At 35.2% G+C, this 144,179-nt stretch overlaps 11 protein-coding genes and 1 pseudogene across 19 annotated transcripts in view; 5 read left to right on the top strand and 7 right to left on the bottom strand.

Annotated features, from left to right (window-relative positions):
• The window catches only part of LOC128167915 (tetraspanin-18-like), a 15,919-nt gene extending 12,753 nt beyond the window's left edge, over nt 1-3,166 (top strand). For all 3 annotated transcript variants that reach the window (XM_052833908.1, XM_052833906.1, XM_052833907.1), the window contains exons 7-9: nt 386-531; nt 1,127-1,210; nt 1,784-3,166. In XM_052833908.1, the coding sequence (XP_052689868.1) occupies nt 386-531; nt 1,127-1,210; nt 1,784-1,879 (326 nt within the window). In that variant the 3' untranslated portion in view covers nt 1,880-3,166. The remainder of the gene's footprint in view (nt 1-385; nt 532-1,126; nt 1,211-1,783) is intronic.
• Nucleotides 3,167-9,749: 6,583 nt separating this feature from the next.
• On the bottom strand, nt 9,750-14,193 carry LOC128165429 (deoxynucleotidyltransferase terminal-interacting protein 2-like). The gene is made up of 5 exons (XM_052829950.1): nt 13,823-14,193; nt 11,588-11,717; nt 11,347-11,445; nt 10,985-11,259; nt 9,750-10,204 (listed from the first exon to the last, which is right to left on the bottom strand). The coding sequence occupies exons 1-5, from the start codon at nt 14,095-14,097 to the stop codon at nt 10,102-10,104; spliced, it is 882 nt and encodes a 293-aa protein (XP_052685910.1). The 5' UTR covers nt 14,098-14,193; the 3' UTR covers nt 9,750-10,101.
• Nucleotides 14,194-14,428: 235 nt separating this feature from the next.
• Nucleotides 14,429-31,368, top strand: LOC128165430 (folliculin-interacting protein 1-like). Its single transcript, XM_052829951.1, has 40 exons — nt 14,429-14,741; nt 15,039-15,124; nt 15,407-15,460; nt 15,581-15,663; nt 15,996-16,218; nt 16,918-17,153; nt 17,272-17,385; nt 17,488-17,576; nt 17,810-17,866; nt 17,974-18,103; nt 18,295-18,395; nt 18,701-18,780; nt 18,898-18,968; nt 19,109-19,270; nt 19,424-19,479; nt 19,663-19,826; nt 20,090-20,190; nt 20,400-20,500; nt 22,196-22,234; nt 22,943-22,961; nt 23,499-23,545; nt 25,445-25,559; nt 25,665-25,778; nt 25,882-25,982; nt 26,140-26,202; nt 26,291-26,379; nt 26,479-26,556; nt 26,715-26,875; nt 27,206-27,306; nt 27,425-27,545; nt 27,665-27,837; nt 28,011-28,128; nt 28,343-28,395; nt 28,507-29,502; nt 29,658-29,768; nt 29,896-30,061; nt 30,174-30,235; nt 30,327-30,459; nt 30,594-30,718; nt 30,880-31,368. The coding sequence occupies exons 1-40, from the start codon at nt 14,590-14,592 to the stop codon at nt 30,956-30,958; spliced, it is 5,124 nt and encodes a 1,707-aa protein (XP_052685911.1). The 5' UTR covers nt 14,429-14,589; the 3' UTR covers nt 30,959-31,368.
• Nucleotides 31,369-34,909: 3,541 nt separating this feature from the next.
• Nucleotides 34,910-39,882, bottom strand: LOC128166373 (coilin-like). Its single transcript, XM_052831482.1, has 7 exons — nt 39,581-39,882; nt 37,825-38,551; nt 37,409-37,576; nt 37,081-37,128; nt 36,758-36,830; nt 36,526-36,602; nt 34,910-35,048 (listed from the first exon to the last, which is right to left on the bottom strand). The coding sequence occupies exons 1-7, from the start codon at nt 39,856-39,858 to the stop codon at nt 35,001-35,003; spliced, it is 1,419 nt and encodes a 472-aa protein (XP_052687442.1). The 5' UTR covers nt 39,859-39,882; the 3' UTR covers nt 34,910-35,000.
• Nucleotides 39,883-40,081: 199 nt separating this feature from the next.
• Nucleotides 40,082-51,909, top strand: LOC128167534 (RNA polymerase I-specific transcription initiation factor RRN3-like). The gene is made up of 16 exons (XM_052833320.1): nt 40,082-40,182; nt 40,345-40,405; nt 40,573-40,629; nt 40,720-40,809; nt 41,055-41,193; nt 43,466-43,568; nt 44,301-44,469; nt 45,093-45,170; nt 45,372-45,531; nt 46,888-47,018; nt 48,790-48,920; nt 49,409-49,584; nt 49,770-49,878; nt 50,529-50,672; nt 50,798-50,870; nt 51,005-51,909. The coding sequence occupies exons 2-16, from the start codon at nt 40,346-40,348 to the stop codon at nt 51,137-51,139; spliced, it is 1,755 nt and encodes a 584-aa protein (XP_052689280.1). The 5' UTR covers nt 40,082-40,182; nt 40,345; the 3' UTR covers nt 51,140-51,909.
• Nucleotides 51,910-53,270: 1,361 nt separating this feature from the next.
• LOC128166239 (caspase-7-like) lies at nt 53,271-60,462 on the bottom strand. Its single transcript, XM_052831268.1, has 6 exons — nt 60,327-60,462; nt 59,573-59,645; nt 58,601-58,854; nt 58,011-58,186; nt 54,996-55,137; nt 53,271-54,155 (listed from the first exon to the last, which is right to left on the bottom strand). The coding sequence occupies exons 1-6, from the start codon at nt 60,358-60,360 to the stop codon at nt 53,923-53,925; spliced, it is 912 nt and encodes a 303-aa protein (XP_052687228.1). The 5' UTR covers nt 60,361-60,462; the 3' UTR covers nt 53,271-53,922.
• A 7,250-nt stretch (nt 60,463-67,712) lies between these two features.
• Nucleotides 67,713-72,963, bottom strand: LOC128166242 (caspase-7-like; annotated as a pseudogene).
• A 13,018-nt stretch (nt 72,964-85,981) lies between these two features.
• Nucleotides 85,982-95,338, bottom strand: LOC128166240 (caspase-7-like). 2 transcript variants are annotated; one of them, XM_052831269.1, is made up of 7 exons: nt 95,230-95,338; nt 90,067-90,201; nt 89,532-89,604; nt 88,181-88,434; nt 87,621-87,796; nt 87,301-87,442; nt 85,982-86,517 (listed from the first exon to the last, which is right to left on the bottom strand). In XM_052831269.1, exons 2-7 carry the CDS (start codon nt 90,098-90,100, stop codon nt 86,285-86,287), a joined length of 912 nt encoding a protein of 303 aa, XP_052687229.1. In that variant the 5' UTR covers nt 90,101-90,201; nt 95,230-95,338; the 3' UTR covers nt 85,982-86,284. The 2 variants fall into 2 exon arrangements, with proteins under 2 accessions (XP_052687229.1, XP_052687230.1); XM_052831270.1 differs by lacking the exon at nt 90,067-90,201 and having other exon boundaries at nt 95,230-95,310.
• Nucleotides 95,339-102,590: 7,252 nt separating this feature from the next.
• LOC128165627 (coiled-coil domain-containing protein 33-like) lies at nt 102,591-124,060 on the top strand. 6 transcript variants are annotated; one of them, XM_052830350.1, is made up of 25 exons: nt 102,591-102,774; nt 102,962-103,029; nt 103,571-103,871; nt 104,041-104,522; nt 104,685-104,851; nt 105,156-105,280; nt 109,600-109,709; nt 109,821-109,925; nt 110,012-110,103; nt 110,188-110,308; nt 110,503-110,635; nt 110,848-110,981; nt 111,893-111,913; nt 113,452-113,523; nt 113,890-114,135; nt 116,743-116,784; nt 119,025-119,197; nt 119,589-119,842; nt 120,142-120,230; nt 120,788-120,983; nt 121,431-121,504; nt 121,968-122,078; nt 122,311-122,430; nt 122,863-122,931; nt 123,468-124,060. In XM_052830350.1, exons 3-25 carry the CDS (start codon nt 103,592-103,594, stop codon nt 123,528-123,530), a joined length of 3,279 nt encoding a protein of 1,092 aa, XP_052686310.1. In that variant the 5' UTR covers nt 102,591-102,774; nt 102,962-103,029; nt 103,571-103,591; the 3' UTR covers nt 123,531-124,060. The 6 variants fall into 6 exon arrangements, with proteins under 6 accessions (XP_052686310.1, XP_052686308.1, XP_052686311.1 ...); XM_052830348.1 differs by lacking the exon at nt 120,142-120,230 and adding an exon at nt 120,314-120,402 and having other exon boundaries at nt 102,604-102,774; XM_052830351.1 differs by lacking the exons at nt 111,893-111,913; nt 120,142-120,230 and adding an exon at nt 120,314-120,402 and having other exon boundaries at nt 102,604-102,774.
• A 2,986-nt stretch (nt 124,061-127,046) lies between these two features.
• Nucleotides 127,047-133,168, bottom strand: LOC128165629 (tether containing UBX domain for GLUT4-like). Its single transcript, XM_052830354.1, has 18 exons — nt 133,057-133,168; nt 132,769-132,827; nt 132,020-132,232; nt 131,627-131,708; nt 131,055-131,128; nt 130,352-130,823; nt 130,132-130,266; nt 129,999-130,045; nt 129,803-129,827; nt 129,622-129,688; nt 129,436-129,508; nt 129,120-129,262; nt 128,811-128,873; nt 128,334-128,386; nt 128,180-128,231; nt 127,905-127,977; nt 127,398-127,534; nt 127,047-127,233 (listed from the first exon to the last, which is right to left on the bottom strand). Exons 1-18 carry the CDS (start codon nt 133,132-133,134, stop codon nt 127,223-127,225), a joined length of 1,857 nt encoding a protein of 618 aa, XP_052686314.1. The 5' UTR covers nt 133,135-133,168; the 3' UTR covers nt 127,047-127,222.
• A 189-nt stretch (nt 133,169-133,357) lies between these two features.
• On the top strand, nt 133,358-143,658 carry LOC128166101 (DNA excision repair protein ERCC-6-like). The gene is made up of 22 exons (XM_052831038.1): nt 133,358-133,793; nt 135,082-135,181; nt 135,268-135,385; nt 135,483-135,579; nt 135,719-135,852; nt 136,073-136,466; nt 136,563-136,743; nt 136,871-136,996; nt 137,266-137,418; nt 137,581-137,716; nt 137,881-138,051; nt 138,452-138,628; nt 138,722-138,832; nt 138,941-139,036; nt 139,153-139,368; nt 139,459-139,569; nt 139,842-140,056; nt 140,511-141,196; nt 141,286-141,408; nt 141,512-141,695; nt 141,789-141,873; nt 142,115-143,658. The coding sequence occupies exons 1-22, from the start codon at nt 133,490-133,492 to the stop codon at nt 142,544-142,546; spliced, it is 4,350 nt and encodes a 1,449-aa protein (XP_052686998.1). The 5' UTR covers nt 133,358-133,489; the 3' UTR covers nt 142,547-143,658.
• Nucleotides 143,644-144,179, bottom strand: part of LOC128166102 (beta-lactamase domain-containing protein 2-like) — a 3,709-nt gene continuing 3,173 nt past the window's right edge. Inside the window, exon 9 of the mRNA XM_052831039.1 lies at nt 143,644-144,138. Within this exon, the coding sequence (XP_052686999.1) occupies nt 143,881-144,138 (258 nt within the window). The 3' untranslated portion in view covers nt 143,644-143,880. The remainder of the gene's footprint in view (nt 144,139-144,179) is intronic.

Genomic DNA, 144,179 nt, shown 5'->3' with positions numbered 1-144,179 from the left:
CTGGGCTGCGTTCAAGATCGTAGCAGCTACATTGTTCTACGTAGTCACTATGATACTGAACGACATGCTAGCTTAGCATTAACAGTATTAATTCATTCAGTGCATTCAATAGGACCTCGATATCTATAGTCTGGGAGCTAGGGTAACAGCTACGATTTTAAACGCAGTTCAGTAAAAGACATGTCCATTCTATTCGATATACAGCACAAAGTCGCCAATACAACATGCCCACATCTCCATGTACATGTATAGGATGTAACTTGGTCATACTGCTTTCACATGTTGCTTATGTCCTGTTGTATTCTGTCATTTTTTATTTTCTGTATGAAATGTGTGAATTAATGCTGACTTCTTTTTTTTAATTACCTTTTCATCACCTTTACAGTGTACCCCTTTGTACCTAAGAGCTGTTGTGTGCCTGGTAAGAATGAGTATGACTGTCAGGGCATAAGGAACGAATTCAACGGCTACCCGGTCAAACCGCCCCCTCCAGCCAGGGGTACAATACAAAACCCCAACCTGTATCAAGAGGTAAGGAACTCAAATAAGGGTTACTCACAAGTATTACAGGAACTCATAAGTATTACAGGAACTCACAAGTACTTCAGGAACTCATAAGTATTACAAGAACTCATAAGTACTACAGGAACTCATAAATATTACAGGAACTCATAAGTAATACAGGAACTCATAAGTCTTATTGTTTTTGTAATGACAATTGATATTTCTCCAAAATTAATCATACCGGTATTGCAAACAGCTCGTAGAGGAGAAAAGAGAAGGAAGTCTAGCCATTGCTACGTATAGTTTTGACGGGATAACGCACTGAACAGATAATTACAAGATATACAATATCGTGTTCCACAGGCGCTCACATCCTCAAGTTATACTGTACCACTGATTTAAACCGTGTCTCATATCAAATACTTACGTAATTTTGCTTAGAGTCTCTTCTAGGATATCAGTGATATAATCAAATAAATCGTGAAAGATCATCTTCAATACATGTAAATGTTCTCGTATGTCCTAAATCTGGTAATCTTCTGTTGCCTAATTATACTTATTAGAGTATATATTTTTTAAAATTAAGATGTATGAGAATGAAACGTTTCCCTTACATTTACAGGGTTGCTATGACAAAGCAATAGAGTACATCAAGCAGCACTCTCTGTACATCACCTTAGCATGTGCCATTGTGCCGATTCTATTGGTAAGTAGAGCTCTCACTGTGCCGGGTATAACGAAATCGAAAGATGGCCGTGCCTATTTACGAGCGGTGTTCAGCGTAAACAATAGTTTATGCATTAAAAATCATCTAAAATTTCAGGGAATATCTGGACCATCTAGCCTCACATCGTCGGAACCCCGGTTTATTTCTCCGTTATACTGCATTCAACGAAAGCAGTGTGACGGAGAGAAAGCCAGTGGGTGCCGACGATGCTAGCCTCATTAATATGAATAGAACCATTTTAATAAGAGCTTGGATTTGGGTAGTCACAAGTTGTGTCAAACAGCATTGTGACGTAGGTCTGTCTATTTTATTGCTGACATTTCAGCTTTAGCTCTTTGAAATCAACAAGATTTATCTAGCCTTTGAGCTAAGACTACGCAGTAGGTGTGAATTTCGCTTGAAACCGCGTCATTTTTAACTTGTTATGACGCAAGAAATAGATAGTTACACCCTACGGAAAGTCCAAGGTCTTGTTAAAATGGTTCTATTTACGAGGACCTTGTGCATGTATCCAATGTATAAGTTATCTCTTCCTTTCTCTCCCTTCTACAGCTGGTGGGTATCATCGTCTCCTGCTACATGTGCTGTACCGTCAAAAACGATGACGACGAAGATGATGACGAGGAGGAAAACGAAGCTCACGTCTGATGTCCGTCATCCTAACGTAATCAATCCGTCCGGGGTTATGACCTTTAAATCTAGTCTTCCAAGGTGAAGGACATAGTGCCTAATGTTGTGAGGGAAGCAAAGCAGGAAAAAATCCGGGCTTTGCCGGCATAAGGCCGCCATTGCATGCGTGCAGCATTATAGAAGATGGAAAAGGATGGCAGGATTCATCATCTCGGGCCATCAGGGGAGTTGTAATGTGTTCACGAATTTGTGAAATCCATTTGTGTTTAACAGTTGTCAAAAGACATTCCATAAATCGAGAATTCTCCAGGACAATGATCTGTTGCCTGGTAACAGTCGTTGGTGCGCGCGCAGCAGTGATCATGGAATGGTGCAGTTACTATAACGAGAGTTTGCGTGATAAGCTGGATTTATAGAAATACCGAAACTATCAGATTTATACATTAGAGGAACTCCGGCAGAACAAAGGCTGCAGTAATTCACAAGGGGTTTCTGTAAGATGAAACTGTTTATATTACGGCAATAATAACATTTGTTGCCGTGGTTTTAATTTTATGTAATTTTGTAGGCACTAGAGGAATTCAAATCGACACCAGTAGTTGTTGTTGCTTGATACTGAAGATGTGCTTAAAAGAAACATCACGTGATCAGAACAAGTTACTGTGCCATCAATGTCACAAGCGTATACAAAGTTCCCAAACTTAATTATGTTTGAATCAATTTTGTTGCATATTTTTATTTTCTGTCAATTTAAACACGTTTGTGTTTGAATTTTTATTTTCACGCGGCGTTGCATTCGTGGTTTGTGTTACGCGTCTCGTGGGGGCCATTGTTTTATTTTTTTCAGGTTTGAATCTTATATTTGTCTCAGTTAAAGAATTTGTAATTGCCATAATTATCTGTAAAATGAAAAACCATGATGGTTTTTTTATCAGACTGAGTGTTATGTTATTATCTTGTATACATGCGTATGCATTATTGATTTGAATGTTGATATATTGTGGGATGGGTGTATTTTTAAAATTTGTTGATTAAATTTTCATTTCTTTTGTTTTATGAAGTTTGCATGTGGAATTTTAAATGCGTGGAAGATTGGCATATGTAGTTTTATTGCAATGTGATCATCAGGGACCAATTTGGACCAATCGTAAAGTTGTTTACACAATGGATGTGCAATTTATTGACTTGTTTTAGCTGAATAAACGACATATATTAAATGTTTTAATATTACTTAAGAAGCTGTTCTTATTTGTTTTTGAGAAAATGTGGTGTATTTTAATGATAATAAAGAATATCAAAATTGAACCAGTAATGTATGTGTGTCCTCTGTTTGGTTGGTGGGCTGTTTATAACAATCTAAGTATCAACAATATACCGTAACAATCTAAGTATCAACAATATGACTAAGTATCAACAATATAACAATCTAAGTATCAACAATATAACTAAGTATCAACAATATGACTAAGTATCAACAATATAGCAATATAAGTATAAACAATATAACTAAGTATCAACAGTATGACTAAGTATCAACAATGTAACAATCTAAGTATCAACAATATAACAATCTAAGTATCAACAATATAACTAAGTATCAACAATATGACTAAGTATCAACAATATAACAATCTAAGTATCAACAATATAACAATCTAAGTATCAACAATATAACAATCTAAGTATCAACAATATAACTAAGTATCAACAATATGACTAAGTATCAACAATATACCGTAACAATCTAAGTATCAACAATATGACTAAGTATCAACAATATAACAATCTAAGTATCAACAATATAACTAAGTATCAACAATATGACTAAGTATCAACAATATAGCAATATAAGTATAAACAATATAACTAAGTATCAACAGTATGACTAAGTATCAACAATGTAACAATCTAAGTATCAACAATATAACAATCTAAGTATCAACAATATAACTAAGTATCAACAATATGACTAAGTATCAACAATATAACAATCTAAGTATCAACAATATAACTAAGTATCAACAATATGACTAAGTATCAACAATATAACAATCTAAGTATCAACAATATAACTAAGTATCAACAATATGACTAAGTATCAACAATGTAACAATCTAAGTATCAACAATATAACAATCTAAGTATCAACAATATAACAATCTAAGTATCTTGCACTATATACAGAATTGATAAAAAGGTTAAACTACCTATATAAACAAATATTTTCTCATCTTTTCAAAAACTCTGAATATATACTATAGTATAGCTATTGCAATTTTTATACAAAAACAGTGTAGGTAGATTTTATGCTTATTATAAAATAAAACTTGGAAACCCTGGGAGTTCGAATTAACGGTAGGTAGGGGTGGCGCTGTCCTCAAACACCCATGGCTTTCTTTGGATTTTCACACATTGCAAACGCCTTAAAGTCGTTCATGCTTTATACGTTTCTAAAAGTCTAGATGAAAAAAATAGCTTTATTGAAGAAAAATATTCATTAAGTCCGCGTTTGTTGTTGGGGAGGATCGGATTTAGGGAGACTGGAGAAAAACTTATAGATAGCAATTGGTTTTATTATACTTTCATGTAAAATACTGAAATCTGATTAGTTAGACGCAGTTGGTAATCCGTTCTATTACCCATGGCGTTAGCAACACACTTGGCAACGGGTAACAACGATTTGTTACATGCGCGTAAATTATGCGCGTACGGTTTGCCGTAAAATTCACTTCATTTCTATATAAAAGCAGTAATTTTTTTTTTTAATTAAGACAATCAGTATAATAAAATAAATAGTGCCTGTTTGGGAGGGTAACTGTTGAAATTGACACCACTCTAAAACCATTGTCAACCTCCGCTTCCCGTCGATTGACAATGGTTATCTCGGGGTGTCAATTTCAACAGTTACCCTCCCAAACAGGCACTATTTATATAATGTCATTTCATCCCTGTCTTTTATGCGTTAACAAATTTGTTTTTGTTAATAATATCTTTACATCTCGGCTGACCTTATATAATCGTTATAGGTAGGAAAACGATAAAAGCTCTGTAGCTCACCTGAGCTGAAAGCTCAAGTGAGCTTTTCTGATCAAAATTTGTCCGTTGTCTGTCGGCGTTGTCGTTGGCGTTGTCGTCGTTGTAAATTTTTCACATTTTCTTCTTCTTCTCAAGAACCACTGGGCAGATTCAACCAAACTTGACACAAAGCATCACTAGGTGAAGGGGATTCAAGTTTGTTCAAATGAAGGGCCACAATCTCTTTAAAAGGGAGATAATTTAGAATTATTTAATTTTTTTGGTATTTTTCAAAAACCTTCTTCTCAAAAACTATTAGGCCAGAAAAGCTATTACTTGTATGGAAGCATCCTCAGCTCAGGTAGCTTAGATTCATGTTTGTTTAAATCGTTGTCCCCGAGGGTAGGATGGGGGCGACAGTGAGGGGGGGGGGGGTGGATTTTTACGTAAGAATGTATAGAGAAAATCTTTGAAAATCTTTTTCTTAAAAAACCATTCGGCCAGAAAAGCTTAAACTTGTGTGGAAGCATCCTCAGGTAGTGTAGATTCAAGTTTTTTCAAATCATGGTCCCAAGGGGGAGGGTGGGGCCATAATGGGGGATGAATTTTTACATAGGAATATATAGAGAAATCTTTAAAAATCTTCTCAAAAAATCGATTAGGCCAGAAAAGCTCAAATTGGAGTGGAAACATCAACAGATAGTGTAGATTCAAGTTTGTTAAAATCATGGTCCCCGGGGATAGGGTGGGGCCACATTGGGGGGGGGGGTGAATTTTTACACGGGAATATATAGAGAAAATCTTTAAAAATCTTCTTCTTAAAATCTATTAGGCAAGAAAACTTAAATTGAAGTAGAAGCATCCTTAGATAGTGTAGATTCAAGTTTGTTCGAGTAATGGTCCCCGGGGGTAGGTTGGAGCCACAATGGGGGATGAATTTTTACATAGGGATATATGTATATATAGAAAATCTTTTTAAAAAATCTTCTTCTCAAAATCTATTTAGCCATAAAAGCTTAAACTTGTGTGGAGGCATCCTCAGGTAGTTTAGATTCAAGTTTGTTCAAATCATGGTCGATCCCAGTGGGTAGGGTGGGGCCACAATGGGGGATGAATTTTTACATAGGAATATATATAGAAAATCTTTAAAAATCTTCTTCTCAAAAACTATTAAGCCAGAAAAGATCAAATTGGAGTGAAAGCATCCATAGATAGTGTAGGTTCAAGTTTGTTCAAATCATAGTCCCCAGGGGTAGGGTGGGGCCACTATGGGGGATAAATTTTTGCATATGAATATATAGAGAAAATCTTTAAAAATCTTCTTTTCTAAAACTATTAGGCCAGAAAAGCTTAAATTGCAGTGGAAGCATCGTCAGATAGTGTAGATTCAATTTTGTTCAAATCATGGTCCCCAGGGGTAGGATGGGTCCACAATGGGGGATGAATTTTTACATACATGTAGATATATTTAGAGAGAAAATCTTTAAAAATTTTCTTCAAATCTATTTGGCCAAAAAGCCTCAAACTTTTTGTGGAAGCATCCTCAAATAGTGTAGATCCAAGTTTTTTTTTAAAATCATAGTCCCCGGGGGTAGGATGGGACAACAATGGGGGGGGGGGTTACATAAGAATATAGAGAGAAAATCTTTTAAAATATTCTATGAAAGTTTTTAGTCCAAAAAGCTGTAACTTGTGTAAAAGCACGGGTTGTAAAGAATTAACTTTGATCAAACCATGATTCCTTAGAAAAAAGTGGGGCCACAAAGTGTGTGTGTGTGGGGGGGGGGGGGGGGGTATAGAAATAGAAAAAAAATCTTCTTATAGGTACAACAACGAAAGGGACTTGGTATTTACCATAAAAATATTTGGATAAAAATCGGCAGTTTAAAAAAATTTGAGCAAGATCTACAGTACTTAGATGTAAAGATATTTTGTTTTTGATACTGTAATGCTAATTTGATCAGAGTTAATGCTATTGTTGCTCAGGTGAGCGATGTGGCCCCTGGGCCTCTTGTTAGAACCACCATGGGTTTTTTCTTCAACTAAAAATTAATATGTTTAATTTAGTGAGAACAATTATGCTAATAAAAATATAAAAAAGACGCGTTTTTAAAATAATCACCGGTTCCACGGTAACATTCCTTAAATTTTGATTTGCCCATCAATTTTATTCTTTAGTTTGAACACTGACCACACAATTAAATAAATATTTTATGTTTCATGACCTATATACGCTGCAATTGCTTTCTATGTTATCAAAAGTTGCTAATATTTGCAATTTTTATATCTTTAGTCTTCGTTACTATGTCAACAGTTGTTCTTAGCAACTTTTATTAACATCAGTATGTATCAACATATGCAATATAAAAAAAATTGTAACTATGCGTTAGATTCTTGTACTAGTAATGTTTAATATATAGAGGGTAAGTCCCAAAGGCTAGATACATGGAGATGGATGGGGGGGGGGGGGGGGTCCGTCCTTTCCTCAAGCCTCTGTGAATTCTTCCATTATTTAATAATGATTATATTATTGTTTTTAATGCATATGCCCCGCCCTCCCCAAGGGCCCTTGATTGGTGAATAAACATATTATATATTACAGATATCGTATTTGAAAATTGTTCTGTAAATTAAGAGCAAGATGTGCATGTACGTATGAACCGCATATTACTTGTGACAAATTATCATGCATTTAACGAAAAATGCAAGTCTCTTTTGCATATGCATTCTCTCGGCAAATTAATGCTGAGAAAAAGCATTTTTAGTGACCTATGTATATTTGTAAAAGTAGATCTATACATAAATGTTGCCCTGTCATCGTAGACTTGAGATTCTTCAGACGACACAAACCCCTGAAACAGAAGCTTTAAAAGTAACAGACATACTTCTATACAATAAACTGTAACACTCATATTGTAAATTGTATCTATACCAAATTATTACAAAGATGTTAAGACGCCCCCCCCCCTTTCATTTTATGACATTCAGTGTGAACGAAGAAGCAAATCAGTGAATCTTGTAGAACTGAACCAAAAAAATTCCCATCATCATCAATTTCTGATTGACTATGTTCTGTTCCAGTATGCGATGTGAAGCGTTGTGTTGTGATGGATCAGACTGTTGTTTCTGTTGACTGATTAGACTTGTCATAAACTCTTCAGCTCTGCCGAAATCCTCCTGTGTAGTACCGGTATATTTCAAAGAATCATAACATTACTAATACTGTGAAGATTAAAAAGATTTCTTTTTTAAAAATCTATAAAAATTAGTTTTTTGTGTCTTGGCATTATCAGAGGAAATATCATTTGCTACCCAGCATATCTCATAACCTAACACCTAAAAAAAACCCCAACAACAAAAAACTCCATTGTCAAATGTGTAACTATATAAAAATGTAAGAAAGCATTCAAATATATGGAATTTTCCTTTACTAAATAATACTAGTAGTTCACAGCTAAACAAATAAGGTAGATATAAGGACAATTTGTTCTCCGCACCCAGTCTCCTTAGTTGTCCTCGGCATGTTGGTATAAATAAAAAGTTCAGCGTTTGCGATTTTATTTTCTCGCGATTTGATGCAAAGACGGTTGAATCGCAAAACAAAAGTTAGCTTAAATAAGGAAATCTAGAACTACACTCGCGTGCCAAATGTATGTCTTAAACTAATTTTTATCGATTTTTAAAAAAGAAATATTTTGAATCTTCACAGCATTAGTAAGGTAGATCTGAGGACAATTTGTTGGTCACCCAGTCTCCTTAGTTATCCTCGGCATTTGTTTAATGAAATACATAGAGAGAAAAAAAATTGACAAGCTTTTGGCACCTGAGCGCGCAATTGAAAGTTCATTTTGGATTAGGCAAGTAGCAACGTGAAACCTTGTGCGCGGTATCCATAGAGTTAATCATATAAATTCAAGTTTGAAATAAGACAGAAGTTAAAAAAATTTATGAACAGGAAGGCATATAATTTTCAAAACAGGTGATTGACAAATGTTTAATTGGCAAAGATATTTATTGTGCTTTTTTCTGCAATGATCTACAAATGAACATTACATTCCCTAAAGCCTTTTACTAGTTTTAAGCTTTTAACTTTCTTCAAATCTAGCTTAGATTCTTCAAATAAAATGAGTAATTGTACATATGAAATTATCACGGAAAAAAACAACAGTCTTATATCAGTCTCGTTGATTTCAGTTTTACTAAAACCACATGGATTATGATCGAAATGGTTTACGAAAAATTAACTTAATGTCCACAAAATGAAAAATAACTTTGTTTTCCGTAACGCAACCGACCCAATAAAATCCCGCCGACTGAATTCTTTTACCTCAATAAAGTTTTCTTTAAATCTAATTTTACAGGAAGTTTGAGAGAAATCAATTGATACTTAGTAGTCATGTACATTATCATTAAAATGATATTTGAATGTAGGTTGACATGTACATCACCATTGAAATGATAATGAATCTAGTCATGCACATCTAGTCATTGGAAGAAACATTTAAATTTAAAATAAACAATATCAAATTGTGAATTTAATATTAAATCATTAAATTCCAATGGTGCATGAATTATAACAAATTGTTTTGCAATCAATCATGTTGTTTAGTTGTTATCAATAGAGAAATAGAATCATTTTTTAATTTTAATTTATACTGTATTTTCATTTTCTGCCCTGGGAGAAAAAAAAATTTACCTACCTACCTACCCAACTTCAACAATTAGTGTCGGGTTAGGAGAAACAGTAATACTTTTAATGATGGCTTTACATTTGCTATTGGTATAACTTGTTAGACCAAGCTTTTGTTCATAGACTAGTTAGTTCTTATTGGTGTCTTTATAAAAGAAATTATGAAAAAATACTTAAAAGATGTAGATGTTAATAAGTTTAATTCTCAATATTCTTAAAGAATAGAGAATATACTCAGTGGATGTCAACATCTGTAAATTACTCAACATTCTGCCAAATCTTGAGGCAGAAATGCAATTTTCCCTTCAATTTGCCTCCCTTTGAAAGTATACGTCCACATTTGCAACTTAGTCATTTTATCAACATTACTTCTTTTGAATGAACATTCTTTAATGTCATTTGATTTACATGTTAAATGAAGCTACCCGTTAATCAATACAATATCTGATTCATAGAGAATAAATCTTCATGTAGCATGAAAAAACAGTTTTGTAATGACACAAAAAGTAAAGATCAATTTATGTATATAAAAGTGTTAATTTATTTTCTTCTTTTTCTTTAATCTTCTCATCCTTTTATAAGGTCCATCTCCTTTCTTCTTGGCTTCCTGAATCTCAACATATTTTCTTTTGTTGTATCTGAAACACAAGTAAAAACATCAAAATTATTCTTCAACAGATATACCTCCATCTACATTTGATACCAAAAAACTTCAAGCTATTTTTTTTTTTTTACAGCAAATGCTTTGATCCCACAAACATGCACAGATAACTTTAACGTTTAATGAGACAACAACTGAAATCTACGTCTGATGCAAAATAGCCTGAAAACTAACAGCAAATACTGTAAACCTGTTACATTTGACCGTGTACCGGGGTATTCTATTTAGCATTTTTAGAAGAAAGTGGCTTCTGCTAAATCAAGTTCATTACCAAGTACTACGCAAAATGCTATTTACATATGTTTAAAAGTAAAAATTCAGGAATAATAAAAATTCAGGAATAATAAAAATTCAGGAATACATTCATTCAAATCCACAATGACTTGTAAAAATAATTTTCTGCCAAATATCTTACATACTAACATAATTCTTTTTTACCCGATTACAACAAAGAGCACACAGTGGGTGTGACCGGTCAAAAGAGGATGCTCACTCCTCCTAATCACCTGATCCTAGCTCTATCTTTTTAGAGGTCAGTGTTGCTCTGCTTTGAATTTCTATTTCATTTTATGGATTTTAGAGCTGGTTGACAGTTTGTTATTGTCATTTTTCATACATTTAGAGTATTTTGATCCCAACAACATGAATCTCTTAACATTGACTGAGACAACATAATTATCTTACATGCTAAAATATGTTAACAGAACTTTGACCTCCACAATATGAATCTCTTTTAACACTGATTGAGACAACTCACTGTCTGAATTCAGCATCAGCTAGCAGCTCCTGGACCAGGTTGGCTTTCCGCTTCTTCTTGGGAACTCTGGAATGATAGAAGTCTGCCGCTGATTCCACCACTTTTCCAAACTGGAAGAACTTGGGCAGACCCTTCATGTCATTGTTCTTGTAGAAGCGTTTTGGATCCAGAGCCTTCCTCATCTTGAGCATCTCCAAATTCATTTTGGCTTCATCTGTCATTTCTGGGGCCTTCATATCAAACCAGCCTTTGCCCTTTGTCATAGCCTTCTCTTTCTATATAAAAATCATGAAACAAACTAAATAACTTATTTCACTAATTTAAGAAAATGAGCCTTCTATCAGTATGACTGAGAAACAAACCTTTCTTTTTAGTTTTTGTTTTCTTCGACCTTCTTCATATGGCTCCAGAGAATCTTGTTTTTCAAAGTCTGGTGTAATCACGCTCTTCTTCATGAGTTCCTGTGAAAATGCATGTTTATTTAACTTTATCAAAGCCAATCTGCACACAAACAGTCATTTAAACACTTGGTGACTGGTAGGTTATTGTAAGTGATACTGGATTTGCAAGTCTTGCTGTCAGAATTTGAGAACATGGCCTCACCTGCACTACTCTGTCTGTCTTGGTTTCCTTTCCTTTATTCTTTTGTTTTTTATGTTCCCCTTGTTTAGGTTTATATGTACTTGGGTCCATGATGTCAATGTTACAGTGTATGTATGAAGATAAACCATCACTGAAAAGAGACCAAATTATTAAAAGAGTAATCATGAGGATGGTTGATCAAGTTCAGCTGCAACATTTCTATAATATCAAAGAATTTAATGAGATTATAATATTTTGCTGAAAATATGGTTTTACATTTATCTACAAATTATAAAGGAAATTTATAACGTAGCCATATGTACATTCAAACGAGAGACCCAGGGGCCACATCGCTCACCTGAGCATCAATTGCCTTAATTCTGATCAAATATCAAAATATCTTGACAACTAAGTACAGTAGATCTTGCTAAAAAAAATTGAAAATCTGCCAACTTTTATCCACCTCTTTTTTTTGGGTAAATACCAAGCCCCTTTTGTTGTTGTACCTGAAAGAAGATTTTTCTCTATTCCTATATATCCCCCCCCCATTTCGTGGCCCCACTTTTCTCTAGGGAATCATGGTTTCATCAAACTTAAATCTGAATAACCTGTGCTTTCACACTAAGTACTTAGTTTTTCACCAAAAACTTTCCCAGAAGATTTTTAAAGATTTTCTCTATATGAAAATTTATCCCCCATTGTGGTCCCGCCCTACTCCCAGGGACCATGATTTGAAAAAACTTGAATCTACATTATTTGAGGATGGTTACACGCAAATTTGAGCTTTCTTGGCCAAATAGTTTTTAAAAGAATTTTTTTTTAAAGATTTTCTCTATATATTCCTATGTAAAACATGATCCCCTATTGTGGCCCCATCCTACCCCCGAGGACCATGATTTAAACAAACTTGAATCTACACTACCTGAGGATGCCTCCACACAAGTTTAAGCTTTTCAGGCCAAATAGTTTTTGAGAAGAAGATTTTTGAAAAATACCAACAAATTTCCAATAATTCTCAATTATCTCCCCTTTAAAGAGGGCGTGGCCCTTCATTTGAACAAACTTGAATCCCCTTCACCTAGTGGCGCTTTGTGCCAAATTTGGTTGAAATCTGCCCAGTGGTTCTTGAGAAGAAGATAAAAATGTGAAAAGTTTACAATAACGACAACGACAGACAACGGACAAATTGTGATCAGAAAAGCTCACTTGTGCCTTTGGCTCAGGTGAGCTAAAAAGTATATGTACAATGATTTATCATTTAAATCTTTGATTGTGATATCTTGGGTTGCAACCTTTTTTTCCCCTAAATGATTCTGTTCCTTATAAAGCACTTAAACCTTTTCATCCCTCCTTGGGTGCTTCTATTGGTCTGGGGAGTCACAGTTTGAACTACCGTACCCACGTTATGAGACACCCTTACATATATTTGAAATGACTTATGCATTACTTTTGGAGTGCAAAAGCGAAACTGTAATACCAATAAACAAATTTATTGCATATTATTTCTGTAACCAATCGCTCTAGATAATTTGTATTCAGAGTCTGAAGTCGATGAATGCATGAAATTGCATCATTACTACTATTAAAGCAATTCTCAAATTAATATTAAGCATATGCTTTGCTTGATCAATAATTGATATTATTGGGCTTTTAGACTGTATATACCCCCCCCCCCCCCCCAAAAAAAAAAAATCTGACTGACTATGCACAGGCACCATCCCTGGTACTCTCTGTACTCGGGCTACCCTATTCATTCTGATGTTATTTGTATAGATTACTTCTTTCGACTCATATATTTCATTGTATCTGAAAATCACTGGATGGGAGATATAATGACGGACCAGACCAGGATTTGAGCCCAGACCCCTTAATCTCTAGTCATGTGTCTACCAACACAGCTATCTGGCGCTGGTATTTAAACCGGTCTGTCTATCACACTTGTAAAGTGGCTCTGGACATTCTTATCATTTAATTCCTTCATTATTTGCTAGAATATTATCAAATTATTTTTAAGATAAATATATGCCCCCCCCCCTTCTGAGGTCCCTTAATTGGTGAATAAACATATTTCATATAGATATCTAATTTTTAAATACCCATGTGCACATGACATGACAGCTTATCGACCACCATATACAGTTAACAATATTAATGAGCTTCGCAAGCGTAGTAATATATTAAACTGCCAAGTACTGTGTCATATGCATCATGTAATAAAGTAAGTTATTTAAAATACATCATAATTTCGTTACGAACTAGTTTTTCTTAGTTTTCTTCTTTGATTTCTTGATATTTGTTTTTCCACTGGACTTTTCTTTGTTGTCGTTTTCTGGAGACTTTAGTGGAACATTTCCAGGTGTTTTGTCCAACACAAAAATAGAATTGTCAACATTTGCACTCTTTTGCTGTCGCTTCACTGTGATATGTTTGGCGATACTTTCACTTAGAGCTGATGCCAGCTCGTTTACTTCTTCATCGGATGAGCTATCTTCATCCGAAGAAGAAAATCTTGATTCCAACAGATATTTCATAATTATTCAATTCAGTTCAAGACTTTGAGCATGTTGAGTATTTCGTAAACATAACACATGTGTTTTTCTTAACAGGAAGTGCCTATTTTCAACTCAAGAAGTTTACCCGTTAGAATAAAGTGCAAAATCCTTTTTTTCAAATTAGAGTGGTCTGAGAGAACCAGTTGCAAATTAAAGCTTTGCAAACATTAATTAAATTATTTTTATTCATGAATTGTAATAAATATCTTCATAAAATATCGATCTGATAATACTTAATTCGCTAAACTAGCGCATGAATATAAATTAAAGTTCCCGATCCCGATATTTTTTTTTTAACATCGGGATAGGTTCTATTTAATTTGGCGGGAAAACTTTGGTTATTTGGTCGAGACAATTCGAAAGGAAAAATGGTTGTAAAATAAGATGCAGTTGTCTGTGATTGTTTAACTTTTGTTATCTATTAGGTTTTAAGCATAATAATTGAATGTCTCCGTTTTCTAAAGCATTACAATGAACGTGAATGATGAATATGACAAGCAGTTTTTAAACCAGTATCAAACACTGTTTTTGTCGGATAAACTGACTAATGGAACGCCAGGCGAAAAAGCAGACGTATATAGACGTCTGATGGGGCAGCTCCAGTTAGCACGGAATCATGGAAGGTATAATACATCCATTTACCTGTTCACAAGACAAATTTTATTCTAAAGTGTTCCCTATTTACAGTAGTATGTTGACAGTAATCAGAGCTTTCCCCCTATATTCTAGATAGAATGTTCTATCGTTAAAATGACAGATGTCCTACAGACCCGGTTTAACCTAAGCGTAGCCTGGTCACGGTAAGATAGAACGTGACCAGGCTACGCTTAGGTTAAACCGGGTCCGTAGGACATCTGTCATTTTAACGATAGAACATTCTATCTACGGTAAGATTATCCTTTCTACCTATATTCATGCAGGTTAAGCAGTGATAATTTGGAGCTTCTGTTAAAAGAGTACTGGAGACCTTACACTGCTATTGTGGATACTCATAACACAGAACAAGGTACATACTGACATTAGATTGTCACAAACTAGTGTGACCTTTGCTCTTCCACAAAGCTTGTCTTTGATCTGCAGTTGATGTTAATTCAAACACTGTTAAAAAGAAATAAAAAAAAAATTTTACACTTATTTTCTTTAACTTTTAATCTGGATGCCATGTTTTCAGAATTAAAATACATATCATACTTTTTAGTAGCAGAATATATAGGCAATGCATTTCTTTTGAATTGTCTTTAACCAGATTACATTATTCTCTTATTTCATTGAATCATTTTTTAAACAGGCTTGAATAACTTTGCTGAGGGAGCACTATCAATATGCAGCAAATACAGAAATGGTAAGACTGTTTCAGTTGATAAAAATTATCATGTTGAAATATCTATTTATTTTAATATGCTGACTCAGAGGTAGTTTTTATGTGATTGTAAACTTAATGAATGTACAATCTACCATCTAGAAAGCCAGAAATGGAAGAGTTCTTTGTCACTGGAGAAAGTACAACAGATGGAGAGTTACAAAAAATACTTGGCTGATGTCAAGGTACATCACTAATACTAAATGTTATATGTAAACGTTATATGTAAATGTAATATATGTAAATGTTGATGAATTACCAGTATTCAGAATGTCCCAAACTTTGACAGTATATCTCTGTGCAAAGGATACTTACCATAACTGATGTTTATTGGCATTTACTTTATTAGTTTTTCTTGTAAAAAAGTGATACTGGTATTTGTTAATAAGAAATCCCACAAAGTGATTTAATTGATAAAAAAAAATTGTAATATATTTACCATTGATCACCAAACCAACTTCCCGCTAGTTCCTCTGCAGTGCAGAGTCTGCACAGACTTTGACGTTTTGTTATCTAGGATAAGCAGGAAAAATTGCTTCCTGAAGGGAGGCAGTCAGAGATTGTGATAAAATCTAGAGGTTCCAGGGACCAGACCACTACCAGTAAGCAAGGGGGACCAGCAAAGTCTAGTTTTCTGGCCAGCAGCAGTGGCCACTTACAGGGCCGGTTATCTGACAGCCTGAATTCTAATCGTGAAAGGCAGCATCCAAGGACAATGAGAAATCCAGGGGAAACTGAAGGTACATTTTTTCTCTGGCCTTATGACAACTGTATATTTTGAGAGAGAAAAAAGTAATTAAAATATTACATACACAGTTATACTATGGTACATGAGCATGTAGTAGGGCTGGGACGATACTGTACTGAGCCGATTCGGTACATATCACGATACATGAGATGCGATACGATACATATCACGATACATTGCAATTAAATGAAAACATGAATAAAAGTTTAAAATTTATTCAACCTGCCGATGTATTACCGCATGTCCAAAGTTATTCTGTTATATTCGTAATGAGCGTTGCACAATTTACAAATTACTTTATAGTCTCGTGTACACTAGTTTTTCATAAACAAGTACTCCAAAAGTTTTCCACACTCCATATTTAGCTTTCTAACAGTTTTGACAACTTAACGAGGTTTTCCACCATCTTTGTACTTTCATATTAGGCGCGCGGACTAAAAATAGCCGATATATGAAGCTCGGATATTTTTGAAAAATAAAAAAAGTTTGGTAAGGTATCGTTGTATCAATAGTAAATGTATCGATCCAAATATTGTCAAAATAAATACCGCGATGCACCGGTGCATCGGTGGATCATCCCATCCCTAGCATGTAGTTAAGTTGTTTCTAAATTTTATGAAAAGGAGTGTGCAGTAAAATGTATATTACATTATGATATATTTCTGATTTGTTTTATTTTTTTATCTCTCAGGGAATGACCAGCCATTTGGAAGCTTTAATCAAAGACCACCTACATTTGGCAACACTTCAGTTGCTGCAGGAAGTGAGAGAAATCAGATGGTAGGGGGAGGAGTCAAACAGTCTGGGAACAGGAGACCTTTGTTTGGAAATGGAGGGAAAATGTATGGGGAGAGAGAAAATGTCAACCCATTTTCTAACCATTTTGGTGAAGAAAAGCCGTTTCAGAACAGACAAGTGAGGGAAGAGGTGAGTTAGATCAAGTATGTCAGTGTGCCACTTTTATTTGTCTCGTTTGGAAAATAATCCCTCCATTATTTGATTGATTCATTGTATTGTTGCATTCTTTGCAATTATCATTTATCAGAGTAATTCCATGAAGAGACCCTACATGGACGATGGTATGGAAGGACCTAGCGGTCAGGGACAAAATGACCAGCCAAGTTTTTCTGGCCCATTCAGAACAGCAAAAGAACAACTGGTAAACTCATTAGTGCTTTACAGTTCTATGACATCGCCGTGGAACAAAAAAACTGTATTAACAAAGACTTGGAGGTTTCTGATTGTTTTATTTTTTACATAGAATATTGAGAACCAGAAAAAGTTTGGGAGAGGGAGAGGAACGGTATCAACGTCTTCCTATGGAGCTACCAAGAAGTCTCTGGGTACAAGGTCTGCTCTTGTTTTTCTTCAAAATTTATGTAAAATAAAAGTTAATCTTGTGAGGATACAAAGCACACTTTGCTTTGTTTGCCTGTATCATATCATGGACAAGCACCTGCCATCAAAAAAATATGAAAATGATTTTTAATACTTCAGGATGTTTTGTTTCTGCTGGTACAGTTTGTGTCTTTCAACATTAAGTCAGAGGGTCTTTGTGTCACATGTTTCTTTGAAATTTTCAGACGGGGCCCAAGCAGTAGGTTTGTGCCACCTGTGATGAATAGAGAAGAAAATGAAGAGTAAGTTGTACACCCTGAATTATCATTTAGTGACATTCATGTCATTGTACAGTCTACAAAACTTAGAAATTTGGTTTTGAATGCTTTTTTCTTTCCATTGTTACAAGACCTGATGATGTAGGTGTAAAAGCCATCACGCGGTCTGTGTTGGGTAAGAATGGAGAGAAAGGTGAAGAAGTGACAGATGAACGACTGAAAGGAATAGAACCCAAGATGATAGAACTGATCATGAATGAGGTAACCCTCAAAGCATGACTGCAATTAGAGCTCTAGCAATCACACATTTTAAACAAATGTAAAACAAAGCCTATTTTTTTTTATCATCAATGCATTAATTTTGTTTGACATTGCCAAAAAATGGTCAGGGTACCATCAAATTCTTACTGATTGGCGTACCTGTATTTGTAAAATGTTCTTCTCTACCTCAGATCATGGATCATGGGCCTCAGCTTTCCTGGGATGATATCGCCGGTCTAGAATTTGCCAAGAAAACCATTAAAGAAATTGTTGTTTGGCCTATGTTAAGACCGTAAGTTCTTGACTCAACAAACAATACTACTTGTAGCTTGACAAGATGGGTAGATTCCTGCTTTCATGTTAGTCATATGTAGTCAATTGCATACTCAAAAATGCATCCTCCATAATCCTAAAAAGATACCATGTATGACACTGTATACGTATACCTTTTTTGTTAAAAGGAACAAGAAACAAGTAAAAGAAATTATCCGTCCCTTTGTTCTACTGATACATAAAATAGAAGATCCTACATACAATGTATATTTACATGTCATGCTATATGTATTACATGTATTTGTACATGTATCTGTCCTTCAGAGACATATTCACGGGACTGCGGGGCCCACCAAAGGGGCTGCTGCTGTTTGGACCTCCAGGCACAGGCAAGACCCTGATAGGTGAGTCCCACGATGTGCGGTCTTAGTTGAACCAATTGCAACAGTAAAAACAAGATCATTCACACAAAACTGTACAATTGATGGAGACAGACTAAAGATAGAGTGGTTTGTTTTCAGGTAAATGCATTGCTAGTCAGTCCAAGTCTACCTTCTTCAGCATCAGTGCTTCTTCACTCACTTCTAAATGGGTAAGCGTCATCTTTTCTTTGCAATTCCAAATGATCTATAGTGGCTTTATTTTTATGATAATGTGTAAAACTGTTTCAACCTAAGGATTATTGAGTAGCTTTTTCATGGCTTTTTCTGTGCTCTGTATAATGTGAGACAGGTTGGTGAGGGAGAGAAGATGGTGCGTGCAATGTTTGCTGTGGCCCGGTGTCATCAGCCAGCGGTTGTGTTCATTGACGAGATAGACTCCCTACTGTCCCAGAGATCCGATGGAGAACATGAAGCCTCACGCAGGATCAAAACAGAGTTCCTTATACAGCTGGTACTGTATCCACTGTGTATTGAGAACAAGAGAATACACACTTGTACATGAATTGGGAAAAAAAATGTTGTTTTGTTAATTTAAGAGATGTATCTGAAATATTACAAAGTAAGTGATGTGAGTTTTTGAGTTTATTTTTATGAATTTTGTTAGGATGGGGCTGCCACTTTGTCTGATGAAAGAATTCTAGTCATAGGAGCTACTAACAGGTAAAATGGACTTTGATAACTGCGGACAGGCTCATTGCATTTCAAAAAATGGAAAAATATTTTATTTTGCTTGAGTTTGATTTAGTTATTCAGTTTTTGATTTCTAGTAATCTTTGTTGTGTTCCAAAGATGAGTAGAATGATGAGTGCTTCAGTCCCAGCTTAATGGTTGCTCTTTTTGCAGACCACAAGAAATTGATGAGGCTGCAAGACGGCGGTTTGTGAAGAGACTGTATATTCCACTTCCAGAGGGCGAGGCTCGTAAACACATCGTCCTCAATCTCCTGTCACAGCAGACTTATCAGCTGTCTGAGGCAGAGTTAAACGCCATTCAACTCAAGTCTGAAGGTTAAAGAAGTCACATGTTGTATTTACTGTTCATTTGCATGTACATGAGTCTCATAGTTATCAGTTTATTGAAATACCTTATATTCACTTTACATTTAATTTCTTTCATTACAAGTCTGCAAACCCTTGACTTTTTAAACTAAATTCTTTGATATATAAGAAAAATTTGGTTTGGTGCAGAAAAAATATTGTTACTTCTTAAACCCAACTAATGATTTGGGTTTAACATTACTTTTCTTCAAGTGAAACTTCTGTGTGTTTAGGCTACTCTGGGTCGGATATGTCCTACCTGTGCAAAGAGGCGGCACTAGGACCGATCAGGTCAATGCCATTTGGGGACATAGAAAACATTACAGCTGATCAGGTGAGTAAAACATCCTACAGGTGAATTATGGGGGGGATCAGATTGTTTTCCTGTTTTGTATGAACAATGGTTAATTTGATAGTCCATACAATTCTAATAATTCTGACAGGTGAGACCAATATCAAAAATAGAATAAGATATTTTGTTTTGCATAAGTTGAGTTAACTTAATCAGTTATTGATTATTAATATTAGTTGTTTTCCAATAAGGTGAGACCAATAATGTATGAGGACTTTGAAGCTGCCTTCCATCAGGTGAGAGCCAGTGTCTCCGACAAAGATCTGGACCTCTACTTAGAGTGGGACAGAATGTTTGGAAGCACCAGTAACCGCAGATAGGCCTAGTCAGCACCAGTAACCGCAGATAGGCCTAGTCAGCACCAGTAACCGCAGATAGGCCTAGTCAGCACCAGTAACCGCAGATAGGCCTAGTCAGCACCAGTAACCGCAGATAGGCCAAGGCCAAGTCAGCACCAGTAACTGCAGATAGGCCTAGTCAGCAGCTAATAATGGGACAAAACATTTTTTGTTGCCAATAATTCCTTGCAAACAAGAACCTCAACTCAGAATGGGAGAACATATCTAACACCTGTAACTTAAAAACTGTCTACAACATGAATGGGAAAACTGAATTGAAATCTTGTTGCCTATGATTCCATACAATCTCTGTCCTCGAGATAATATATGAGGCTGTAGCAATAACAGAAAAGAATCTCTTCACAGAAGAAAATACCAGTCATTTTAGAAAAGCCTGCTTCTTACAATCACAAATGGTTATCTTCAATACCAGACCAAGAACTACTAAATACGGGCAAGATATTTCATATGTTGCCCTTGTGATTGCATATGGATTTCAGAAGATGTTTTATGGTTGTATGAATGGGTAAAAAAACTCAAAAGTGCTATGTTCATTGAACGCAAACCTTTATATTACATGTACAATCAAATTATTTATTTATTATTTTCAAGATAATGATAAAAAAAAAAAATTTCAAAGCATGTTTGTTATATACTAGTAATTTTTTTCCGAATCATTTAAAAGTGAAGACTGATATTCTTTTTATTAAAATTCTTGTAAACTTTCTTTACTTTTATTTTTTAATTTAATTTTTAAGGCATTTAGCGTCGTTTTTGAAAGGGGGAATTTATCCAAACCCCCCTTAAAGCTATACACGCTATAATTTGCGTCAATTTTGAATGACAGTGAAAACGCATGTGTTTGTCTACTTATAAAAGTTATCCTTAATCTGTAAATTACAAGGGTGAATTCCATCTCGTTACAAAGATATAGATTTTTAATTGTTTATTTTCCTGCCAGGAAAATATACATTTTCATGAATATTGATGAAGGAAGAGCAAACCGACCTGATTGCGCATGTCCGCGGAGAACTAGGTGGTCGTTATTGTTTGCCTAATTAAATATCCAACTTGATTTGTTAATTGCTTAACAGTTGTTAAATTGAAATACATACATGTATAATGAGTAAAATACGCTTGTCATTCATGATACCCTTACTTCTGCATTAACATTTATAGGATCTATAAATAGCACATAGGGGAAAAACACAGGTCTACGTCATTTTTTAAAAGGAAGTATTCATATCTACTCACAGGCTTGTATTTTTTCTTTTGTTTGTACTCGTATATCGGACAAATTTACGCTTTACTGAAAATATCCTTTCCTTTGTGAAACTATCACAATTATGAAGATGTTGACCCTTCACCAGTTTTGGTATGATAGGCTAAATTTAGCTGTCGATATCACGTGATAGATTGATATTCACGAGGAGGCATTACTTTCCTGGCAGGAAAATAAATATTTTTTATTGTTTAATATTTGATACATTTGTTACGTGATCGAATTGAGCATTATAATTAACAGAATAAAGGTAACTTTTATTAGTAATCAAACACATACATTTTCCCCTTTATTCAAAATTGACGCAAATTATAGCGTGTATAGCTTTAATATATACAGAATTCAATATTTTATATGTAAATTTAAGAAAAATATTTGTTGCGAGAAAAAGGGCCCGGGAGCAGCCAACCCTGATGCTACGTTTTTCTTGAATATTTGATAACTGAATATAAAATATTCTATTCATGAGCATTGACTTTTGGGAGATGTCTGTACAAAAGAGAATAGGAAGATGTCTTGCAATTGATGTGGCAAAAATGATATAAGCTCCAAAACAGAGACTGTTCAGAGTGTATATTTAAAATAGTTTTTCGGTTGTTCAGATTAAATAAAAACTCCAATGGATGCAATATCAAATATTACATAGAATTGTTCCTACGAATAATTATCTCTATAAAATTAAGCTTAAGGACTCTCCTCTTTGTAGCTTTTGTAAATTAAACATTGAAACGATAGAACATTTATTCACAGAATGCCCTGAAGTTAAGGATATATGGTATAGAATTGAAGAGCTGTTCTTAACAAAATATAATGTCTCTTTTGTTTTTGATAAAAGAAGCACACTTTTTGGTAAATACAACAATAATAAATTATACAGAGTTCAGAACCTATTGATACTTATTGTAAAACAATACATTTTTTCCTGTAAGTTCAAACCTATCCAAAAACTTGACTTTTTTAGTTTAAGTATCATAATTGCCGACAGATTCCTTATTCAGAAATTTATGTTATTAAAAAACTGCAAATATTTAGAATATGAAAGAGAATGGAAAGCAATTTGTGATTTGCTGTAGGTAGCATATATATTAGATATTACATAGAACTTATGAATTATAAACCCAAAATCTACTATAGTTATTACTGGAAGTAAAATATACATAGCTGATTTATGTTTGATGTACATGATGTGATTGCCTGTCTGTCTGTCTTTTTTTTTCTCTCTTTTTACTTTCTCTATCATATATAACTCTTTTGCATAATATTATGCTATATATTAATTTTTCTTGTACCATGTATGTAAAATTGTAAAAGAGTTTCAATAAAATGTTTCCAAAAAAAAAAAAAAAAAAGTTCAGAGGATTTTCCAAAACAAACGGGACTACATTTTAGGAAATTCCACCCAATATTATTTGAGGTTATTCCAGAAGGATAAAATACGTGATATCTATTTATAAATATCTTGATGCGCCCCGAAAAAATCTTTAAATAGATCAGGAATCCCTTATCATTGTTGATGTCGAAAAAACTAGAAAATATCCGAACTGGCATTCCACCGTCTAGTAGAAGATAAGCCAATCGGAATTGGTCTTACAGAAAATGGTCTTACAATCATGTGACACCATGGAGTAATGGAGGCTTGAAAAAATATGGCTTTACTTAAAATTTTTCAGAATCGTAAATGTGGGAGAAATTCAAACTTATTCAACAAAGGAAAAGAGTAAGTTATTCTCTTCTGTATAAACTTTTCTTCTTAATTTGTACGACCAGCATAGTTGACCACAGATTTCACATTGATCGCGTGAAGTTGTGTCAGAGATCACGGGACTTTGTTTACATGTTGAGTGGGGCTCGTATTATGATGTAAAAGTCGTTGTTTGTATACTCCGAAAACTATATCATAGTTATTTACCTTGTTTTAATGTTAAATACTGAATTAAGATGTTAAATATTGAATTATGATGTAAAATACTGAATTAATATGAAGTAAAAACAAAGAAAACTGAAAAAGACGTGGGATTGCGGGCAGCCTACGTTGACTGCGGTTATTGTGTGAGGACAGCTGATAGGCATGTGACTTGTTCACATGAATGTGGATCACAATGTACCCTGATCACACACAACGAACCCACTATTACAGAATGACTAAAGTTTAGATTTACACTGAGCTTATTGGAGAGTGTGCATGGGGATTTATGTAAAATCTACAGTAGCTATGGGACTATTAGCTGATATTACAAGTGGTACCAATATTACTGATCGTTGGATTATTAACAAATCCGTGTTCAGAAAAAGGTAACTTTACCTGTTATGCAACAGTTAATCTCTGTTAATACAATGCTGGAGAACATTCTTATGGTTTCTCCATGCTTTTTATTTTTCTACTATGTTAAAATTAAAATCAATAGTGAAAGATGGAGCTATTCTTAATCATTAATTTAATATTTACCTCAAATAAATAAGATTTTATGATGTCGAATGATGATAAAACTTGAAAAAGTGTTCTTATGCAACATAGTTATTTTCTGGTTTTGAATTTATGATATAATATACTGTCCAAATATATTACATCATCAGTTCCTTTTTGATTCTCCTTGAAACAGATCCACATTGAGTCGATAAGAATTATGTAACAGTATTTTGTTTAAAAGTACAAGTGTTTGCAAGAACTCTCAAAAATTAAATCTGCCATAAGACAGTTTATAACTATTCTTAATGCTGTGTTATTATTTTTTATTTCATTAAGGGTGTTACATCCCTCTCAAATCTACAATAGAAAGGAGATATTTCTTCTTGGAGAGTAAGCATGGACCACCTGTTTACACAGACACCTCCTATAAAGCAAACAAATGTACATCCACTTCCCAAACATACTTTGCTTCCTGTTAAAAATCAACCTTTGTCAGATAACAATTAACAAGCTTGGTGCCCATGAGCCATCTGTACTCATTGCTCGAGTAAGCTCAAGTTGCTTGTCACATACTTCCTGTTGAGCATAGCTTTTTATACCCACACACACATGCAGCATTGATACAGAGTATGACAAACTTATGATTCAGGGTGTTGTGTAAAAGTCAAGCTTCTCTGGCTAAATGTTTCCAAGAATCTTGCTGCTGAAAAGTGCTAATACATCTATGATAATTGATTAATTTTTCAGTAGTCTTGTTTCTTTCTATTAATAGAGAAGACTAAAACTAATCATTAAATTTTATCAGCAGAGAGAAATGTACTCTGAAAAATCAGTATACAGGTATATAAAGCATTGATTTCTTTAAAAAATATATGGCAATGATGAAATTTTGAATCATTCAGGGGAAAACTTTTGTTGTTTGTTAAAAAATATTATATGTGTTTCATTGATAATATTGTCAAATGTATCTTTATTTGAATATAACTTATAATTGATCACAGAACTTGGAGTGATTTATAAGTGGTACTCGCAAAATCAAGAATATTGGCCCTCTTCCACCCCACCCCCTCCTCATTCTCCCCTGTGATCCTTAAAAAGTGTAATGTAACTTGCAATTTATCACTCTGCATGATACATACCGCTCAGTCTGTGTGCTCTATATTCTTTTGCAAGGGATGATAACATTCTGATTTCTGCTCTCTTTATCAGGTGGAAGACTCCAGATTTTGACCCGTCTCAGATCAGATTGCTGCTCTACAGTGAGTTGGATGGAAATCGCAGCATTTTGTTTGACTCAAAGTCAGTCATTAAAGTAGAGGAAAAGGTAGGATGCTTAATAGAGCTTGCAAATTCTCTCTCTGTCTCTCTCTGAGAAACCCAAATTGTTACCAGAATAAAGTTTAAAACGTTATTTTTTGCAAATAAATAGCAGTCCAGATGTTCTCGAAGTTCAAAATGTCACAGAAGAGAAACCCAGCCAAATACAAGTCCTAACACTTCCGCAGGGGAGAACAGCTGCCCCCGATATCAGGCCAAATACCAGGTAAATGAAGGATCACATTTGTGAATATCTTCACAACATTACAGTTTTAGATTATGTATCATTTAAAATTTTATCTATGTGATTTTTATCTTGTGTGTGACAGTTAACAAAGCCATGCTCGGATTTCAAGACGCTCGAGGAGGTGCTATTTGGCAGTGTGGGAATGGCACAAAAGGGCTCCTCCCTCAAAGTCCATTTCCTGTGGTAAGCTCACCACATATTCAATAAAACTGTAAAGCATAATATATAATTTGTAATTTAATGTATAAAAAATTGGATCACTTTGTTAAATATACTTACAATTTTAGTTTTTTTTATATTGTTCATGTTTATATTCATTGACCATGTCTTTATTTTGTAGGTCACAGATGCTGCTGACCAAAGTCTTTATTCCAACCACCCCAAAACAAGAATCCCTTCACTGGTAGGCACTTAGGCTTTATTATGACAGCATTATTATTCTAAACACATTGTTTCAATGCTGACTACATGTCTTAATTGTTATGTTTCAGTGACCTCGATCTAGATCAAAGTTATCAAAGTCAAGGAGAACAAACCAGTCCGCGGCTCATTTATCAGCCGGAGAAACCCCATACAAATGGTAGGTCATAAATTTTGGTTATTGATATTTCATCATGAGAGATCCAAAAATACCTCTTTTTTAAGCTGATTAGCTTGTTATTGTGGTGTTTTCTTTCAGATCACAGTGTCCCCATGGATGTACCTGATAGAATCGCCACCTTTGATATTTACGATAGAGACAGTGGACTGGCTTCATGTTAGTAGACTCTTTTCATTGAGAACTTTCTCTAAGAGTTGAGAACAGAAGATGGATATGTTTGTTTCCATTATACCAATGTTTCATTATGCCATTGTTTCATTATACCATTGTTTCATTATACCAATGTTTCATTATGCCATTGTGTTTCTCTTCAGTGACATCCAGTGGCAGTTTCCACACGCCTTTCCCCTCCCCCAGCAGTAACGCCAGTAGTTACAGCAGCATGCATCGGCGCTGGATGAGAAGTATGGCCACTTCCTTCGAGGGAATCAAGAAACGCAACTCGCAGGACAACCTGGCTGCCCAAGATGCACCTGTAATTATTTAGCTTAGTTCTGTACTTTGTTACTTATGAAATCTACAAAGAATTAATATTTTAATGAGGCCATATTTTTAAATTTTCCTTACTGTGGATCAGATATTTACTTATGCATGCAGTATTTCAAAATGTGCAATAAATGATCCATTTGGTTTTTTTTTTACAAATTATAAATTCTTATAGTTTTGCCACATTTAATGTTAACAACTTTGTAATAATAGCCTTTGGACCCAGAATACAATGTACTTTGATGTCCTTGTTTTAAATAAATTATTAATAACATGTATTAAACAGATTATTAATCTATTTTTTTATTGCTGTTTGTAGAACTCACTGGGTCCTCAGCCAGGCTGTAGAAAGAGAAAGAGTAAGCTCGCTCTAGGCATTGTGTTCGGGGGCGACCAGAAGCAGAATGAACAGGAGAACTTGTGAGTGGCCGATGCCTCAATTTTGTGGAAGTTTCCTTAAATTTGATTGCTGGAGAGATAGATGCATGCATTGTAAGACATTGGTCATCTTTGTAAAAGTATTCCTTGCTTTTTGTAGAATTTTCCAGAATTTCTTCTTTTCTCACATTACACTGATCGAAGGTCACCTTGAAAAGTTAAAGATGGCGGTGGAGAAAGCCTACTGCTCCAAAAACAAGTTTGTGGACATTGTCATGGAGGTAAGCTTTGTTGGTTTTGTACTGATATCTTAGACAGAGATTCCTTAATACAAGAAGGGCCTTGTGATTATGGAAAAGCCAACTACATTTTATCATGTTAAAAATTGCTTGGGTTTCAGGCTCTGGAGATATTCCGTGGAGACATAATGGACCTGTACACCACGCCGCGCCTCAGTGAGCCCGTGTGGCTGAGCATGATGTCCCACCCCAGCTACCGCTACCAGATCTGTGAGACCTTTATGAGGGAGTTGGTCTCACTCATCAACAAGTTTGACAGCAAAAATAATGAGTTGTAAGTTGTCAATGCCTGTGTGTAATTATTATTTTGGCATTCACTGGCACATTTTAACAGGTTTCCTTCTGTTTTTGTTAGTCCAGGTATTAAATTTTGTGTGTGTGTTTATGAAAGTAATTTTGTGTGTGTGTTTATGACTTAGTAATTTTGTGTGATTATTTTTCTGACAGTTTTATGAGTACTTTGGTGACAGCAGTGCTGACTCATCATCTCGCCTGGGTTCCCACGGTAACCCCGGCTGGGGGCACGCCTTCCAAAACATACCTCCATAATCACTCCGCTAAATGGGTATGTGTAAATTATTTATTTTCTTTTTTAGGGTATTATGTTATCCTAAAAATATTTTTTATTTTTGTGATTGCAAATAAGTTGTCATAGTAAAATATTTCAAGGATGTAAGTTAATAAGCAAAATCTATTATGGCGGGTGGAACCCAGCTCATTTTATCTGAAATTATGAAATATGTAGACTTATTACACATGTAATTGTTTAACTGTTACAGGTTGACACATTAGCCAAAACTCATCCTTACAACCCACTGTGGGCACAGTTAGGGTAAGAACAGGAGTTTCATAAGAATTTCTCCTATGATATGAAGTTGTTGAAACAAGTGGTTAAAATATGCTGATCGTTATCCTTAATCCTTGTTTTTGGTCTGATTTTTAGGGATATGTATGGTGCTATTGGTTATCCACTGAAGATAGCTAGGACTATTATTGTGGGGAAAAAAGCGGACATTGTCAGGAAAATCCTTTACATATTGAGCTACTTTATACGCTGTAGTGACGTTCATGAGAACAGTGAGCTTGGTTCCCTGAAGTCGTTCTTAGAAGACATCAGTCTGGAAGCACAGGAGGAGGATAAAACCCCCGTACAGGAGGGCTTCAAATTCCCCACAGGCGCCGACGAGAAACTTGAAAATTACTATAATAATAGCAATTCTGTGATAAATGTAACTGACAGTGGAACGCATGATGTTCACAGCAGTGGGGACTTCAACCGCAGTGTGGACAGGAAAAGTCTGAAACTAGATCTGCATGGCCACCCTATTCTTCATGAGGGAAGTGATGTGAAAAGGAATAACGAGGTGGAATCATCACTAGAGATGAATCAGGATGAAGGGTATTGCTCAATAGTTCAGTCGGAGGACGGGGAAAAGATCAAGTGTAGACTGTCGACAGATAACGTGGTGGAAAACGTTCGCATAGAAACTGTGAGAAATGTCAACAGAGCCATAACTAACGGGACTTGTGAGGAGAAAGTAACGAATCCTGCCAATACCACCTCAGTGTTTTCATCTAAGTTGAGCCACAAGGAGGCGACAGTCAAAACTCCGTCCACAGCAGATATCAAACACCTGTATCTTTCAGAAAGGAGCCTTAGTATGTTTAACGAGTACATGGATGATGATAGCATTGAAACTAAAACGATCGATGAGGTTCCAGAAGACAAGCGAGTGGTGATTCATCCAGCAATAAGAGACCTAGTGACATCCCAGTCATTGGAATGTCTGCCGGAAGCCTTGGAGGCGGAAGTGGGAGGAACGCATCAGAGACGTCTTGGGTCAGTGGGTCAGACCGCACGACCCAAGGTGTCCCCCCTGTCTAGACAGATCAGCTCTGAACTCTCTAAACCCTCCACCTATAATCCGGGGCGCTGCAGGTATGCAACATATTGAAAATGAAAACAGTCTATATTGTTATAGATTTTGTCAGTACACAGATACCCATATCAACTGTAAGAATATCTCCAAAATTACTGGTAACATTGTATGTGTTTTTATCATATTAATTTAAACATGTCCTTTATTCTTTCAGGTCTGTTACCCCCACTGAACTAAATAGACGGCGGCACCTATCCTCCACCAGCAGTTTCGATTTTGACCACATGGACCCTCTTGTTCATTTCAAAGAGCTGAGTATGCCAAGGTATTTACCTGAATCCATAGTAATTCATTTAATATTTTTTCATGGTGTCACCATTAAAGTGCTTGTTTCAACTATTTGTCAGATATATGAAGAAATAACATGATTTTTATTTTTCCCTTGATTTTAGCATAAGCAGTGAGAAAAATAGTAGCATTAAGATGTTTGACAGGAACTTTGGACGGTCACTTCTGGCAGATTTTTCTGACCATTACCTTTCAAATTTTGTCCTGCATGGAACCTCCGACACCAACTTCAAAGAGAGACTCATCATTGACCTACATATGGCCACACAGGTTTGTATGGCTTCAGTTCATCTCTTTTGTGTATGATACACAAACATATATGCTGGTATCAACCTTTTATAATGTTCATGAATATTTATATAAGGCTTTTACCTTATTGCAGCATCCAGTGTTAGACGAACCAATCACAGAAGCTGTGTTTATTGTCGCTGATACAGACAAGTGGTAAGAATTGCAAAATTGATTAATTAGTTTATATACAAATGTATGCCATTGAGAAATTCAACAGATACATGTGTCCTCCATTGTTTTGTAGGACTGTCGACATCATGAGCAGTAAATCGTCCGATCAGCCTCCCAAAGTTAGCCGGGTGGTCGCTTCGCAGCTCGTTTGTAACATGATGGATGCTGTTCAACAGCTTCATAAACTTAAAATGAGCTCAGAATTTGTAAGTTCATACATCACCATATTTATAATCGAAATTCTGTGAAGTTCATCAGTTCAGAGAATGCTTGCCCAGAAATACACATGTACATGCTTATACATCCTATATACTATAAATGTTTTTGCTTTTGTTTGTAGTGCTTAATGCATTTAGAGGATCGTCTACAGGAAATTTACTTCAAAAGCATCATGCTTGCTGAGTACTTGAGAGACAGCAAAAATCCTGGGCCTTGTGACATTAAAGGGATTACAAAGTTACTTGGGTAAGACTGAACATTAATCAAGTTATAGAGAACTATTAAGAACTAAAGTGAAAAAAAATTAAAAAGATTTCTTCAAGTACACGATACAAGTAGGGTGAGAGAATACTGTTGTTAGGTAAAATCAATGACTACAGTCAAACACTGGATGGTTTTATTTGTAGGTTTGATGCTGGAGATCTACCATTGCTGGTTGCCATTGCAGGAACGCATTCCCCCCATCTGTCCCTGGGGGTGGTCTGACACCAGCAGAGTACTGGTCTGTCCCTTGGACTGTCTATACTTTACCCTTGAAGGGTGTCTTATCTGGACAGATCTGTCTTTGGGAATGGTCCTTTATGAACAGATTGTCTGTTTGCTGAGCCACGGAGATGGTCTTATGAAGACAGACCGTCCATTAAAGGATCTTTGTGGGTGGTCTGGTATAGAGAAACCTTTTGTTTACTGAGCCACTCTTCAGGCAGCATTACTATGTGATACGAGATCAGCTGTCTACTTATACAAGCTTTATTTTTGTCATGTGTGTAGCCAGATGTATTAATCAAGGTCAACTTCAGTAAAAGTCTATGTTCAAAATTCACCTGAAATTAAAATTAAAATGTTTCCTTTCATTTATCTTGGAATGTTTTGTTTTTTGATTCATGCTACATGTGCTTATTTTTATCATTGTCTGCCATTGAAGACCATTTTAAGAAACATCATTTCTAAGCTTCAACCTTATACATGTATTTGCACACCTCTGACAAATCAGTTGATCTTTGTATAATTTCTTAATGTCCATCAGTACCGGTAATTCTTTTTGTCCATTTTGCCAGTATTGTTATAGAATCAAATTTGAATAAAACTGAAATTTTACATTTTTCTTTTTCTATGCAAATGGAGTGGTCGTTGAGTCCTCTGTGAATCAGACGTTAAACAGTTCAAAAGTTAGCAAACTGCTAGAAAACAAAGAAGTGTGTTTTTTTAAAGAATTACAGATGTACATGTTTGTAATGTCATATCAACACATGGAATGAGAGATTCAAGTGTGTCGATAGACACCAGTACAAACTGATTTAAAAGACGATTTACAAGGAGTTTGTATGTGTGAATTGGCTTATAACTGTACACAGTTTTCGGGGATAGAATGTCTATACGATCAGTAACACTTTAGGCCACACCAATATAATATCTTGTTTGTCGGACCCTGCGTGCTCGTATTTAAATAAAAGTATACAAATAATATCATTAATTTCCCAGATACAGGAAATTCTGCGCTATTCAATTCTATTCTGTTCTATTTCTGCTCTATTTCTTGTTTTTTGGATAGTTTTAATTTATACATCAGAAACAAGTAAAAAAATATAACTGTCTGCACAAATTAATTTATCTTCCGTCTAAAAATTTTGGCTACAAAAAATAATAATTTTATTACTTAGTCGCTCGCCTGCTCATACCTTTTTTCACTGAATGTCCGACAAACAAGAAATTATATTGGTGTGGCCCAGGCATGGGGTAATGGTAATTTGTAATGGTAATTGAGTGTAATTAATTACAATTTTTGATGTAATTGGAAGTAATGTGTAATTGGTCACATTTTCAATTACATGTAATGGTAATTTAATTAATTACTTTCAAAAAAGGCATGTAATTCCAATTACTTTTCAATTACTTTCAATTACACGCTGATGGACATGTAAATATTAAGCTGTCCACTACCCATTTTTCCCCACACAATGGTACATTAGGTCAAGTTCGAAGAGTAGTTAATAAGCATTAAACTATTATTATATATATCATTATGATACTAAATATTTTTTGAAATGGATTTTTTCAGTGATTCAATATTTAATGATAAGTTTCCAAAATTTAATTAAGTACATGCATTTGATCATTTGTTTGATCTCTTTTTTCTTAAAAAATACTTATTTCCCTTCTTATTAGAATAATTAGTGTGTCAATTATCATTGAGTTAGTTTAAAACATCACTGTTGAATTTACAAACAAAATCAGTGTTATCGAAATTATATAAACTATCAAGTGATAGCCTAAAATACACAGAGCTAAAATGCATGGCTTCAAATGGGTTTAAGTTTTTGATGCCTAACATGGCCGCAGGGTGTTTTCCCTTATTGCTAACATTTTGATAATTAGGTAGAGAACAACAGGTGTGAATTGTGTTTTGATAACAATTAAAGTCTGCCCTCTACCCGAGATTAACCTGTACTTTGGCATTGTATTTACAAAGAAAAAAAATAGTGTATAAAAATGCAAAGGAGAAAGTTTTCATATAATAGTTTTGCATGCAAGAAATACTTTAGTTGACATGGTAGGTGTAGGTTAAGGGATATGACTTTTAAATGTTTATTGAATATCAGGGTGTATGGGACACCTCCTTATTGTGACTACCAGTTTTAAAATAAACAATAACAAGAGGCCCAGGGGCCACATCGCTCACCTGAGCAACAATTGCCTTAATTCTGAGCAAATTAGCATTACATGATCAAAATATCTTGGCAACTAAGTACAGTAGATCTTGCTAAAAAAAATTGAAAATCTGCCAATTTTTTTCCACCTCTTTCTTTTGGTAAATACCAAGCCCCTTTTGTTGTTGTACCTGTAAGAAGATTTTTCTCTATTCCTATATACCCCCCCCCCCCCCATTTTGTGGCCCCACTTTTCTCTAGGGTATCATGGTTTCATCAAACTTATATCTGCATAACCTGTGCTTTCACACTATGTACTGAGTTTTGGACCGAAAAACTTTCCCAGAATATTTTTAAAGATTTTCTCTATATATTCCTATGTAAAAATTCAAACCGCCATCACGGCCCCGCCCTACCACTAGGGACTGTGATTTTGAATTTACACTACCCGAGGATGCCTCTACACAAGTTAAAGCTTTTCTGGCCAAATGGTCTTTAAAAAGAATATTTTTAAAGATTTTCTCTATATATTCCTATGTAAAAATTCATTCCCCACTGTGGCCTCACCATTCCACTGGATTATTATTTTAACAAACTTGAATCTATATACGATTTGGAAATGCTTCCACTCAGATTTCGGCTTTCCTGGCCAAATAGTTTTGAGAAGAAGATTTTTTAGAGATTTTCTCTATGTATAAAAATGTATCCCCCATTGTGGCCCCGCCCTACCCTCAGGGACCATGATTTGAACAAACTTGAATCTACATTATCTGAGGATGGTTACCCGCCAATTTGAACTTTCTTGGTCAAATAGTTTTTGAGAAGAAGATTTTTAAAGATTTTCTCTATATATTCCTATGTAAAACTTGATCCCCCAATTGTGGCCCCACCCTACCCCCGGGGACCATGATTTGAACAAATTTGAATCTACACTACCTGTGGATGCTACCATTTTAATTTGAGCTTTTCTGGCCCAATAGTTTTTGAGAAGAAGATTTTTAAAGATTTTCTCTTTATATTCCTATGTAAAACTTGATCCCCCAATTGTGGCCCCTCCCTACCCCTGGGGACCATGTTTTGAACAAACTTGAATCTACACTACCTGAGGATGCCTCCACACAAGTTTTAGCTTTTCAGGCCAAATAGTTTTTGAGAAGAAGATTTTTGAAAAATACCAACAAATTTTCAATAATTCTCAATTATCTCCCCTTTAAAGAGGGCGTGGCCCTTCATTTGAACAAACTTGAATCCCCGTCACCTAGTAATGCTTTGTGCCAAATTTGGTTGAAATCTGCCCAGTGGTTCTTGAGAAGAAGATGAAAATGTGAAAAGTTAACAACGACAACGACAGACAACGGACAAATTGTGATCAGAAAAGCTCACTTGAGCCTTTGGCTCAGGAGAGCTAAAAACCAAATTTATATTTTTTCTTTCCAAAAATTGTAACTGATTATCAGAATAGTTAGCAAATTCTCAAACAGTGAAATTATTTTGATTACGAGGAAATTTTATTCATATTATAGATATATACCTCCTTAAATGTTTATGTGTTATATATGAATCATGGTTTTAGTAAATTTTGATGAAAATGTAATTTGTAATTTAATTAATTACATCTGCAAAGTAATTGTAATTTAATTCATTACATTTGAAAACTCTTGTAATGGTAATGGTAATTTAATTGAAGAATTTAAGCAAGTAATTGTAATTTAATTAATTACTTTCCATTGTAATTGACCCCATCTCTCACACTGTGGCCTTTACAACATAAACAAGTAAACAATAGGTTTATGGAAACATTTACTAAATGAAACATTACACTCATTACAAAGTCACAAGAATCTATGTTAAGTCTGTGAGTAGAATGGCTGGAGATTTCCTCAGTCTGTGATGAGCCTCACTTCCATCAGGGAGGTCAAAGGGTGATTCTGAAATGATAAATACAAGTCAGATGGTCAAAAGTGTACAGCAGTATCAAAATAGAATACTAGAATACATAAAATAACTCATGCAGCTTCTTCAATGCTATAAATTAATGGACTCAATGTTTTGCTGCTATGTGTAATTAGTGCATAATATGTGGTCAGTTTTATTTTTGTAGGTAGAGTGTGACCCGTCTATTTAGAGCTTTTAAAGTACAGTTAAACTTTGATATTTCAATTATCGATATCTCGAATACCGGGGATATCTGAAGGTAATTGTGGTCCCTGCCATTTTTACTATATAAGTGATTTAGAAAACCCCCAGTGTGTCAAACATGGAAATCTCGAATACCCCACTTATCTCGAAGTAAATTTACCGCCCCAGTCACTTAAAGACGTGCGTTATCTCGAGGTCAAGTCAATTCAGCGCCTTAATAATGTCACACCTTCAGTGCACTGTCTCTCTTTTAGGCTGATTTTCCAGTCTATTGAACAGATTCTTATGTATAGCATGTGCTATTACTGAGGTCACCTGTGATTTTCACACCTTAATAGCCCCAAGCTGTTGAAACCCTTTCTCTGTAATTACTGAAGCCATGTTATCGATAATGCCGATATAGTGACTTCAGATGAGACAATAATTAAAAATAGCTCGTGATGATTATTTCTTACACACAAAACACAATAAATTGAAAAATAATCAAGAAATTTATTAACTAAATAATTTTTGAGGTGTATAAATCTGCACCAGAGAGTCAATTTTCAGTACAGATCATATCTGATAATCAATCTACCAAAGGACCTAGTCTCAAGCCGGGGGATGGTTAGATTATCTTGCAAGGGTGCTTAACTCAAACTTCAGTTCAGACCATTAGAAAAAAATCGATTAAAACATCATAGACCAACTTTCATCAACTTCGATATCTTGAACCCTTGGATATCTCAAATTTTTTCCTCAGTCCCACCAAGTTTGAGATACCGAAGTTTAACTGTATACTTTTAATCTAATCTATTTGAATTTTGTTGTTGTTGGAAAACTGGATTCAGATTTCAGAAGCATTCATAAGCATCCATAAAAAGACATAAAGGAAAGGTAATTTAATGTACACATGTGTTAAGTACTGCTTTAGAATACATGATAACCACATGTTTACATCTTTGTTACCCAAGCGTTTTGTATATATCCTTCTTTGTAATTGTTTTACATAAGCTATCTGAAAAATGACGTCTACTTTAAAGAAAAATTTTAATCATAGTAAATATTTCATGAAATATACCTAGTCTAAACAGAAAACTCATTAATATATGTACATGTACTTAATATTTCAATGTCTATTAAATATGTATTTTGCATTGATCTCTGGACTGAAGACTCTGCTTTTTAAAACCAGTTAATACTGGTAATGCATGTAAAAGTTTAATCTGAAACAAAAACGTTGTTTCATTCTATGTATCTAAGGGTGTGCCTCTCTCTGGCTCTCACCTGAACTTCTGAGGAAGATCCGTGAACCTCCCCCTCATCCTCACCAAAATCCACATCAAACTTCCCCAACTTGCGCTCTGGCAAAGAAAAAAATAAATCAGTGAAACATTTTAGGCATGTTGTTGATTAATAATCTTCATTTCATGCTTTGTTTAAATAATTTTCAGATTATGGTACAAAAGGATTTTGCTCATCAACAAAATTTTGCATTTTGTTAACGTCTCATACAAACCTTTAATGAACCCTGGTATAATTTTCAGTTCCACCATCTGGGATGAACTGTTAAACCCAATGATTTCTGCCTCCTGTGGTATACAAACAGAGTCATTTACATGTAGATTGGTGTCATTCTTACATTACAAATGTACATAGTCAATCATATATACACCATAGGGAAGAAACATGTTCAAGTCCTAGCTGTGCATGGTTTTACATGGCTATCATTCAGGGAATCAAAGAATCACATGGTCTTCAATATAACCCAAAGTAAATTAAATCAAAAAGGAAGACATACATGGTATGTATGTGCAAGTGTAGAGAGGGGACAGATCATACCTTGTAGTCTCCAACTTCTGGGGTGTAATCGTCAGACATTTCTAGAATCTATGATTCAAAACAAAAATATGTATGTCACAGTTTTAATCTGACAAAAAATGGAACAAACATTTTTTTTAAAGACATATTTTAAATTGCTTGAAGGGCTGAACATTTTTTTCTTCTAATTCTAGATTTGAAGAAAGTAAGGTTTACTAGTAATTTTGTTTCCCCTCATGAAATGTTTGACACAGTAAACATGATAAATCAAACAAATTTTAATGAAATTTTTTTCCTTTCAAAAAACAAATACGGTTAGTCATACACTGGTCGAATCTAGAACATGTACCTTGAATGCTATCTTGTCTCCAGGATTGGGGTCTCCCTGCAGCAATGGAAATTTCTGGTAGTCTCTGCGTACTGGGATGGCAATGTTGGGTATCCCTGATAGATTACTCTCAGCCATGTCCATTGACGTAAAAATTTGATCATCTACTCCATTACTTTGGCTTGTGTTCTAAAAATGAGAAAAAGGATCTAATGTTATATCATCCTGCTCAAAGTGCAGCTACACAACACATGAATGATGATTACTGGGGCAAAAGTTTAAAAAACAAACTTCCTACACAAAAAATATCCGAGAATATCTCTTTCAATTTTAAGAATATGTTTCTCTTTTGCCATAAAATCTGATGATACATGATGTTAGTGATAAGATTCTCACAAAACTGCATGCAGATAAAGGTCTTGCACAAATGATCGAACCTGTAAAACGAAGGACCTGTTGCTGAGCCTGGTGGACAGTTGCTCATCTTTGCTCAGTTCTCTAAAATTATTGCTCTTTATCTGTCGACTTCTTGGTCTTGAGAACACTGTCACTCCATTCGCTAAGACTGACTGTGTCAAATTTGGTTTCTCCAATGAAAAAGAACTCTGTCCATTATATGTAAAATCACCAGCCCCTGCAGACTGGTCCTGATCAGCCTGGTACACGGGAGTGCTGGTTCTGTGAGTCTGTCTGTCTGTGAAGTCCTGTTGTATCCTTTTGGAGTCTGTCACAGAGTTTCTTTCTTCCTCCTCGTTATCTGAAGAGAACTTGATGTGCAAATTGTTGGATGTGTCTGCATATTGTCTGAGAGGCCGCACATTTACTGGTTTGTTACTAGCGCTCGCAGGAGTAACAATCTCTTCTTTATGATTTTTACGCTTTCTGGTCCTTTTCCTTTTGCGGGTCACACTTTCCTGCTCTTCTTCTGCCTTTTTGGCAGATCCATCTTTTTCACTGGGCATAACATCTTGTTTTTCTGTTGACAATTTTCTTTTCTTTATCTCCAAATTATCATCTCCCGCTGATCTCCATGTGTCCATTTCTTCATGTTCTTTCTCCAGACTTAACTTTGGTGTCGGTTCCTCTTTGTTTTTCTTCTTCTTTTTCTTGGGTACAATTCTTTCTTCAGCATCATTATTCTCGCACACTTTTGGATCTACTAACCTACAAAAATTATATTGAATTTTAAACATTTTATAGTGTTACAGCAATAAGAGGGTTGTCTGTTTTAAAGAAGGTTAATATGGAATTTGTTCTATAAATTAAAAAATTTTACCATTAAGTGAATGGTGTCAGACTATTTGCTTTTAAAAATGATTATAAAATTAATAAAAGATCTTGTGTTGAAAGTGTAATGGGATGGGTGAAATAATGATGGACAAGACCAGGACTTGAAACTCGGGGCCCCCTGAATCTCAATTCAAGTGCTCTACCAACTGAGCTGAAGTATTTAAACCCATCTGACCATCACATTTCCCCCTTAAATGATCTTCACCCTCGACAACCACCAAAGGTTTGATATTTTCCTGGCAGAAATTGACCTATTAGTTCCAGGGTTGGTCACAGCAATGTAACAGGATGAAGAAATGATGGACCAGCCTGGGAAATGAACTTGGGCCCCTAAATCTATAGTCAGGTGTTTTACCGACTGTGCTGTCTGTTGCTGGTATTAGAACCAGTCTGACTGTCACAGAAAGCACTGCAGTATGAGATTTTTATAAATATTTTTTTTATCCATTCCTATAGCGTAACAACAAAAATCAAATTACAGTCAAACTTTGTTATCTGGAACTAGATTAATCTAATTAAAATGGGATTGTTTAAAAACTTTGAGATATCTGAGTATTCAAGGGCGAAATACTTAAAATATAAGTGGTTGGGACTTACCAATCACTTAGACAAATCCCCTGTATTCGAGATATCAGTGTTCGAGATATCAAAGTTCAACTGTATTCAATTTGAGAAAAATAAATTTCACCTTCAAATTTTTCATTTCTAAATGAAAATTTGATGTCTTTAATATGCGTTTAAATTTTTAAGTTTGTTTATTGCTTTAAAATGTGGACTTACCACCTTTGTTTGTGAATCAACTTGTAGTGAACAGTTGTAACTGTGAAAGCATAATATGTATTATCAGGAAGTATATAGGTCCCAAATATTACAGTTTTATCGATCAAAGTAGGTATATATTACCGATTAGAACTATAGGCCACCTCATTCAAGTACAATTGCACAACGTCATCTTCACGAAATATACAGGATTTCTCCCATTCTGGGACTTTACAGCCATTAATGTGAATTGTCAATGATCCATCTGTCTTTGGAATAAATTTTCGTTTTATGTAATCTAAAAATTCTTTCACTCTTGAGTATTTTTTGGTTTTCACTAAAACCCAAGAACTTTCTAAAGGAAGGTTATTAAATAGAAGTTTAACCCGGACAGGTGCGACTCCTTCCATGGGCGCAGACATCTTAACTCCTTTTTAAATCTTCATCGCAAAAGATTTAGATGAGCCCGAACTAACATGATTCGACTGTATCGAAAAATGCTGATGAAATACTCCTCTCATAGATGAAAGATTAAACAATGAATACATTCTAAAAGTTGATTTTTTTATAGCTATGTATATACATGTATTCTTAAAATAAGTATTTAATTCAATTATAGATCGGGATCGAGCTTCATTTTATTTTGATCATTTGAAGGAAAACACGTTTTTATGGGGGTATTTATTTATTATGAATTAAGCACAATGAAATTATGTAAAACACACGAGACTGGCAAGTAGCGGAAGGTAATTATCATTCTAATATTTTTATTCTTAAAATTTAATTATATGACAGGTGCATTTCAAATACACCTAGTTATAAAAGCCTGTGTGTCACGGGGTTGTGAAATATTGACATATTTTTTGAAAAACAAAACATATTTTTAACGGTCATAAAAATTATTACAGGATGTCTGCTGAAAACTCAGAGAAATTTGACCTGAAGACTTTGTTTCATCAATACAGGCGGGTAATTGCATTTTTTCATCTTTTCTTGACACATTACTTTGGATCATATTAAATTAGGTCAACTTTATACATGTAGTTTAAATGAATGAAAACTCTACTGAAATAAACTGTCATTGAGCATATTATTTTATTTAAAAAAAATATATTTGTTTTTTTTTTTATTTTAAGGGATCACACAAGGACTACGATCTGTTTCTCAATATTTTGTCTGACCTGCAAACAAAGGTTTTTCTTGTTTTTCATTTTATGATTGATATTTCTGTAGTTTTCACTATAAAATATTCTCTAAAATGCATATTTTCTGTTTGTTTGTAGTCAGAAGATCTACGAGTTTACTTGAGAACTATCAAAGATAATGTCACAGAACTTTCCAGGGAATTTGAGGATTTGGTAGCGGTACTCTTGGTTCGTATCCAGTTATGTTCAGTGAAAATTATTCAAAATTTGTATTCATCTAAGTCATTAAACATAAGTTTACTGTAATTAATGATTTTTTATCACAGAATTAAAAGGCAGCTATAAAGTATTATGATTAAACAAGGACAAGTCTAAAGGGTAAACAAAACACATGGCGAATCTATAAGATTATCAGGACACAGAACATACCTTAAAAATTAATAATTCCCTGCTTAACACATTAATTTTTTCAGAAATTGGACTGGGCCAGCAGAGATGTTTGTGTGGTCAGGGAGTACCAGTCCTTACTCCTGGGCCTGGTCTGTGCCCACACCTACTACCTGAGAGCCAGTCTACGCATGCTGGTCAAGTACTTCTCACCGCCTATTGTCAGTAAGTCGTAGACCCATTGCTGGTAAAGTAATTTTCTTTGCTCATTGTCAGTAAGCCTTTGACTCAGTACATACCGTAAGTACCGGTTAAATACTTCATTATATCCATTTAAAGTAGGTCATTAACCTGTTGCTGGTCAATTACTGTGAAATCATTAGATTTCGTGGTGGCTCAATTTTTGTCGAATTCGTGGGTATCTTTAAACCACGAATTAACATCCTCAACAAATTAATAAATTAAGGTTATAAAGTCATATTCCTTTTGTAGGTATAAGAAAATACACGAAATTACATCCCCATGAACCTATAAAATTTCAGCAATCCACGAAAATTGGCCCCCTTGAATTTTAATGATTCCCCAGTATTTCTTTCTGTCCATTGTTAGTAATTCATAGGCTTATTGCTGGTCAATCACTTCTCTCCTTTATTACCGTAATCCGGTAATTATAATACGCACTTTTTCCCCAGCATTTTTTACCGTGAGAAAGGGGTGCGTATTATACATCCCTATAGGATTTGGACATATTTTTTCCCTAGCTGAAGCACGGGTTATCATACTGCCGTATTACCTATGCTGTTCACAGACAGGACCGATACCCCGCTATACATGTACATCGTAACATTCCTTCATTATCACATATATATTGATATTTAACCCTTAGGAAATCATTGTTATAGCATGTAATTAAAGAAAATGTACACTTTAAGTCTGTTAATAAATAAACTGTTTCAAAATGGCCTTTAAAAATTAATTTGAACTGCCTATTCTTTATCTCCGTGTACGCCGCCATTACAGCTGTTATTAATAGAATGCGGACTTGGATGGCCACGTGCTATTTGTAACCGATCTTACACATCATTTGGCTCATTTTTAACCATTTTCATGTAATGCTATTTAATTAATTGCAAATAATTATGAATAAAAATAATTCTATAACCTATTCTGTTAATTGAAGCCATTGAAACAGTTGTGCTCCCCCTCTGCTAACGCTTTGGGTATCTCGGACACCCCCCATAGGCTATGTGTACTATACACAACACAACTATTTGTGCATATATTTTATTATGTTCCAGGCCTCTAATTGATCACTTTGATCGGAGTCATTTAAGAATTTAATAAGGTCCGTTATCTCCATACCTGTACATCGTCCGTTTTTCACTTCACAGGGATTGTAATGACTAAACAATGATATAAGTACCGGTAGTTGATTTTATTTACGGTAGAATATTTAATACTTGGTCTAATTAAAACATTGATTATGAATTAAAGATACTTCCGCGATGTATTAGTTACAATAAATCCGTATCTAAGAAAATATTGTGTTTTTCTTATTTCCGGTAGCGTATTCCCGCGATGAAGTTGAGCGTGCATACAAAGTTGTTGTTGATACTCAGGATTACCGTTTGGTCAATTTTTTTGATGCGTATAATACATCCCAACAAGCTTTTTTTCACCATTTTCAGGCCCAAAGTGGGGGGAGCGTATTGTACACTACTGCGTATTATATTCACCGGATTACGGTAGTTATTCAGTGAGACAAGGTGACTTGTCACTAGTCAAGTACTTTCTTTTATCTCAGTTTTTTTTTTATTAAAATAGTGAGACAACATATCAATGGTCAAATGCTGTCAGTCAGTCAATTCATGGCATAATATGGCTTGCATGGGGGTCCTATAAAAGTACTCGTTCCCAATTGAAAATTGACTGTTTTTTCTTAAAATCTGAAAAATTACCAAAATGATTATGTCATATTGTGTTATAAAAGAAAGAATGCTGAATTTGAAACTATGCTGAGTGAGACATTCCTATATATGTCAATTAAAATATCTAAGTGTTCTGTTAAATGTGGTTTATTATGGTGAAAACATTGATTTAATGATTATTCATGAAATATACAAGTGAAAACCAAGAAAACTGTATAGAATTTTTGTTTGTTTTTTTGCATAGAGGTATATTTGTTTAAATATTTTCCCTAAAAAGCAATTTTTCGAGGAAAAATTTCCAATTGTAAGGGCACGTGTACAGGACCCTGTACCAAGAAGGGTCAAATAAGCCCTGGTTATACAAGTGACACAATTGTTAGCTATGCATATACAATGTACTCCATCTCTTCCAATATCTGTAAGTCATGAAACATTAGATGTCTTAGTGTTGGTCCTATATTTAACTCAGTCTGTTGTCAGTACATGTACCTGCATGTATGCATGAGATTCATAATAATTTGAAATATGACTACCAGATAATTGCACACTTGCTCTGTTTGTATTTTAAGAGAGCGATACAGAAGAAGTGAGTGATGAGATCAGACAAAGACAGGAGGCCGTCTTTCTGAATGTTCACATGGTGCTGAAAGCCATCTTGGATTCTGTCCCAATGTAAGGAAATTATTTAGATTTATTGCCTTACTGAACTACAAAAGCTTTGAAATGCCTGAAGTTTTGTTTGGAATGCAATTTGGACCTTTAAAGACTAACCAAAGATTAATGAGGTTTTCCGTGTGAAATCTTAATGGTCAAATGATCAAATGTGAAAGGACTATACTCAATAAGGTCCTATTTCTGCCCCCAGTTTTCAAAAATATTTAAAGACATCATATCATACAGATATTTTAATAAATTATGAAATGAAATATGCTAGTGAAGGATTATATAGGAGAATATACTTGAATTATATATGGTTTATCTTTCTTCATGCAAATTCCCTAGCATAATTCATAACTTTAAATTTTGGGGCATAAATCACTTAAATGCTGAACGTAGCCATTTCATTTTGAGATCACATGACCGTAGGCGTTAAAGCATTTTAAAGAATTTAGTCTATTACGGTACTTATATTTTTTAAGAGAGAGAGAACAACAAAATAGATCAATTCGAATATTGAGTTATGGTATTTGTTTCAGCACTAATTACAACCATACAAAAAAGGCAGGTTTGCAGCGATAAATTTTACAATGACGAGGCTCTCGCAAAATTTTCTCGCTTGTGAATAAGATGGTTTAAAGTACTTCATCTGAGCACTTATTGTACATAGATATACCTTAGATGATGTTAAGTCCATTTTAAAAATGCATACTGGTATGTTGTTTACTTTTACAATAATTTTTTTAGGTCATCGACCATCTTAATGCCATTGTTGCATGATTTATTTCCGTACATTGGGAAGCCTGTGTTTGTACAGGAGTGCTTTGTTAGGAACCTGCTACAAATCACCAGCTATCTTCCCAATGGCAGGCAGAAAATCCTAGAGCTAATTACCGACAGAATGCTGAAATTGGACGTAAGTACTTTTTTTAATGGTTCAAAAATTATAATGTCATTGAAAATTTATGCGTTAATTTCATAAGAAAAATAAATTAGTTAACTGAGAATACATTATTTTCCATCAGTACATGTATATGAGAGAGAGACAGAGAGACCCACAGGCTTGGTTGAATAAACTGGTCTTGAGTAGTGTAAAAGTGGTTATTTTTGTGTGGGGGAAATTTACATTAGTTAAATGGTAAGCTTAAAAATCACGGAAAATACCACAGCGCATATGGTAAAAAAATTAAAACTTTAGAGTAGCAAATCACTAATCTGTGTATTTATTACCTAAGTGTATTATTTGACTATAGAATACGCATACTTAACCAACAACGCCAGTAACCACTTAGAGTATATGGTCTCTCACTGGTGTATATTTGTACGGAGATAATGGTATGAGGAGTGCATGGTGTTGGATGTTGAGAAAAATCTATTTTTATGAAAAAAGAATTGATTTGTAGTTTATTGTCTTATTAAATTGCATTAAAGTTTTAAACTTTTGTATAAGAACATGTATCATATACTGTCCTATACCTATATGTACCAACTTTCTGAGGTTCTTCCCTCGTGTAAAAATTGCCACCTGAATTATTCCAGGTCCGTGCACCAAGACAGAACATCCAGGAGAGCGAGGGTGATGAAGAAGACATGGAGGAGGACATTGTGTTTGATATTGTAAGTGTGAGAGTCAAAGTTCAAGGACATTGTGTTTGATATCATAAGTGTGAGGGTCAAAGTTCAAAGACATTGTGTTTGATATCATAAGTGTGAGGGTCAAAGTTCAAAGACATTGTGAAAGTTTTTAACTAATTATCATGATTTGAAAGATCTTTGATTAAAAGTTTCATGTGTATGTGTGATTTCTAACAATATCAGGATATAGAGCAAGACTTGACAAGAGATTTGGATAACAGAGATGGCAGTACATATGACAAGAAGTGCTCAGATAAGCCCATGACCCACAGGGAAGCTAACATCCTGGACGTCTGCATGCAGTTGACCTTGACCTACATTTCAAATGTCTGTTACTCAAAAGGTAAGTGAATATGAATCATTTTGTTGGTGTTGATGCTACTGTGTGATAAATGTAAGAAGACCTTTTGTATTTTTATAATACTCAAGGACAACAAAATCAGATTGTTGTCAATGTAATTATTATGAAGTTGACTTGATTTCTAAATGATAAAAGCTGTTAGGCATGTACCAGTGTTTTAATTTATCACAGGAGTTTCATATGCAGGGTGTGATAGAAGATAAGATTTATTGTCTCAATCTTTGCATTTTGCTTTATATTTTTGTCCCCCGCTGCAACGCGGTGCGGGGACATAGAAATGCCGGGCGGGCGTCCGTCCGTGCGTCTGTGCGTTCGTGTGTCTGTGCGTCCGTGTGTCCGTCCGTCACACTTTTTTGTAAGCGCTCTCATGCCTACAAATTTTGACCGATTTTCATTAAATTTATACCAAATGTTTATACCACTAATACTTTGGTCAAGTTTGAAAATCAGCATTGGTCGATACTTTTTGTTGGAGTTATGGGACTTTGACCACAATAACGACTCCGTTTTATAAAGAAATTGACCTTGTAAGCGCTCTCATACCTACAAATTTTGACTGATTTTCATTAAATTTATACCAAATGTTTATGCTACTATTACCTTTGTCAAGTTCGAAAATCATCATTGGTCGATACTTTTTGTTGGAGTTATGGGACTTTGACCACAATAACGTCTCCGTTTTATAAAAAAATTGACCTTGTAAGCGCTCTCATACCTACAAATTTTGACGGATTTTCATTAAATTTATACCAAATGTTTATACTACTATTACCTTGGTCAAGTTCGAAAATCAGCATTGGTCAATACTTTTTGTTGGAGTTATGGAACTTTGTGACGGATTTATCACACTTTTTTGTAAGCGCTCTCATGCCTACAAATTTTGACGGATTTTCATTAAATTTATACCAAATGTTTATACCACTATTATCTTGGTCAAGTTCGAAAATTAGCATTGGTCGATACTTTTTGTTGGAGTTATGGGACTTTGTGACCTTGTAAGCGCTCTCATGCCTACAAATTTTGACGGATTTTTATTAAATTTATACCAAATGTTTATACCGCTAATACTTTGGTCAAGTTCTTTTAGATTGTAGTATTTTGGATATATTTGCGACAGGAAAAATAGAAAAAAAAAATGGGTGGTGGGGGTAAAAAAATGTTCCTCCCAACCTCCCCACACATTTAATTCTGGAACAGCCCTGAATGTTTGAAAATATTCCAATATACAGTATACTAGTATACTGCTTGACCGGCGGGGGACCCTGGAATTCTATTCTTGTATAAAATGGCACTGCCTGGGTATACATGAGAGTGTAGGTGGTATTGTTTACCTGACAGGTGAGTGTGACTGGGAGGCCACCAAGAAGCTGTACCGTGAGATGCTGCTGGTGTTTGACCGACTCATCCTCCCCACGCACGCCTCCTGTCATGTCCAGTTCATCCTGTTCTATCTCTGTAGCACCAAAACTGTGAGTAGTAGCAGCTCAAGTCTTACACACAATACACACTCATACTAGCAGCTCAAGTCTTACACAATACACACTCATACTAGCAGCTCAAGTCTTACACACATTACACACTCATACTAGCAGCTCAAGTCTTACACAATACACACTCATTTCTTGGCTGTTAATTTCTTTCATTAAGGTCTTCCGTTTCCAACGGAAGACCTTATAGTTTTCGTACGATTTCTTATTATTATTATTATTATTATTTTTTTCCACAAATTTTGTGCACGAGATTTCTCGAAAACTATTCGACCGATTTCGACCATTTTTTCAGAGAAGATGAGTCTTGATGTAAACTTCATACGTTTTTGAGATTTTTCCTGTCGGCACTTCCGGTACCGATTTATCGGCCATTTTGTATATTTTTACGACCTATTTTGTGCAGAGCTGATCTCAGAAACTATCAGAGATATGACTATGAAATTTTCAGGATAGGTAGTCTATAGTCTGAAGTTGTGCACTATTATTTTGTTTTACGCCAGTGGCGCCATTTTTTGGAGCTCGCCTAGGCACGAAAATTGGGTACGAATTTTCATTCAAATTCTTCATACGTTTTCATCTGTATCTTTTTATCAGTTGATATTTTGTTAAGACATATATAACAAAAATAGTAGATAATTAAACGTTCTTTCCAACAAAATCAAGAAAAAGGGGCTGGCCCCTTGAATTAGGGGCCAAGACACTCGTAAACTCTATTGCAAATAACTTAAAAACGATCAAAATTTTGTAATGCAATATAGAAGCAAAGTTGTTGATTGTAGCAATATTTATCAGGTAAAATCATTTTCACACCCATTTATGACGTAATTAGGGATTTTAAGGGGCCAAAGTACTTAAACTTTGATGCAATATATCTAGAGAAGGAGACATATTTTGTTAGGCAATGTAGAAAAGAAAATGTTTGCATTGATGATTCTAATCAATTCCACTAATCAAAACTCCAAAGTCTGTCCCCATTAAGGATCTATAGGGCTGGCCCCTAAAATATTCAATCATTTGTATCTCAAAAATGAACAACAATTTTAGATGGGTGTAAGAACAAAAAATGTTAGTATTCGTGAGAACTTTCGATTGAACTCAAGAAAAAGGGGCTGGCCCCTTAAATGAGGAGCCAGGTCACTCGTAAACTATATTACAGATAACTTGAAAACAAGCAAGATTTCAAATATCTTTGGTACTTAGCCTTTTTTACAAAATTGATACCAGCGAGATTTTAGTCACTGTAAGTGATTGAGACACAAACTTTTATAAATGATAGACAATCGATTGAAGATATATTTAACGGGTTTTCTTTTGTCAACCGTCACTTCCGGTACTCACCAGAAGAGTTCAAACAATTCATTTTTTTCACAAGTTTAACTGATTATCTTTGGTGTTTCATCTGCTATGATTAACAGTAGTGTACACTAAACATATGTATAAAAAACCCTAGCTTTTATTTTCATAAACCTCTTTTGTTCGTCCGTTTTCGGTCTCGAGACAAAAAACCTAGATTCACCCAGATCGCAGATTTGGCAGAGAATATCGATATTTCATCGTATCATATGAAAACAAAATTGGACGGAAGACCTACTCGTTACTCGTAACGAGATCTAGTTTATTCTCCATTCAGTTTACTCCATTTCTCTATAAAAGTCTAATGTACCATTCTAATTGTTAACCTCATTACCTGTATGTTATAGTTTAGTGAATTATTTCTGTTAGATAAAGCGTTATACCTCTTTGATTTCAGCCAATCTGTGAGGGTTTTATTGACTACCTGTGGAAGAAGGTCCAGAACCCTAACACAGAGAGCGTGTTCAGACAGGCCGCGGTGGGCTACATCGGCAGTCTGTTGGCCCGGGCCATGTTTGTACCCGTCAGGTACCACTACACTCAGTCCTCACACGGTCTAACTCTAGTGATAAAATAGTCCTATGTTACTTTAAATGAATCACTACACAACAAAAATGCCATGATACTGTATACAGGGAAATATTTGCCCCTGTTTTATTTTCACTTCTTTTGCACTCGTTGTCAGCGTGCGAATTTAAGATTGGGCAAATTCCAATGTCTCAAATTATCTCTCTTTAAATACAACTGGGTCTGAGCAAATTTAAGACAGGGCAAAACTGTTTGCAAGTGTAGAAGGGTGAAAATAACCCTATATACAGTTAATCAAATTCATACTTTTGTAATTTAATAGACAGTATGATTTGATCTCCAATTTGTAGTACATGTATCATATTTCTTTCAAATTCAGACATCCATGCATCAAATAAATTTTATACTTATATTAGCATCATGCCCAATACATTAATAAATGAAAAAGAGATTAAATGTTCACTGTTATGTATTTCATGTTTTCCCAGCACTGTGACGGCGTGCCTGGACCTGATGTGTCAGTGGGTACATCTGTACTTGGACAGCACTAGTGAGGATGTGGTTAACGCTGATGTCAACCATCACGGCCCGTTCTACTGTGTCTGTCAGGCCGTCTTCTACGTCTTTGTCTTCAGAAGCAAGGAAATCTTTGAAACAAAGAAAGGTCCATATTTTACAGTGCCTTTTTTCTGTATAAATTTTGGTAGCATTGCAATAGTATTGATATTTTTAAAAATCCTGATGAGATACATTCAATAATCAATGTACAATAGCAAAGTTATTTGAAAGTGAATTGAATGGGTTTGTCAGCTACACTGTTTAGTATTTACATTGTATGTTTTGTCGCAGGCCACAAATGGGCGGAGAGCCTGAACTTCCAGAGAATTGTTACCAGTCGCTTGAACCCCTTGCGCATATGTCTACCTGTGATTGTCAAAACTTTCTCCTCCATCACAAGGTATTTTAAAACTTAGGCAGTAACTCTTTTAAGGTTCCTCACTACACCCCATCTTCCCAAGTCAAGAGTTTCTTATGCGGTCCGCTCTACATAAACCCTTGATCGAATAGGCAGAGTTTGTCAGGGTGAGAAACTTCTCACTCTAGTTGTTGTCATACTTTGCATGATTCAATAAGATATGTTTTAATAATGATGTTAATTGTTCATTGATCAATGTTGAACCATTGTCAAATAAATTTGAGATAGATTAGTAAAGTATTTGACTTACTGCTATCGGTTTTTAGTCAGAGTGAATCCATCTTTTCTACAAATTTGATTTTGTTCATGGGAACAACCATATCGCTATAATGTTTCTGTTTATAATGCATTCTCTGACTTGTCAGAACAAGAGGTCATAAAAGTACAAAAATGAGTACACTCACTTGATGGCATAATTGTTAACCCACATATGTATTGTGTTTTTGGTCAAGGGTTTATGTAGAGCAGAGCGGATCAGAATCCTTGACTTGGGAAGATGCACTACACCTATGAAATAGTTTCTCAAATCAGCAGAAAATGCGTTGACCGAATTAATTTGGATTTACTTCGGTGATTGAAACTGTGTTACAATCAACATGTACAGTGATAGTTTCTATGTACTTCTCTTTCAGAATGCATCAGCTGGCTTTTTGTGACACGATTATTGAGCGTAACAAGCGCTGTATTTTACCGGTGACCAGCAATGGCTTGGGATCATCCTCTGTTGTCACCACTCTAGATTCATACTTTCCTTTTGATCCTTACCTTTTAAATAGGTAATGTTTAACCTACAGGTAGTATCATAACTTTGAATGTAATATCCAAACAGGTTTTAAATTGTTACAACTCCGATTCATGTAGGATATACCACAATTTTTAAATGTCCTGATTTTGCTTGTAGGTCCGGTCGCTTTATCATTCCCTTGTATCGAGAGTATCAGGGTTGTATTGAAGAAGACCAAGAGCTTTCAAATGTAAGATAGTTGTATCTGTAGCTTTATTTACACCCCTCAGTGATAATTTGATGTACATATAAATAATGGCTTCATTGCATTTACATGTACATTTTAATATATACTTAAATGACTAATTAACTATTCCATTACAGGATGAAGATGATTTTCTCCCTGATGAATCATCTTCCACTGTGGAACCCCAGAGTGTGTCCCTCGGTAAAACACCAACAGACTTCCTACACTATGGTATTTCTCCAGGCTTCAAGCATGTCCAAGACATCACTTGAATGTTTTACTATATGGACTCTGGTACCACTCTGTGCAATGCTCTGTGTCATAGAATGACATAGATTTAACAGCTTTCTTGTTAGTGAGTTTCTGTTTGTCGAGTCAGCTGGTTTTAAGTGTTACTGTGTGTAACATGTCTTTTTAGGGTTGTTGTAGAATGTTTGACTGTACACCAACATTGAATTCATGCAAATTCACATGGTTGATACATGTATGTATGTAATGAAGCAGAGATTTACAGCATCTCTTTTCAAAATAATGTTGTATTTGGATACTTGAAAAATATATTTTTTCTACAATTCACTGGTCCTCAAGATCAAAGATGAGGGGCAAGTTGTTTCTGGTGTTTTACTTTTTTGTCAAACATAAACTCATTGTAACATTTTACCATATTTATACAACAAAAATACTTCATGAAGAGTGATTTTGAAGGTCAAGGGCAATAGTGAAATTAGGTCACTGTGTAAGCTCACCCTCAAATCCATCTTATTGTATTATAAATAATCACATTTGTTTTAGTGATGCCACATTTAGTTTTTCGAACAGATTACTTTTTATTACCTTTGTGTAATTGAACAGAATTTGCTGTTTTTGTGTGATATTTAATGTATATCAGGTAGTTATTTGTATGGACTATTCAAGTTTCTTGAAAGCATTCTATTTAACTGCTGGTCAATAGCTTGAATATTACAGAGATTTCAGAAAACAAACATTTTTAAATTAAAAGTTATATCACAAAAATGAAACTGTAATAAAGAGAAGAAATGCATATGTAGCTCAAGTTATTTATTTCTTGTGTAAAACATATATATTGTAGTACAAGTACTCTAAATAGATTTGGCTACTATACTATAGGTACTATTTTATAGGTTCAGACCTATGATCCCTGGTTGACCAAATTGTTTACCCTATTGAGCAATTCAGCAAGCTATTGAAAACTTATCGGATTCTGTAATTCACTGTAATGTTTTGATTTCCCTTCTTCTAAGAGTGTTTATGATCTGGCCCAGTGGCACTCAAGTCCATTAAGATTTACAGATACAAGAGCAGACAATGGTTGAACAGAAGCTCACCTGAGCTTACAAGGAGATGAGTATCTGGTAAATAATAACATACAAAAACTGTGCATATGTGACGGTCAACTAGCTGTTGGAGCACCGGCTAGAGATTCAGGTGGCCTGGGTTTGAATCCCTGTCTGGTCCGTCATTATTTTTCTTATTCTGTTGCAGAATAAAAAAAAAAAAGTTCTATTCGTGAAGATAGAATCTCTCTTGAAATGTGATTATAGATACATTGTTGCTCCTCTTTAATTCACAACATGTTTGACAAATACCATATCACAAACTTAAAAAGATCTCGCCAATATATCTGTACAAACAATGAAAAGGGGGAGGTTTTTGGGTGTTCAACATATGACCACAAGTGGAAAATCAGTGTTCATCCACCTTGGTGGAAAATTAAAATAAATTAAAAATTTGCTGATGTAGACTTGAAAAGAATTAAACTGAAGGTGGGATCTTAATAAAGACTCATTTAAAAAGGAATACGAATTTGTGCAAGTTTCTAGTATAACATTTTAAATGAAAAATTAGCTGATGAAGCAAGGAAGTATCCAAGATGGCGTCCTCTCATTTTATTTTTCCTTCTAGGTACCCACTTTTTTTACAATTTTTTTTTTCACAAGCCCCTGTGGTTCATCCACCATTAATATTTGTGGTTCATCCACCATTAATATGCCCACTGAAAAGTTGACATGATCTTTTAGGTCGATTGCATAGTGAAATCAGCATGATAATATATGGGTACAAGTGTTATAAAGATTTCCTTTTTTTGGAGAATGAATAACTTGCACAGATGTCTGAGATAATTTATTAAAACAATTTCATGATTTCAAAATAATAAAAAAGATGAAACCATCTAAACAAAAACAAAAAAATGCCTAGAGGTTCACAGTAATGAGGGTATGATCAGATCAAATACAACTGGAGAGACACGAATAAAGTAAGAGTACATCTAAGTAAATCCCATACAACTTTACAAAAATAGCTGTTCTTTGACGAAAAAATGTAAGATGTAATTCTAATATTCAATAACTACAAGCACTTGTTTTTTTCTCCATGGACTTTGCAAATTACATAACAGTTATGGTTCACAGTGATGTCACAAATACCAGTGCCGGTACTTTTAATGGAACATGCATGAATTTGTTTCTCTCTAAAGGACAAAATATGCTTAGATTGAGGATGTGGTGTCTCTAGATGTGCTCAATGAAGTAGTTAACCTTTTTGACTGGTATTAGTATCGGTACATGCATTGGTACAGGTACATGGCAAGAAAAACAAAAAGAATTACCAGGTGAAATAAATCTTCCATGTACAGGCCAAACTCACACACTCAGGAATTGTTCATTTACCAATCAGAATAACAAATGCTAGTATTGAGGGCAGCATTTGGATTTGGAACACTTAATATACAAATTCATTGAACATGTACTATTCATGTACATGTTAAATAATGATTATAGTATTAATAAATTGCAAACATAATTGTACAATAACACTCGAAATAACAGCTTGACATCATTACGATACAGAATTAGAGTTATCCAATGTTTACAGTCATGATAATCATTTATATCAAGAGACCACAGTGTTTCTCAATCACTCTCTGGCAGTACACGTATCACATGATCAGTTGAGCAGGTGCCCTTTAAGCCATGAGACAAGGTGCTCGTTTCACCCATCGGAGACTGGGCCCCTCGCTCTCTTGGACTGGCCCCCTCTATTTGCTAGTGAAGTAAACCTCCTTGGTCAGCATGGAGGTGACACATGGGATCTGTTTCTTCTCGTTCATGTCGGAGTGGGAGGTGTTAGACTGGAACTTGTTGGCGACGATTTGATTGACACGTGTCATCATGGTCAGGAGGTCCACTGTCTGGCCATGCTTCATCAGGACCTCAGACAGCGCCTGGACGAACCAGGAGCCATTGGTTGAGTTCCTCCAGGAGTAGTAACCTAGGCAACAGAAACAGACCTGTGTTAACAGGGTAGTCATTGACCAAAAATTATGGGATGTCTTGTGTTTCTTACTAACGTTTTCATACATATTCGTATGAACTGAAATTATTTCTCTGAAAGTTGCATCTATACACCCATAAACATGAATTACTAGTACATAAGCATGGAATAACTATTAAAGATCAAGAATTTTACAAGACTACACAAAATCAAAATCATTCTAAAGCAAGTTATTTCTCTTATGTAAATGCAGCTGAAAAGGCTTTATAAAAAATCTCTCAAACAAGATGATATTTCAATAATGAAGCTTATCAGGTACAGCAATCAATTTTAATACAAGACTACATTTGATTAAGTTTACATTGATTTCAACTAAATAAAAGAAGCTCCTGTTAAAAAAAATTAATGTCTTCTTTATTAGTTTTAAATACCTTGACTGATTAAACCTCACAGGGACAATCATCTACAGAAAACATTTAAACTAGTCTCATCCTGTTGGCCAAGATCATATTACAATATTTAAGTTGATAGTTTTAAAGAGGAAATCAGAGATGCGATTGGCAGAGAAAGAAAACGGAATAAATTAAGTCTGCATTGATAAATAAAATAACTATTTTGACTGTCAAATCTGCAAAAACCTGCATTTCTACAAAAAATTCACGTCCCTGGGAAATGTTATCATCCCTTTAAATCTCATATTTTGGATCACACAATTTAAAATCCTTAAAAAGTGTGTTAAACAAGGCATTTGAAAAGAAGAACTTTACATATTAAATACACAGTACTGGTAAGTGTCAATGACATAATGAAACCAATGTGTTCTATTAAAGCCCTCACCTGGAACAACGGAGTAAGCAATCAGAAAGTCAGCCTCTGACGGGATCTTCTGGAGAGAAAACTGAGGCTCTACGTCCATGAAGCCTTTAGCATCTGCGACATTCATATCCACGCCGTCATCAAACTTTGTTCCACGGCAAGCCTGCATCACAAGAGAACCAATTAAAAACATAGGTAATCATAGATTACTAAGCTCACCGAGACGGAGCATCACCCTTATGAGACATCACCTACATAAGACCACCTTTATCATTTTATATGAAAATCATACTTTATGATCTTGGATATTCATGGATTCTGTTTTGACAAAATATCGTATATCATCTGATAAAACTTTTTATGATAATCATATGTTCATATGTTAATCAATACAATGATATAAAATTAAATATTGCATCATGTCATATTTATAATATATATCATATAATACAATAAAATACCGTAATAAACAATAATGAGATATGATATTGTAACTTATAATATGACATTGTATTGTGTTATACCTTATTGTATTTGATCACATAATACAATATCATAAAATATTATACAATATAGTATTATATTACAATATCATATTACATAATACATCATAACATTGAAACATGATATTATATTGTATAATATAGTATGATATTGTATTGAATGACACTGAAACATTTTTGATACATTATATGATATTATATCATATAATACAATATAATTTGATTCCAACATTGTATCTTATCAAATGATACAATATCATGTGATAAAGTAAAATATTATAAAATACATTATTATATTATACATATTGTATCATATGACACAATAATATATATTACAATATCATATAATACAATTTCATGTGATATGATAATATATCATAAAAACCAATATCATATCATACAATATCGTATGATACAATATTATATAATATTACAATATCATATAATACAATTTCATGTGATATAATTCTATATTACTGAAACCAATATCATATTATACAATATTGTCTCATACAATATTATAGAATATACAATATTGTATCATAGGATACAATATAATATTTTGCAATATCTTATGTAATTGTATCATGTGATAAAATAATAAATTAAAAATACAATATAATATTATACAATATTGTATCATAATATACAATACTATACATAACAATATCATGATACAATATCATAAAAAAAAAAATGATACAATATCATATCGTATAACTTTTATAATATAACATATGATATCATATTGTATCATATCAAACAATATTGTTTCATATCATACAAAACTATATCATAGAAATCATGTTATATCATTTATCAACAAACACATCTATCTATCGAGCTGGTTTGAGTGAGGTAGGAGATTTCTTTAGCATCCTTGATAATGGAGATCAGGCTCTGCATCTGAAGCAACCTCTGCATTTAATTTATAATAAAGTTAAATCAACTATGCAAGCTATCATCTATAAAACATGTGACCTCTTCCAAAAAACTAAACCTCATCCAGCATCCGAAACCTATGGCTCAGATTCAGCATTCAAGCCCATCAGGTGCATTGGTATCATAAGATGCATCATCCATGCAAGTTTGGTGAAGTTTGGACCAGTAATAACTAAGATATCATCATCAGAGGGCACTAGCAATTAAAACCTTAACTTCCTCCAGCATCCGCAACCTATGGCTCAGATTCAGCATCCATGCCTGTCAGGTGCATCTGTATCATAAGACACACAATCCATTCAAGTTTGGTGAAGTTAGGACCTGTAATAACTAAGATTTATTTTTTAGCATCCTTGATAATGGAGATCAAGCTCTGCATCTGAAGCTACCTCTGCAATTCATTCATATTACAGTTAAATCAACTATGCAAGTTTGAAATAGTACTATCATCTATTAAACATGTGACCTGTTCCTAAAAACTTAACTTTATCCAGCATCCGAAACCAGACTCAGCATTCAAGCCTGTCAGGTGCATCAGTATCATAAGACACACCATCCATGGAAGTCTGGTGAAGTAAGGACAAGTAATAACTAAGATATCATCATCAGAGGGCACCTGTTTCAAAAACTTTATTTAACCAGCTCTTAAAACCTTAACCTCCTCCAGCATCCGAAACCTATTGCTCAGATTCAGCATTCAAGCTTGTCAGGTGCATCAGTATCATACGACGCACCATCCATACAAGTTTGGTGAAGTTAGGACCAGTAGTAACTAAGATATAATCATCAGAGGGCACCTGCAACAAAAACTTTAATCAGCTCTAAAAACCTTAACCTCTTCCAGCATCCGAAACCTATTGCTCAGATTCAGCATTCAAGCTTGTCAGGTGCATCAGTATCATATGACGCATCATCCATACAAGTTTGGTGAAGTTAGGACCAGTAGTAACTTAGATATTGCTATCAATGGGCACCCGCAACAAAAACTTTAACCTGCTCCAAAAACCTTAACCTCCTCCAGCATCCGAAACCTATAGCTTAGATTCAGCACTCAAGCCTGTCTGGTGCATCAGTATCATAAGGCACACCATCCATGCAAGTTTGGTGAAGTACGGACAAGCAGTAACTTAGATATTGCTATCAAAGGGCACCTGCAACAAAAACTTTAACCTGGTCCAACAACCTTAAACTCCTCCAGCATCTAAAATTTAGGACCCAGATTCAGCATCCAAGTCTTTCAATTCCATAAGTAGGTCCAGATGCATCATCCATGCAAGTTTGGTGAAAATAGGACAAGTAATAGCTTGGATACAGGACCTGCAACAAAAACTTTAACCAGGTCCGGACGCCGACGCCGACGCCGACGCCACCGCCGACGCCGAGGGTATAGCATAAGCTCTCCTTGACTTCGTCTCGGTGAGCTAAAAAAAGGCTGGCACCGTCGTCAGCTTTAGACTACATGAACTTGATCTGAAACAACCTTTGTTAGCAAAGATGGAATGAAAGAAGCCTAAATTATTATCAACGATCTATCCTAATGATTCATTCAAACATCATTGCAATACACCTATGGACAAGCACTTGTGATCACCTGGATAAAGAAGATTTTGGGTTTTCCTGCCAGAGAGAGACATTTGTTGCCTTTGAAGGGCTCCATCAGGTCATTAATGGGGATCATTCTGTCTATCCCCCATATAAATCCATCCTCCCCATGGGACAGAATGGCGCAGGTGAAACAGTCATTGTCTCTGTGGTCCAATTCGGCGGCTATAAATGAAGGATTCAAACTGTCAATTAAGTCGTAATGTCATACATATATGTTAATCAACCATAGTTTAGGAAATGACTATTTCTTTAACATGCAACTTTGAATTTATAAAGCAATGTAACTGAAATAATGCAAGACGAGGATTTTGAATGGTAAAGATAAACATCAATCTAGATTATGGTATTAAGTAGATACAAAATGACTACCAATATATATAGATTAAGGAAAAGAGTCCCATTTGGACCCCATATATCAACATATTTAAAAGCATTTTAAGTAACTGGTTAATAATTTATTCCATTTGTATAAGAGTTGACAAAATAAATAACAGAATAAAGTCTAAAAATTGTGGAATAGCAACACACAATCTTAATCACATTCCTGAAAGGATGAATATTTCCTCAGTTTCTGACCTTTCTGTAGTGTAACTTTGATTTCCTCTGCTTTCAGGTTGTGAAAAAGATCTACATCGAAGTCGAGCTCGGACAGACGGCAGCAGAGAGCGGAGGCGTCCTGGTCCGTGCCATTCCGCTCGTTCAGCCCAGTGTTAGGGTTAAACTTCTTGTTGTTGATGATGATAGCTTTACCCCTGTTTGGATAGTCCATCTTGTACTTGTGGGAGAAGAACTCGGTCGCTGTCTGTATTGTAGTGGCAACTGGTTTACCGCTGTAAATTCAGTTCATATCAATTAAAATGTATTTAAATCAAACTCTTGTAATTTTATAGAGTTTCTGACATGTATATATAATTGTATCACTTTAACTACTGTTGAAAAATGAAGAGTTATGAGAAATGTAGTTAGTAAAAATTTTCTTAATCATTATTTAATTAGAACAACTTTTTAAAATGTTTCTGCTTTTGGAGAAATGGAAAGTAAGATCATAATGAAATATAATGACACAGAAAGCAGAGAAGTAAATGATAAACATTCCTACACATTGTAATTTATAGATTTATTATTAACCGATCCAGACTAGTGAGGTATGAAAGATACTGGAAATGAAGAGGTTTCAAGCTGCAAGTCATTAATAATCAACAGAAGAGTTATCAATTGACAAAAAGTAAAATAAATGAATTAATACTTTGGTAACTAACTAAAAGATCTAACATGTATTCAAGAAAACATTCCATTCTTACCGCTCTTTTCTTGAAAATGAAAAAAATTCAAAGAAAATTATTCCAAGACTATAATTAATACTTTTAAGCATCAACATTGTGTTATTGTGAACGACAATATCTCTACTGACATGTTTCATGGTGTGTATTATGGTAAATATCCCAGCAGATAAATAGCCATTCATAATGCCATAGAACATTCAGACTACTAACCATATGAAGGGCACTGTTCATGACAACTGGTTGTCCTGTAAAAAAATATTTTTACCTTTGTGGTTTTGATTTTCCGAATGGGAAGGCATCTGTCTCTGACACAGGCTTAGCATCAGGAACATCAGTGTCTGTATTCAAGAAAAATGCTCTTTAGTCTATAGAAATATCCGAATTGATTTTAAGATAGAGGACTTATAGAAACTGAAAGTACCCAAAATTGTCATAAAAACTAAAACTGTAAAATTGAACCAACTTATATAAGATCCCTGTATTAAATTACTTTGCTAAATAATATATAACTTTAGAATATTGCTACTGTGTGGGTAATACCACAGGAGTCGGCGATTTTATCAATTTCTTGAAAATAAATGAGAAACTGGCAAAATCCTACCAGTGAGCTTCATGAGCGTAGTGAGCGAACGCTCGCGAAGCTCACTGGTAGGATTTTGCTTGTTTCTCATTTATTTACAACAAATTGATAAAATCGCCGACTCCTGTCACAGGCTGTGGCAATATGAAGTAATTCTGTAGTTGTATAGATAATGGCGTGCATAAAGAGACACAAGGCTGTACAGAAATTACTACATTGACGTTATTTATCAAATGAATAGGCCTAAATATTTATAAAACGAGATTGATTCTTCGGTTTTACCTTCAACCCACCATCAATTTTAATCGCAACATGGCAATAATTTTGAGAAATATGATTTATTTCGAATTTTCTCATTAAAACATGCAATATGATTATATCACTTGTAAGACAGTGATATGCTTTAACGTTAGATATATAACACAATGTTACTACGTACTAGAAACACACTCTGGGCTCATCGCTTCTTCCATGATTCAGATCTATACGGTTAATACTGATTTGTTTTTGCTAGGATAACCTCTTCCTTTCGCTTTGTTCGTTCGACTATTCAACTTTCGGAATTACACCAGTTTCTAAAAATAGAACTGATGATAAAATGTAGACAACTCGTTCGTTAATTCTATTCGTCATCTCTTGTTTTTGTACAAGTTCGATAATTTTTAAATAATAAAAAAAACACCCGAAAAATTGTTATTTTTCATACGTCTTATGTAGATCCACATATATGGTTCAAAGCCAATGTTCTTCTTTACAAAAACTTCAACACCCGAAAATCACGTTTTACTACATTCAGAGACGTTTTTTTTTATGTCTTAACGTAACCCGCGCGCTAAGGTTCAGGAGAAATTTGGTATTTAAAAAAAAAAACCCAAAAAAAACCAAACATAGTTATCCCTATTTTAATTTGACCTTTTCCAATTCAATTATACTAAGTACTGCAATCTGTAGAAATTCGAAATGTCTAGAGCACAGAATGGACTCTAAATCAAATACTCAATAGGATTAAATATTAGCAAATATAACTATTAAGGAAGTGGCCAATACATAGTTTGAATACTCACTGTATTTGTAGTCATGTAAATGAATAAACATCATTAGTTTGAAAATTTTGTTTGTTTTAATTTTATCGCCTTCTCTCTTAGGTTTAGGACGTAAACGTAGAAATAACTTTGGGCGGCCTTACACCTTTATGTCAACAAGATTCGTGCCCTGTTTTTTGTTAACATTGCATGGTTTAATATAAGGAATAAGGAATCATTCTTTGAGTATTATGAGGTGATAATTTTGGGCTTGATCAAATCCAATAAAGCCCGAAGGTCTTTATGATAGATTTTATCACGCCCCGACCGAAATTATCACCTCATAATATTCAAAGAATGATTCCTTATTACTTATATTTATATAATTTTAAGCCATCGTACGATTAAATAAGCAAACCCCGCTGGCGCCTCAATTTGGCGTCATTTGTATTATGGGTAATATAGTACAAAATCGATACGTAGTGTTATCACAGGCAAAAACACTGGAAAATGAAATATATACTGGTAAAAATTCTTTTTCAAGCTGATTTCTCTCCCTTCTAATTCATTTTAAACATAAATAAATTGATCCTAGCGTCTATCCCATTCAATTTAAGTCTAAAAAAAAGACATAAGCTTTGTTTACATGACAAAGAATTGTGAGCTTGTATCTCGCTTATAACACGATGTCTGAAACTCAAATTTTGATTAACAATTAAAAATGCCATACTGAAGCACTGTAAGTATTAACAAAGGGCCCAGGGCCACATCGCTCACCTGAGCAACAATAGCAATAATATATCAACTCTGATCAAAGGAGCATAATAGTTTCAAATCCAAAATATCTTTACAATTAAGTACAGTAGATTTAACACAAAAAGTAAAAAAAAATCTTCCAGTTTTATCCACATATAACCAAGCTTCTTTTGTTGCTTAAATTTTTCTTATTTCTATTTACCCCCGCCCCTTTGGCGTCACTTTTCTCCAGGGAATCATGATCAAACTTCAATTTGCACAATCTTTGTTTTCACACAAGTTTTAGCTTTTATATGGCTAAATGCTTATCCAGGAGATTTTAAAGATGTTTTTCTATATATCTTACCATATGAAAATTTAACATCTATCCAATTGTTGCCCCACCATACCCAACGACCATGATTTGATAAAACCTGATTCTACACTACCTGAGGATGCTTCCACAATATTCAAGGATACTTTTACACAAATATGAGCTTTTCTTGTTGAGTGAAGAAGATTTTTTCGATATATTCCTAAGTGGAACTTGATCTACCTACTGTGGCCCCACCCGATGATAACCCCGGGGACTAAGATTTGAAAAAAATTGAATCTACACGCCTTGAGAATGATTCTTAACTAATTTGAGCTTTTCAAACAGATTTTGAGAAGATTTTTAAAAATTTTCTCTATATATTCCTTTGTAAAACTTGACACCCCATCGTGGCAACACCCTACCCCCGGGGACCATGATTGACTTATATTCACACTACAGGGTCTGAGGATGTTTTCACACAATTTTGAGCTTTTTTTGCCCAATAGTTTTTGATAATATTTTAAAAGGTTTCTTCTATTTATCCCTTTGTAAAACTTGACACCCTATTATGGCCCCACCCTACCCTCAAGGACCATGATTTGGAAAAAAACAAAAACTTGATTTTAAATACCTGAGGATGCTTCTACACAATTTTGAGTATTTTTTGCTTAATAGTTTTTGAGAAGAGTATTTTAAAAGATTTTTTCGATGTATTCATATATATTCTGATTTCTATGGTGTTCCAATGGGGCCACTTCGACCTTCGCACTATCGGCTTTAGGTCGAAGATGCGAGAGTGCGAAGTTACGAAGGCGAAAGTGCGAAAGTGCGACGGCGAAGGAGTGAGAGTGCCAAGATGCGACGGCGAAGCGCGAAGATGCGATGGCGAAAGTGCGAAGGCGAAGGAGCGATACTAATATCGCTCCTTCGCCTTTGCAACTTCGCACTCTCGCCTTCGCAACTTCGCACTTTCACCTTTGCCTTTTTTGATTGCATTCAGAAAGTCTCGGTCGATTACATAGAATTTGCTGTACTCGCCAAGGTTTTCAGATTAATCCATGATATAATTGGTACGCATGCGCTAGGCTATTGTGCCTACTATGAATGTTTATAAATATTTTAATGTGTACATGTGACATATATGTTCACCAGTGTTGGCTATGCCTATAATCATTTCTATACTCCACATAAAATGAAATGTCCGCCATAATGTATACATATGCAATTCCAGACTAGTACTCCTGTCACTTACCAGCTGTCTGTTTGCCGTTGATCAAACACAGTAACATTTTCGTTATGCGAAAGTCCTTGCTCATGTATGGATCTGGAGGGGGAGAGGGGGTCCGCTCCCCCCCCCCCCCCGAAAAAGTTATGGATCTGCGCAGGCTGTTGAAAATCAATTTTAAAAAGTTCATCGTCTGCCTCAGATGTACATTCTATACAGCTAAAATTATCTCTGAACGATAGAGAGCTCCACAATTATAAAAAGGCGAAGGCGAAAGCGCGAAGGCGAGAGTGCGAATTTGCGAAGGCGAAGGAGCGATAGTAGTATCGTTTCTACTATCGTTTGTCCGTCGCCTTCGCACCTTCGCACTTTCGCCATCGCATCTTCGCGCTTCGCCGTCGCGTCTTCGCACTTTCGCTCCTTCGCCGTCGCACTCTCGCACTTTCGCCTTCGCAACTTCGCACTCTCGCATCTTCGACCTAAAGGCGAAAGTGCGAAGGTCAAAGTGGCCCCATCGGAACACCATACATCTTCGCCCTTCGCCGTCGCATCTTCACACTTTCGCTCCTTCGCCGTCGCACTTTCGCCTTCGCAAATTCGCACTCTCGCATCTTCGCCCTATAGGCGTTTCAGTCCACACTGCTGTTCTTTTCCATTTTATTATCGACATTTGATTCCAAACTTGGCTAACTTCTGACGAGAAAAGTTTCCTGGTGATTTGGAAAAGATACTAGTACATATTGCAAAAAGTGTTGGTCGTGATAACATTTGGGCAATTATATTTCAACTGGTGCTGCTAGAGAGGAGTTTGAAAAGTTGTTCATTGAGTCCCAAAAAGGTGTAACTGTGTACTTTGCCATCTCACAGTCCGGGACCATCCAGCTTTCCGCTTGTGTACCGATCTTACACGTCTCTTACAATTGTCTCTTACTGTTTTCCCCACTGTCCCTCTCTTCTACTCCACAATCATAGCGATGCCATTTCTGCCTCTCAGCTTAGTCGCCTCATGAGCTGTCTTCTCTCCATCCCAATAACTCCAATGACTCTCAGGGCTCGCAACGAGGATTGTCCAACAAGGCTCCAAACGCCAACCTCCTTTAGGAAACACCAACTCCTTTTGGAAACACCATACTCTCCACCCTCTCTCCTGACAATCTGCCACAAGCTCCTGATATTTCCCAATTTTCCTCCCATATGCGTCTTCCATTCTCTCCTCCCAAGGAACTACAGCTCCACTATAATGACCTGCCTACTTGACGGAGACAAGATCACTACGTCAGGTCGCTTTGGTGGTGGTCTCTTCCTGTCTTCCTTGAGATAATCTGCAAGTACCGAAAATATCTGGTCATGCCGCCATGTATACCGGCCTTCAGACAATGCTACGGAACATGATGACAATATATGCTCCAAATTTGCTGGTATTAGAACCTGTGCATGTATTGGAACAGTTACATGGCAAGAAACAACAAAAGGATCTACCAGGTGAAATAAATCTTCCATGTACGGACCTAACTAACACATACATAAATTTCTCATTTACTCTGTCCCAAGATATCCTCGATTCACATTTTGCTGAATAACTTGATATTTAAAAAAAACCTCAGGGTTCAAACGATGTTCATTCGAAAGTATGAAAAATTTCCAAGATTTCTCAGTTGAAAGGCCCCCATTATCTTATCAGGTTTCAACACAAGGCTAAATATGTGATGTCTACGGGGATTTTGTATTGCAGTAAGCCCAGATGATAACGTTGAAAAATTGCGCGAGGTATTCCGCGAGACTTCCTAATGGAGAAAAGATGTAAATATTCACCACTATAAATACTTGTAAGAAATCTATGTTCGGTCCTGTGATTTTTTCGAGTGAAAAATGATAATGTGTCAATAAAGATATCTTGGAAATCTTCCCTTTCATCGATTTTAATTGCACTACTTTCACCAGTATGTATATTTTTATTAAAAATGTGCTGCATAAATATCTTGGGACAGACTTAAAGAATAACAAATACTAGTATTGAGGGCAGCATTTAGATTTGGAACAGTTAATAAATACATTTACTTAACATGTACTATTCATGTACGAGGGTCAGACTTTTGCCATAGCTATATGTTATTTAACAGGTCGAGACCACTAGATTTTGTGACGTCGGCATAAATTTGCATACAAAATTAGGTATTTGTTAACTTTTATTGCCAAACCAATCAGGTGAATGAGTTGCAAGGCATTGTGGGCTACTACAAGTTTCAGTGTATACAAAGCGTATTGTAAATATATTACCATTTTGAATTGTCCTTTGGAAACTCATTTTCAATTATTTTTCATAATTAATGAAATAAACATGGAAAATCATATCTGATCTTTCATTTCTATGCTCACATTTGAAAAATATTGCCTATGAAGCCTTATATCAACCCATCTAAATACCTCATTGTCAAAGTTCAAAAGAGATGTACGCCCTATTATATTAGAAGCAGTGAGTACGTTTTTCACGTAGTAACCCAGGTTTGAGACAACATTTATTAGTAGAATTTTGAAGTTTCTTCAGGGACACTCATCAGAATGCTTAGTGTACAAAATCCTACACGATACATAACTAATTGTACTTCTGTATTTGTATATTTGTGCATTTCTACTATCGTGTCTATTTATGTATGTTAAAAATGTACAATTACCTGCATTTATTAATGGTGTACAATAATTAAGTCACCAATAAACAATTAGGCAGTTTTTCCATATCAAAATTTGCTTGTACTTGTATGCGTAGGTATACCAGTCTATTGATACTGATCAATCTTTGAAGCAACAATTGATAAATTAAAACAACAGTGTTTTTCAATGTGAGCATGGAACAATGTCTACGGTAAGTAATCTTTCCTTTTTTACCTTCTAAAGTAAAAAATCAAATTGTACAAATTTTCCCGCAAGCATATAAATATTGTGTATAAAACAGCTAAAAACCACGTGTATGTGTTGAAAAGTATAAACATAGTAGACCGTCATGCTTTGGATTGGAGATAGTCTGGTACCCGCCCCCGCCACTGCGTTTTCACTTCGTTTTGGGGTCAGGGCTGCGTTCAAGATCGTAGCTGCTAGCCTAGCCGCTAGGTCGTAGATATCTAGGTCTATTGAACGGACCGCTAGGTTAGCCGCTAGGTCTCAGATTTGAAGTTGGAAATATTCAACTGATGACTTATTATATTTACATAATTCGTTAATTTCAAGCGGATATATATATGTTAAGATTCATTATAACTTAAAGATGAATAAAATATCACTATATAAATAGATTTCGTGTTTGTTACAAAGTGGTAACTAAGGTGGCCATCTTGAATTCGATGCTTAGCATAAAATATTTAGGCTACGAATATCTACCTAGCGGCTAGGCTAGCATACCGTTCAACAACGTAGCCGCTACGTAGCCCTTCCTAGCCGCTACGATCTTGAACGCAGCCCTGACCCAAAAACGAAGTGAAAACGCAGTGGCGGGGGCGGGTACCAGACTAGATTGGAGAACCTTTTTAACGTAAATATTGTTACGTTAAATAATGCGCTATCCATATAAGGTAGTGTACCCGACCTGTTTAATGTCATATATCTACTAAATTTAGTAGACATAATTTAGCAATTGTTTCAAACAATTTGAAATAAAAGAAGTTCACAATTCCTTTCTTTTTAAGAATTATTTAGAATATAATTCTGCAAAAATGAGGTCACGGCGCAAGGTCAAACTTGTTCCGTCAACAATAAACCGTATTATGTTAAATGTAATATCTCCATAAATTGGGCTTAAAACCATATAATATTAAAACCTAAAATTATGCATTGTCATGATATTCTATGTACCAAATAATGACGGGATATATAGATTTGTTGAACAGATATCAGTAACTATAGACACATAGTATTCCTTAAAATTGACTAAAAACATTGACTACGCCGGACGCCATGGCTTAACGAAAAGTATGAACAGTACGGCTTTGATATGGAAAAAAAAGCCGATAAAAACTGTGAACATGCTCAATGTTGGAAAAAATAAGAAAAAAATTATTTGTACATTTGTGTTTAACTCTTATACATTTTGTGGGGGTTGTGGAGACTGTATATTGGACATCAAACAGAACAAAAGAGAACCGAATAATTGTAAATATTTTGTCAAAAGAATAAACAACGTCATCTTACATGTAAGGATTATCTTACTGTAAACGAAGAGACATGCGGTAAAAAATGAAAAAACGTCGAGGAACAAACTAATGATTTCTGAACAAATGTGAACAATTGCAAATTAATAGATGTCAAATGAAATATTGCCGAATAAAATATTATGATGAAGAGCACAAAAGCCTAAGGGTGGTATAGAGATTGGATATGTCTATCAACAGTGCGTGCGTCATATTGACGTTATCTTTTCAACGCTACCGTGCGCCGTGGTTCAAAAACACCTTTTCATCAGACGGAATGAAACTTCGTATATCAATAAAATATGTGTTGTTGTATAACGTAATCTGTTAGTTATGACTTCTATGACAATTATATGATTGGCAGCCCAATTGTCTTTGTATTTTTTTTATTGACCTTCGTATATGTTTTATAAAATTAATAAATTGCAAACATAATTGTACAATAACACTCGAAATAACAGCTTGACATCATTACGATACATAATTAGAGTTATCCAATGTTTACAGTCATGATAATCATTTATACCAAGACAAACCAATGTTTCTCGACCACTCTCTGGCAGTACGCGTATCACATGATCAGTTGAGCAGGTACCCTTAAGGCTATTAGACAGGGGGCCCGTTTCACCCATCAGAGACCAGGCCCCTCGCTATCCTGGACTGGCCCCCTCTATTTGCTAGTGAAGTAAACCTCCTTGGTCAGCATGGAGGTGACTAATGGGATCTGTTTCTTCTCCTTCATGTCTGGGCGTGATGTGTCGGACTGGAACATGTCGCCTACGATTTGACTGACATGTGTCATCATGGTCATGAGGTCCATTGTCTGGCCATGCTTCTTCAGGACCTCAGACAGTGCCTGGACGAACCAGGAGCATTTGGCCTCGTTTGTCTCGTTTCTCCAGGAGTAGTAACCTAGACAACAGAAACAGACATGAGTTAACAGGGTAGTCATTGACCAAAAATTATGAGATGTCTTGTGTTATTTGCGTAAACATTTTTTTACATATTTGTGAATTTACCGGTATGAACTGGAATTATTTATCTGAAAGTTGTATTACTGGTGAATACACCCATAAACATGAATTACTAGTACATAAGCATAGAATAACCAGTTAAGATCAAAAATTTTATAAAACTACACAAAATTATAATCATTCTAAAGCAAGTTTTTTTTATATTATTTTCTTTTATGTAAAATGCAGCTAAAAAACGTTTCAACGGAAAATTTCTGAGACAAGATTCAATTTCAACAATGAAGCTTATCAGGTATAGCAGTTATGATAGTTGTTCAAAATAGTAGATCAAGTAACAATACTTGGACCAATTTAAAAAAAATATATAATGTCTTCTTTATTAGCTTTTAAATACCATAATTTATTACCAAACCTCTTAGGGACAATCATCTACAGAAAACTAGTCTCATCTTGTTTGTCAGGATCATTTTAAAATATTGAAGCTCTTAAGTGGAGTTGGATGTGATTGGCAGAGAAAGAAAACGAAATAAATATTTTGTGCATTGATCTATAAATAAATTAATTGGACTTTTAAATGACATACTCTAAAACCTGGCCGGGCCTGGCTTGACCCCATTGGCCTGGCCTGGCCTCACTTTTGGCCTCAAAATTGGCCTGGTCCCAAATTTTGGCCTGGCCTCAAATTTTGGTCTGGCCCCTAATTTGGCCTCTACAAAAATCTTTGGCCTCAAAGTTTAAAATCTTTCTTTTTCTCATTTTTTTTAGATTTGGATTAAATTTTTATTGATTTCTTTTAGAAATGGAAAATTCATTGCTTTTTTGATGTTCAAAGAATAATCATATGAAAAAATATATAGGACAAGTGACCGATTTTTCAAATTTGATTAATTTTAATCCATGTTTAAACACACAGAAAATTCCTAAGATATGCATGTACATCACTGCTCTTACTATTGTTAAGGAATAGATTATACCAATACTAAAGCGGTTAACTTTAAAACTAAGAGTCGCCACCCCCTCCCCCTCTCATTTAAAAGTTAAACATCATTTTAAGAGACAGACCTGATTGATATCCAAAACATTTGTAAACTGGTTCATAGCATTAAATTGTTGTCACTGTGTAATGCACTTTAAAATTTGCAGCTTGTTTACATTACCTGTCAACACCGATCAAGCCCAAATTTCCCTCCCCAGCAGAAATTCAATATCAATCTTTTCTGTCGCTAATCTGCTACATTGGGGTCATTTTCATTGCCTATCCTGTCATTTAACATTTCACACGGTCTAATTTAATCAATGGCATTTGTGAACAACTGCAACATTGCATCCTCCGATACCTTGACTCAGCGATGGCCATTAATCATCACCTCCTGGTTAGAGTAGAGTTTCATGCACGTGTTGCTTGTATATTTAGGAAACAATGGGGAATTGTCATTATCAGAATTTGAACAAAGCAAAACATTTTGTTACCTTTGGTGTTGGTTAAAACAAATATTCCAATATTTTTTTCTCAAACAAGTCGTTGGTAAATGATGAGTTACATCGATTTTGTCTGATCCTGAGAGCAGTTTGATCTAAATACATTGCAAAAACATGCCATGGTTATACAATGGCAGGGTAAAAATCACATTCTTAACTTCTTAAGAATTTCAAACAGGCTGAATAAAAATCAATTAGAATGGATTACTCGACATACCTTTTGTCATAAATATACATTGTGAGTATTATATTTTCAATTGTACCTATTATTTTTAAAGACTTTCACTAAAAGACACTAAAGCCACCAAGCAAGCTGTTTAATATGGATTGAAAGTAAATCAATAAAAAAATCAATAAAAATCATCAAGTATGTAAAGAAAATATAAAAATAAATTTGAGGCCAAAAGTGAGGCCAGGCCAACTTTGAGGCCAGGCCAATGGGGCCAAGCCAGGCCAGGCCAGGTTTTAGAGTATGCCCTTTTAAATCCGCGAAAACCTGCATTTCTATAAACAAAAAATCATATCCTTGGGAAATGTTATCATCCCTTTAAATATCATGAAACCAATGTGTTCTTTGATAGACCTCACCTGGAACAACGGAGAGAGCAATCAAAAAGTCGGCCTCTGACGGGATCTTCAGGCGAGAAAACTGAGGCTCTACGTCTTTGCCGTCTCCGACGTTCATGTCTGTTTCACAAGCCTGCATCACAAGAGAACCAATTAAACGACTGGCACCGTTGTTAGAATTAGACTGCATGAACTATGTCTGAAACAACCTTTGTCAGCAAAGGTGGAAGGAAAGAGGCCTAAATTATGGTGAGCCACAGGCGACCCCCAAGTCATGTTCTATATATTCTTGGGTAGTCATGTTTACAATCCCGGCCAAGTCATGATCGGCTTTCCATATTAGATTATTAGAAAGTATTTGAAATACACCTATGGACAAGCACTTGTGATCACCTGGATAAAGAAGATTTTGGGTTTCCCTGCCAGAGAGAGAGACATTTGTTGCCTTTGAAGGGCTCCATCAGGTCATTAATGGGGATCATTCTGTCTGTCCCCCATATATAACCGTCACCCCCATGGGACAGAATGGCGCAGATGAAACAGTCATTGTCTCTGTGGTCCAATTTAGCGGCTATAAATGAGGGATTTAAATTGTAAATTTAATCGTAATGCCATAAGTATATGTCAATCAATCACAAATTTGGAAATAACTATTTTTTACTGGCATTGATTTAACATCCAATTTTGAATTTAGAAAAATAATGTAATTGAAAAATACAGGACAAAGTATTCAAAAAGTAAAAATAAACGTCAATCTATATTATGGTATTGAATATATACAAAATGACCTTCGATGTATAGATTTAGGAAAAGAGTCCCATTTGTACACCATATATCAACATACTTAAAAGATTTTAAGTAGGTCAATGATTTATTCTTTATGTATAAGAGTTGAGAAGAAAATAACAGGATGAAGTCTAAAAATTGTAAAATAAAAACACAAAATCCTAATCATTGAGAGAATAAAGATTTGCTGACCTTTCTGTAGTGTAGCTTTTATTTTGTCTTCTGTAAGATTGTTTTTGAGATCTACATCAAAGCCGAGCTCAGACAGACGGTTGTCGAGAGCGGAAGCGTCCACGTCCGTGCCTTCCCGGACATCTAGCCCGGTCCCTGCGTTAAATGTCTTGTTGTTGATGATGATTGCTTTACCCCTGTTTGGATAGTCCATCTTGTACTTGTGAGAGAAGAACTCGGTCAATGTTTGTTTTGAAGTGGCAACCGGTATATCACTGTAAATTAAGTTCTAATTGTAATTAGTATAAATATATGAAATGTTTCTGAGTTTAGAGAAATATAAAGTATGACGAATATTGAATGTTATGAAACAGAAAGCAGAGATATTAATATTAAACGTTCTTAGTCATTAAATTTGTAGATTTTACTGATTCACACTAATGAGGTGTGAAATATACTGAAAATGAAGAGGGTTCAAGCTGAGGAGTCATTGGCAAAAGGTAAAATATATGTATTAATACTTTGGTAACTAAAAGATCTGACATGCATTTATTAAAACATTCCATTCTCACCGCTCTTTTCTTGTAAACAAAATATTCAAAGAAAATTATTCTATGATTATTATAAATACCTCAAACATGTATCTTTATGCAATTAACACGGTGTTACCGTGAACGGCAATATCTCTACTGACATGTTTCGTGGTGTGTGCTATGGTAAATACGCCAGCGGATCAATAGCCATTCATAATGCCATAGAGCATTCAGATTACTAACCACATGAAGGTTACTGTACATGACAATTTGTTGCCCTGTAATAAAATATTTTTACCTTTGTGATTTTGATTTTCCGAATGGGGAGGCATTTGTCTCTGACACAGGCTTAGCTTCAGGAACATCAGTGTCTGTTATCAAGAAAAATATTCTTAACCGAATTGATTTAAGATTAAGGACTTGAAGAAACTGAAAGTACCTAAATTGTCATAAAGCCCAAAACTAAACAAACTTATTGTTAAAGATCCCAGTAAAGAAATCATCTTGCTCTTATAGAACTTAAGAATATTGCCACTGGGTTGATAATACTATACTAAGTAGTTCTGTAGTTATAAAATTAAATAATGGTATACATAGAGATATTATAATTTTAATACAGGGCTGCACATAAATTACTATTCTTTAAACGACTAGGTCTAAATATTTATAAAAAGATATTGATTATTTAGTTTTACCTTCAACCCCTCATTAATGGCAATAATTTTGAAAATGATATATTTCTCATTAGAAAAGATGTGAAGTATAATTATATCAGTAATCAAATGAATAATAAGACATTGATATGCTTAAACTTTTTGACACAGTGTTACTACGTACTAGAAACACACTCTTGGCTCATTGCTTCTTCCATGATTCAGACCTTTACGGTTTATACCGTTCTGTTTTGTTAGGGTAACCTCTTCCTTTCGCTTTGTTTGTTCGACTATTAAATCTTCGGAAATACCCTGGCTTCTAAAATAGACATGACGACTCGTTCTTTAATTCTTTTTCAATATATTCGATCAGTGCTAACCATCTACTCTAGACGGGAGAGTCTATAAGCCCGTGACCTCGATAGCAGAAAGCCCGTGAACTCGATTGTAAACACGCGTTTTGAATACGTAGGCCTTTTTTGTGTACTTTTCTTTGTTACACGTTATATGTTTTTACTAACATTCTTTCCGTAAAAAATGTGCTTAATGTAACTTCTAATTTATATTATAAATGATATAAAAATAAGTCTCTAAAAGACTCGGGAGAATACTGCGCAAACATTGGTATTTTATTAAAAAAGATAAACAATGCGCCTTAATATTCCCGACACCTCCTATCATTGGATTCATTGGATATAAGCGACACAGAAACCTAAACGAGCTCTTAAACTCATCTTAGAGTCAAATCAATTAGGACGGTAGGCATTTAAAACGAGGGAGCTTCATACCGAGCATATAATCCAAGAGCGCTAACTTCCCCGTGCTGATGTGACGTATCGCCCCGCCTGCATAGGGCAGTTCTATAAAAAGGCTGCTCAGATCAACTCGTGATACAAAACAGGACAAGCAAATACCCTTTTAGCTATTATCTCTCTCAGACAAAAAATAATGTCTTACTCATTGTCTTGAATTCGTTGAAAGCATACAGCTTTAGACTCACAGAGCCTTTTATGAACATGTTGTATTACTTGACATTCCATAAAACATTATTCTCAGTTCTCATACCGATAGGTATGTAAAATTATTAACAAAACCCCGGGTTGGACCTCTGATGAGGGGCAGACCCTGGAATATCTCCTAAATGTGTCCTCATCCGTCGGCACACGTGGTGCCGGGTAAGAGTACTCGAACAGAAAATTATATTTTACTTTATTACCGGCATATTTCAATTTTATGCCTGAATAATTTCTCTGAGCATTGACAACTTCGGAGCCAGTAAAGCTTGCCTGGATAAAATTATAAATGTGTTCGTGTCTACTGAATTCAAATGAATATTGGTATTTGTATATACGTATGCTTAAAAATTTATCTCCTGTTTACTCTTCTCTAAATAACATGCATCGAAAATTATTAAAATCCTCGTATTATTACTAAAGTGGGACGATTAGACGATTTACATTGTGATTCCATTCTCATTAAAAACTAGCCTCAATCCTAAACCAAAAACGAAGGAAATTAAACATGAATTTGGGATTATTTTGTGTCAGCCATGTTTTGACATAAACCTTTGAAATATATACAAAAAATTATTTAGCACATTTATCATATTTTAGCATTTCACAGTGATATACAGATTAAAAATGGTCCATTATCTTCCTTATCTTTGAAGTGTGCATCAAACGAATAACAGGGCAGTGTATGGGACCTATGGGGCTATTATATCCCGGTCTCCAATTTGGGCTGTAGGGGTACCACCAAGTGGCCCCCAGGGGTTTGGGTTATAGTGCGTAGTAGTCCCAATTTGATATTTTGGTCTGCAACAGAGTGGAAATATACCGTATGATGACTGGAACACCATAATGATAGGTACAGTCTGTAACGGTGGAGACAGATTTTTCCCTTCCTCACAATGTCGTGAGTCCTGAGTCCACTCGTGGAAATGGAACATCGGGACCACAACCATGAGTGAACTCAAGACCCCTGATGTTGTGGGGGTGGATGTGGTTTAGTTTTTGCACATTTGTGCCCTCTTGTAAAAATGTGTCTTTTTAATGTGTCCTAAGACATTTATGCAGCACATATGGACGATTTTTAGTAAAAATACACATATCTGAGAAAGAAGTTCAATTGAAATCAAACGAAAGGAAAAATCTATCTATACTTATAAATTAAGGCATTTTGCAAATAAATAAGCTCGAAATAGCAAAAAGAGAGTAAGGTAGTGGACACGCATTAGCGAATCCAAGACAGGGATCGTTTGCATCAAAATATATGCTTGCAATGGAATGATATTAAATGATTACGTAAACAGTGAATATATTTATGAGGAACTTACCTGGATTACACATAGAGGTAAAGATTTGACAAATATTGAATAAATGAAATAAGGCAATTCGTTTTTTTGAGTGAGCGATTTTAGTTTTGATAGAAGCTAGCGAAGCGCGACCTCTAGCGAAAGAATGGAATAGAATTTTCCAGAACACGGTAACCAAGAACGCGGATTGACTAATCTTAACGTCTTGGCGAAAAGTGTAGGATGGGTTCATCTTGCGTCGCTGGTAGATATTCATACTGTGAATGGGACATTTTTGGTTAATACAAAAAAGTCAATAAATGAAATGGAAAAATTTGATGCGATCTTATAAAATATTTAAATATCCGTATCGCTTGAGAGCCACATCTAAATATAGACACATTTCGAAGACGACTATATTTACATAGCGGGTATGTTCCGTAAGGAGGCAAAATAAACAAACATTTTACGCGCATTTCTATCGAACACGGCAGCCACCAAATACAATTAGAAAGATAACCATATATTCTGTATTCGAATGTTAACATATCTCAATTTGATATCTATTGACCAGCGTGTTTAAAATTTCATTCTTGAGATACATGAATAAATCTTATTCTGGCTCTTCCAAACCGCCAGAGTTGTAATTATAATCATCCTATGTTTCTGTAGTATATAAATAAACGATTAATCTAGTAAAAAAGTACAAATTTTTCTGTACATATTTTTAGTAACCTATTGCTTCATTACCGATTCAATCTTTCTAAAATGATATTGATTTTAACAACCTGTACACGTGTCTTTGAAATCAGCATACCCGTTTATTTCATAAAAAGGATGAAAAATCAACTTACTACATTGATGCATACTAAGTACATTGTTTTAAAATCTCTTGTTCAGAAGAAAATGTTTTTCAAGTTTATAACGGGGACTTCACACAGTAATGTTGAAAAAAAAAATAAGCAGGCATGCAAAATATTACATTAACAAGAGTTTAAATAACTTTATTCTGACATTCTTAAATTATCTCTATGCATTACCTTTCCATGAGATTAAAAAAAAATGAAATAAAAAAATCCAACTTTTTCGGGATTCGAACCCAGTCAAAATATAAGCCACGGTTTTAGTCTATTCTCTCTGCGTTACCATTCTTTTATCTGAACTTCACATTTGGGATAGGGATAAAAATATTAGTGAAATTTGACATAATAGAACAAAATTTAGACATATGACGTCCTAAATACCCACTCACTGGTTTAAAAAAACAACAACATTGTAATCATTTTCCACTCAGCTGCAACAAAAAGAATTTAAGGCCACGTTCATGTATATATCATCCAATTCAGTTTGAATTTTGCATCCCTTTTCTAAATATCCAGCTATGCAGCTTTTTCATTTCAATTTTAAAGAATAAGTTAAGAAAACTTTAAAGAAAAAATTCGGACACAATATATACGGGAAAATATATGATTCAACATTGTTGCATTATGACATTCATTTGTTAAGTGTTAACTCCCGCGCTCGCGCGGGTTATCATCTAGTATCCAAGATATCTATATTGAAACATAATGATTATGGTTTTTCACTCGCAAAAAATCACAGAAACAGAAACAAATTTCTTACGGAGATTAATAATCGGAAAATAAATCTCTTCTCCATTCGGAAGTCACTCGTAATACCGCAAATTTCTTCATCATTATTATCCGGTAATTGTTCATTGCAAAAATCCCGTAGACTCCTTTATTTTAAGCCGAATGCTGAAACCGAATATAAGCTAAAGTGGGATTTTTAAATGTTTCCCTACACCAGTATATATACCGCCAACGATAAAGTTTTGTTAGATTGTGAACTATGATATAGTTACCCCTCCTTCTTATTAACCACGGTTCCGATGCCTATGAGGAGTGCAGAAAAAAGGAAAATACTGATAAAATATCATCATCCTGTATAAATATTTTTTGTAAAAATATATTATTATCTTTACTACAGGTACGCTAGCTGCAGGTCTGTATCTCCCGGTCAGTAAAAATTCGGATGGACGACCTCCACATTTTTTCAGACCGGGAGCTACAGACCTGCAGCTACGGGTACTCCAGCTCGTTTAATTCATGAATGTTGGAGATTTTGAAAAAAAAAAAAAACAGTATGAAAAAAACTATAATCAATAAATGGAAAATTGCAATAGCCCCTCTCTGTAAATATTCCACCAACCTTTTTATACAGGAAAACGATGAAAACAGATCCGTATCCTTGAAAATGTAATTCGTTAGTTTTGTTCTTAGATTTGTCGAAAACATCACCTAGATATGCATCATGACCGTTGCAAAACATATTGAGTGCATTGCAGTCTTTTGCGTATTTAATAACACTCGGATTGTTTTTTGTTGTCTTTCGGGCTGTTAGATTACCCATGGGACACCCATGAATAGACTTGGCTTTGGAAAAAAGATATGTTCTATAGTCAACTATGAAATGTTCATTAGAGTTTGTAATTTCTAGGAGTTTTCCTACGTAGAGCTCCTTCGGAAGATTCTGTAAATTAGAGTCTAACGAAGTAAAATCTGAGTTTGGGTCAAATACGTGCGAGATATTGTACCCGTCTGCGTGTGTGAGTAGGCCAGGATGGCTCTGTGAGCAGGACTCTTCACATTGAAGACCATAAATTTGATCACAATTTGATCCCATTTGGTAACTATTTACAGTGTCAGATGAAGAGGTTGAGGGGGTATTTACACTCACCGGGCGTAGCTCCGTATACTCCGGTGGATGCTCTTTATTTTCCAATGTTTGGGAACCGGGCAGAGGTGAAACACCCTTCGCCATTACCAGAAACTGTCAGGTCCTCTACAGTGCCCTGGTATCCGTTTGATGTACACTTCAAAGATAAAGGAGATAATGAACGACTTTTTACCGCTATATTATTGTGAAATGGTAAAAATTCACAAAGTTAGGATGAGCTAACGGGACCTATTTAGGGGTCATATGCGCCGCCTAACGCTTACTATGAATACCTCTTGAGGTTCTTTACTTAATGCGTAAGTTTCGTAGTTTTTTGTTAACAAATGAATACATTTCCTTTATTTTTCTTCATAATGTTATTTATGCCTCATTATTAAGAAAACCTTGAAATCATTGAAAATCTAATGTTGAATGTTGACATTTTTGTACATGTATGAAGACAAGAAAAATGTACGGTATATTTATATATTTTCATTGTTTATTTTGATAGGAAGTTTGTCACAATATGAAATTACTGTCTCATACCATACCAGCCTAAGACTAACTTCAAATAATATAATTCTGGTAAAACTGCATTTATTAGACTAAAGAAGGTCAAATTCATATGATTTGTTTTACCTATATGTTTTAAGAGGCAGTCTACGATAGAACCATGCAAAATCAAAATTTTATAATGAAGGGTGTAGATTAATTTTCATAGTTTATCTGGATATATCTAAAGTATATTGTCTATTTTATCAAATTTTCATGGTTAAATTTATCTGCACCACTGAAATCCCCCAGATAAGACCATTTCTATTTTTAGCTCATTATTCATAATAAATTTCATGCATGAATAAGGCTAATTTCATAGAGTCATTTAAGTATTAAATAGAGTTTAATCATACATGGAGTCAGATTCACATAACATCTGATACAAATACCTTTGATTTGGTGCACACATATTTTTTAATTCATTCGTTGATTTTAAGCTAGATGATCAAATATTATAATAAGATAGGTAATGTCCAAAACACACTACTTCTCTTAGTAGGATATAAAACCTCAAGAAACGTTTTAAATTTAGAGTTTCTTGGTTCAAACAATAGAATTATCCATAAAAAAATATATTTGAAAGGGAATTTGGTTGCAAATAAATATTAAGCTTATATTCCGGTGTTTAAATTCGGGATTTTTACAAATTAAATTATCTCCCTTTGTGGAACTCTCGTGTAAAGAAGATAAAGAAGAATGATTGGAGAAAGCCAGATGTCAACAAAATGGATGGTTTGAAATGTAGTTTTGGTGAAAATTGTAAAGAGAAAGCAGATAATATACTTTAGGATTGTAAGAAAAACACTTCAGCACACTTGAGATTTTTTAAATGTACCTCTGAGTCAGATTTTGTACAAATACCAGAATCATCGTGCTGGTGTGCATGGGTTGAGGCTGTCAATTTTCAGCGGGCGTACATGTGCTAAATACAGGCAGGAATATGGAATTCAGTGGAAAAGGAAAAGGAGAACATGCTGTCATTCACTACATAAACAATCTCAATCTGGCATAATCGCGAGTGGAATTACATTCATTCAAAGCCGAGAGATATGGATGAAGCTGAGCACACATTTTCCAACTGGTTCTGGTAAGAAAAAATTGCCTTTACCCAATGACATAATTCTTAACAAACCAAAAATATTTATATAACAGTACTCTTATGTGTACCAGTAAATATTGATAGGACAAACTACACTTAAAAGGGGCATGGTCACGATTTTGGTCAAAAATTATTTTTCCAATTTTAATGTTTACAATGCTTAAGTAAGGCATTTTTAATATGCAACCAAAATTTGAGTGTCATTCGTTGAGTTGTGAGCGAGTTACAGAGTCCACAAGTCTTAACTATGTATTAGTAAGCAATGTTTTTGGTTACATTTTGAATGTTGAAGTGAAAATTCCAATTTTAGACCTTAAATGAATGTGTTAAACGTTATGAACTGTTTATTTATGCTTAAGATGAATAAAAAGATTGACAAATCAGCTTGAAAAAGATTTTTACTAGTATATTGAACCTATGTAAACAAAAACAGGGCACGAGCTTTGTTTACATAACAAGGAATTATGAGCTCTGTATCTTGCTTATAAACTAATGACTGACTTTCATATGATCATTAGAAATGCATATCATAAGCATTGTAAATAACAAAAACAGAAAAATAGAATTGAACTGAAATCGTGACCATGCCCCTTTAAGGTATTAATTATATTAGGTGTTTCACTGGCTTCCACTCTACTTGCGGTATGACTGCTGTTCAGCTCTAAAGACTTTTTGTACCAAAAAAAAAATGAAGTCTGAATTTGCCACTCAGTCATTGACTCTTTACTTAATTAAACTGAATTTAAATTTTGAAAAATGCATTGTAAGCAAAAAATATATAAATTATACATTTTGGGTGACCAATACATCAAACAATATATACAATCTTATCGATTGAAGAACCAAGTTAAATGTTATTGTTCATGTTGTCCGCCTTAGTTGGAATATATGTGTAATTTTTTCAATGTTATGAGACATAAGACTACACTTTTTCTATACTTTATAACGGACAAAACCAATCACATTCATGAATTTCAAAAATTCTTCATCAATATCTTAATGTTAATCATCAGAATCTCAGCTGATTTTTCTCCAATCGGTAAATATTTCAGATCTATGAATTCAGAGATAATGCATGGTTGTTATGTTTTAAATATTTAATTTACCATGTGGTAGTATATGTAAATAGAAATTGTACCTATCTCAAATTTAAAAAGATAAAAACTCAAAATTAATATCGTAGTTTTAAAATCTCATTTACAAATCCTTTACTGTAGCACTTCGAAAAAATTCAAATTAAATCACTTTCGAAATTAAGTTCTTTTTTTCCAAAACACGCATGAAAGTTTGCGCTTAATAGACGAGAGTATATTGAAAGGACACGGATCCCTGGAGTGACAATTTCCTACAACATTTGTTAATTTTGCGTTTACTTTGCATATATTTGAGAAATTTTAAAATCAAATAATTCTGATAGAAATAATAGCTAGAATTAATAATTAACAATTTTCATACAATAAACATTGCTTTATCAAATTGTCAGAAAAACATATAACCGCCGAGTAAATATTTTTCTTAGACATGACACCTTCTCACCTCCATTAGCTTTAAGTGACTGATCTAGACATTGTACTTATTTTTCTCTAACTAGTCCTGTAATTGTCTTATCTCTGTACATTTATCAGTTAATGTCATTCTGTTGCATTATTTTAAACGACAAATATAACAGCCAACCAGGAAAGGTCTACCCCAAATTATGAATTCGGAGTATGATTTTAATGAAAGAAAAGGTTGTATTGTAATTCGTTTAGATGATGCACACACACAAAAAATAGGAGGTGGCCAACAGACTTACTTTTACCCATTTTTACATGAATTGCTGCAAGAAAATCGTGTCAGATAAGTCAAATCAAAAGAAAAAACCAATATGGCGATCGTGACGAACCATGTTATTGTTATAGTACTTGGAATAATGTTATTGTAAAACGAAATAAATCTAATGTCAAGTGCTTATGTTTGTAATTGGTATACAAATGTTTACTTTGTTCGGTAATTCGGCAGTTTGAGAGTTTTCGAAGTTTTCATAAACATTGTATAACGGACACCGTCCGACTCGTGGATTTTCCCTTGGATCACAAAATTTAATAAATCTAATGATTTAAATTATTATCCTAGATATGGTTGTTTTGATTTTCCCGGGCAGTTGTAGTATCAGGCAATTGCAAAAAGCCGAATTTTAACATAGATTGAAACATTAATTAAAACTCACAATTTTTGGAAGCATATTCAAGGAAAACGTGGACAATCAATTACAAATTCAAACTTTCAAGACCCCGTCTTTCAGTACTCTCAGTACTTTGGTTTTGTCAAGATTTTGAATAAGTCTTGTTCTCCACTTTTCAATTTGCCTTCGACGCCACTGAAATATTTATAATTTATCCTGCAACTACCACTTGCATTGACCAAACAAAGGTAACCAAAGCTATATTTGGTCAATATAGCTTCGTGCATTTAACCAACGTTCAAATACATTGTGGCATCATCTTTCTTGCTTCATTTTCCCCATGGCGTCATGGTTTTTTCAACTGCAGATATGCAACGATTATAGCATTGAGTCATGATTTTTTGAAGTATTCAGTCTTATAACTGCAGCAGTGTGTGCATGAACAAATTGAGTAACGCTGCTCTCTTAAATTATTATATTTACATTCCACATATTTTTTTGCTTGTAAAGTGTGCAGAAAGCCTTTATAACACTGAAATCGGCAGTAAAAGGGGAGGGGGTGCGGACCTCATCCCCCCTGGATAATTAGATTTTATTTCTTTTATAAAATAAAATTTCCAATATATGCCTCGGAACCCTTTAAACGATAGAGAACTCCGCAATTATGAAAGGCAAAGGCGAAAGCGCGATGATGCGAAGGCGAGATTGCGAAGTTGCGAAGGCGAAGGAGCGATAGTAGTATCGCACATTACAACACATGCTTAGAATATAGATGTTCATGTATAACGTAGAAGAAAACAAAACTAAATGATTTTTTTAAAAATCACTTTCCCCCAGAAATTTAAATAAGAAGTATTCATATCCCTACGCTACCTGCCTCCTTAGTCTTTTCCCATACAAATATTCCATACAAATATATACATGTATCATTATTCGATTGACAATTCATTCACCAATGAATGTTGCTCATATTATTACAACAATTATTCTTTAATGATTATTGCTCGTTAATTATCACACAATATCCTCATTGTGTATGAATTTGTTTTTCTTTATTTCCGTCATTTCCCGCCATATGTCGACAAGTTGAAGTAACAAGAAGTGACGTAACTGTAAAAAATCAATTAGTGGCAAAGTAAAAGTGTGTTGTGTGTGCTTGTTATGAATATGAAAAACTATATAGAGTGATTTATTTACAAGTTTGGAGTTTATAACTTCAAAATCAGTTGAACAAATTGAAAATTCAAGTAATTTCAAAGCCGTGTCTTAGATACGGGGTAACCAATTTCTATTCTTGTTTACAGCGGGGGTCAATTTTATACGGGGGTCATAAATGTAGAAAAAAAACCTTTGGTCTTTTTTCTTCAGAAAAATCATATTATTCTTTAGCAAGGGGGGTCATTATTTTACGTCGAAAAATGACCCCCGGTCATTATTCTACAGGGTCATTATTCTTCATTACACCGACCTTCAGACACTGCTACGGAACATGATGACAATATATGCTCCAAATTTGCTGGTATTAGTACCTGTGCATGTATTGGAACAGGTTATTAGCGAAACAACAAAAAGACCTACCAGGTGAAATAAATCTTCCATGTACAGACCTAACTAACACATAAATAAATTGCTCATTTACTCTGTCCCAAGATATCCTCGATTCACATTTTGCTTAATTACTCGATATTTATAAATACCTCAGGGTTCAAACGATGTTCATTAAAAGTATAAAAAATTTCCAAAATTTCTCGGTTGAAAAACCCCATTAGCTTATTTGATGTCTACGGGGATTTTGTATTGCAGTAAGCCCAGATGATAACGTTAAAAAATTGCGCGAGGTATTCCGCGAGACTTCCGGATGGAGAAAAGATGTAAACATTCTCCTCTGTTAATACCCTTAAGAAATCTTTTTTTGTTCCTGTGATCTTTTTCGAGTAAAAAATGAGTGTCAATAAAGATATTTTGGAAATTTTCCCTTTCATCGAATTTAATTGCACTTCTTTCACCGGTATGTATATTTTTATTAAAAAACGACCAAATGTGCTGCATAAATATCTTCAGGAAGACTAAAAGAATAAAAAGTACTTAAAGCAGCATTTAGATTCGGAACAGTTAATAATTATATTTACTTTTGCCATAGCTATGTTATTCAACGTAATATAATTACTAAATTTAGTAGACATAATTTAGCAATTGTTTCAAACAATTTGAAATAAAAGAAGTTCATAATTTCTTTATTTCTAAGAATTATTTAGAATCTAATCCTGCAAAAATGAGGTCATGGCGCACGGTCAAACTTAGTGTTCCGTCAACAATAAACAAATAAAATCAACTATGTTTACAATATGCAAGCCTTTATGTTACTTTTTAATAAGTCTCTTTTAGATCGATCATTTTCTAATTGTTGGAAAATGGCCCATGTTCTACCTCTTTTTAATAAAGAGGACCCATCACTCTCATGTAATTATAGAACTGTTTCTTTACTAAGCTGTGTAAGTAAAATAATGGAGAGAATTGTTTTCAAACATGTTTATAATTACTTCCATAGTTACAAATTTATAAATACCGAGCCGGTTTTTTACCCGGTCACTCAACAGTGTATCAGTTAATTGAGACATATCATAGTATTGTTAAGAATATTGATGAGGGTAAATCATGTTGCATTGTTTTTTATGATCTATCAAAAGCCTTTGACAGAGTTTGGCATGAAAGGCTTCTTTTTAAATTACAAACTTTCGGTGTTTGTGGCAATCTTGTTCAATGGTTTAGCAGCTATTTGTGCAACAGATCTCAAAAAGGGATGTATAAAGATGTATTATCATCCAGCTTAAGTGTTAATGCCGGAGTGCCACAAGGATCTGTACTTGGGTCCCTTTTGTTTTTAATTTATGTCAATGATGTTGCACAAAATATGTTGTCCTTTTGTAGATTATACGCAGATGATAATTCAATACAGTATGCGGATAAAAACATCAATGATATAGTGAACATCGCTTGTAAAAAATTAGGACTACTTAAGAAACTGAAATTTACTTTAGGCAGAGACAAATTATCAAAATTATATATATTTTTGTAAGGCCAAGATTAGAATATGCTTCTGTTGTATGGGATGGTTGTTCTTCCGCAGAAATTGAAAAGTTAGAAAAAGTACAGCTTCACGCTGCAAGAATTGTCACAGGACTTCCAATTTTGGTCTCAAGGGAATCATTGTATTTCGAAACGGGTTGGGACTCTCTATCTAAAAGAAGGGAAATAGCTAAACTAACGATTATGTACAAAATTCATTACAATCTTGTACCTCAATATCTTAGTGATATTGCTAACATTTATAGGAAAGATAATTCTCGATACAGTACTCGTTATGAAGACAATTATATACCTCCTAGAGTTAAGTATGATACATATAAAAAATCATTTATTCCAGATGCTATAGGCAAATGGAACTCACTAAATTCGGATATTAAAAAATCAGCATCCATCCGCCAGTTTCAAAGAAGCATCTCTAATAATAGCAGTGATTCAAAAATACCTAAATATTTTCTTCATGGTAAAAGAGTAGCCAACATCATTCATACAAAATTAAGACACAATTGTTACTAAATTATGATTTACACAGAAGAAAAATTGTTGATTCTCCAAATTGCATATGTGGAAAGAAAGAAGATGTATATCATTTTTTATTTGTTTGCAAACTATTTTCTAACGCAAGGAATGCCTTATTTAATGAACTATTCCAAATACAAAATTTAGGTATTTTAGATTCGCGTACTTTACTTTGGGGTAATGACAACCTAGATCATGAAACTAATGTTAGAATGTTCACGGCTGTGCAGAACTTTATAATCAACTCTCGCCGATTTATATAAGTATACTATTTTGTTCTTTACCATTTTTTTTTCAATATATATGTATATACCATGTTTTATGACAATTGAAAATAACTTGTAATTGGGTGAGAACCTAGTAAGTTGTACGAACTTGTGTTCGAACCCTTTGTATATTATATAAAACCAAAAAATATTGAAACCTAAAATTAAGCATTGTCATGATATTATCTTGAACATGCTCAATGGTGGAAAAAATAAGAAAAAAATATTTGTACATTTGTGTTTAACTCTTACACATTTTGTGGAGGTTGTGGTGATTGTATTTTGGACATCAAACAGAACGAAAGAGAACCGAATATATGTAAATATTTTGTCAAAAGAATAAACAACGTCGTCTGACATTTAAGGATTTTCTTACTGTAAACGAATTAAGAAACATGCGGTAAAAAATAAAAAAAATAAAAATTCGAGAAACAAACTAATGATTTCTGAACAAATGTGAACAATTGAAAATAAGACGTCAAATAAAATATTGCCGATTTAAATTGTATGGTGAAGAGCACAAAAGACTAAGGTGGTATAAAGATTGGATATGTCTATCAACAGTGCGTGCGTCATATTGACGTTATGTTTTCAACGCTACCGTGCGCTGTGGAGACAAAAAATGTCGAGTCGGGTAACAAAATCACCTTTTTATCAAACGGAATGAAACTTCGTATATCAATAAAATATATGTTGTTGTATAACGTAATCTGTTAGTTATGACTTCTATGAAAATTATATGATTGACAGCCCAATCGTCTTCGTATTTTGTTTATTGACCTTTGCAAATGTTTAATAATTATTATAATACTAATAAATTGCAAACATAATTGTACAGTAACACTCGAAATATCATTGACATCATTACAATGCAGAATTAGAGTTATCAAATGTTTACAGTTACAAAACTCATCATCAAAAGACCAACATGTTTCTCAATCACTCTCTTGCAGTACATGTATCACATGATCAGTTGAGCAGGTGCCCTTTAAGCCATGAGAGAAGATGCTCGTTCCACCAATCAGAGACCTCGCCCCTCGCTATCCTGGACTGGCCCCCTCTATTTGCTGGTGAAGTAAACTTCCTTGGTCAGCATGGAGGTGATACATGGGATCTGTTTCTTCTCGTTCATGTCTGGATGGGAGGTGTCGGACTGGAACTTGTTGGCCACGATTTGATTGACACGTGTCATCAAGGTCAGGAGGTCCATTGTCTGGCCATGCTTCTTCAAAACGTCGGACAGCGCCTGGACGAACCAGGAGCCATTGGTTGAGTTCCTCCAGGAGTAGTAACCTAGGCAACAGAAACAGACATGTGTTAACAGGTTAGTCATTGACCAAAAATCATGGGATGTCATGTGTTTCTTACTTTAACGATTTTATACATATTTGTGAATTTACCGGTATGAACTGGAATTATTTCTCTGGTTAATACGCCCATAAACATGAATTATTAGTACATAAGCATGAAATAACCATTTAAGATCAAGAATTTTATAAACGTACACAAACTTAAAATCCTTCAAAAGCAAGTTTTTTTTAATTATTTTCTTTTTGTAAAATGCAGCTAAAAAAGGTTTCAAGAGACAATTTCTGAGGCAAGATTCAATTTCAACAATGAACCTTATCAGGTATAGCAATTATGATAGTTGTTCAAAATAGTGGATCAAGTAACAATACTTGGACCAATTTAAAAAAAAAAAAGTAATGTCTTCTTTATTAGCTTTTAAATACCTTAATTTATTACCAAACCTCTTAGGGACAATCATCTACAGAAGACTTGTCTCATCTTGTTTGTCCCGATCATTTTACAATATTGAAGTTTTTAAGTGGAGTTAGATCCATGTGATTAGCAGAGAACGAAAACGAAATAAATATTTTGTGCATTGATCTATAAATAAATTATTTGGACTTTTAAATCCGCAAAAACCTGCATTTCTATAAAAAATCATATTCTTGGGAAATGTTATCATGCCTTTAAATATCACACAATTTAAAATCCTTTAAAGTGTCAAATAAGGCAACTGGTAAGTGTCTATGACATGCTGAAACCAATGTGTTCTATTAAAGCCCTCACCTGGAACAACAGAGTAAGCAATCAGGAAGTCGGCCTCTGATGGGATCTTCTGGCGAAAAAACTGAGGCTCTACGTCCATGAAGCCTTTGGCGTCTGAAACATTCATGTCCACACCGTCATCAAACATTGTTCCACGGCAAGCCTGCATCACAAGAGAACCGATTAAAAGGCTGGTACCGTCGTCAGCTTAAGACTATATGAACATGGTCTTTAACAACCTTTGTCAGCAAAGATGGAATGAAAGAGATCAACGATCTATTATTAATAGTGATTCATTCAAACATCTTTGCAATACACCTATGGACAACACTTGTGATCACCTGGATAAAGAAGATTTTGGGTTTTCCTGCCAGAGAGAGACATTTGTTGCCTTTGAAGGGCTCCATCAGGTCATTAATGGGGATCAATTTGTCTATCCCCCATATAAACCCATCCTCCCCATGGGACAGAATGGCGCAGGCGAAACAGTCATTGTCTTCGTGTTTCAGTTCAGCGGCTATAAATGAAGGATTCAAAATGTAAATTCGGTTGTTATATCATACGTATGTCAATCAGTCACATATTAGAAAATAATTATTTCTTTATTGGCATTAATTTGGCATTCAACTTTTAATTTACAATATAATGTAATGGAAGAAATACAGGACGACATATTCAAATAGTAAAAATAAACATCAATCTAAATTATGGTATTGAATATATACAAAATGACCTCTGATGTATAGATTTAAGTTTAGACACCATACTTAAACGAATTTAAGTAGGTCAACAATTTATTCTTTTTGTATAAGAGTTGAGAAGAAAATAACAGGATGAAGTCTAAAAATTGTAAAATAAAAACACAAAATCCTAATCATCGAGAGAATAAAGATTTGCTGACCTCTCTGTAGTGTAGCTTTTATTTTGTCTGCTGTGAGATTGTTTTTGAGATCTACTTCAAAGCCGAGCTCAGACAGACGGTTGTGAAGAGCGGTGGCGTCCTTGTCCGTGCCGGTCCGTTCATTCAGCTTGGTCTTAGGGTTAAATGTCTTGTTGTTGATGATGATGGCTTTACCCCTGTTTGGATAGTCCATCTTGTACTTGTGGGAGAAGAACTCGGTCGCTGTCTGTATTGTAGTGGCAACTGGTTTACCACTGTAAATTCAGTTCTTAATGTAGTTAGTATAATTTTTTTTTAAAAGTTTGTGCTTTTACAGAAATATAAAATGTGTTAAAGACTGAATATAACGACACAGAAAGAAGAGAAATAAATAATAAACATTCTTACACATTGTGATTAAACTGATTCAGACTAATGAGGTATGAAAGATACTAATCAAAGTACTGAAGTACTGACGGGAGTTGATTTTATCGATTATCATTTATTCAAAATCAACGATATGTGATTTTGCATAGCAAGAAGTATCAGTAATCGAAATATTGCTGAGAAATTGTATGGATCCAGGCAAGATTGAACTCTTGTCTTGTTCAACCAAACGCTCGGCTGTCTCCGCTTTTCTACGACAAGCAAGAGAGGCTCTGTTTTATCGGATATTAACGGAGACAGCCAAGCGTCTGGTTGAACGTGACTACATTGCACTCCAGCGTAGGAATACATACGACTTTAAAAAATATCTAAACTGTTTGTACAATTTAAAATCTTAATATTTTCATGGTATTAATAAATAAGTTTTCTTGAAAAACAATGCTTCAGAATACATAGCATCGAATTTATCAATTATTTTCAAGAACTAAGTGTTGTCAGCGGTATTGATTTGTGCTTAGGTCCAAACACTGTTTCACTTTCGCTTTGCCCGAGTAAGTGCAAAGGAGAGTTGATAAAAATCAACTCCCAAAAATGAAAAGGTTTTAAGCTACAAGTCAATAACAAGCAATCGAAGAATGTTGACAAAAGGTAAAATATATGAGTAAATACTTTGCTTATTAACTAAAAGAAATCACGTGTATTCAAGAAAACATTCCATTCTTACTGCTCTTTTCTTGGAAATAAAAAATTCAAAGAAAATTATTCTATGATTATTATAAATACCTCAAACAATTAATTGTCTTAAGCAATTAACATTGTGTTATTGTGAACGGCAATGTCTCTACTGACATGTTTCGTAGTACTATGGTAAATATACCAGCAGATCAATAGCCATTCAAAATGCCATAGAGCATTCAGATTACTAACCACATGAAGGTCACTAGAGTACATGACAATTGATTGCCCTGTAATAAAATATTTTTACCTTTGTGCTTTTGATTTTCCAAATGGGAAGGCATCTGTCTCTGACACAGGCTTAGCATCAGGAACATTAGTGTCTGTTATCAAGAAAAATATTCTTATCAGAGTTGATTTAAAATTTAAAACTTAAATAAACTGAAAGTACCTAAATTGTCATAAAGCCCAAAACTGAATTTGAATCAACTTATTGTTTAAGATCCCAGTAAACAAATCTCCTTGCTCTAATAGGACTTAAGAATAAGTTGGTATAGAAAGTAGTTCTGTAGTTGTATAGTTAGATTTTGGTGTACATAGAGAGATTTCAACACAGGGCTGTACATAAATTACTATTCATCAAACGACTAGGCCTAAATACTTATTAAAAGAGATTGATTCAGTTTTACATTCAACCCCTCATTAATCGCAACATGGCAATAATTTTGAAAATATGATTTATTTCTCATTAGAAAAGATGTGAAATATATTTATATCAGTAATCAAATGAAAAATAAGACATTAATTGATATGCTGTAAATGTTTGACACAATGTTACTACGTACTAGAAACACACTCTTGGCTCATCGCTTCTTCCATGATTCAGACCTTTACGGTTTATACCGTTCTGTTTTGTTAGGATAACCTCTTCCTTTCGCTTTGTTTGTTCGATTATTCAACCTTCAGAATTAACCCGGCTTCTAAAATAGAAGTGACGACTCGTTATTTAATTCTTTTTGACGAAAGCCCATTTAGCTCATTTTAGTAGGTAAAAAAAATTCGCGAAAAAACGCGAAACTTTCGGACATAAACGCGTAACTATCGCGATATAACGCGTTACTTTCGCAAATAAACGCGAAACATTCGCGATATAACGCGTTAGTTTCGCGAATAAACGCGAAACATTCCCGAATAAACGCGAAACTTAATTCATAGAAGAACCCCTATGAAGAATAAGTACTGAAAACAAATATATTAATTTAAATAAAACAACAAAATAATATCATATAAAAATGTAAATGAATAAGATTTAACCTTATACAAATTAATATAAATTCAAACGTAGGAAATCTTTAAAATCTTAGTACTGATTTTCAAAGGACAAAATGCATCGCGCTTTACATTCTAATGGGCGCTGTATTTTTGAAAATGAGACAGCAACATATTTAAATTATAACAATTTTAATTCGAATTAAACGTTTTATTAAATATCATTGTAGAATTTAAAGGATATCATTATTTAAATCGTTATAACATACAGTGTATGTTATATCGCTGCGACATAAATTAACGTATAGTTTAATACCAGAAAGACAAGTCAAGGTGGGAATTGAAATTTTTAAGCTATTGTTCAAATCTAGATGACGTAAATTCGTCCTCCAAATTTATCACATATGTCATTTGAAAATTAATAACAAGATTTTAAAGGTTTCCGACGGTTGAATTTATATCAATTTTATAAGAAAAGATAATAAATGAATGCCTGTTCGAACACAGGGTCGGCGAACAAATGAAAATCGTAATATGATGCTCAAACTTATTATCTACTTGAGATATATAACATAATTTATTAATATCTATATGTAAAAAAGATAATTTTTCTTCATAAATCAATGTAACACGGATATTATAATAATAATAATAATAATGAATAATAAGTATTTTATGATATAAAATGTGTTTGTTTTTAATTCTTTTTCTTCATAAGGGTTTTGTTTGAAATGACAATATTTATATAATGGTTTCGCGTTTATTCGCGAAATTTACGCGTTAATTCGCAAAAGTTTCGCGTTTATTCGCGAAACTAACGCCGTTATGTCGCGAAAGTTTCACGTTTTTTCGCGAAACAAATATTTTTTTTACCCACGAAAATGAGCTCAATGGGCTTTCGTACTTTTTCAATATATTCGATCAGTGCTAACCATCTATTCTAGACGGTGTGTGGACTGTTTGGTAGTGATGCAAGACCACCGTGTACAAACATCAGGCTGAAGCTAGCAGCCACTAACACTAAGCCCGTAGAAGCTAGCAGCCTATGAGGAAATTCATCAACGTACATGTACTAAGACTCGAACAGAAAATTATATTTTACTTTATTACCGGCATATTTCAATTAATATCAAGAAAATTTATGCCTGAATAATTTCTCTGAGCATAGACAACTTCGGATGCAGTAAAACTCGCCTGGATAATTCGTGTCTACTGAATTTAAATGAATATTGGTATTTTTATATACGTACGCTTAAAAATTTATCTCCGAGACTGTTTACTCTTCTCCGAAAATAACATGCATCCAAAATCATAAAAATCCTCGTATAATTACTAAAGAGGGCCGATTAGACAATTTACATTGTGATTTCATTCTCATTAAAAACTACTAGTAGCCTCAATCGCAAACCAAAACGAAGGAAATTAAACATGAATTTGGGATTATTTTGTGCCAGCCATGTTTTGACGTAAACCTCCGAAATATATACAAAAGACTATTAACACACCCGAACTTTATCATATTTAAGCATTTCACAATGATATAGGGGTTAAAAGTGGTCCATTATCTTCTTTATCTTTGAAGTGTGCATCAAACGAATAACAGGGCAGTGTAGGGGACCTATGGAGCTATTATTACCCGGTCTCCAATTTGGGCTGTATGGGTACCACCAAGTAGCCCCAGGGGTTTGGGCTATAGTACGTAGTAGCCCCAATTTGTTCTGCAACAGAGTGGAAATATACCGTATGGTGACTAGAACACCGTAACGTTAGGTACAGTCAGTAACGGTGGAGACAGATTTTTCCCTTCCTCACACTGTCGGAGTCCTAAGTCCACTCGTGGAAATGGAACATCGGGACCACAACCACGAATGAACTCAATGCCCCTGACGTTGTGAGGGTGGATGTGGATTAGTTTTGCAAATTTCTGCCCTCTTGTAAAAATGTGTCTTTTTAGTGTGTCCTAAGACATTTATGCATCACATTTTGACGATTTTTAATAAAAATCAGTGGCGTAGCTAGACCAGAAACGAAGTGCATGCTTAAAATGGCAGGGGGTGTGGGGGCCGCCATGAGGCCCCCAGTGGGTCCAGGGCGAAGCCTGGTGGGGGCCCGGGGGGCGAAGGCCCCGGAAGCCCATGGATTCTGACGATTTTTAACACTAAAAATCATCGCAGAAACTGAAATGAATGCTCACCATTTAAGCATATTTTTATATATATCGAAAGAATGGAATAGAACTTTCCAGAACGGGGTAACCAAGAACGCGGTTTGACTAATTTGAGTAATTCACGTGTAGGACGGTTTCATCATGCGTCGTTGGTAGATATTCATATGTAGTGAATTATGGCACGCCAAATTCACTAAACTGAGCTAAACATAGTTTCACAGTCGATAAACTAAGTTTATCAGCTGTTAACTATAGTTTACGGATCCTAAACTATAGTTAACGATTCGTTAACTATAGTTTACATCTGTGAAACTATATTTCACGAATGTAAACTATAGTTATCTGATAAATATAGTTTCACAATCGTGAAACTATATTTATCAACTCTAAACAATAGTTTACGAATGTAAATCTATATTTATCAGCAAAATCTATTGTTAACGTGTATTTCCTGACAGAAAAACATAGATTTGCATGCGGAAACTATAGTTTACAGATGTGAAATAAAGATTAACGTCGGTATCTATAATTTAGGATCCGTAAACTATAGTTAACAGACGTGAAATATAGATCAACGTCGGTAACTATAGTTTAGGATCCGTAAACTATAGTTAACAGCCGATAAACCTAGTTTATCGACTGTGAAACTATGTTTTGCTAATTTATGTGAATTTGGCGTGCTTTAGATTTGTAAACCATAGTTTACTCATCATAAAACCCTATTTATCAGATAAACTATGTTTAACAACCGCGAATGATTGTTTTCAGTGTTAACTATAGTTTACAGATGTGAAACAGATTATCGCGTTAACTATAGTTTACAGATGTGATATATAGATTAACGTCGGTAACTATCGTTTACGATTAGTAAACTATAGTTAACAGTCGATAAACCTAGTTTATCAACTGTGAAACTATGTTTAGCTCATTTTTGTGAATTTGCAATAGTGAATCGGACCTTTTCGGTTAAAAAGTCATTAAATGAAATGGAAAAATTTGATGCGATTTTTGTTTTGATCGAAATATTTTTTTTCCAGAAAGGGGTGCCCAGGAAAGCGGTTTGACTAATTTTCACTATGGCGGAAAGCGTAGAGAGAGATACTTTGAAAATGACAACTTTGGTATAAATAAAATGCAAATAAATATGCATACACTAGCGTTTACACTAGCGATTGGTAGTGAACTTTATACATTGTGTTATCAAACGGGGAAGTCAAATTAGGGGGAGGGGGGGGGGTTACCCTCCCTAATTTTTTTTCTTTTATCTGAACTTCACATTTGGGACAGGGATAAAAATATCAGTGGGATTTGAAATAAAGAACAAAATTTAGACATATGACGTTCTAAATACCCACTCACTGGTTTAAAAAAACCCAAACATTGTAATCATTCTCCAATCAGCTGCAACACAAAGAATTTAATGGGACTTGGACACGATTTGACTTAAAATTTTCAAATTTTATTTTTCCATTTTCAATGTTTATACAGATAAATATAGAAGTTTAAAATGCTATGTCAAAATTTGAAAGTCAAATATCAAATTATAAGCAAGATACAGAGTTCTTAATTCTTTGTTTTGTAAACAAAGCTCAATATTGTCATTTTTTACATATGTGTTGTATTGGTGTAAGTTTCAATCAAATGTATCTTTCTTTTGTTGATGATAGAATTAATGAAGATATTGAATTAGTCAAAATTGTTTTTTACATGTCATTTTGTCTAAGAAATTGTAATTTTCTACATAACATTTTTTGTAAACAACTATAAGACTCGAGCTTTGTTTACATAACAACAAATTCTTACCTCTGTATCTCGCTCGTAACTTGACTTTAACATTCAATATTTTGGTCAATCATTTATAATGCACCAGTTAACCATTTTATACATAAAAAATAAAAATAAAATTTATGATCTCAAATCGTGTCCAAGTCCCTTTAAGGCCACGTTCATATATATATATCATCCAATATATATTGAAACAAAATGGTTATGGTTTTTCACTCGCAAAAAATCACAGGAACAGAATTTCTTACAGAGACTTAAAATCGGATAATAAATCTTTTCTCCTTTCGGAAGTCACTCGTAATTCCTCGCCAATTTTTTCATCAATATTATCCGGGTATATTGCAAAAACCCCGTAGATTCCTTTATATAAGCTAAAGTGAGCGTTTTAAATATTTTCCTACACCAGTATATATATACCGCCAACGATAAAGTTTTTGTTAGATATGGTTACGCCCCCCCCCCCCCCCCCGTTATTAACCCTGGTTCCGACGCCTATGTAAAGTGCATATAAAGTGAATACTGGTAAAATATCATCACCCTGTATAAATATTTTTTGTAAAAATATATCATTATCTTTACTACATGTACGCTAGCTGCAGGTATGTATCTTCCGGTCAGTAATTATTTCGGATGGACGACCTCCAAATTTTTCAGACCAGGAGCTGCAGACCTGTAGCTACGGGTACTCCAGCTCGTTTAATGATTTTGAATAAAAAACAGTATGAAAAAAACTATATTATATAAATGGAAAATTGCAATAGCTCCTCTCTGTAAATATTCCACCAACCTTTTTATGCAGGAAAACGGTGAAAATAGATCCGTATCCTTGAAAATATAACTTAAATTTTGATACGTGTTTTGATGATGACGTAACTATTGGGGCCCGTATAGAGGTGTAACAGGGGCCCTATGTAGGTGCTGACAATAGTGACCTTTATCATCGATATTTATAGCCTTTTATCATCGATATTTATAGCATTGGGTCCGATATTTATAAAGAACATGCGTAGACAAATTTTATTGTAGTCTCGCATCTCCGTGAATGAGCATGCATGCTCAGAAAAAGAAGACTATAAGACTGGTTCGGTGTCTTTGATTACGAGCGCGCCTCTTATCTTGAGTTTCCTAGCGGCAGCGCTTGAATTAATTATTTACAAAAAAAATTAAATGGTAATCATTTCAATATGGATTGTCAAAGAGTACAGTGCAAATGGAAAATTATCGCATGGAGTGCATTTAAAAAACTTGGACTGTGACTCGTTGGTTGACAATATAAAAGCATGTAGAAGTAACCCGAAACGGCTATAATTTTGCCGACAACTGGGGAACTATTCTCTTTTGAGAAGTGGACACTCACAGGAATAGCCTACATTTACTTCTCAAATAATATTACGGGGGAACTGAAGAAATTTTATTAAAACACAGAGTTAGGCCCCTGTGGGCGTTTGATAGGAAACAAGATGAAAGCAAAATAGACGAAAAAGCCCAGTTTGTATGATAATGTTCACACGCTGTTGATAGGTAAGGTGAATGGGTGAATTACCCCTTTGATAGAGCTCATTTTAGGAGAAGACGGACATGATAATTTTTCTACAAATAACAAATGAAAAAAATTATTAAAGGGCATTTACAGGACCGTGTATTGTTGATGTAACTATTGCGTAAAGAGGACAAAAGTCACCGATATATTTTATAGTATTGGGGTTCGGTGTAGAGAAGAATAATGACCCCCGATGAACGGTGTCTTTTTTCAAAGTAGAACAATGACCCCCAAAATAAGTTAACAACACAGAACATATTAAGAAATCACAGTATATAGTTTATCATATCCATAGCAAACACACGTTCATTGATTAACAGTTAGGCATCTACTCTCGTCGACATTTGGCGGGAAATAACGCTGCGCTTGCGTAGAAAATAATACTTAGCATCATTTTATATAGCTTTATTATTTGAAAACGTTCAAAAGCTTGTTGAACTAAATTTTGTCGCGACATTACATTCTACATTTGCATCGGCAACAAATCAGGTCTACACGAGTGTGTTCAGAAACCTGTGCAGGTGTTGCATAACTATTCCGTAATGAAAAAAACCGAAAAAACCCACATTCATACAAAATGAATAATTAACATTAGAACTATCTAAGAGGAGATTGTGTGATAAATAAAGGAGTCAATAATATTGAAAGTAATATAATTGTTTTATTAATAATATAAGCAATATTCATAATCATTTGTGAAAAAAAAATTGTCAATCGAAGAATGACCTTTATATTTTCATGAAAAATATTGAAGAGGTAGAAATATGAATTCTTATTTACATTTCTTGCGGAAAATGATTTTTTCAAATCATGTTATGTTACTTTTGTTTTTTCTACGGATAACATGTACATCGATATTCTATAGTCTGTCCCAAGATATCCATGGAAAAAATTGAATTGAAAATAAGGAAATAAACAGTGAAATTGAAGTCAAAGATATCCCCCCCCCCCCCGGAAAATAGGATTTTTAGGATTTTCCCCCTTTTTGTGCTTGTCAAGATTTTTTGGATGAGCCCCCCCCCCCCCCCTTAAAAAAACGTATAATTAACGAGACCGGGTCTAATTTTTTCTGCCCTAGATTTTTTAATGAAATTTTTAACATGAATTTCTACTGATATAATTATTATTTTAAGGGGAAAAAATCAGACATTTACCACACCGTTTGTTCAAGGGGCCATCTAAAAGTTTGTTAATCTTTAACATGGGACCCTATGGGATTTTGCCTGAAATGTATCAATTTTGCACGTTTTTTACATTTTTTTTTTAAACTTCTGCCCTAGGGATTTCTTTTTCTGTTCTACATATTAAAGTTATTGCTTAAAGACATCAAATGGTCAAATAAAAAAAAACCTTTTACCTCCTGGTTTGATCCAGGGGTCTTATGAAAGTTGTTTTTTGTATGCTCAATTTCCCAGTTTGCCAGATAATGGCTATTTTTTTTATTTGACAAAGACGGAAATGGTGATCTTTATAGTATTATTAAAACATTCAGACACATTTAAGTAATAAATAAATATATAACATCGCATATTAAGGGTCATTAATATAAAATACATGGTTACTGTCTTGAAATATAGAAATTAAGCTATATTTAGGCGGGTAAAGAAAACGTGACAGAGGGCTAGGCTTGCTGAACCCTCTTCACGTTTTCGAACCGAGCCCAAATATAGCTTATACTTCGAGACATTTATGTTTATTCCACAATATAATATCAATTTTACGCATCAATCGAGCTATTTTCAACAAATTCTGCTGAATATCTGCAGTTGAAACTATTTAAGTATTGAATCCTTATTTTTTGAAAGATATAGTCTCATAACTGCAACGGTGTGTGCATACAAATTGAATAAAGCGCGTTAGCGCGTTATGAAAATTTGTTTGCACACACTGTTGCAGTTCTGAGACTACATCTTTCAAAAAATAAGGATTAAATGCTTATATTTACATTATTTTTACATTCTTGCCTTGTACGCAAATACGAATTATACCTCAAAATTACTGTGCTATCCTATGGGTAAGTTTAAATTAATGGAAGAGCGATTGTGACAGCCACAAGCGTGATCTTTGATTTTTGCTTGTGACGTTGTATTTATCAGCGTACGACGTTTGTGACGTCAGAATTAAAACACGTCAATTAACCTTTAAGTACCCTTTCTGTGTTATGGTGCTATATCTGCAGTAGGTGTTCATGCAAAATATACGTGGAATGTAAATATTACGCCATGGCGTCAACAAAGCAAAAGTATGACATCACAATACAAATGAAACGCTGCGCGAAAGCGTGCGTACTCGTTCTGTACTCAACCTCGTTAATTCTGATTGTAACGCGCTATCTGATTGGCAAAAAAGTATTTTATGATCGTATAAAACATGGTGCCTACGTCACAGTAAGACTTACGTCAAAAACGTATCAATACGCCTGACATTACGTTTGAATTTTGTACATTTTTACGTCATTTTAATTAAGGTCAATATTTAGTAAATGATTCCAGACTGTCTTTTTGGTACTAGAACAATTTTTTTCCTGTATTTTACGGCTTTAAAAGAATTACGTAGAAAATAACACAATGTTTTGACATTCTATATTTAATCACGATAAAAGTAATCCCGGTACCTATATATAATTTGGCATCATTTTAAAGAGGGTCAAGAGCTTGTTTAATGCCGTTTTTGGAGAGATTGTAGGCATTCTAGATATATTTCATTAGTCAAAAATGGACAAAACTTCGGGATTTGTTACTTTTATCCTTCATATTTCATAGAAAATGGTTGATTAAAACGTGATTTTTCATTGTGTCTACCAAAGATTTAAGCCCCGGTACACCCTATGAAACAAAGATATTTTTATTAAGCATCATTATTTAAATTTATATCTTGAATTTCATAAACCTTAAGTACTAGATCTTGACCTTAAAGGTCAAATGACCGTTTTTATCTACAATAAAGAGAAAAAAATAGATTAAGCATTGAATTCAATAGTTTTATACGATATGAAATGGTTTGAAACAATTTACGCTTAAACTGCCCCAAATTTTTATATCGTATAAAACAAATAAATATTGAATTCATTCCTACTTGCCTGCGTAATCGTGTTATCACGCTTTATACAATAATGCAAATGAGAATCGCGTGCGGTAATCGTTGTGACGTCACTTAAAATTTCACACAGGATTTAACGTTTTTGCAATTCTATAGGATTATTATAGCATTGATTCATGATTTTTTGAAGTATACATTCTCATAACTGCAGCGGTGTGTGCATACAAATTGAGTTAGCGCGTCACGAAAATGTGTATGCAAACACCGCTGCAGTTATGAGACTGTATACTTCAAAAAATCATGATTTAATGCTTATATTTACTTTTTATTAACTTCATGCCTTGTCTGCAAATGTGATTTATACCTTAAAATTCCTATTTTATCCTAAGGGTAAATTTATATTAATGGAAGAGCCACAGTAACAGCCACAAGCGTGAACTTTGATTTTCGCTTGTGACGTTGCATTTTACAGCGTTGTACGTTTGTGACGTCATAATAAAGTTCGTCATTTTAACCTTTGAGTACCCTGTGTGCATTACTGTGTTTTAATTAACTGCCGTAGCTTTCAACACACTTTACAAGAAAAAATATGTGGAATGTAAATATTTAAGCATTGAATCATTATTTTTTGAAAGATATAGTCTCATAACTGCAGCGGTGTGTGCATACAAATTGAATAATGCGCGCTGAATATCAAGCAATTAAGCAAAATGTGAATGGGGGATATATCTTGGGACAGAGTATAATCTTAAAAAGACATCTCTTGTAACTATCTTGAATTTATCAATATTACATGCAAATTTTTTTGTCCTTGGTTCTAAGGGAGAACAGGGGGTTGCAGAGTAAAAATTTTTGTCAATGAATTGTTTGGCTTTTTTAAAAACAAATTTACATTATGATGTCCACTGCAACATATATCATTTTTATGACTACTTTCTTACCTTGCAAAGGAGATATTTTGATAGGAGTTATCCCCCTTTTCTGGCAGTATGAATTTTTTTTTAACAATTTCAATTTTCTGCAATAATTATTTTATTTGATGGAATTTATTTGCAAATGATATTCATTAATTTTAAGAACGAAAACAAATTTCAAAATTGTTTACAACATTGGCTTATCTACATAGCAATGTCATAATTTTATCAATATATTGCTAAAATCAGCTCTTCAAATTTTGAAGGTTTTGATTCTTAATTTGAACAAAATGTAATGGTACATTAAAAAAATTGTCAATGATTTTTTTTAAAAATTTCATATATTAACCTTAGCATGTGCTTTATAACTAATACAATTTTCATGGCAACTGTCTTGGCATTTTAAAAGAGAGATACTACAATAGGAATCACCCCTACCCCTTATTCTTGAATTACATGAATGACCTTTTGTGACAAATTCTGTTTGGAACCATAAAAAAGTAATGCATTATTTAGAGCATTTTCAGAATATTTATCTGTTTATATTAACCGCTTATGATTTTGTACATTTACATTTCTAATATTTCCACCAGCTCATATACTTTAGAGCTGTTTAGTACGGGAAAAAGATCTATTTAATCCTGTATGACGTCATAATGAATAAATGACATCATAGCAATATACAATCAAATCAATTATGACGTCATAATAGAGTTAGCACATCAAAGCATCATTGCAATGATAGTCACGTGATATGTGTCCTGTTCCCCCGATGAGTCATATGGACACACATGAGAGGATGGAAAAAAACAATCATGGTAAATATGTCAATTTCTTTTACTTATTGTCTCCACCGAATCATTTGCACAATATCATATTACGTCATATGATAAAGGCTTGATTGAAATATCACTGGTTTAATGATTCTCGACACCCCGTGACTTCTACGTCACAACATGACAATTTAAACGCATTAGGCTATAAAACATTGTGTATCGCCGAACGTTTGTGTCTATATATCTGTACCGCGATTGGGTGTAGATTTGCTCTAGAGTGACCCCAGATGTTGCGTTTGAATGCTGCAGGGACAATAGCGGTGTAGTAGGAAAGGGGGAATGAGCATATAAATACATTGAAAACATGACTGGACCAGAATTTGAACTGGGGACTTATGCAACTCTAGTCAGGAGCTTTACCACTGAGCTACCCAGGCAGCTATCCACGATCCATGTAGCCCCAACTACTACATTCCTCCCTCCTTATAAATAGTCTTCAACCCCGAAGACACAACACAAGTTCACCTTGTCAGGACTAATAATCATAATTTTATTGCCTGTGTAACGGGAAGGGAGGAATAATGACGGACCAGACCGGGATTTGAACCCGGGCCCCCTGAATCTCTAGTCAGGTGCTCTACCAACTGAGCTATCTGGTGCCGGTATTCAAACCGGTCTGACCGTCACATTCCTCCCCCCTTCAATGATCTTTGCCTTCGAAGATCACCCCAGGCTCTTCCCCTGGCAGGAGTTCACCTGTCAGTTCCAGGGGTTGGTCACAGCACAAAATGTAACAGGATGGGAGAAATAATGGCGGACCAGACCGGGATTTGAACCCGGGCCCCCTGAATCTCTAGTCAGGTGCTCTACCATCTGAGCTACCTGAGCAGCGGTATTCGAACTAATCTGACCGTCACATTTTTTAAAATTTCTTTTTTTTATACAACCGTCACACCTGAACAAGGAAGGCTACGGAACCATCTGTAGAAGGAAAGAAGGAATGAGCATATACATATAAATTGGCTGTACCAGAAATCAAACTGGGACCCATGCAACTCTAGTCAGGAGCTCTACCACAGAGCTACCCAGGCCAATGTCCATGGTCCATATAGCCCCAACTACTACAGCAGTAAAATTTTAAAAGATTTTTATTCCTCCAAAATAGAATTTTTTTCTGTAATTTTTAAGTTGAACATGTGTTTTTATATACTTCCCTATATCTTGAAATAATTAAAAAGTTCTGGCTTGTAAGCAGAACTTTTCCAAAAAAGTAGAGGACCCTTAAATATGTTCAAATCTGAATGAGAAATATTTATGTATAGTATGCAGCAATATAGTAAAATCATAATAAAATAGAGAGACATGAATATTTTAGACCAAATAATCAGGAAAGAGGAGAATAGTGTCGTTGTAGCGTGCCCATTTCAGCTTAGTGGTGGGTGTCTATAATTCTGTAATTGTTATTTTTCTGATTTATTTAAATCTTATTGCTGATGAAAACAGTTGCTGTTTCCAAGTTAATCCTTTTAAATCTACAGGTAGGTGTTATTACAAATCTTCACCTGTACTTCTACCTGAATGTACAGGTATGATTACCTTTAATATCGGCCATGATGCTGTGAGCAGAGGGCAATGCTTTCATCCGTAGTTTTTAAATGGCACTGCTAGCGCTTCTCAATATAGAGAACTTCCCACTGTCAGTTGTTCTACAAATGTTTATAGATGTTTACCGTACATTACCTGATTTTTCACAAGTCAAAAGATTTAAACTTTTCAATTTGAATGCATGATAGGATACCATTATATATCTTTCAATAGATCTTTTATACACTAAATTTACAAAGCGATTGACACACGATGAAAATGTCCATACTTCATTGAGTTCAGATTTTACTTTATACAATACATTTGGGTTTTTAGCACAGTAAAAATCAGTGATATGCAAATCATTGAATTCAAATGTCTGGTAGCTTTCCAGCAAAGAAATTCTCAATAGTGAATTAAAAATTGATGGAAATTTTGTTTAACTAGTGAAAGGGGGTGAAAAATCTTCAATCAATAAGGTGATGTACTGATCGAGAAGTTACTTCAATTACAGCTTTATCATTAGTAATATTTATACTTAATTTTTTTTCACTAATTATGATGTACCCGGTACTCTAAATCCAGAAAATTTTGTCATACTTTATTTCAAAACTTCACACAGTCATGTTAATTCAACATTCAAATTATTTTGTTCTTTTCATCCAGGATTTTGAAGATACATGGATTGAAAAATTCTACCGAGATAAAGTTCTACCTATCTACAGAGAAATCAGGTACCCCTAGTCTCCGATATTGATCTATGTTATTATTTACGAGACACACGGTAGTGTAATTGTTATTTGGGCAGTTTAAAGATATCAATATGGCTTTAATATAGAAATTTGACGACAAGAATGCTTGAGAGATTGTGTGTGCATTTCTTTTGTTGTTCAGCAAATCACAGGGTGATGTAAAGAAAGCATTTATTGAATGATTAAAGGGAACAATATTAAGGGGGTGATGTACAGGGCTAGGAATCTATTCACCACTGAGTGCATAGTGATTTCTGGAATATTGAAATTGGATTTACAAAAAATTTGGATGCGTTTGGAATATTAATGTGTATATATATGTACAGGTAAATGTTTATTCATTTGACTCCTCATGGTCATTCAAGAGAGGGCCTTACATCAAAGTAATCATTTATATCTATAGCGATTTATTTATGGTTTAAATATTTTTTCCTACCTGATACCTGTTTTACATACCTGACCTTATCTTAAACTGTCATATTTTCATAAAGATAAATTTGTCATTTGTTGTTTCATATATAAGTGTATAATAGAAAGAAGCAAAATGGAGTCGATGAGTTCACATCTGCCGAAAGTAGATGACAAAGCTTTGGAGTTTGATGTAGACATTCAGGATGCCCAGTTTAATCACGAGGGGCGATACTTTCTGCGCCTCTCAATTCACAGTCTCCACACTAGCGACTTTACAGGAATTCAGGTCAAACACGGGATGGAGACCACGTACAGAAATGAGAACGAGGCTGAGACTGACGTAGTGACACAGCCAGAGTCAGCGGTGTTGTCCAGATTCCAGGACAAACGGTTCAGCTTTAGGCTCCCTATCGGTAAGTCCTCAATGGCAAAGATTCCTGTCCTAGAGTTTCTATGTGTTTGATATTATTATATTTATCCTTTACATTATGATTTTTAACAGTAAAGAAAAAAAAGGTATGAAGACATAGATTTATAGGTTATCAAAACTTATGGATGCATTGTGAACAACTGTATTTGTAGGATTTTGTAAGAATGACAAGAACCACGATGTTTACCTGTTGGTTGAGGCCTTCAGTCTGCCCAGTGATGGCGGTATGGGGAGGAAAGTGGGGGAGGGGAAGTTTGCCATTTATCCCAGGCCCAACGCCCCCAGGATAAAGGCCGACGTCGAGCCGGGGGAAGATTTCTACAATTACACAGATGTCCTGTCTCTCCTCAGGACAGTGAGCACAGACAGTGTACAGATGCATTGTGGGAGAATTCGCAGTATATATGCGCTAAGAGAGGTGGTTGTTCCCAAACCAAAGTCACCACTGAAGACACCACCAAAGAAAACAATAAAGAAACCAACCCCCACCCCCCAACCCAGTCCTCCACCCTCCAGCAGACCAGCACCAAGACCTAAACCACCCCCCTCACCCACCAGCTCTTGGGGTGGAGATAACATCTCCATTATGCTCCCTTCCTCTCCATCCTTCCCTCCACTGTCTGATGGAAAATTAGTAAGTGCCAATATCGTTTGGTTACAATCACCGTCAATTCATTTTTTTAAAGTAAGCCCATATGAAAGAAGCATCATGGTCTTTATTTTGTAAAGAGTTGATAAATTATCTACAGCTAATAAATGAACAGTTGATCAAATATCATGTGATGTCTATAAATAGGTGAAGGAAGATCCCCTGATGGACAAGGACAGACACACATACGCTGTCCAGTCGACCTACCGACACGTGTCTGGGGGAGGGACGGAGCAGGTGGATGTGATCCTCCACGGAGCGTCCAGCCTCCCCAACACCGACTCGGGGACCACTCCACAGGCTTATGTCATTGTGTAAGTTTTGTTGTCATCAAATGTTTAGAATTAGAAACAATATTATGGAGAGGGTTAACATGTATATAAACAGGCTTTGCTAAATGTTACAAAATCCATTTGTTTCATCAGTAAGAAATCTGTAACAATTTTTAGGCTTTTAATTTCACATTTATACAGCTGAATGCAGTATATGAATAATTTGCTCATGTATTATTTCATTTACATTAAAATTATTACAAATTTTCCATATTCTGTCACAAATCATTAGAAATCCTTTTTCTGCATGGTGCTTCATGTTTTATAAAAATATCTGTCTGTTTAGGAAGAAGAAATCTGACACCAACCAGAAAGGGTCGGTGACCCACACGTCCCTGAGGCCGACCAGCTCCCCATCTTGGGAGGAGATGATCTCTACCTCCATGGACGCCTCAAAGGCCGGTGACGAGTGTATGTATTGTATGATAACTCTTATTACCACAACTAGAATTTGCACCTGACTATTGATATATAACGTCTAACAACAACACAAAATTGTAAACCATATGACATAAATATATAGACTTGTTGATAGCAAGAAATATTCAATAAATGTACTACCAGATTCACTTGAACTTAATGGTGAAATATTCTTGCACAAAAAAATAGAAGTTGATTTACAGTTTTACAGAATTTATAAATGTTGGGAAATTGTTTATTTGTAAGTATTTAAACAGATTTTTCAAATTAAAAACAAACAAATGAACACAAATTTTCTAAGGGAGAAATCTCTATTTGTACAAGCTTCCTTCCTCTCTTTAGGTGAAAAAGTCAATTTTTCCAACAGGTACCTTGATATTTACTGTGAAGCCGATGAGAGATACACATTATGTGGTAGACTTCCTGAGGGTCAGCATACTGGTATCTCTAAGTTGAAAATGACACAACAGTCAAAGAATTGGAATCCCTTTGTTTGTTTTGTCTCCTAATCTTATCTTCATGTCATCAGAAAAGTGTATGTAGGTATTGATATTGACTGCTGGACATTTAAATCATGCACAAATACCAAAACTTATGGATTCCATGCACTAATCTAGGGATATATGCATTATGTCATGAATTAATGTTTATTCAAACTTTATGAAAATGAAATATTTAAGGCAGTCAATCTCTTTATTCAAACACATTAAGTGAAGGAGTAAAGTAATTGAATCACAAATAATCATCTCATTTCTTACTGTACACCAATAACACCATTACCGTGGTTCTAAAAAGGAAGACACACTCTCAATCCAGACTATTGTTCTGCTCCTGTGGTTTCTGTGGGGTACATACTCTCCATCCAGACTTTTGTTCATCTCCTGTGGTTTGTGTTGGGTACAGACTCTCCATCCAGACTTTTGTTCATCTCCTGTGGTTTGTGTGGGGTACAGACTCTCCATCCAGACTATTTCTCTCCTCTTGTGGTTTCTGTGGGGTACAGACTCTCCATCTATTGTCCTGCTCCTGTGGTTTCTATGGGGTACACACTCTCCATCCAGACTTTTGTTCATCTCCTGTGGTTTCTGTGGGGTACACACTCTCAATCCAGACTATTGTTCTGCTCCTGTGGTTTCTGTGGGGTACAGACTCTCCATCCAGACTTTTGTTCATCTCCTGTGGTTTGTGTTGGGTACAGACTCTCCATCCAGACTTTTGTTCATCTCCTGTGGTTTGTGTGGGGTACAGACTCTCCATCCAGACTATTTCTCTCCTCTTGTGGTTTCTGTGGGGTACAGACTCTCCATCTATTGTCCTGCTCCTGTGGTTTCTGTGGGGTACACACTCTCCATCCAGACTTTTGTTCATCTCCTGTGGTTTCTGTGGGGTACAGACTCTCCATCCAGACTTTTGTTCATCTCCTGTAGTTTGTGTGGGGTACAGACTTTCCATCCAGCCTATTGTCCTGCTCCTGTGGTTTCTGTGGGGTACAGACTCTCCATCCAGACTATTGTCCGTCCTGCTCCTGTGGTTTCTATGGGGTACAGACTCTCCATCTATTGTCCTGCTCCTGTGGTTTCTGTGGGGTACAGACTCTCCATCTACTGTCCTGCTCCTGTGGTTACTATGGGGTACAGACTCTCCATCTATTGTCCTGCTCCTGTGGTTTCTGTGGGGTACAGACTCTCCATCTACTGTCCTGCTCCTGTGGTTTCTGTGGGGTACAGACTCTCCATCCAGACTATTGTCCTGCTCCTGTGGTTTTTGTGGGGTACAGACTCTCCATCCATTGTCCTGCTCCTGTGGTTTCTATGGGGTACAGACTCATCATCTATTGTCCTGCTCCTGTGGTTTCTGTGGGGTACACACTCTCCATCCAGACTTTTGTTCATCTCCTGTGGTTTCTGTGGGATACAGACTCTCCATCCAGACTTTTGTTCATCTCCTGTGGTTTGTGTGGGGTACAGACTTTCCATCCAGCCTATTGTCCTGCTCCTGTGGTTTCTGTGGGGTACAGACTCTCCATCCAGACTATTGTCCTTCCTGCTCCTGTGGTTTCTATGGGGTACAGACTCTCCATCTATTGTCCTGCTCCTGTGGTTTCTGTGGGGTACAGACTCTCCATCTACTGTCCTGCTCCTGTGGTTTCTATGGGGTACAGACTCTCCATCTATTGTCCTGCTCCTGTGGTTTCTGTGGGGTACAGACTCTCCATCTACTGTCCTGCTCCTGTGGTTTCTGTGGGGTACAGACTCTCCATCCAGACTATTGTCCTGCTCCTGTGGTTTTTGTGGGGTACAGACTCTCCATCTATTGTCCTGCTCCTGTGGTTTCTATGGGGTACAGACTCTCCATCTATTGTCCTGCTCCTGTGGTTTCTGTGGGGTACAGACTCTCCATCTATTGTCCTGCTCCTGTGGTTTCTGTGGGGTACAGACTCTCCATCTACTGTCCTGCTCCTGTGGTTTCTATGGGGTACAGACTCTCCATCTATTGTCCTGCTCCTGTGGTTTCTGTGGGGTACAGACTCTCCATCTACTGTCCTGCTCCTGTGGTTTCTGTGGGGTACAGACTCTCCATCCAGACTATTGTCCTGCTCCTGTGGTTTTTGTGGGGTACAGACTCTCCATCTATTGTCCTGGTCCTGTGGTTTCTATGGGGTACAGACTCTCCATCTATTGTCCTGCTCCTGTGGTTTCTGTGGGGTACAGACTCTCCATCTATTGTCCTGCTCCTGTGGTTTCTGTGGGGTACAGACTCTCCATCTACTGTCCTGCTCCTGTGGTTTCTATGGGGTACAGACTCTCCATCTATTGTCCTGCTCCTGTGGTTTCTGTGGGGTACAGACTCTCCATCTACTGTCCTGCTCCTGTGGTTTCTGTGGGGTACAGACTCTCCATCCAGACTATTGTCCTGCTCCTGTGGTTTTTGTGGGGTACAGACTCTCCATCTATTGTCCTGGTCCTGTGGTTTCTATGGGGTACAGACTCTCCATCTATTGTCCTGCTCCTGTGGTTTCTGTGGGGTACAGACTCTCCATCTATTGTCCTGCTCCTGTGGTTTCTGTGGGGTACAGACTCTCCATCCAGACTATTGTCCTGCTCATGTGGTTTTTGTGGGGTACAGACTCTCCATCTATTGTTCTGCTCCTGTGGTTTCTATGGGGTACAGACTCTCCATCTATTGTTCTGCTCCTGTGGTTTCTGTGGGGTACAGACTCTCCATCTATTGTTCTGCTCCTGTGGTTTCTGTGGGGTACCTGGCATATTCTAGTGTCAAAATTTTCTTACACAAGTATACATTAAATCTAGATATGATACTGACTTTCTAGTACTGTAAACGTGGTTATATTGACGAGTTCAAAATTTGACGATATTTTAGTAAGAGACAATTGGCGAGTTTTAATTTTGACGAATTTTTGAATAAGAGTAAGAGTTATCTATCTTTGATTTCTTATAATACCAGGGTTAGAGTTATCTTTCTTGCGAACTCTTTTACAAGCGTTGGTATTAATAAAACTTTACTTTGATTGAAAAAAAAGTCTGTACAGATTTGATGGAATAAAATTGTTCTTTGTATTTTGTTTTTATTCGATATTGCCTGAGGTAATAAAGTAGGTCAAACACGGCATGATAATTACGCATGCAAAGTTATTATAGAATGTTGTGACGATTAAGTGATAATTGCATTTAAAACATGCTTGTTTAGATTTTATGGGTTTTTTCAATGCTAATTACGTGTTTTTATAGCTATTTACATAAATGAATCATTAACTTTGTATATATCTAGTCCTAACGGGATAATGCCGATAAAAAATTCTGGTATTAATACGCTATATATATGATGTGAAGTTTGGCGAGTGGAAATTTTGACGAGAAAATAAAAATCGCCAACATAGTCAAAATTAACACATCGTCAAAATTTCCACGTTTACAGTAATTGTAGATTTATTTACTGGTTGACATAACTTCTAAACAATTTTATCTTAGTGTATGTACTGTAACTGGTCCGTTTGTTTGTCTGATTTTCTACTCAGTCATGAAACATATATTACATTATTATTTGCATGATATTGACCTAACATTGTTACAAGAGGCTTTGTTACTTCAGTCATGGTTGATGGCCCAGCCTCTCCAAAAATGATATTACTTTGATGCAAGTACATTTATCCAGTCTTGGTGGTGTCTGTGGCCGATGGTCCCTGCAAAGATGATGTTGACCTAGCTATATTTGGTTGTAAAAAGTCTTGGTAATGTCTGTGAATAGTGGCTATATTTATTTTGACTATATTTATGTTATAATATTTTCAGTTTTAGTGGTTTCTGTGGCTGATGGCCCCTCCAAACAGGAGCTGGTGGACTACCAGATACCGATCAACTCACTACAACCATTCCACCAGTACCACCTAGAGCTGGTCAAGGCAAGTAGATCTGTCTCAGACCATAGAGTAGAAGTCCTGATTTTAGATCCAGGACCAGAATCCTTGCTGGTATAACATGTCTCCAGTGAATTGGATTGTTTTATATTGCAGCCTAAGAAGGGCGTTCCCAATGGAGTTCGTGTATTTGCCACAATAACAAGGAAGTTGCCCCAGCTGCCTAAAGATGCTTCCTCGCCTCAATACCTGGGACTGGAGGTAACAACAGGGATATGAGGACTTCAGGGTAGCATTCCTTTAGAAGTTCACAGTGATACTTAACACCGTTTCTTGTATTTTGACAGGTTTTACTGCGAGCTGTACAGAAACCACTACAGACTTCCATGGGCCCCCTTATAGCTGTTGCCAGGATCGTCCCCGACTTCTATAACTACAAGTAAGGCATGCTGACAGATTTCTTGTATTGATGTACCAGATTAGTTTGGTTATGTACATTACATTGCTTTAATCCTATTTACAGGAGTAACTACTTGGTCTCCCACCCCAGGGCTGCTGGAGTCACAATGACCAGTGTCTCTTTTCCGTCCCCCCACCCTGCTTCCTTCAGCGTCCCTCCCGGCACCAAACATGGATATCCTCAGGTGATAATCAAGTATTCGTACACTTAGACTGTTTAATCTTGGACAAACCTGTGCAGCTAAAGCTAACACTGTATCAACTTCTCCCAAATAGCACTAGTAGATAGTCATCCATTTATAAAAATTTATGCACAAAATAGTCGATGATTTAATATCTGGAATACCTGTAGAATAAATGTGTTGTATGTGTGATGTAGATAAGCCTGCCCGGGAGACCTGATGTACAGCCGGAGTGGAACCACCCCTACCTGTTCTGTGACGAGAGAGACAAGGCCACGCTCTTCACCCCATCAGCAGCTCTGGTCATTGAATACTACCACCAAGATCAAGGTCAGTGGGGTCAAGGTCACCTCTCTTACAGCCTTTAATGTAAAGATTTCTGTACAGTAGAGCCAGGCTAATCCGTAAATCTTTGTTCCTATCTAATCCATCCATATTGATGAAGTGTCTGGATTAATGAATCACCAACTTGAAAATTATAAGATATATACTTGGTTTTACATGTACTGGTTCATGCTGCTTTACTTAATAATAATTTTCAGCAATGACAGATCAGTTCTGGAAAATGAAGAGTCCAATGGGGTTTTCTGCTTTACAGTTGGATAAAGATTTGTACACAGAACTTATCAAAGAGAGTGCTTACAAAGGCCTAAGAGTGGACAACTTACCTATACAGGTAGAATAGTTTGTCTGTGTAAACTTACCTGTACATGTAAAATATCAAGTGTTTGTGTGAACTTTCCTGTACATGTAAGATCGAACCATTTTAACAAGAGCTTGGACTTTTTGTGGGATGTTACTATCTAGTTGCTCATCAAAACAAGCTGTCAATTTTGACCTGCTTTCTTCTAATTCCTGAAGAGAAGCTCATTAATATTAATAGACTGTCAAAACCGGAAAGATCTGCTCTTCTGTGTGAAATTGATGCTGAATCCGTGAAATATACATCTCTGGGTGAAGTCGCGCGAATCTCATTGCGCTCAATATATTCATATCTATTAGCCAATGACTGGATGGTTAACAGTGAGTAGACCCCGTCCTCCTCAAATTGGAGTTTGTCATGATCTGCCCAAAGTCCAAGCCCTTGTTAAAACGGTTCTAATGTGTCTGTTTGAGATTACCTGTACATGTAAAATAGAGAGTCTGTGTAAACTTACCTGTACAAGTAAAATAGTGTAAGTGACTGAGAGAAGACACCTTATTAGAGTGTCTGTGTTAATTAGGGTAGATAACTGCTTTATACAGGTAAACTATTGTGTCAATGTGAACTTTCCCAAACAAGTCAAATTGTGTTAATGTTAGACCAAGACACAATAACACAATATCATTATTTGGCTTATGATGGAAAAGAATTTATCTGGTTTTGATAAGGATTTATTAGTTTCAGAATGAATGCATGTGTACTTATTTGCTACATTTGCTGATTTATGACTTTCAGTTTTTTTCTTAAATATTTCTTGGTTTTTCCTGTGTTTGTAAAATGGAAATTATGTAAAGTTATGAATTCAAGAGCTATAGCCCTTGAAGACATACGCTCCGAAAACATTCAAATGTGTGAATGTTAAATATTGTGCATTTTTATTGAAGGTTTTTAAGGACTACCCCAGAGTAAGTAGTGAACACAGATATGCATAAATGTCTTATAAATATATTTACCAGAAAATTGTCCAGTGTAGGTCTGGAGTAATCAGACAACTTATTTCTCATTCATTCCCTTAGATTAGAGCTGATTGCCCCTGTAGTTCTTTCATTGTTAATATCTTAATAAAGTGTATATTAAAATATGAAAATTCAATAATTGATTCATTGAATTTTCTCTTTGAAATAATATTATTATAAGATGTCAATGCCTTATGTCTTTCCTGTTCTAAATAATATTATCTGGCTGTTTCAATTAATCAAAGCTTGAGCATGCAAATACATTGTATTCTTTATTAATGAATAATACCATGTTTCCATAATCTCCTTGTTTATCATAATGATAAAGGAAACAGGACAAAATGTTTAAGTTTAAATCAGGTCTTTTGATGTAAACAATAGATATATATGTATTTACCTATGCAAACTTGTATCTAATGAAGTTTGGAATCGGTATATAGCTGTTCATTTAATTATGCTTGTATTAATACAACCTTTGTATCAGTATCTGTTTGGAAATGGTGTGGAATGTCATCCCTATAAAAACTGTCTCTCTACATATTTTATAATCCTATTCAAACTGACTTTCAGTTATCCACTTCAATAATAAAATTTCCAATATTTGAATCATTTATATACAAAACACATAATTTATCTGATAATATAGTACAATTTAGTTACAGTTTTAAATTCAATGCATATATTATTACTTATTAGGTTAGTTACTGACTCACTACGGAAATATATTGGGTTGATCAATCTCATAGATGGCGAGGCGAAGCCGAGCCGTCTATGAGATTGATCAACCCAATATATTTCCGTAGTGAGTCAGTAACTAACCTTATAAGTGTTTTGTTTTCCCGAGGACTATCAAGCGACATATTCATTCACAAATACCGGTGATCTACGTAAAGCAATGTACAAGATGCCTTACATCTCGTCCAATTAAACTCATTTAAACTCTTCAAAATTATCAATACCACCTTTCAAATACACTTAAAAAATCTTTGCTTCACCCATATTACTTACAATGTTTTCTTGCTATTCAATTTTAAACCTCTGCAGAGATTTGAGCAAATTTAGACGCTGCCATTTTGTTCTGCTCCAGACACAACAATGTGACGTCAATATTAAAAGGGCAACTACTCTAATTTAAAAATAATTCCAAAGGGCCACTACTCTAAATATTTTAATGACTTACTGAACACGATTTCTGTGTTAAATAATATGAAATATCGAGATGAGTAGGTGAGGCGGCCAATGACGGCCATATTGCCTAATATTAATCCTCACAGAACCTACATAGAGATATATGAGGCAATCACGTGCCATGTTTAATCCAATGAAAATGTGACATTTCAGTCTGAGGGAAAACAATTAGCAATTGTGTCTGTATGAACTGATATATCATACTTATTTTGTAGCTACAGCATTGGAGAAATCGGACATGGATTTAAAATCTACGATTATTTTTGCTCTTACATTAAGTTACTTTTTTCCTATAACAGGGCACAGACATTGTGACCATAGAGGGGAAACAACCCACCGTGGGACTGATCCTGAAGCTCATTACAACTAATGTAAGATTCTGTATACTGGTATTACTTCTAAACATGTACTGAGAGAGAGAGAGGGAGAGAGAGAGAGAGAGAGAGAGAGAGAGAGAGAGAGAGAGAGAGAGAGAGAGAGAGAGGAGAGAGAGCTCATTACAACCAATGTAAGATTCTGCATACTGGTATTACTGCTAAACATGTACTTTGTGTGTGTGTGTGTGAGAGAGAGAGAGAGAGAGAGGGGGGGGGAGAGGGGGGAGAGAGAGAGAGATCTGAAAGGAAAAAAGATGGGTTAGAGAGCAATTAGGAGAGAAGGGAAGAGAGAGAGGAAGGGGTGAAAGGAATTATTTGGAAGTACGGATTTATAGGAGCTGTGTATGTTGGCTCTAACAGGCACCAGATGCAATGGTGAAGGCAGAGAACCTTGAGATGCTGCCTGCCCTGGATTTGTTTCCTGAACCAAGTGGAGGGTACTTTCGTACCGGAGATGACAATAGCAACCAGAAATCCCCAGAAGTTCTCAAGGTCAATTTTGCCGAGGAGCCCCCATCCTGGGATTCCCTGTCGTCAGAGAGAGCGGAGTCTCCCCCTGTACAACCCGGCTTCTATCTGCAGAAAGTATACAAGAAGCCTATGTCCGTAAGTACACCTGTACATTATACTTTATTCAAAACCCTGACAAGCCACTTTTAATATTTAGAAATTATAGCACACCGTTTTAAAATTTCCCAGTTCAGATATAAAGTTATGTTTATGTTTTATTTGTCAACGGTTTAGGGATAAAAACAAATAACTTTTTAGTGATGTAGTTTAATTTGCACAATTAAAATCATAGAACACGATTAATTTCATTTTCTGTTTTTTGCTTTATTGCACAATGTCACATTGTAGAATAGAATTACCTGTTATGATATTGTTAAATGACTTGATCAATGTTTGTTGTCATCAGATAGTCTGCCAATACATCTGGTAAGTCAAAGGTCATCTACAGGCCTCTGGAACCTCACATTAACAAACTTGTCTGTCTGGATATAAGATACATCTCCTGTCTATGACTTTTTCTGTGGTTTATGTTTGGTATCACTGTGGTGTCTTTTATTTCAAACTGTGCTTACATGGACTCTCATTTTTAGCTCATCTGAGCCAAAGGCTCAAGTGAGCTTTTCTGATCACAATTTGTCCGTTGTCTGTCGTCGTTGTTGTCGTTGTTGTAAACTTTTCACATTTTCATCTTCTTCTCAAGAACCACTGGGCAGATTTCAACCAAATTTGGCACAAAGCACCACTAGGTAAAGGGGATTCAAGTTTGTTCAAATGAAGTGCCACGCCCTTTTTAAAGGGGAGATAATTGAGAATTATTGAAAATTTGTTGGTATTTTTCAAAAATCTTCTTCTCAAAAACTATTCAGCTGGAAAAGCTTAAACTTGTGTGGAGGCATCATCAGGTAGTGTAGATTCAAGTTTGTTCAAATCATGGTCCCCGGGGGTAGGGAGGGGCCAAAAGAGGGGGATCAAGTTTTACATAGGAATATATAGAGAAAATCTTTAAAAATCTTCTCAAAAACTATCAGGCCAGAAAAGCTCAAATTAAAATGGAAGCATGCTCAGGAAGTGTAGATTCAAGTTTGTTCAAATCATGGTCCCCGGTGGTAGGGTGGGGCCACAATTGGGGGATCAAGTTTTATATAGGAATATATAGAGAAAATCTTTAAAAATCTTCTTCTCAAAAACTATTGGGCCAAAAAAGCTCAAATTAAAATGGAAGCATCTTCAGGTAGTGTAGATTCACGTTTGTTCAAATCATAGTCCCCGGGGTAGGGTGGGGCCACAATTGGGGGATCAAGTTTTACATAGGAATATATAGAGAAAATCTTTAAAAATCTTCTTCTCAAAAACTATTAGGCCAGGAAAGCTCAAATTTGAGTGGAAGCATCCTCAGACAGTGAGATTCAAGTTTTTTAAATCATGGTCCCCGGGGGGTAGGGTGGGGCCACAATTGGGGGATCAAGTTTTACACAGGAATACCGTATATAGAGAAAATCTTTAAAAATCTTCTTCTCAAAAACTATTAGGCCAGGAAAGCTCAAATTTGAGTGAAAGCATCCTCAGATAGTGAGATTCAAGTTTATTCAAATCATGGTCCCCGGGGGTAGGGTGGGGCCACAATTGGGGGATCAAGTTTTACATAGGTATATATAGAGAAAATCTTTAAAAATCTTCTTCTCAAAACCTATTAGGCCAAGAAAGCTCAAATTGGCGTGTAACCATCCTCAGATAATGTAGATTCAAGTTTGTTTAAATCATGGTCCCTGGGGGTAGGGCGGGGCCACAATGGGGGATACCTTTTTATATATAGAGAAAATCTTTAAAAGTCTTCTTCTCAAAACTATTAGGCCAGGAAAGGCCAAATTTGAGTGGAGGCATCCCCAGATCATATAGATTCAAGTTTGTTTAAATAACAGTCCAGGGGTAGGGTGAGGCCACAATGGGGGATGAATTTTTACTTAGGAATATATAGAGAAAATCTTTAAAAATCTTCTTTTTAAAGACTATTTGGCCAGAAAAGCTTTAAACTTGTGTAGAGGCATCCTCGGGTAGTGTAAATTCAAGTTTGCAAAATCACAGTCCCTAGTGGTAGGGCGGGACCGTGATGGCGGTTTGAATTTTTACATAGGAATATATAGAGAAAATCTTTAAAAATATTCTGGGAAAGTTTTCGGTCCAAAACTCAGTACTTAGTGTGAAAGCACAGGTTATGAGATTAAAGGTAGATTTATGTTTGATGAAACCATGATTCCCTAGAGAATAGTGGGGCCACGAAATGGGGGGGGGGGGGGGAGGGTATATAGGAATACAGAAAAATCTTCTTACAGGTACAACAACAAAAGGGGCTTGGTATTTACCAAAAAATAAGAGGTGGATAAAAATTGGCAGATTTTCAATTTTTTTTAGCAAGATCTACTGTACTCAGTTGTCAAGATATGCTAATTTGATCAGAATTAAGGCAATTGTTGCTCAGGTGAGCGATGTGGCCCCTGGGCCTCTTGTTAAATAATGGATCAATAAATATTACATGTGATCTGATGCATATGTAAAAAAAAAAAAGATAAATGAAAAAAAACTTCATTTTTGACAAACTTGGTACTTCTCTCTCTCTCTCTCTCTCTCTCTCTCATAGAGACTCTTATACTTTATGTGCTTTTTTATTTCGTCATTGTTTCAAATCTTTGTTGTATTGTGTTGTAGCCTAATTGTTTGTTCCAAGTCTATTCATTGTCAGGTTTGCAGGTAATGAACAAGTTTAATTAACCCTAATTATAACAATAATTAACCAAAATGTTGTTTCAATCCCTGCTTTGCTTTTTTGTTCCAGAGTTATTCCCCTTTAGTTGTGTTGCTGATTTTCTCCTTAAAATCCTCTGTATTTATGTTACCAAATAAATATTCTAAATACAGTAAAGGTTTTGTATGGTGGCATATCTCTGCCCCTTGTGTGCAAGTTATTTTTCCATCAAATATGTCGACATGCAAGATAAATATGTTGACATGCAAGATAATTATGTCAACATGCAACATAACTATGTTGACATGCAAGAAAATTACAATCGGATAAGAATTATACAAAATCTAAAAAATTCTCAAATATCGCCCACTTGTGACATCCAAAATGCTAGATGCTACCTTTTTATGTCGACATGCAACTTCTTTATGTTAACATGCAAGATAAATATGTTGACATGCAACTTATTTATGTCAACATGCAACTTATTTATGTCAACATGCAACTTATTTATGTCAACATGCAACTTACTTATGTTGACATGCGAGATGAATATGTTTACATGCAACTTAGCTATGTTAACATGCGAGATAAATATGTTGAAATGCAACTTATTAATTGTATGTCAACATAACTTAGTCGCATGTTAACATAACTAAGTTGCATGTCGACATGATTAAGTTGCATGTCGACATAAAGAAGTTGCATCTTAACATAACTAAGTTGCATGTCGACATAAATAAGTTGCATGTCGACATAAAGAAGTTGCATTTTAACATAACTAAGTTGCATGTCGACATAAATAAGTTGCATGTCGACATAACTAAGTTGCATGTCGACATAAATAAGTTGCATGTTGACATCAATAGGTATCGTATCTAGCATCTTGAATGTCACATTTTGGCGATATTTGAGATTTTTTATAACTCTTTTTGATTGCAGTTTTCTTGCATGTCAACATAATTAGTTGCATGTTGACATAACTATCTTGCATGTCAACATATTTATCTTGCATGTCCACATAATTAATAGAAAAATAACTTGCTCACAAGGGACAGAGATATGCCACCATAGTTTTGGTTGCATGCTGAGTGAAGTTTTCTAATAAACATCAAACACCAGACTTCACAGTCATTCTCAGGTAGGCCATTGCTGTGAATGACCTGTTGCATGTGTAGAGCCAGGTAATAAACCCACTCCTTCTCTGCGTTTTCTTCTTTGATTGGTTGTATTGATTTTCTACTGTGTATCATACTTTCTTTTTAAGTTCAGGTAACTTTAAATGCTCAGCCAGGTGTAGAAATCTGGTCACCTGTTGATCCTGTTTATACCTGTCTTGGTTACCAGGAGGCCATGAGTAAACAAAGAGATTAAAAAATATCTGATTGAGCCCTGTCAAAATTCTTTAAATTTCCAGACTATCAATTTTGTAAACTGACATTAGAACTTCCTTCAGAAAAGACCCACATAGTAATCTAGTGCAACTGTAGGGACCCAGAGTCTCTCTGTGAACTGTTCTCCCTTGGGAAGCCCCCGTGACCTGAGAGGGTAGTAGTCCATAGGATCTCCCCACAGCCTGATCATGCCAAGAGGATTTAATTCTCTCTTTGCCAAATGTGTGTCATAAACTACAAATATGTAAGGGAGATCTAGAACATTGTTATAATTAGTGATTGGGAATATACAACAATTCTGTGATTTTATGAGATAGAACAGACAAATCTGACAAGATGGCTACAATGTATTATAGACCTTACTCATCGGAGGTAGGACTATTTCAGGATTTAATTTTGTTGGTTGTTATTAAAATACATCAACATTTTTTCCTGTACACAAGATGGCTGATCTATTTAAATGTTGGGCATTTCAAAAGACCTTTTATATATCTTGTTGGAACCAACTTAGAAAACCTTTGATAATTTGATTACAAAAGCATGATGTTTGTTTGAAAATTTTGTTGAAGTTTGAGAAAATCTTGATGCACTAATGAAATAATGTTTAATAATTTTTTAACAATCCATGTATTATTTACCATTATCACTGAATTCAAATGATTTAGAACAAGAAGGAAGAACTACAATATTTTTTAAAGAAATAATATGGAATTCTTTTATGAATGAATAAATAATAAAATTTAAAAAAAAGAAACAAGAGAAGAGCAGTATGGAACTGTAGGTTTTGCATGCTTTCAGTATGGAACTGTAGGTTTTGCATGCTTTCAGTATGGAACTGTTTGTTTTGCTTTCAGCCCATCAAGGATGGGGACCTGCCTCCCTATGAAGCCATGGAGTCCATCCTCCCAGACTATCAGTACATCTTTGTGGACCCAGACAACAAATCTGGTCCCCGGCCCCAGCAGAGACCCCCGGCCGCCACCCAGATGCCAAGCTCCTCCATGATGCCAGGGGGACCCTCCACCAGGTGGGGCTCATTTTATGTGGTTTAGTGTCAAAGAAAAGGGAGAAAGAGACTGTCTGCTATCATAAAATGTGATGTTGTTTAGTACCAGAGTAGGGGGACTAGTATACCATCATATGATCTTTTATGTTGTTAATATCATAGTGAGGGTAGCTTATTACAAGGGGGTGGGAATGTTTGCATGTATTACAGAATTTTTGGTGTTTTTTGCACCAATACATGTACTGGTACATTGGTGATATTATAAACTTAACCAAGTTATCCAACCTGCATAATGTGTCAGATGGAGAAAAATCAATGGAAAGTAAAATTTCTTCTCAGAATATAAAATATGTTAGAAATTTTCATTGTTTTTTTTTTCAAAGTTACAATTCATACATATTTGATGTTTCAGTAAACAGCCCAATGACCTTGACCAGACTTCAATGAATGTCCTTGACCATCAAATGAAGGAGCTGGAGAACTATCGCTCCGCAGTCCATAAAATGGGTCAGGATATCCTGGCTCTCCGACAACAGATCCGAGAGCTCGAGGCCAACAACAGTCAGCTCCGGCGAGATCTGGCAAATTATAATGACGCCAGTAAACTGATGATAGAGTCCTCGGAGCTGGATAACCTCACTAAGCCAGAGGTCATGTCCAGATACGGTAAATAGTGCTACTCCAGTACTACTCTGTAAAATAACTTCAACTATGTCTTTGTTAGAATAGTGTTTGATGATAAACAATTTGCTGGTTAAAGAATAAATCAACTAAATTTTTGCTAAAATATCATGAAAAAATTGATCCAGAATCAGTACTATCGTAAATTGAATAGCAAAAATAATTGAAAGTATAAGAAAAGCAATATCAATTCTGTAGGAATTTCAGGAAATTAATACCTGATGATTTTTTAAAAAAATTTCTATGCTTTTGTGTTTGATCATTGATGTTAAAACTACTTTCAGCAATCTTGAAACAAACCCTAGTTGTAAACAGTAATAGTCTAAAAAGCTACAAAGATAGAGTTCAGACCCTACAGAATGAACTCATCAAAGTAAGCTTGCTCTATATGGGCCGCTTCTAGACACTCATAGTGAGTTTTGGGTAATAGGGTATGTGCACTTTTTGCTTTTACAGCTGCACTCAAACAAACTCTGCAGACAAACTCAGGTGACATGCAGATCTACAAAGATAAAGTGCAAAAACTGCAGAATGAACTGATCAAGGTATTTATTGGGGCGCTCACAGCTTTTTCCCTTTACTTATTTCACAAAAATATATTTTTAAATTAGTTTGTTCAAATCATTCCACTTTACATATTTATAGAAGTATATTACAGTACAAGCATTTTTGAATGCTGTAAAAATAAAAAAACACAAAACCTTTGATCTAATCTCAACATGTTCTAGACTGCATTTATATAAGAATATTTGTATTAATTTAAAAAAATCAATCAAATTTAAATGGAAATCTTTTTTATTTTTAAGGATATAATGACAATTGTTTGAGACAGACAGAAAAAAAACATTAATTTTAAAAAGTTCCATTGAATTTGAGTGGAAAACTATTTTTTTAAAACTATCTAATGGAACAATATTTTGTGATAAACAGAAAAATGATCAGGAGAAGAAGTACATTAAGATCGCCCAGAGCTACAAGCAGCAGACGGAGGTCATCACCAAGCTTCAGGAGAAGTTAAAGAAGACGCGAACCGTGGAGGAGGCGCTGAAGAAGCAGGAGAAGGTGATAGAGAAGATGGAGAGGATCCTGGAGAAGCAGCACCGCGACCGGAGCAAAAAGTCCAACGGTCAGTGTGAGAGTCAGGGTCAGGGAGATGTATTGTTTAATGTGGTGTAGTGTTTATTATGAGAAGTCCAACGGTCAGACCTACCAGTTAATGTCTTAAAGTTAATTAAAAGAAGTCCAATGGTTAGTGTCCACTCACACTTGGAATCACTTAATTTCAGTGTTAATTAAAAGAAGTCCAATGGTCAGTGACAATCGCAACCAGAACAACTTATCATTTATGTCTCAGTACATGTACCATGCATCTTGCCAGCCCAAAAAATGTTAGCTAAATAAAAAGAAACTTGTACCGTAGTTGAAAGAGGAATTAGAATTCTGTCAACAAAAATAAGAGTAGAGAATCTTACATTGAATCTTCTTAAGATTGAGTTCAGAGACTAAAACATTAAAAAATATGTTGTCATTGACTTGTAGAATTTTACTTATTGAATATTTTGTTATTTTACAGATGCAGCTCAGGAGGCCAATGAAGCTCTGCTGGAGGAGAACAAGAGACTGCGACAGCAGTCTGATGACTTAAGGGTATGTATCACTACAGATAAAACATAGTACAAACACAGATATTCGTAGTAACATAGTACAGCCACAGATATGAAATAGAACGCAGTACTGCCACAGATATAATGAAATATATGTACTACAGATACAACATAGTACCCCCACAGATACGACATAGTACTGCCACAGATATAATGTGCTCCTACAAATACAACATAGCATCCTCAAGGATACAACATATTACTGTCACAGATATAATGTAGCACTATACACTGGTATACAACATAGAACCCCACATACTGCAGATACAACATAGTACTGCCAAAAATATAATACAGTACTACAGATTCAACATAGTATCCCCACAGATATAACATAGGACTACCCCAGATATAATGTAGAACTGATAAAAATACAATGTACATAAAATGTAGGGCAAGATAGGTGGCAATAGAGAGCTGTACTTATATAAAAATTGTTGTTACAGGACCAGTTGAGATTCAATAATAAAGGATCCTCAGACTCAGAGACAGACAAACTGGAGCTGTACCAAGCTCTGGAGAAGGCTGAGGCCAGGATCCAGTCCCTAGAGAGACAGGTCAGTTGTCATAGCAATGTGTTACATGGGTTTGACAGGTATAGATCAAGTTAATGAATCGTTTAGCAAGGCAATTAGGTTAAAAAATGTTTTTTACTGATCATCTAGCAAACATTTGTCATTGGGAAACAAAACCTTTGGATATAATATTGAAAATATCCAGGAAAGAATTATAGTTGGGGTGATGGTTTGGCTAAAAAAATTCATAAAATCACCTTTGATTGGATTTCAGCTGGCAGAGAATTCCAGAACATGGGGCAAGGAAAGAGCCGACATGAGTTTACGGTTGAATGAAGCGGAGCATGGGTTTGGTCGATCAGGTGGGATGGTTCTACACGACTACCCTGTTTATGTAAGTGAGCAAAGACCAAAATATACTGTGGGGTCATTAGATTTCGTGGTGGCTCAATTTTCTTGAATTCGTGGGTACCTCGCATCCACGAATTAACATCCTCCACGAATTAATAAATTAGGGTAATAAAGTCATATATCCTTTGTGGGTTTAAGAGAATACACGAACCTGTAAAATTTAAGCAATCTACGAAAATAGGCCCCCACGAAATTTAATGATTCCACAGTAAACCATTCCTATTATCTATCCCAGTACCCATTTATAGATAACATACTAGTCTTGTTATGAGCTAAAACCTTCATCTCCCTTAATTTGAGAAATGCTAGTCTTCCTACCAATTCCTTTTTAAAATGTGCCTGACATAGATAATACTCTAAATGGGTGAAGTTCACCAATATGATATGTCATAAATAACATGTTCCTGGATACTAGGACTCTCCAAGACAAGTCAAACAGTACAGGAAGTACGCCAGTGCCTGTCCCTGTAGATGTCGCTGTCAGGTACCCGTGTACTCAGTTACCACCCCTTAATGACCACTGCCTCACATAGAGAGTTCTCAGACACCATACACACTGAAACAATCACCATTACAATTTCTGAGCTCACTTTGGGCGTGTTTAGTTATTGTCACACATTAATGTTATTGATTGTCAACAAAATCCAATGTTTATTGTCTGACAGAATTCAACTCGGATACCATTTCAGTGCAATCACCATAACCATGTCTGATTTCACATTGGCCCATTTAAAGTTGTTTCTGTTCACTGTTGCCACACGTTGCCATTTATAGTCAACAAATGTCAAATATATTTCAAACAGTAATACATGTACCGGTAATTCATAAAAATAGATAAATTGTAAACTGTTTGGCTATCTAATTTTAAAAATCTTTATAGAAAAGAAAGATTTCTCATTCTATATAAATGTAACTCTTCATCCATTGGTTCAAAGACTTTCAGATAGAAGTGAATGCTGAGACAAAGCATGCTTGAACTGGGTCGAGTTTTGAATTTTTTTTGTTTTCACATTTTCACAGAATGACAAACTGGACAAGTTGGCCAGGAACAGCCCCCGCCGATTATCTCCCCTGTATCGCTGACACAAACTCACGACTTTCCCTGGTGCTTTCAACATGGCTGCCTCCGACAGCCAGCCGTCCAATACCACTGCTGCGTAACGTCATCGTCATCATCACAAGAGGACCACCGTCATCAAATGAACATTTCACTATATGGAGTACAGACAAGGAGACTCACATGGACACAGGATTTTGATGAAGCTGTTTATGTGTTACATGTAGTTTTCCGAGTACTCACCCATACATACATGTATGTTATAAAGACTTAGTGTCTCACCGTCTGTATATCGATCGAGCGTAATTACATCTTCCATAAAAAGAACCTGTACATTGTAAGGACTAGCGAGAATTCATTTTTTATTGTGTTATTATGTACATGCACGTAAAATGCTCCTACTTTATGTCATCACGCCAGACATGTGACAGTTCACCGTCCGCTGATGTTGTATGTGTTTTTAAACCCTTTCATTGTTACTTATTAATATTTACTTTATTATATATTGTTAGATATGTAAATTTTGTTGGTAATAAATCTATGCGTTAGTTGTAAATGTGTGTTGTAATTTTGACCTTACCTCTCATGGTTAAGTGAAAGTTTAATGGGAGAGATGCCAGACATTGTACCAACAAGAGGCCCATGGGCCACATCGCTCACCTGAACAGCAGTTCCTTGTAACATTACATTTCGTAGCATATGCTTTTTCTATTTTAAACATTGAACCCCTTTCTGGGGACCCAGTAATGGTCCGAGGTTTATGGTTGGCTTGCACAACATAAATAGTAAAATAGGAATGAAAATGTGTAGCACTGCGGTGGGACCGCACGTACACAACCTGAAAAACTGAACGTAGAAGAGTTCCACTTCAAGAGGAATAACTCTCAGACTGTACAGAACATTAAGAAAGATAACTCTTGGTTCCACTATATTAGAGTTTACACAATTTGAGGATCCTTGCATAGTAATCTCACAAACTGTAGCATTATAGTTCTCGAGAAGAACTTTTTAAAAACATTTTCAATATATCTTTCTATGTTAAACTTTGAACCCCTTTTGGGGCCACAGTATTAGTCCAGTGCTAAAGTTTTAATTATTTGGAATCTACATTATTTAAGGATGCTTGCATAGTTATCTCACAAGCTGAAGCATTATAGTTCCCTAGAAAGAGATTTTTCAACATTTTCCCTCTATATTTCTATGCTAAACTTTGAACACCTCTTGGGGCCCCAGTATTAGATTGAGGTCACGGCTTTTATAATTTAAAATCTACACTATTTGAGGGTGCTTACGTAGTTATCTGACAAATTGATGCATTGTAGTTCTCGAAAAGAAGATTTTTAAACATTTTCCATATATACCGGTACTTCTAAATTTAACTTTAAACCCATCTTGGGTCCCTAGTATTAGTCCAGGGGTCACTATTTTAAAACTGTCGAACCTTCATTTATGCAGGATAGTAATCTCACAAATTGAAGCATTGTAGTTCTCGAGAAGAAGATTTTTTAACCTGTTACCTTTATATTTCTATAATAAACTTTGACCCCATCTTGGGGCCCCATTATTGGTCCGGGGGTCACGATTTTACGAATTAGGAATCTACATAAGCGAAGGATGCATGCATAGATATTCCACTAACTAAAACATTGTAGTTCTTGAGAAGAAAATTGTTTAAACTTTTCCTTTGTTTTTTAAAATGTTTAAATTTTGAACCCCTCTTGGTGCCCATCAATTGTCCGGGAGTTACAATTTTTTGAATCTACATTATTTAAGGATGTACATGTATGCATAGTAATATCCCAAACAGTTGCACGATGGTTCTTGAGAAGATTTTAAAACATTTTCCTATATATGTTAAAATCTAAACCCCTCCTGGGGCCCCACTTTTGTTCGGGGGTCACGATTTTTACAATCTTCACTATATATACAACCTTTTGTGTATGTATTGGCATTTTTGGTGAAGTGGTTCTTGAGAAGAAAATTTTTAAACATTTTTCATATGTAGTTCTATGTTAAATTTTGATCCCCGCCTGGGGCCCCAGTTTTGGTCCGAGGGTCACGATTTTTACAATTTAGAATCTTCATTATACATACAAGCTTTTGTGTAAATATTGGCATTTCTGGTGCAGTGGTTCTTGAGAAGAAGATTTTTTAAACATTTTCCTATGTATTTCTATGTTAAACTTTGAACCCCGCCTGGGGCCCCACTTTTGGTCCGAGGGTCACGATTTTTACAACTTAGAATCTTCACTATATATACAAGCTTTTGTGTAAATATTGGCATTTCTGGTGCAGTGGTTCTTGAGAAGAAGATTTTTTAAACATTTTCCTGTGTATTTCTATGTTAAACTTTGAACCCCGCCTGGGGCCCCAGTTTTGGTCCGAGGGTCACGATTTTTACAATTTAGAATCTTCACTATATATACAAGCTTTTGTGTGTATATTGGCATTTCTGGTGCAGTGGTTCTTGAGAAGAAGATTTTTTAAACATTTTCCTATGTATTTCTATGTTAAACTTTGAACCCCGCCTGGGGCCCCAGTTTTGGTCCGAGGGTCACGATTTTTACAATTTAGAATCTTCACTTTGTATACAAGCTTTTGTGTAAATATTGGCATTCCTGGTGCAGTGGTTCTTGAGAAGAAGATTTTTTAAACATTTTCCTATGTATTTCTATGTTAAACTTTGAACCCCGCCTGGGGCCCCAGTTTTGGTCCAAGGGTCACGATTTTTACAATTTAGAATCTTCATTATACATACAAGCTTTTGTGTAAATATTGGCATTTCTGGTGCAGTGGTTCTTGAGAAGAAGATTTTTTAAACATTTTCCTATGTATTTCTATATATGTTAAACTTTGAACCCCGCCTGGGGCCCCAGTTTTGGTCCGAGGGTCACGATCTTTACAATTTAGAATTTTCACTATATATACAAGCTTTTGTGTAAATATTGGCATTTCTGGTGCAGTGGTTCTTGAGAAGAAGATTTTTTAAACATTTTCCTATGTATTTCTATGTTAAACTTTGAACCCCGCCTGGGGCCCCAGTTTTTGTCCGAGGGTCACGATTTTTACAATTTAGAATCTTCACTATATATACAAGCTTTTGTGTAAATATTGGCATTTCTGGTGCAGTGGTTCTTGAGAAGAAGATTTTTAAAGACATGCACCCTATACTCACTGTTTCGCAATTATCTCCCTTTTGAAAAGGGCTGTGCCCTTTATTTTAACAATTTATAATCCCCTTTCCATAAGGATGCTTTGTACCAAATTTGGTTAAATTTGGCCCAGTGGTTTTTGAGAAGAAGTTGAAAATGTGAAAAGTTTACAGACGGACGGACAGACAGACAGACGGACGGACGGACGACGGACAACGGGTGATCAGAAAAGCTCACTTGAACCTTCGGTTCAGGTGAGCTAATAAAAACAGCGATGTAGGCTTTGCCTGTTGCCCAATTTGTTTGATTTATCAATAAAGAGGGTTATGATTCAGTGGACATTCCTATTATGTACTATCATATTGATTACACCATCAACAGAAATACAAATGATGAAAAGCACTTTTATTGAGACTCCAAGGATGAAAAACGAGTAAATGAATCGATAGATATGAGACAATGTCTGATTGATTTCTGTTATTGTCAAAAAGCAGTCGGTGTATAGGAACTGTGAGGCAGCACTTAGATTTCTTGACTTCAGCTTCGCTGATATCACTGAAAAATCCTCACTTCTTTCCTGAAAATACATGAATACTATAGGAATCTAAACCTTAGAACTTGGATGCTGTTCATATGAACAGATACATATTAACTTGGTTATTTTCACATTCTGTTATTTTCCAGTTTTTTGCAATACTTCATATACTGCTTGTCATGTGTGAGTCAGGGATTGGTGCTTACCGACAGTGAACCACTTTGGGACGCCCGGCTTCTTGGGGTCGCTGGATGCGTTGGAGGCGGGTTTTGAGGGTTTTGGTTTAGATGGACCTGGGTTAGAGTCTGTTCCAGTTGAAGTGGATGTATCGTCTTTAGAAAGACTAATACAAAATATAGAAAGTTACATTATGTTTAGCACAACACTTATGCATGAACATGTAAAGGTTAATGAATATGTGAAGGAGCATATGATACCTGTTATGTTTAATGTTATAACACAAATACATGTACATGTATAAGACAGTACCATATGTCTTTCACCCAGCCTGTAAACATCAAACCCTAGTATAAAAAAACTTTTGCTTTCTCAGTAACTCTTAAGATTCTAATTCAACACTGCTGGAGTTCTTGTAGAATTTACAACATCATTCTACCAGTTCTCTCCAAAAATCTAACATCTCGCTTAGTTCTCTCAATATATCATAACACTATCCAGAATACCATAGCGTTAGAATTAGACCCCTGACTTACCAGTTTTCTACTATGTCCTCAGCTTTACTCTTGGGACCAATTTCCTTCATTACAGCTTCTGACAGGTAGTGATCTGAAAGTTTACAAAATTATGTTCCTAATCATCTCTCAATAGTGAATGTCACTCAATGGGAATCAATAGAAGGGGGTAAAAATAATACAGTTATGTAAAGTTTTATGACGACTACTTTACCACCTGATGCTGATTTTGCATGCTACAGTGACACAATAACTAATTGCATACTCTTGTGATAGGTTATGAAGAATTTATTTACCTTTAGTTGTTTCAGATCCAAAATACACCACAGATGCAGGTGCTAGTTTTGCCTGAATAAAAAAAAACATAAATCTTTAGCTCGAATTCTCTTTTTTGCAGATCAAATCTCACAACTTTTGTTTTCAGTTTTTTCCAATTCCTTGGAAAATTACCTGGATAAGAGTCAGAGTTTGGTCTTTTAGGACCTGCTTTGGGGGTGCTGTGTCTAATAAAAAAAGATCAAGTGTTTAATGTAAACCATTGATAGTGAGATTGTGGCAATGGCATCCAAAGCTTCTATATGGTACTCAAGACATACAGAATTAAACGGAAATCATATTTTGAAACCTTTAGCCCTGCTTTTTGTCTGCTAGTTTAATAAAAGTAATGTATTAATGTATGGTTAAATAAAAAACATTTAGAAACTATCTCTATTTGCCCTATTTTTTTTTCTCAAATATAATCAGTTGAAAATTAAGGTTGCTGTAAATTTTGAGTGATTGAGCTAATTTATATACATGTACCTTTACCGCATTTTACACTCCTTACTGTGTAAAATATATGCTTAAAGTTCAGAAAAGTACTGAGTTATATTCATCCCATTTAAATGCTAATACAGTAGAACAAGTTAATAATTACATCCAACTCACATAGATAAAATTTCAGACTTTTGTCTTCCAAATGGCCTCTTACAAACTTGTGTAGTGCAAACACTGGAATAGAAATAAATTACAAAATTGATATCACTCACGAACAGAAATATAAAAAACCTTGAAACAAATGCTTCAAGAACTGTATATGAAATAAATTAAACAAGTATGATATAAAGGTCCTATAGAATACCCATCTAGAATCATGCAAAATCTGTTTGATAAAAATCAAAGAAGATCTGAAAGTTTTGCTCAATACAAATCCTATAAGTTCTGTATAATACATGTCCTAACACTTGGCTTACTGACCGGTCTCCTTGGGTCGGAACAGCCCCTGTAGCACCACCTTGTCTGGGAACTGGACACGAACCACCACCTGCTGGTACTTGGCGTATTTACTTTCCAGTCGCTCCTGAATCATCGACCGTGTGAGCAATGGCTGATCAGCTTCACTTTGTTTACAAAGAGAAATAAAAAGAATTGAATATACATGTATTGGCTTAAATAATTGTCTGTGGAATATCTATACCGTAGGTAATGTAATGCATGATACATGTATTATCTCCCCTGTTTTTTGGAGACACATACCTTATTATTTATACAAGAACAAATCAGCAATACTTACACTTTCTTTTGTAGATCCACCATCATTCTCTTGATGTCATTTTCATTAATTTCAAAAAATTCATCAGGGAGATCTACAAGCAAGTCAACAGAAGAAATGTAATATATAATGTGTACATGTAATATATGTAAGAATCAAAGAATGATTGCCAGGATTGGTTTTTGTTTTTTATTGTAAGACCTTGACCTTCATTTGATGCTGCGGTTCTTGTAGTTTCCTCTGCATTGAACAACACAGCTTGTCTGTCACAGGGCTAGACAAAAATAAATTGAAGAGTTATTTCCCTTTATCAAAACATTGTAAAAGGCTTCGATAGATAAGATAAGAGGGTCTCTCAAAATATTACACCCCTAAAGCTAAAAATTACCTTATATTCTTCTCTGTTAACCTCACTACAAGAAAATGTACAAATATTCATATTTGTGCATTAGAAGAATGATCATTTTAAGCAACTTTAAATAAGGGAGATACAGTAATATCATAATGTATATTTGAGTCATTTATATAAAAGACTTACCATTAATGCAGGAATTTGGAAAAGTGTTTTGATATTCTTGACTTACCTTAGTTCATTTTTATAAACCTCTTTTCCTTTTGTTTCTTCTGGGAACTGTTGATAAAATGTATGTATTTTTAATAAATACAATAAAACATACACCACCAATTTCAAAGCACTTTTTTCTAATGTGGTGTAACCTTGAACTCTGAAAACATGGGAGCTTCCTGAGGTCGTCCTCTCTTTGGTTTCGACCCTGCTGCTGCCTTCTGCTGATCTGGTGAAGGGTGTAAACCCATTAGTGGCATGTAGTGAGCTGCTAGACGCCGGGCAACCTGTAATCACATACTCTGAATTAAGACATACAGGGATATCTTACTAGATAATATTTGATTGGTTCACTTTCTAGAGGATAAGTACCTCTTGTTCCTGTGCAGATAATTCATGGAAATCCCCAGGAGAAAACACCTGAACTCCAGGAATATTCATCTGTCGTATTGTCTCTGCAAATTCTTGCTGCTGATTACTTTGACCTTGACCTTGGCCTGTTGCCATTGCCCTGTGACCTTCAGTTTCAATTTTATCCTCTACCTCCATTGGCTGTTGCTGTTGTGATGTACTGGGCACAGAAGCACTTTGTTTTGCATCAACCTCCATGGCCTCTGATGTTCGACTAGCAGAGTTCTTAGGTCCCTCTGTTTTGTCCTCAGCTGTTGAAGACTTGTCCACTGACTGAGCCTCCTTGGACTGGACAGGGTCCTCAGATTTCCCCTCCTGTTGAGATAGCTGCCTCTGAGCCATCAAGTCAAGTTTCTGTAATTTTGTTTTCTCTCTTTCTATTTTATCTAAAATTTCAGCCATTATTGAATCATCCACTGGTCTATGTACAAGCCTGTAGAATGAATAGTTTGAATTTCATTAACATATCTTTATGTACTTTTACATACATGTTGCATTTCTACATCAACTGCAATGGTGTTGAGCATTAATAACAGTAGCCTGAGTAAATAATAGTATGTTTATCATGGTAGGTAGATGACCATCTTTAATTACATTGAATGAATTCATGTTGTTTACCAACAAAACAATTGAATGAAAATTTGTGGACTTTAATCATTCCTACCTTATAACAGCTTTTCCACCAGTCAAACCAAGTTTCCTTAGAGTCATAGACTGTAGTGCAATTTCACCTATAATCTAAATATATGTAAATCAATAAGAAATGAAATAACAAATTGTACAGTACACACAAAAATAATTAGGAAGCAATCAATCTGCCATTGTCTGTCTTGTTCAATCCATAACATGAATTGAAGCTGTGCACAGCCCTGCCAAATTTATACTGCTGTCTCCCCATCAATATCTACACAACCCTTCCCGCTTCTTTTTGTGACCTACATAATAGTCTCCATATACAGAATCCTATCCCATCCAATCACAGTCTATTTTAGACAAATGTTTAAGTATATGTCTGTCTCTTCAATTCTGCAAATATTACAGCTTCATAGCCCTTCTCTCTTCTTTTTGTGATCAATATACATGTAACAGTCTCCAAATACAGAATCCTACCTCATTCTATATTAGACAATATAGTTTCCTTCCATTTTTAACCCTGTAATGGTTTTGATTACAGCTAGCCCCCTCTCCTGGTTGCTATATAAAATAGTGTTTATAACAACCCTGCCCAATACTTACCTCCTCCCTCATGTAGATACAAGTTGTCTGGGTAGGAGGCTTGGTGGAGGGATCGACTTTGCAGAGGTTTCCCTTGTGTGTACTGTTGAAAGACAAATTTAAACCAACTTTAAACATTCTTGAATGTTTCTTGCTGCAAACCCTTTACCATCATAAAATGTCTCTCATGATTGATTAAAAAATAGACTTAGGCCTAATCAGAATATAAATTAGTCACTGCTAACAAGTTTATCAAAATAAAGTCATAGCAAATAAAAGTTGACTTACAGTACATAAGGCTAAGTATGAGTTGATGCTTGAATAAATTTAGTTTTTTTTAAATTGTCCCTTCATTAACTTTCTTGTATGCATTTCCAGACTTTTTATAGGACATAGATAAAATTAGTGTCGGACCTGTCAGCATTCTCCCAGTGCTGTAATATATCCCACAGTGAAGTAGCCGGGGGAAATGTGTGCTGCAGTCTCTGGCCATCTTCCAGCTGTAAGGCTATCAGAACATCTTGTTCCTCTCGACTAGACTCTGACTTCACTAGTTCTAGCTTGACATTGTTAGGGAGGTTGGAGTATCTTAAGGACAGTGTGACATCCACAGGTTTTCTTCCATGCCTATGATACATAATGAATGATGTACAAAAAGTTTTGTAGATTTTTATTATAACACAGATTTTTAATTATGACTCAGAGTTCAGTTTTAATCGATGTAACAGTTAATGAAATGCTTTGATTATTCACCAAGTAGGATTAGCTTGATGTAACTTCAGAAATCAGAATGATGCTGTACAAGACAAAATCTTCAAAAGATTCAATCCTACCAAAAGTGTTTTTGCCTACTCCTATCATTGCTTTCTACCAATGAGTAAATTAAACAACAGGTATCAAGATATTTTATTTGTTCAAATGATTGTAATTTGTGAGAATTTCAAATAATGATTCAAGAAAAATGGAGTGTCATGGCTCCAAAATCATGACACATAAGTAAGCAGTTTAATCATTCTTAAAATGCTTATTTAACGTAAATCAACTTGCAGTTTTGTCATAATATGGCAATAGTTTCTTAAGTTATTCCAATAATAAAACTTCAAAACCATGTACAAATTCTAACTTAAAGCAAAAGTGAAAAATGTAAAGTTCTACAAACATACTTAAGAGTGAAGTCTTCAGGTGGAAGAAATCCTTGCTTTTTGCACACTTCTTCTAGTACCTAATGTATAAAAACACATGAATATTTTGTGGTCAGTTCTGATTATCTTTTTTGAGAAAAGACACAAAAGGGATTAAAATATACATGTTGCCATCCAATGTGTATTTTGCACAAGGAAAGAGATGACTTGCAAATTTGAATCTAAATATGCCATTGCATGGAAGGAGAAACAAAAATAACTGGAAACCTATTCACGTTAGCTACCATTTATTTCATCAGTATAATTTACCTGTAACAATTTTGTATTTGGTGTCACCTTGACGTTTTGCCGTCTACCGTTCGGACACAACACTTGAACAGTCGACATATTTCTCTACTTTTTGTTTACAGCGGAAGTAGAATTTTGCCGCTTACAACACAAAAAATATGTGGTTTATTTTCACAATTTTCCGATACAAATATGAAAATCAAGTTTTCAACGTGAATGAAATAAATCATCATACTTTTCAATTTGGCTTTATTTAAATTGATATCAATTTTGATATTATTAGAAAAATAAAAGTAAACATGACTCTAAGCGACCCTTCAGATTGAGTGTTTGTTATGAAATGGCAGTACGGCTGCATGTCTCTCACAACGTGCAGGCGCTAAAGTCGATTAACCGAAGAAAGTACTCGTCTGCTGGTCAATCAATGTACAATTAAAACTTTTTCATCATTCTAATGTCATGTTCATTTAAAATACCCCCTCCCCCAAAAAAGGAAAAAAAGGAAGTCCAACACTTTACTCAGAACAATTTCATAATGAGCGAAGTAAAACCAAGCTGCATCCAAGACCTAAAGATGCCAGAAGACCCGCCTCCCGACCAGAACTTGGAGAATTCTGCTCAACAGCAGGATGACTCTACAGCTAAGTTCCATGTGGACAAGACTCTCATTCCGTCGGCTCACCTAGCAGAAATGAATGAAGATAAAGAATTGGAAGAGCTGGGCCTGACAGTCTTCAATCAAGAAGATTTTGAGGAAGGTATACTATGTTAACAGGTCTAGGCAACCTCCGTTTTTGGAGGATAGATTTTATCCTCCGTTTTTGGAGGATAGATGTATGCGCCCCCTGGTGGATCTTTTCAGATGAAGGGCAATTAACTCTGTTTTTACAAAGGGAGTTAACTATGAATAAAATATAATTATTATACTATAAAAATATCACCTTATTTAGCTATTAATAATTATAATTATTGATAATTTTTAATAAATATTTAAGTTTAAATAATTGCAGGGCTGATTTTAAAGAAAAATATCTTATGTGAAGACTCTCACATTTTTTTTTCAATATTCTGGATAATTGATATCTATAAATGGTATCATTTTGATTAATAAAATTTAACAATGTCTTTTTGTGTGAAGGGATTAAATTTAAATGATACTTAATAACATGTGAATTAATTAGAATAAGAGCTACAAAGTTCCTAAGGTATATGCAAACATTTACTTTGTACATGTACAATATAGCAGATCAAGATATCTATTGTGTGTCTCTAAACGTGAATGAACTCATTAATGTTTTAATGAGTAATAAACATCACTATTTTGTGATTTTTATTAAATGAAACATGTAAATAGTCTATGTCATTTGTAAAACTGAACACAGGAAGTACACACTTTCAAAGCATATTGTGAAAATACTATACATAGAATTTCAAATCGCCGCATACAATCATTAGTTTATTCCCTTAACTTTAATTCCCATATGGTCTGGTGCTTGCATTTTCTCATTAAAGATATGCACGAAGCCTTTGAAATATACCCATGCTATCCTCCAAAAATGGAGGATAATTTCACCCACAATGCAAAGTGACTTTCCATATATGGTAAAAATCAGCAGCCATCTTGAAATTGAGCTATCCTCCAAAAACGGAGGTTGCCTAGACCTGGTTAATGTATATTAATACATGATTAATGAAATTTGAATGGAACTACTGTTTGATAGATGCATACTCTCTTATTTTAATGTTATAATATATTGACTGAAATGAAATCATATAGGCCAGATCAACACTGACTGGAAATTGAAGAAGCACAAAACAACAAAACCACCAAATACCTAAACAAATTGATAGGTTTTGAATCCATAGATATTTCAAAGACACACTACATGTACTACAGAAGTCACATCTGAAGTACTCTTTAGTTACAAACTTTATTTCGATATACTCCTGTATTGCATTAAGAGAACATTTGGCTTTTTTATTAAGTGTCAATACACTGTTCTATGTACTTATTATATTAAATAAAATCTTACTTTCTTCTAAAAGGTGTTATGGCACAAGTGGACATGGCATTAGCAAAAGAAGAAGAGGAACAAAGAAAAAGAAAGCTTCAGAAGGAAGAAACAGACATTAAATATGATATAGCGTGAGTAGATAATGGACAGAAATGATGTGTTTAATGCCTGCTTAGTGTCCCAGGATGGATAAATCAGATTTATGTGTGTTTTGTAGAAAAGCTAAGAAAGAGATAGAGACTTTGGATAAAGTGTTGTCAACTCTTGGAAATGCTGCAGGAAACAGCCATGTTAGAAACAGATTGGTCACTGTACAGAGCCAACGAGAAAATAAGGTAAATCTCAGTGAAATCCTCTCTATCAAGAAAAAAAATGTATACATGCAGTGTAAAATAAAGAGTAAAGAGAAGTTATTATTCTTGCTTGTTGCAGTTAAGTCAGTTGAAAACTTTGTACACAAGACAGAGAGCTTTGCAGATAAAGATAAATGGATCCTCAGAGATTCCACATGAGGATCTCCTCTCACAAGGTGAGCCCCATTTACCATTAATAGTTCCAGAAAAAACCCCCAGCTTTTGATTTAATTTATGATACTGGGGATACATGTACATAGATATATATGTATAGTAATTAAATACATTAAATAATTATTTTTTCTATACATCTAGATGGTGCAGAATTAAACAAACTGCTTGGCCTGAAATCAACTGGCGAGACAGAGAAAGAGAAAATGATCCGATTAGGTCAAATGACTCCATTTGGCACTGTCATCACATCCTCAGCAGACAAAGACTCAAAATCTGTAAGAAATGCAGAGTAAAGGAAATATACAGAATTATTTTAAGATGAGAAAAGGAGAGGGAATCAAAAAATGTCTTAGCTTTATTTATTTTGATCTGTGAGAATAAAGGATCCCTGAAATAAATGAATTGAAATTTTAGCCAATACTTTATTTTTATTAATAAAAGGATTTTCCACAGATGCATGCTAAAAACTCAAATTGTCATTAACATTTTTTGTAGGATGGTATGCTGAAGACTATGGGGAGTGAAGACACAGCTAATCCTTCAGGAGGTAAAACAAGAAAAGCCCATGTCAGAGACTCTGAAGCATCTTCATCACAAAACAGGGACAAATCTGAAAACTTTTTTGACTCAAGAGACCAAAGGACATATCGTAATGATACTGAAGGGTCATTTTACAAACACAACTATCGGAGTAAGAGAAGGTACTCAAGAATTGGCACAAACTTCCGAGAGGATTCGGCCCTGAGTGATGAGGACAACTGTTACCTTGATGATCCAGAGGGGGCTCTGTCGGATGGTGAGGAATATCGGCCAGAGGAGGGTGATTTGATGGGGACCAGTTCTGAGGACTCCGGCTTAGAGGATGCAGCACCTGATACTTCCGATAGTGGTAGCTGTAATAAATGAATTAGTTTTATATTCATATTCAAAGTTTTGAAGTTAAACTGAGGTTTCTAAACTTATATGAATTTTGTATATACAATAGGTATAAAGAAAAGAAGGAAGAAAACACCAATTAAACCCAAAAAACCACCTAAATATTTGGTGTCCAGTGGAGATGAGGGTGAGGATTTTGCCATAGCAAGCAAAAGGAAGATAAATCGGGACATTATGGAGAGGAGGGGGAAGGATGATGGTGATGAAAGCTTCTACCACATGCGATTAGAGTAAGCAATGATGGGGGTTGAGAGGATGTTCATAAATTCTCTTAACATTATCCTTTTACCATTAAGTATTGATCTTAAACAAAGAACATGTTGTATTAGCTGAAAAGTCTTGCTGTTATTTTGACAGGGCGTTTAATGAAGAGGAAAAGAAGAGGATGAAGAAGGTGGCTTCAGGTGAAATTGATGAGGAGAGTGATGAAGAGCTGGAAGGAGGCCTGAAAGTTCCCAGTAGAATATGGTCCAAGTTGTTTAAGTAAGTCCCAATAGAATATGGTCCAAGTTGTTCAAGAAGTCCCAGTAGATGGTCCAAGTGGTTAGAGTAGGTTTAAAAATAGATATTGTTGATATCATACAATAGATTTCAGTCCACTTTCGATATATGTGTACTTATAAATACTCTCATCAAAGTTTTGTTTTGTAACAAATAATACGTGGGGATAATTTTTTAGGGAAATATTGTGAATTATATACGTATTTTATTTGAGTGGCTAGGTCTTTGTGTAATATCCCTTGTTTCTTCAGTTACCAGAGAGTTGGTGTGAGCTGGCTCTGGGAGCTGCACTGCCAGTCAGCAGGGGGGATAATCGGGGATGAGATGGGTCTTGGCAAAACCATCCAAATGATTGCATTCTTAGCAGCTCTCAGACAGAGCAAACTCGCATCCAAGCACTTCAAGTAAGACAACTGACCAGCATCGTTTATTAACAAAAAGTTGTGAACTTTGCACTTCATTTATTCTTTTAAATTATTTCGCTTTTTTGTGTATCAATTTTACATAATTGATTGGACATTTTATAAAGATACTTGGAAACTGAAAAACACAGTTTTTGTTCGCAGATATCGTGGTCTAGGACCTGTCATCATTGTGACCCCGACCACTGTGATGTCTCAGTGGGTTAAAGAGTTCCACAAGTGGTGGCCATTGTTCAGAGTAGCTATTCTGCACTCCTCTGGGTCATTCACGGGTGCTGAGGTAAATCTAAGTGACAAAAATCTTTGAAGTTTGAATAGTGCAGATTATTTCTACTCTCTATTACTCAGTAAATGCAAGCAATGGAACACAAGAGATTATTAAGTAATGTACAGCACATGTACAAATGAATACGGACACAATTGTCTTGATTTTTTGTGTTGTAGGAGGACCTGATTTGGAGCATCGTAAAGGACAGGGGGGTTCTCATCACTTCCTTCACCACACTGGTCGTCCACCAGGATAAGGTCCTCCCCTACGACTGGCATTATGTGGTGCTGGACGAGGGCCACAAGATCAGGAACCCCGACGCCCAGGTCACACAGGCGTGCAAACAGGTGAGTAGTGTTCAGACCCCAGGTCACGCAGGCATGCAAACAGGTGAGTAGTGTTCAGACCCCAGGTCACGCAGACATGCAAACAGGTGAGTAGTGTTCAGACCCCAGGTCACGCAGGTGTGCAAATGGGTGAGTAGTGCAAACAGGTGAGTAGTGTCCAGATCAATGCACTTATTTTTTTGTGTTTCATTCAGTTCAATAGTCTGTGGATTATTTGTTTCTGTGTTTTGTTACTCAAGCTATAAATCCTTTGCAATTCAACATTTTCTTTTTATAAATTCAAAAATGACAATTTCAGAATTTTTAACACACAGTTTTGGTTAGCTCATACTCTTTATGGCAAGATGTACCCATATGTTTGTGTATGTTGTCAGTTGACTAGATTTTGCTGTGCTTTTAGTTCCGGACACCACATCGCATCATTTTGTCTGGTTCCCCTATCCAGAACAACCTGAAGGAGTTATGGTCCTTGTTCGACTTTGTGTTTCCAGGGAAACTTGGCACTCTACCAGATTTCCTGCAGCATTTCTCTATTCCTATCGTACAAGGAGGTTACGCCAATGCAACAGAAATCCAGGTATTTTTTCTATTTATTTATCCTTTCCAAGTACTTTCCATCATTTAGCGCAGGCAGAGCTCTGACAGAGTTTTGTATTTCTTTATGGAACAGGTGCAGACAGCTTACAAATGTGCGTGTGTGTTGAGAGATACCATCAACCCATATTTGCTGAGAAGGATGAAAGCAGATGTCAAAATTGATCTGCCATCAAAAAATGAACAGGTAAAGAAATATTTGTAAAATTGATGCCTATATAAACATGCATATTTTAATACCTGTCGTCTTGTCTTAGATATCATGATCAAGTTCTTATTGTCAGTGTGTGTTTAGGTTTTGTTCTGTCGACTGACGGATGAGCAGAGGGATGTGTATCTAGAGTACCTCCAGTCCCGGGAGTGTCAGGCCATCCTGTCTGGAAAGTACCAGGTAATCTAACTAAGGACTCTATTTTTAAAATAAGGTGGAAGATACATGTATGATTCCTCAATCAGGTTTTTATTACAGTTTTGAAATTTTTCATATTTTGTCTTTATATCTGACAGATTTTTGCTGGACTGATAACCTTGAGGAAGATCTGTAATCATCCAGACATTTGCACGGGAGGACCCAAACTGTTAATAGGGGAGGATACTCAAGGGGACCCTACCCTAGAGTACGGCTACTGGAAGCGGTCAGGCAAGATGATTGTCGTGGAGGCGCTGCTGAAACTATGGAAACAACAGGGGCATCGGGTCCTTCTCTTCAGCCAGAGCAGAGCTGTATGTCAAAGCTTCTCCTAAACAAGGCATTAGATTCCCACTTCTTGATTTGGATATTTTACTGTGTTTATGTGTATGTTAATTTTGTAGATGTTGGACATCTTTGAGTCCTTTGTACAGAATCAGAAATATTGTTATCTACGAATGGACGGTGGCACCCCGATCTCGTCCCGACAGGCCCTGATCACCACTTATAATGAGGTACACATCTACCAAGCAGATACACTCTCCAACTGACAGAAGAAAATCTGTTTTTTTGTTTGTTTTATTTTTATCATTGGTTTTAACACTTTTAAGTAAACTTGTAAATACCTGGAAATACACTTATAAGATATATTCAGAATTGCACATTCAATACTCTCTTATGTTTATGAAATTACATAGTATTACATGTATATCGCTGTGCTTTAGTAAGATTCATGTAACTACCAGATTCACCTCCCTGTAAATGACTGTTTGACTGTTATGTGTAGGACCCATCAATCTACCTATTCCTGCTGACCACTCGTGTGGGTGGGTTGGGAGTGAATCTGACCGGAGCCAATCGGGTGATCATCTTTGACCCTGACTGGAATCCGAGCACAGACACACAGGCACGGGAGAGGACGTGGAGGATTGGGCAGACCAAGCAGGTGACCATCTACAGACTGCTGACCTCGGGCACCATCGAGGAGAAGATCTACCACAGGTAACCTCATCTAATGACGACCAATCATGATGTCCATTCAAGCCTGAGCTGATGTTTAGGCAATGTGATAATTTTCTTCTGACAAATGGACTATCCTTTTAAGTGGAATCCACTGTATTAAAAAAACTGAAACTGATAAGTGATATTAATGTTAAGAAACCTTATCGTAGTAAGATTATCATACAAGTAAGGAGTGTTATATACTGTAGAAACACATATTTTCGTTGGGTCAAAATTTCGTGTTTTTTTAACCAAATAAAATTCCGTTGGCATTTAATTTCGTTATATTTTTATCTCTTTGAATTTATTAATACTTTGGTTAAAAATTCGTCATGGATTTAATTTCGTTGAATTAAACTGCCAACGAAAATAACGAAATTAAATCCTCAACGAATATTTCTGCTTCTACAGTATGTAAATGTAGTTACATCATTTAATTATGTATTTCTCACAGGCAAATCTTCAAACAGTTCCTGACCAACAGAGTTTTAAAGGATCCCAAACAGAGAAGGTTCTTTAAATCAAATGACCTGTATGAATTGTTTGAACTTGGAAGTAAAGGCAACAAAGAAGGGACAGAAACAGGGGCCATCTTTGCTGGGACAGGGTCAGAGGTTAAAAGGTCAGATGTAAAGAAGAGAGCCAATCGTTTTGATCTCCTTAGAGAAGAGAAAGCAAAACAATTGAAGGAGAAAGAAGAGGAGGAAGAGGATCAGTACTTTGAGGAGACAGAGATCCAGAGAATGAGAGAGCTTGCCAAGAAGCTCAGTGCCAAATTAATGAAGACAAAACCAGAGGAGGAAGTAGCTAATGTCAAAGATGAAAAAAGTGACAGTGCAGGAGTGGAGTCTGCAGACTTTGTCCAGCCAGAACTACGGGATTCCAAAGACACGGTGAAAAATGGTGCATTCAAGAATGAGGACTATAAAATCCCATCCACAAGCAATTCAAGTGATCTCTCCTACAGAAAAGATAGGACTACTTGTGATGAAGTTAAGGAAAAATCAAAATCAAATCATCATCATCATCATAAAAAATCTACCTCTGACAAACATGAATCTAGTCATCACAAACATTCCCACCATAAAAGTCACAAACACCACAAAAAACACAAGCACAAAAGGAAGGAGCGAGACACGGGTAAGATAACAGCACTGAGCGATTTTCTGGTCCTCCTTTCTACCTCATGGTATATTTAACTTAGACTTAATCTGTTTATTGGTTTGTAGAATTTGAGGGAGAGAAGATACCTCATTTGGTGAAAAAAGATGTGTACAAACAAAGCAAAGAGAAAGAAGAAGAGGACAAAAAAGTAATGGATGACTATGTCCTACATAAACTCTTCAAAAAAGGTGAGGCATAGTTATACATACCAGTACACATAATGAAATTTGGTATAAAAATTGTTTCTCCTTCTTTGGGGAATTGTTAAAACAAGTGACCTGATTTTGACAGGGATAGACACAGCCATGCAGCATGATGTGATTATGGATCCATCTAAACACGACTACATGATAGTTGAGAACGAGGCTGCTAGGGTTGCTAGGGAGGCTGCAAAGGCACTAAAAAGGTCAAGGTCATTTTGTAACAATGCAATCACAGGGCTCCCTACATGGACTGGACAGTCAGGGATTAAAAAGTAGGTTCTTTGTGAATCTCGGTGTGTTAAACAGTGAGTATAGAAAATGGCGGTTTCTTCATAGTTGTGTAATATGAATGTTTTGATTTGTAGGCCAAGATTTGGGCAGAAGAAGAATAGCATCTTAGTTGACTCCACAAAGAAGACAGAGTCTGCGCCTACTGCCACAGTGTCCTCGGTAAGATTCAAAAAATATCTGGATTAAGGACTGGAAAAATAATAGTGTATTCTGCATCATGATAAAGGGGATATTAAAAATATATTGAATAAAAGGATCTTTTCTTTAAATTTCATGAGTGGAAAACAATTTGCCATAAAATGATATGCTTTCATTTTTGAAGTTCTCAAGAATATAGTCATTATATAATTGTTCTAATATAACGAAAGCCTGTTCATTCCTTTCTTATGTACCCTTACAGATGAAGAAAAGCATGTCTGAGTCGTCAAATCAGCACTTTGATGGAACTCTGGCTGGTAACGTGGTGAAGGATCTGAAAACAGGACAGACCTCAACAAGTACCATGACCTCTGACCTCCTCCTCAACCAAATGAAGAAGAGGAATGAACTCGTGGCGACACCTGGCGAAGAAGGGGAGGAGGAGGACATGGGAGATAACTCCTCTACAGTGATAGACTCAGACTCGTACAAACTCATCTCAGAAATAAAGAACTTTATTCTCTTTGGTTGTAGCATGATGGGGAAAGCTACCACTCAGGAAATCCTGGACGAGTTCGGCTCAAAATTACCTCCATCTAATTCTGCCTTGTTTAAAGCCATGTTGAACAAAATATGTGTGTTTGAACGAAACAATGGCATAGGATTTTGGAAACTCAAGAATGAATTCCGATAATTTTAAGAGGTGAAAATTCCATTTTTTTGTGTTCAGAAGTATTTTACAACAGTTTGCTGTGATTATTTTTCAGGGATGTTTACAAAAAAATTCAATCTTGAAGAACAGAAAGTGGTTTTAAAACATTTTGTAAATGGTTAAGTCAGAGTTCTCCCAAGATGATTTGATTATGTCTTCCATTATCTACTGGGTATGCTTTTCCTGTACATTGTACTACATGTACTGTGTATTAGGTGTAATCCAATGTCGAAATGGGTACAATTATACTTTTTTTATACATCATTTTTTGAAGAACACTTTGAATAAAATAAATTGAAATCGTATTTTTGTTCATTATTTGATGCATACAAAATTTGTATTACAAATACAGCTTATATATCAAAGAAGAGTATTAGAATGCAGGTATGTCAAATTTTAACCTAATGAAGTGGTCTTGGTCAAAATTTAGAAATGTTTCAATAATATAAAGATGTAATACTAGTAATGTTATAATACAGTTATTAAAACATGTAATTGTTGAAGTAATATTAAGTTGTAACACAAGAAAAGTTTAATGCAAAACATAGAAGTGTTGTAAAACATGTACATGTAAGTTGTATAATGTTGAAATACAAGTTATAATGCAGGTAAGTGTTGTAAAACATACAAGAGTTGTAATGCATGTAAAGTTGTAATGCATGTAAAGTTGTAATCCATGTTATGTTGTAAAGCATGTAATGTTGTAAAGCATGTACCTGTAAGTGCTGTAACAAAAACAATTGTTGTAATACATGTTCAGTTGTAAAGCATATATTTTAATATTACTACATTAAGAGTTTTAATGCATGCAAGAGTTGTAATGCATGTAAATGTTGTAATACATGTAAAGTTGTAATCCATGTAATGTTGTTAATGCATTTAAAGTTGTAAAACAAGTAAGTTTTAAATGCATGTACATGTGCTTTATTACATATAAAGTTGTAATGCAAGTAAAGTTATACATGTAATATAGGTAAGTGTTGTAATACAAGAGTTGTAATACATGTAATTATTGTAATACATGTAACGTGTTATAATGTACCAAAGGCAGTAAGAGTCAACAATCAACAAATCAAATAAAATTTACAATTCAATTTATTGTCAACAACCAATTCTTAAAATACTCAACATATTGGTATATACGTATAATCAACAATAGTATAAAAATCATTCCATAAAAATCAATATAAATATAACAGAATTAAATTTATAATTTACATTTTATGTTATCATTGGTACATTTATCCCCGAGGAACTGATCTGCAGAATAGGTTATTCCAAAACAGCACCGGAATTAATTAAACTGCTACTGGCTGTCACAACTTGCTGGAGTCTTTGGCCTTCTTGTAGTCCTCGTACAGATAAAAAGTCTTCCTGGGGACGCGGACGTTCTCTATCTGGTGTATACACTTGTACAGGGTGTTGTACATGGACGGCCAGCGTTTGTCGGCATCCGCCCCTGCCCGGGAGGTGGGGTCGAGGTGGCTGGTGGCGTACGCCAGCCCCACTCGATAAGTGGTATCTGCCAGTCCCATCTGTCCTCCATAACCACCATGGCCAAACATAAACATCATCTACAAACACAGTGATATAACATGTACTAGAATTCAATTTT

Source organism: Crassostrea angulata, chromosome 10 (genome assembly GCF_025612915.1).
Source record: "Crassostrea angulata isolate pt1a10 chromosome 10, ASM2561291v2, whole genome shotgun sequence".
Taxonomy (NCBI): domain Eukaryota; kingdom Metazoa; phylum Mollusca; class Bivalvia; order Ostreida; family Ostreidae; genus Magallana; species Magallana angulata.
This window is presented reverse-complemented; position numbering and strand designations above follow the sequence as displayed.

Excerpts from the sequence above, each read along its gene's own strand:
- LOC128166239 (XM_052831268.1), bottom strand. The coding sequence starts at position 60,360 with ATGGAAGAAGCGATGAGCCCAGAGTGTGTTTCTA. Across the intron at positions 55,138-58,010 it reads CCAAAATCTTCTTTATCCAG|GCTTGCCGTGGAACAAAGTT; the intron begins GTGATCACAAGT and ends CTTGTGATGCAG. Across the intron at positions 54,156-54,995 it reads TGCTTACTCCGTTGTTCCAG|GTTACTACTCCTGGAGGAAC; the intron begins GTGAGGGCTTTA and ends TCTGTTGCCTAG.
- LOC128166240 (XM_052831269.1), bottom strand. The coding sequence starts at position 90,100 with ATGGAAGAAGCGATGAGCCAAGAGTGTGTTTCTA. Across the intron at positions 88,435-89,531 it reads GGAAAATCAAAAGCACAAAG|TGGTAAACCAGTTGCCACTA; the intron begins GTAAAAATATTT and ends CTGAATTTACAG. Across the intron at positions 87,797-88,180 it reads AAAAGCTACACTACAGAGAG|CCGCTGAACTGAAACACGAA; the intron begins GTCAGCAAATCT and ends CTTCATTTATAG.
- LOC128165627 (XM_052830350.1), top strand. The coding sequence starts at position 103,592 with ATGGAGTCGATGAGTTCACATCTGCCGAAAGTAGATGACAAAGCTTTG. Across the intron at positions 110,104-110,187 it reads CCCGACTTCTATAACTACAA|GAGTAACTACTTGGTCTCCC; the intron begins GTAAGGCATGCT and ends TCCTATTTACAG. Across the intron at positions 113,524-113,889 it reads TGAAGCTCATTACAACTAAT|GCACCAGATGCAATGGTGAA; the intron begins GTAAGATTCTGT and ends TGGCTCTAACAG.
- LOC128166101 (XM_052831038.1), top strand. The coding sequence starts at position 133,490 with ATGTCATGTTCATTTAAAATACCCCCTCCCCCAAAAAAGGAAAAAAAG. Across the intron at positions 135,182-135,267 it reads GACATTAAATATGATATAGC|AAAAGCTAAGAAAGAGATAG; the intron begins GTGAGTAGATAA and ends TGTGTTTTGTAG. Across the intron at positions 141,696-141,788 it reads GGACAGTCAGGGATTAAAAA|GCCAAGATTTGGGCAGAAGA; the intron begins GTAGGTTCTTTG and ends TTTGATTTGTAG.
- LOC128165629 (XM_052830354.1), bottom strand. The coding sequence starts at position 133,134 with ATGTCGACTGTTCAAGTGTTGTGTCCGAACGGTAGACGGCAAAACGTC. Across the intron at positions 131,709-132,019 it reads CACTGGGAGAATGCTGACAG|TACACACAAGGGAAACCTCT; the intron begins GTCCGACACTAA and ends GTCTTTCAACAG. Across the intron at positions 129,509-129,621 it reads AACCGCAGCATCAAATGAAG|ATCTCCCTGATGAATTTTTT; the intron begins GTCAAGGTCTTA and ends ACTTGCTTGTAG.
- LOC128166373 (XM_052831482.1), bottom strand. The coding sequence starts at position 39,858 with ATGTCTGCGCCCATGGAAGGAGTCGCACCTGTCCGGGTTAAACTTCTA. Across the intron at positions 36,831-37,080 it reads CAGAAGTTGGAGACTACAAG|GAGGCAGAAATCATTGGGTT; the intron begins GTATGATCTGTC and ends TGTATACCACAG. Across the intron at positions 35,049-36,525 it reads GATCTTCCTCAGAAGTTCAG|AATCACCCTTTGACCTCCCT; the intron begins GTGAGAGCCAGA and ends TTATCATTTCAG.
- LOC128165430 (XM_052829951.1), top strand. The coding sequence starts at position 14,590 with ATGAACGTGAATGATGAATATGACAAGCAGTTTTTAAACCAGTATCAA. Across the intron at positions 15,664-15,995 it reads AATACTTGGCTGATGTCAAG|GATAAGCAGGAAAAATTGCT; the intron begins GTACATCACTAA and ends TTTGTTATCTAG. Across the intron at positions 18,969-19,108 it reads CTTCACTCACTTCTAAATGG|GTTGGTGAGGGAGAGAAGAT; the intron begins GTAAGCGTCATC and ends AATGTGAGACAG.
- LOC128167534 (XM_052833320.1), top strand. The coding sequence starts at position 40,346 with ATGTCTGCTGAAAACTCAGAGAAATTTGACCTGAAGACTTTGTTTCAT. Across the intron at positions 41,194-43,465 it reads CTTCTCACCGCCTATTGTCA|AGAGCGATACAGAAGAAGTG; the intron begins GTAAGTCGTAGA and ends TTGTATTTTAAG. Across the intron at positions 49,879-50,528 it reads ACTTTCTCCTCCATCACAAG|AATGCATCAGCTGGCTTTTT; the intron begins GTATTTTAAAAC and ends CTTCTCTTTCAG.
- LOC128165429 (XM_052829950.1), bottom strand. The coding sequence starts at position 14,097 with ATGAAATATCTGTTGGAATCAAGATTTTCTTCTTCGGATGAAGATAGC. Across the intron at positions 11,260-11,346 it reads AACAAAAACTAAAAAGAAAG|AAAGAGAAGGCTATGACAAA; the intron begins GTTTGTTTCTCA and ends ATTTTTATATAG. Across the intron at positions 10,205-10,984 it reads GCTGATGCTGAATTCAGACA|ATACAACAAAAGAAAATATG; the intron begins GTGAGTTGTCTC and ends CTTGTGTTTCAG.